Genomic DNA, 144,179 nt, shown 5'->3' with positions numbered 1-144,179 from the left:
GAACTCGTGTCTGGAGGACGTGTGGCAGCCCTGTGTCCGTGTCCTTGGTTCTGGGGCCAGCAGGCACTGCCAGGCAGAGCTCCACACTCCAGTGCAGGATTGGACTGTCCTCTGCACCTATGAGTTCCAAAATTCCCAGGGGAATTCCCAGAGAGGTCCTGCCTTTGAGCTTGGAGCTGTGAGCTCAGAGCACAAGAAACCGAACTGTCTGTAAGGCATTTCTCCCTTCCACAAATCATCCCAGGGCTCTTCCAGCCATTTCCAGCTGCCAGCGCTTCCCACAAGCTGTGTCTCCCTGAACTTCCAAACCACCCTCCAGTGCTGGTTTCAGGACTGAGCCCGGTCCTCCCATCCCTACTTTATGTTCCCATACCATGTTCACATCCATCCTTTGGTCCCCAAGCAGCGGTGGGAGCCCAGATCCAGCTGGTTCCCACCGCACCCCCAAATTCCCAACGCCCTTGCCCATGGATTGCTGCTGTCCTCCCTCATACTTGGCCACATCCAGCTTCATCCTCATCGCGTGTCAGCGAATGAATAAACATTTTTCTGCATTGCATAATTCCTTCCTCGGTCATTTATGACTTCCCTGATCTCTGGGTCACCTGGAAGGCTTTATCAGCAGCCAATGTCTGTTGTCTTCAGGTCATTAATTCAGATGTTAAAGAGCATGGAAATGCCTTCTGCCCTACCCTAGTGGGAACATGATCGCTACTTTAATTACTGCCTTTACAATTACACTTTGAATCCCATTAATTAGCTGCTTTGAGGGTTATTTAGTGTCTTCCGCATGCATTGCTCACCATTGTTACTCAAACTAAACCCAGGACTAACTTAAAGCACCGGTTTCTGTAAATTTTTGACAAGATCTTTAAGATCTGTTACAATTCTGTAAAACTTCGTAATCTTATTTTTATCAGGTCCCAAATTCACTTGACAGCATTACTACTTTGTCTTAGTTTTGTTACCCTCCTTTAATTTCCTTCCTCTATTTATTATTTTCCTTTAATTTATTGCGTCCTGTGTGAGATTCTGGATTTTTTAGCCTGGGATTAATGCCAGGACAAGGGACGTACACTTTCCTAGGATATCCCATTTACCTTTTGGAAAACACAGTTACAACTTTGGCCCGGCTCTCATCATTCAGAACCACCCAAACCAAGTGAAAAAAAACATCATTTCTGTTCCAGAGACCTCCTCAGGCAGCTCTTTGAAAACTCTTGGGTGCAGTTAGACCTGTGTGAGTCAAGAATTAATGGTTGCTGCCCCCACTTCACCATCCAGGCTGGGATTCCATCATCTGGTTGTTCCCAATGACAGGGCACAAATATTTAGGGAATTTTTCTGTCTTCATCATTATCAACATTTACCCCCCCCCCCCCCCCCCCCAGTTTTGGTCTGGCAGTGGCTCAATACCATTGTGAAAAAAATTCTTTTTTTCAGTGTCATTTGGTGCCTCCCCATTGTCTTCAGTCCTCCTGGATGCCAATCTCTCCTCAAATCCTTTCCCTCTGTGGCCACGGGGCTTCCTCAGTTTATCTGGAATTTTTCAACCATGATGGAAGACGTGCAAGTGGCACCAGGTGTCCCCTGGGGCTGTGCTGGGCTCTGTGACAGAGGATGTCACTCAAAAGCTGTGTCTTCTACCTCTGCACCCTGGATTGGCTCTCACTCACACTGGGTTCCACCCTTAGGTGTGCTACAAGTAAACAAAAACACCAGAGGAGGAGTTGATATGTGTTCAAGTAACGTTTGACCAAGCCAGAAATTTACTTCAAAGATACTGAAAGTATTTAAAGTAAAAAAACCTTTTCTATATGTGGTCACTGTCCTTAAAGAATAACCGCTGAGAATAAATAACTGCTTTGTTTTAGTCCATCTCTTTTTATTTTTAATAATGAAATAGTTCAAGTAAAAATGTGAGAAGTCCAATTCTTCATTTGTATCAGAACTCCTTCAAACTCTCACGGTACTGTTGCAAAGCAGAAAAGCACTACAGGCTCTGGTTTCAAATCCTCTTTCATCTTTGTGGGTTTTTCTGAGCACTTTAATGCTCAGGTAGAGCTGCTTCACCTCTTGCTCAACCCTCAGCCTGCTACGCCCCTCCCTGGCTTGAATTTAAGCCTCCTCTTGCATCTTTGCTCACCCAAAGCTTTTGCTGATATAAAGGAAAGAAATGTTGAATAAAAGGAGAAGAAAACAATGGCCAAAGTCGTGGCATCCCACTAAGAGCTCTGGAGAGGTCATCTACCTCTGCCAAAATATTCTCTACATCCCTGGATGTAAAACTTCATCTGGGTGAGAAAACAACCCTACACACTTGGGGGGAAAAAAAAGTGTAGGTGGTTTTTAATTCCTTTAATTCCTTTTCTAATTAACTTGGATGTATATAATTTATTTTAGGTTTTTATAAGATTTTCTATATTTTCTTGCATTGTTGCTCTTGCTATTACTGATATGCAACTCAGGGTTTTCAGCCTCCTTTTTTTTTGCCATACATTCTTACAACAATGACAGCTTCAGGACTAAAGCAGGGGTGAAGTTGTGCTGAAAACAAATGAGAAACAATTACCATTCACAATATTCATAAAACCATGCTTCAGCTAATTCTTCATTTGTTTGAGAGACACTCCTTTAGGAGAAAGAAGAGGTTTTTGGTAGCATCATGTGGTTTTTTCACCTTAGTGACTGGAAAACTTTTAGTTCAAGTGAAAGGCAGATAATGGGATTGGAAATGTACCTGCTCCTGTTCCTAATCCTAAGCAATAGAAAAAGGGCAAAGAGGTGCACGATGCAAAACCAACAGAGAACATCAATCACAGCACCAATACAGCAGAAACACAGAACAATACGAAATGCAAAATGTTGGTCTTTGATAAATAAACAGCAGGGAAAGCATGGAAGGGGAGGGAAGGGCTCAGCTCACCTCTCTCTGGGTCTTTTCAAGCTACTTGTAAGGTATTTGGAGAAGCACAGCCCTGCACACAACAGCAGCCAGAGCAGCTCCTGTCCAAGGTCAGGGAATCATCGGGGACTCACAGAGTGTGTGCCACCAGCACAACTGCTGAGGGCTGTGTGGGAGTCTCCCTCTGCTTTCACTCCCTGGCACAGCGTGAGGATGCCTTGCAGGCTCAGAAGGAGAACGGGAAGGTTCCCCCTGTGCTTATTTTCCCGGCTCTCCTGAAAGGACATGGGTCACAGAATCATTTAGGGTGAAAAAGACCTCTGAGGTCATCGAGTCCAAGCTGCTGCCCAACACCAGAGCACTGCTGTAGTGGGCAAAACTAAGCCAAGTCCAGTGACTGTGAGAAAAAGGAGGTCTCAGGCAGGTGGGTGAAGATGCAGCACTCGAAGGGCACAAGTTCTGTCCACAAAGCTTTTGTCCTGTGAAAATAAATCCCAGGCTGGTGAGAAACCCGGTGTGCAGAGCAAGCTCTTCCTCCTTTTCACCTTCCCACTGGAGATGTTCAAAGAGTGAGGCAAAATGCCAGCCCTGCAGGTGTTTGTTGCTTTTTTTAGCATCCAAAGAGGAAGGAGAATGGTGAGGTTGGAAACACAGAAATGAGGTGGTTGCTTGGAACAATGTGCAAACCCAGAGACCTCACACACATGTGGCTACCAGCCCCAAGAGCTGAAAAAAACCCAGGTAAAATACAGATGCAGATAAAATACAACCTCAGGAAATGGAGAGATGATGTGCTGGGAGGTGTTTTCCATGGATATATCCCTCACCCACTCCCTGCCAAGGGACAGCTGGGCATGAAAGGAGTGGAAAGGAAATAAATGGTCAAAACCTTTGAAGTCTTTCACTGCCACCATCCAAACTTTGTCATGGATTGGACTCTGAGAACCCATCAAGACAAGCAACTCTTAAACTGCGCTAGTTATGTGTCTACAACTCCCTGACAGGAGGCTGCAGCTGGGGGGGAGTCAGGCTCTGCTCCCAGGGAACAGGGACAGGAGGAGAGGAAATGGCCTCGGGTTGTGCCAGGGGATGTTTAGATTGGATATTAGGGGAAATTTCTTCATGGAAAGGGTTGCCCAGCCCTGGAAATGGCTGTCGAGGGAAGTCATTGAGTCACAATCCCTGGAGGGATTTAAAAGATGTGTGGATGTGGCACCTGGGCACATGGGTCAGAGGTGGCCTTGGAAGTGCTGGGGGAATGGATGGACTCCATGATCCTACAGGTCTTTTCTAACCTGAAGGATTCTATGATTCTATGACAAGAAACCCAAAAGACCTCCATTGTCTCACACCGTGAGGATCACTGGCAGGGCTGGAGCTCATTCCACCCCAGTTGAAGGGAGAGGGATGGATGGCAGGGAATTCCTTTGCCTCCACTGAGACTCTGAATCTTGGTTTAACAGCGCCACCCTCTCCGGATTTGAAACCCCCTGCTTTTATGGATGTTCTGGGAAAGTGGCAAAAGACATCTATTCACAATAGGATTGCTGGAGACAGCTGAGGGACTGTTTCCTGGAATGATGGAAAAGGCTTCTTTGTGGATATCTGGTTGGACTGTTTCTACTTGAGTGATGACTTGATTGCTCCTGGGGTTTGCTGAAATCCTGGTTATATATTAAGCCATGCTGACCCTTGGATGAGCATGTTTTTGGTATTATTTGAATAGAAAGAAGCTGGTAAGCATTTGGGCTCAATAAAGGCAGCAGTATGTGGCTGAAGGGAGTATATTGGATTGGGAAAGGGCCTGGGTCAGAGGTATCCAACCATTCCTCTTAACAGCTGAGTTTTGAAGCTACAGCCCAGGCTATTCCTACAGTGCTTTGTGTTAGAGATGGTTTTTCTGGGGTGAGATGGAAAATGCATCCCAGTTTTCCCACAGGACAAACCCCCAGGCAGGTGCTCTGCATGTGTAGGCACTGCTGTTCTTTGGTAATGGGGATTTCTCTCATCCTGCAGAGTTTCCAGCAGGCTGCTCAAAGAGGTAAAGGGAAAGCCTTGCTGTGTCTGAAATTGGGGAATTTTCCTGCTTGCAGGGAAGAGAGGAGGCTCAAGTGCTGGCTTGTAGATTTTCCTGTGCCACCTGCATTCCTTCTGTTATCTTCCCTCCTTCCCTCACCCCAGCTCTTGCCCTTTTCCTCTTCATGCACAAGGGCATCCCATCTTCCCTCCCTGCTGCAGGAGCCTTGTGGAATCACAGAATTATTTAGGGTGGAAAAGCCCACTGAGATCATCCAGTCCAACCATTCCCCCAGCACTGCCCAGGCCACCACTGACCCACATCCCCAAGTGCCACATCCACACGGCTTTTAAATCCCTCCAGGGATGGGGACTCCAACACTGCCCTGGGCAGCTGTGCCAGGGCTGGACAGCCCTTTCCATGAAGAAATTTTTCCAAATATCCAACCTGAGCCTCCCCTGGCCCAGCCTGAGGCCGTTCCCTCTCCTCCTGTCCCTGTTCCCTGGGAGCAGAGCCCGACTCCCCCGGCTGCCCCCTCCTGTCAGGGACTTGTGCAGAGCCACAAGGTCCCCCCTGAGCCTCCTTTGCTCCAGCCTGAGCCCCTTTCCCAGCTCCCTCAGCCTCTCCTGGTGCTCCAGCCCCTTCCTTATCTCCATTCCCTTCTCTGGACACTCTCCAGCCTCTCAATGTCTTGTTGTGAGGCTCCCATGGTTCTTGCACCATCCCATTCTCCACTTCAATTCTCACGGAGCTTTTCACCTCGCAGGCCAGGCCCAGCAAAGCCAAACCCAGCCTCAGTAAGGTCACTCCCCTCTGCCACCTGTGGTCACCACCCCAGCACTGCCCTAGAGCCACTCCAGTTCCCCAAACCCCCAACCCAGGCTCTGTCCAAATCTCATCATTCCACTCTTTGCTACTTAAAAAAATTTAAAATAAAAAACAATCAGACTCCTCATTCTGTTTGCTTGAGGAAGCAAAGGCCTTTTTTTCATCCTACACCTCAGTTGCTGGCAGCTGACGCCTTGAAGGCAACATCCTGCTCCTCTCCTGCTGATGTTTCCAGGAATATCCCTTTTGGCTCAGCCCTACTAATCCTTGTTTAGGGCCTTCCATGGACATCCCAAGCTCACCCTCTTTGCCTGGGATGACAAAACCACTCCTGTCCGTGTCAGCTTGGCCAAGCTTCACACTGCCTATCTATTTTCTGATCTTTTTTGGAAGATTTGGGCACCATCCCCTCACTTGACCATCTCTGTGCTCCCCACATCCCACACCTCCTTTCTTCCCGCCCCTCCAGCCCCAAGCAAACAGACAAACAACCAGTTTATGAAAGGGAAGAGGGAAAGCCAACAGCAGCTGCTTTAAATCTGCTGTAATGCTGCTGGCAATTGCATAAGGCAGAGGTTTTGCTGATGTCCCCACCCCATTCCTGAGAAATATTTGACTTATTTTGGTGTCACTGTGCCCGCTGCCCATGCCCTCAGCACATTGGCAGCGCAGGATCCGAGAGCAGCATCAAAGAGCATCTCTGGATTCGCTTCTGCCCCGATGCAATCCCACAAGAAAAAGGGCAAGATTCAAAACAGCCTCCTGAGCCCGGCCCAGCCGAGTTCCTTGGCATGGCCTGGACGTGCAGAGCTCAGGAAACAGAGGGGTCTCACCGTCCCCAGGGGGTCAGGGGCCCTGGGCCCTGACAGAGCAGCAAGTTTCAAATTAAATGACCCTTGAGTGAGAGGGAACAGCCCCAGCCCTCATCTGCAGGCAGGAGACATTGCTCAGCCCACAGCAGGGCCCTGTCCCACAGCTCTGCTTTGCATTACACAGCTGGAGGCAGAGAATCCTGGAATGGCAGAGTGGCCTGGGGGGGAAGGGACCTGAAAGCCCATCTCATTCCACCCCCTGCCATGGGCAGGGACACCTTCCACCAGCCCAGGTTACTCCAAGCCCCATCCTACCCGGCCTTGGACACTTCCAGGGATCCAGGGGCAGCCACAGCTGCTCTGGGCACCCTGTGCCAGGGCCTCCCCACCCTCACAGCCAGGAATTCCTTCCCAATATCCCATCCATCCCTGCCCTCTGGCATTGGGAAGCCATTCCCTGCGTCCTGTCCCTCCAGGCCTTGGCCCCAGTCCCTCTCCAGCTCTCCTGGAGCCCCTTTAGGCTCTGGAAGGGGCTCTGAGCTCTCCTTGGAGCCTTCTCCTCTCCAGGTGAGCACCCCCAGCTCTCCCAGCCTGGCTCCAGAGCAGAGGGGCTCCAGCCCTTGGAGCATCTCCATGGCCTCCTCTGGATTTGCTCCAGCAGCTCCACGTCCTTCTGATGTTGGGGATCCCAGAGCTGGACACAGCACTCCAGGACACAGCGCTCTTTCGGAAGAAATATTCCCTGATTCCAAAGTTCTGCCTCGACCATCAAGTCAGGTCTCAACCTCCAACCTCCAGCTGAGATCCAGTGCCTGAAAATTGAATGTTGGTTTGCTCTTGGCGGGTGGGATAAGGGTTGAGACGCTCTCCCAGACGTGGCACCTGGTCCTGGCCATGCCAAACCTCCATGGGAGCGGGAAAGAGCCGCGTCACAGTGGGAGAGTAGTTTGATTTTCCTTTGCTGCCCAACTTTATGGGTCATCTTTGTGCCCAAGGATGCTCTTCCAGTATGAAAAATCCATCAGCACAAAACAGTTGTGGCAGTATTTAAAGCCCACCTGCAATTTCTGCAGCATGAGCTGCAGGGCTGATGTTGTGTTCGTCGTGTAACTGAGCACAACCTCCCCTCTGGTCTGCAAAGCATCTGAGGAGAGGTAGGATCCATATTCCTGCTGCCTCAGTGCACAGAAAATCCTGCAGCTGGACAGGAAAGAACGGTTTTTCATGTTTTCGGCTGGAAGTTGTGATTGCCCTGAGAGGAGCTGTGGCTGCCCCTGGATCCCTGGAATTCCTAAGGCCAGGTTGGACGGGGCTTGGAGCCAGCTGGGATAGTGGAAGGGATCCCTGCCCATGGCAGGGGGTGGAACTGGATGATCTTTAAGGTCCCCTCCAAGCCAGACCACAATGATTCCATGATTTTACCTGCAGGAATCACAGACAGAACTCAACAAAGACCCAATAAATAAAAACCACATTAATCTAAAGCAAAGAGACCCCTGAGATTTCTTGTATCACAACCTCTTCCCCCCTAAAAAATCTCTCCCAGCCTCTCAAATCTCTCCCTTTTTTGCTTCCTTGTGTTGTGAGGAGACTGGAAGGATGAGTTTTTTTCAGGAAAGTGTTGAAGAAGGAATGTTGAATGAGAAAATCTGCGAGACTCCAAATCTGCTGTTCCCATATGGATGTTTTCCCTGGCCCACATTCCCTTCTCTCTGGGAATTCAGTCCCGTTGCAGGCAGTAAACACCTCAAAAAAGGGTAATGAAGCGCTCAGGACTGGGATGTTTAAATCCCTGCTAAGATTTATTTCCCAGTGGCTTGTTCAGAGCTACTGAGGGTATTTGTAACCCTGACAGGAAATAAATCCACGTTCCCTGAGCCCCAATAAGTTTTCTCAACCACCACATAATTCATCCTATCTCCTGATAGGAATATTTGGTGCTTTTAGCCTGGGCTTCCTGAGCAACAGGATATTTGTTCCTCCGGATATTTAAAATCTCTATAAAAATAAAATTAATTTTAAGGTGGACGTTTGAAAACTGTCTCCTTTTTTGATCTCATCAACTGTTGGGATTTTTTTTTTAATCATTATTTTATCTTCACAGCATCTTGCTTCATCTTGTTTTGACTCAATTTAGCCCAGAAGTCAAAATAAAATGGGATGATTAAGTCTGAATGCAGTTTCCCTCTCTCTCCTCCTTCTTTCAAAGGAAAAAGCTGGAAGAAAAGGGTTTCTCTTCCTCTGTGGAGAAAGGTGGATTTTTCTTCCCATGTTTTGAAAGGATTTTAGATCAGGACACAGGGAAAGGCTTTTCCCTGCCTTGGGGGTTGCACAGAGCAGAAAGAGAGAAGAGGTGACATGCAGAAGACACAAAATGATGGATGAGCAGGCTGGGAATCCCGTTCTCCACTGTTTTCATCATGTCTAGAAAAAAACCCAAACCCATCCAACTCGGTTCAAAGGCAACCAGAGCACCTCATCAATTTAAACCGTGTGATTACAATGCCTAATTAAGCTGTGGAACTCATCACCAAGAGCAATTATGCAAGCTCAGAGGTTAGAAAGATTGCAAAAAATATTAAAAAAAAAAAAAAAGAGAGAAAGAAAATGGCATTTATCTCTGTTTTGGAGAATCTACAGCTCTGCTAGATTGGTCTGAAAAGGGATATCAATTCTCATGCTGCAGAGCACAAACAAGCTACCAACAGCCCATTAGAATGAAACTTCTCCTGTGGGAAAATTGCATAATTTATCAAGTGGAGCGTTTCTTCCATCTTTCTTTGAAGCAGCTGGGAATGATTAATGTCCAAAGCAGGGTCTGGAGTAAGGCTGGCCACTGGTTCTGGGACACTCTGGCCTTTCCCATGTCACTGACGAATTAAAGCTCGGAGAACTCCAGCAGAGTTAAATCATTCTATAAATTAAGGACTTCCCATCTGAGTGCAGAAATTTGCCTTTTCCAAAGACTCGTGCCTGGAAAAAGTAGATTGGAGGTAGCTTTAGGAAGCGTTTCAGAGCCAGAAGACAAAGCCATGTGTGTCCAGATTCCCAGAGTGAATGCTGAGATTGCCTTGGCAACACAGGGACATGCATGTGGTGATTGCAGCTCCAGAGGGTTTTAACCCACGGGATCAATCTGCCAGCAGGAGAGAGAGGCTGCTCTTGGCTGTAAATATGAGGCACTGCCATGGTCTTTGTGTTTTCCAGCCCTATAAATTGGATGAAAAACCTGTGACACCCACCAGCAAAGGTGTCTGGTTATCAGTGGAAGCAGTCAGGAACCTTCCTGAAAAACCATTTGAGAGTCTCTTGTCTGGCACATCAATTGTAGGGCAATTTGGGACAGGGACTGTCCTTCCATCCCATAAATTAGCACAGGTCTGCCTGAGTCCTCCACTGGTGCTTTTGAGTTTCTACAATAATACAAAGAACACAACCAGACTAAAGATATTGACAAATCTTTTATTTTTTCCCGTTTCCTGGAAAAAGTGTTTTACTTCTCACTGGAAGGTTTTTAGCTGGGCAAAAGATTCCCTGAGGTACCACAGCTGCAGAAAATCATCGTCCACCCTCAGGGGACCTGGCATGGGATGGGAAAAGCCATAAGCCCTTGCTGCTGAACGGTGCAGAAAGCTCAGAAAGGAACAACTTTTAGTGCTATTTGCAAAATTCAATTAATTTTCACCCTGATTGTGTTACAGGACAGCAGTAAACCTCCTTAAATGACAGGTTGTCACCTGAGCCATCCAGCCAAGATGTGAGTCCATGGCAACGTGGGAGGGTGCTGGTTTAATTTAACTCCCAGATACAAAAGGTGCAGCACTGAGCAGACAGACACACGTGAGCACTGTTCTCACATGGAGTGGGATCTGCTGGAACTCAGTGTCTTGCATATCGAGGAGGACATGATTATCATGGAATCCTGGAATGGTTCTGGCTTGGAAGGGACCTTGTTCCATCTTGTTCCAACACCCTGCCAGGCCCAGGCTGCTCCAAGCCCCATCTAACCTGGCCTTGGACTCTTCCAGTGATGGGGTGGCCACAGCTTCTCTGGGCCACCTGTGCCAGGGCCTCACCCCCCTCACAGGGAACCTTTTCCACAGGCTTTTGGGGTGGTGATGAAATTTCTGGAGGATAACTCTTCCACTGGCAATAAATTTCATGTTTGAGCTGTCATGTCTGGGCCTGGAGCTCTAACCTGCTGATTGCTGCAGGGGATGGACCACTGTGCTTATCATCTTTTTTTCCTCTATTTCTCTCATCATCCCCTTCTTTCCTCTTGGGGACAGGGCACTCACTGTACTCAATGGATCACGGGACAACAAAGTTTTGACATCCTTCTATCCCTGGACTCTCTGGTGCTGGCTAAGAATTTCTGAGGTGTAGGAAATGCTTTATTCACACCAGGTCAGGGTCTGTTTGCTTTTTGTCCTTGTTGTCCCTCAGGCCCTGTATGTTTCCTTCCATTTCCTTTGTGAAACTCTGATGGGAATCCAAGTGTCACAAACCTGCTGAAACCCCTGTTCTCTCCTGTTCCCCTTCAGCTTCCCAGAGATGGCAGAGCTCCTTGAGTGAGAAGGTGAAGCCACGTGAAACCCTGTGGTGCCCGCGTGGAATTCTGGATTCCTCAACAAGGAGAGAATCCCTCCGAGGGAGCCAGAGCCCCCGTGCTCAGGAATATCAACTGCAGCTGCCTGCACTAATAACATTAGCATGGGCACTTACTCCAGCTAAATAGGACACTTAATTCCCATTAATGCTGGACTAATTAGAGCACGGTGAACAACAAAAGAGAAAACACCGTCTTTGTGTCTGTGCAAAACTATTCGTGATCTCCCACACAAAATATAGGCCACCCTTCCCTTCCTCGAGCTCTAAGGGGAGTCTCTGTTCCTTGACGAGAACAACCATCAGCAATTCTCAAGATTTCATCTTTCATCTCTCATTCTGGGATACATTTATCTACAAAGAAAAAATCTGTAGATATTCATGAGTGCAGGCAGAGACAACCACATTAGTCAAAAAAAGCCTGCACTGCTAAATGCAGTGTGTGCATTGAGAGTGACCTAAATATGATTAAATTACCCTGCCGAATTTCAAGCAAGAAAAAGCTACCCAGAATTACTTTAATTAGCAGAAAGCGATGCTGTCAGCCACTTTCTGGAAGCAAATTTAATGTTCTGTGTTACTCGTTGTACCCATGGCATCCTGTGGTAGGAAAACAAAATGCTTGTCTCCTCCTCAATGCTAATATCCCCATTATTTATTCCTATCCAGGTCTCCTTAGAAAATGCAGTTTGTGCTCTGTGGTGTTCTCCATCTGTTTGTCCCCCAAGGTGTTTCAAAGCCTCTTGGCAGTTCCAAGAAACTGGAGGAGAGCTGCCACTGACTGAATCCCACGTTCTCTTCCAGAAAAATCTGGATCCTTCCGACTGCCCAGCACCATGGTGGGTTAGACCTCAGCATCCCAAGCTGGAGGGCAGGAATCTTTCCTGGTGACTTGGAAGCATCACTGAGGTAACCGGGGGCAAGGTAGGGGCAGAATTTGGGTCGCCAGATAAGTATCCGTGCCTTGCATGTGTTCCAATAGTGATGGGAGAATTCGGGGAAGAAGAATGCGACTAAGGATATCAAACACATGAACTCTGGTTTGGGAAGATCCTAAACAAATGGTTAGAGGCTGGGAGAGTCTCATAGAAACATGGAATGGTTTGGGTTGAAGGGACCTTAAATATCTCAATCCATCTCAATTCCAGTGGAAGGGACAGCTTCCACTATCCCACATTGCTCCAAGCCCCGTCCAGCCTGGCCTTGGACACTTCCAGGGATCCAGGGGCAGCCACAGCTTCTCTGGGCACGCTGTGCCAGGGCCTCACCTCCCTCACAGGGAAGAAGTCCTTCCCAATATCCCATCTAACCCTGCCCTCATTCAGCTTAAGGCCATTCCCCCTTGTCCTGTCACTCCATCCCTTGTCCAAACTCCCCCTCCAGTCTTCTTGTAAGCCCCCTTTAGGTACTGGAAGGTGCTGGAAGGTCTTCCCGGAGCCTTCTTTTCTCCAGCTGAACAGCCCCAACTCTTTCAGCCTGTATTTAGGAAAGCATCACAACAACATTCCTGTATTTTCCCTATTGTCCCATGGCAGAGAATGGGCAAAGTGACATTTCAGTCCAGGACAAATGACTATTTTAATGTCCTTATTTGCAAACAGCTACTTTTTCAGGTATTAATCACACTGCACTGGGCTAGAGCTGGACCTCAGTGGGATGCCAACCGTTTTAACAAGATGGATTTCTGGGATCAAACCCAGCATCTCTTCCTCAGAGAAATCCCTCAAGGAGCTGGCCGGGGTTTCAGCAGCTCCCAGCCCATGGTCTGCAGCCACAATGGCCATGAAGCTCTTGATGGCTGTGGGCAAACAGGGGAACCTCGATAACCACCCATGTGGTGCCATTCCGAGTCCCAGAGTGCGACAGCTCAGTTAGGAGCATTTTCTTGACTGAGTTTTGAGAGGAGAAGGGATGACATGTTCTGCTCTCCCCTCTGGCTACGGAAAGGATCAGAGAAATTCCTGAAGTGCGTTTGGTAGGGGAGAAGGGATGTCACATAGATCAACAGCAAACTGGAAAAGGCTGGAAAAACAAGGCAGCTTCAAAGGGAAACGGAGCCTTCAGCACTGCCGAGATTCGGAGCATCCTTCCTATCCCGGCTCTGCTTCCTGAAGCACAACACGGTGAGAAAGGCGGGGGAAAGGGACTTGGAGCGTGGGAGGCAGCGGAGAGGCTGAGAAAACAGCTGAAGTGATGGAGCCAGAGCCTCCCTCTGCGTCACGGGAGCTGCGTTCGAGGCGGGAGAACAAGAGAAAACCCCGAGCACAGCCCGGACAGCGCCGCGGGAGCGGCGGGGAAAGGAGGAGAACCGAGCCTCGTTAATCATTCCCGACTGGGAGGGACGGGCTGAGGGCAGGCACCCCGCCAGGACACCGCCGGCTTTCCCAACCTGATCCTCTTGTCCCCGCTCTTTGCTCCCTGGCAGCTCCCTCCTGCCTTGGGATCAGCCACAGCGATGCCCGAATGAATAGCGGCAGCTTTGGATCCTCGGGAAAATCCAAGCCAGAGGCTTTCCAGGTCAGGAATGGAGCTAACATGTCCCACAGGCTTTCTGAAGATGCTCACTGGCAACCCAACCTGTCCCAGAGCTGGCGTTAAGGGTGCATAATCCATGAAGTGCTGGGGCTCCCTGGTCATGGTGAGGAGATGGGAGCGACGCCAGAGGGTCACCAAGTGGATTTGAAGGCTGGAGCACCTCTGCTCTGGAGCCAGGCTGGGAGAGCTGGAGGTGGCCAGCCTGGAGAAGGCTCCAGGGAGATCTTAGAGCCCCTTCCAGTGCCTAAAGGGGATCCAAGAGAGCTGGAGAGGGACTGGGGACAAGGGATGGAGGGACAGGACAATGGGGAGTGGCTTCCCACTGCCAGAGGGCAGGGACAGATGGGATACTGGGAAGGAATTCCTGGCTGTGAGGGTGGGGAGGCCCTGGCACAGGGTGCCCAGAGCAGCTGTGGCTGCCCCTGGATCCCTGGAAGTGTCCAAGGCCAGGCTGGATGGGGCTTGGAGCAACCTGGGGTAGTGGAAGGTGTCCCTGCCTGTGGTAGTGGGATTGGAACAGGATGGTCTTTCAAGTCCCTACCAATCCAAACCATTCTGTGATTCATTCTGTAATAATATGATTCATTAAGCTGCACAGGGAGAGAAGAGAGAGCCCCATGTCTCAGTCCAGCCATAAATAAATGAAATATCAAGTTTCCAAGCCCTGACTGGAAGGGTGAGGGACTCCCATCTTTGTAACACACCAAGCTTCTGCTTTCCTATGATACTTTAAGGACTGGAGTGCAATTAGATAGGAAATAATCAACTTATGTGGCCAAGGGCACTGCTGCAATGCGGGATGACTTCAAACATTTCATGTCCCCATCACCTGTTGAGCTCCAGAGCTGGCTCAGTTCCTCTCCCATTCCCCAAATTTAGCTGTTTAGGAAATGGGAGAGGATCTGTGAAATGCAAGCAGGACCAGAGCCCAACAGAGCCTTCCCAAATCTGATAAGGGCTCCTCACAGCAAAATAAGATTTATAAGTAAAAAAATCCCACTTGCAAATCAAAGCATTTCCCTCACCAAGACCAACAAATGTTTTTCCTCTCACACCTGGACCCTCAAAGACCCCCTTCACAGGAGCATCCAGCAGAGCTGAAGAACCAACAGTGTCTGGAATATTTCACCCTTTTCGAAACCCAGTTTTGTGCCATAACTCAGTGGCACAATGGCTCTCCCGGGAGGGTTTTGGGGAATGACCTAGAACTGCAGAATTTTTAAGCTGGAAAAGAGCTCCAAGATCACCAGGTCCCCCCAAGCAGACCCAGTTTGCCACCAGACCCCTTCACCCTTTGCTTTGTCTGTGATGCCTCCTGCTCGCTCTAGAATTAGGAAACCCTCCAGATGGAAATGTAAGGAACATAAATTGATGTCTCCTCTCCAACATGAATTATCTGACTCCTGCGGCCGTCTCTGCGAGATTACTTGAGCTGAACTTGACTGTTGCAGTAATTAATTTCCAATCAAGCAAATTTGCGTAAATCTTCCCTTTAGAAATCTGCCTTAAATCAAGGGTTTAGGCACCACATTCCAGCTTGGATTCATTAAAAATAGATTGCTATTGAAAGCTGCCAGCACTGTAAATACAGGCACCACGCCACCCTGCAGGACGGCTTGGATACACGCTTTCCACATAATGAAAACCTGCCCTAAAAACCATCCCCACAGCAAATGTCCCTTGGAACTGGGGGTGCTGGGCTCTTATCAGCAGCCCTGACAGCCTTATCTTGTTGACAGATCTGGCCTGGTGGGGATGGTTTTGAAGCAGTCAGGTTAAGGGATACAAAGGCTCCAGGGGAATGAGAGAAGGTCTTGGCAACTTGAGAAATCTTCTTGGGGATGTTTTGAGTGCAGCCCACAAGTCCGAGAGGAGTTTCTGCTTCTCTCAGAGAGGAAGAATCATGGAATGGTTTGGGTTGGAAAGGGATATTGAAAGTCCTGGAATCCAACCCCCCTGCCATGGGCAGGGACACATTCCACTATCCCAGCAGTGCTCCAACCTGGCCTCGGACACTTCCAGGGATGGGACAGCCACAGCTTCTCAGGGCAACAACTCCTTGTCCTGTCACAGCAGGCACTACTGAGAAGTCTGTCCTCATCTTTTTTATAAAACACCTTTAAGGAAGGGAGGAAGGGAAGCCCCTCTCTGCAGGATGTGAACATCCTGAAGGCCAATCAAACACGTTGTCAGTGATGACAGACTGAGAGAGGAGACACAAGGAAGGGTGAAACTACAGCTCTCCATCTCCAAATCTGTGTGAAATCCCTCTCCTCCTCAAATCTGGGATTTGCCAAGGGTATGGAGTCATGGCTGCCCGGTGTTGGGAGGAAGGGGGTGAAAACAGCGCTCCTGGGGCCTGTGCTGAGCTTGCAGCAGCCTCCACCTCAGCAGGATGCAGGTGGGAGATGCCCTTGAGAAGGGATCATAGAATCGTGGAACAGCTTAGGTTGGAAAAGATCTTTAAGGTCATCGAGTGCAATGAATGAGCGGAAACTTTTTCTTTGCCCCCTATTCCTTGCCCTTCCTATCCCAAATGCTCAGCTCTATCTCAATGCCCTGCTTGGAGCATCTCCCTAGAGGGAAGGGTACCACAGCCCAGCTCTGATGGGCACTCACATCACAGAAAACCATCCTAGAACATGGAGAATCCATCCCAGCTGCCTCTGGAGACAGAGGCTTGACTCACTGGAAGACCAACCCCATGATGTGCCAAGCAAGGCCAGTTTTAAGAGTGCTGAATCTTCATAGGACCAGGCTGTGATTGAGAAAAATTCAGCAAAATGCCCTGAAAAATAAAAGTTTGTTCTCTTATTGCTGTCCAAGCCATCACCCAATTTTAGAGACAAGGTCCAAGTGCTCCAGCCACCACCAAGGTTTGTCTTGCCCACCTCTGGTTTGTCTCCAGGCAGCTCTGAAGCCCTGAAGAAAGGCTGATGTCTCCAATTGGCACTGGTGCTCTGTTAAAAGGAGATACTTGTGTGGGAAAAGAGCAGGATGATGTGGAGCTGGGCAGAGGAATATCGAGTAATCCCGATTTCCAGCTTCCTCCGCCGCCAAAACCACAGGGAGGAATGAAAACTTGACAGCACAAGCCTGCCCAGTGGTTGAAGCACACCATGTATTCCGGGCCTGTGAATGAATCAGAAACCTCCTGGAGGAACTGGTGTCTCAACATGCTGTTCTGAGACCTACCACTGGTGTTTTGTCAGGGCAAGGGACCTGTCATCTTTGCTCAGCACCGGGACGCAGGAGAGGATACAGCTTGTTTCTGGAGGAGATATTTTCTTTTTTTTCCTGTTTTCTCTCTCTCTCTCTTCTTTTTTTTTTTTTTTTTTTTTGAGATATTTGTGCACAACTTTTCGTTACTTTTTTAAACACAACATTCAGTTGCTTCTGTTTTGTTGGTTTGGGGTTTTTTTAAAGGAAGGAAAAATGAAATCAAATATACACCCCTTGCTCACCACAGCCTTCCACACTTCTCAGACCCTCAGGAGACAAAAATCCAGCACCTGCTAATCCTTTCTCCTGTTGCGAGCTGCTGATGTCAGCAATAGGGCAAGACACTGAATATATTCCAAATGCACAGGGCTTTGGGGCTGGTACCTCTTCAGTGCCCCAAATTAAAAACTCTGAGGTCTTATTCAGTGTTTGTATTTCTCTTTTCTCAGTGAATATGTAAAACCCACAAACCACCACTTCAGGCAGCCCTTTGGCTGATCAATATCTTGGATAAAGACCAAATACCAAGATCAGTATCTTGGATAAAGGCAAACGACATTCCTTTCAGGGCATTTAGGGTCCCCCACTTACTCCAGGATAGAGCTTAAGGTTCTGACTAATGCTGGAGTCACCCACAGCATAGAGGGTGACAGGATCAGGCTTCAGTCCAGCTGCCCTGTGACTCCATGATAAAAAAACTTGCTGCTCTGAGAAGTTTGGCAGAACCTCTAAGGGGCTGCTGCAAGGTCACCTCAGCCTGTTCCAACTCCATGTATTTGGTGGGAGGCGGCAAACCCAGTGAGGAACAGCATCTCTGGATTTGGGATGAGTTCCTCACCCAAAACAGCCGACACAGAGAGGTATCCCCTGACCAAGGAGAAACAGGAGCAGTGGCAGAGTCCAGCCCTGCTGAGTCTTTGTTCAGCAAAGTCTGCTGAGCTCTTCCTCTTCTCCATTGCAATTTAATCATGGAGCATCTCCCCTGGGAAGAAGCCTGGGCAAGCATGGACTGACGGCTGACCAGGCAAGGATCAAGTTATGGGGGTGTGAAGTTGTGTTCTGCCCTGCCACAGAGAGGATAATTTATGCTCTCCAGTCACCACAGCTGCTGAGAGAGGGCAATGGAGGAGAAATCTGGGAGAAAGCATCAGGGAAGGGAAGAGGGTCCTGGATTGGTTTGTTTTTCCAAAGCTCCCCACCACATTCAGCACTTCCCCTGAAGCTGCACTGCTCCTAAGAGCTATTTAAAACCCTGTGCTGGAGAACTGGGACTTCTCCTCTGCCATGTGCTGCTCTAAAGCCACTGTCACTACTCAATAAATAACAGGGATGTACACTGAAGGCATTCCTGCCATTCAGCACCACCAAACCCACAACCCTACCACGTGCATTGATAGCACATCTACCATCCAATTGCTGTTTCAAGATTCTTTAAAAAACTCAGACTATAAGGTTTCTTATTTTTCTGGCCTCTGCCTGCCTGGCTGTGTTAAGAGACCACTGCAAAATTCCTTTCATCAGCTACCGTTCAGCTGGTCTCAGAATCTATTTTCCAGACTCTAAAGCAAAATTACAGCCATTCAATATTAAACTATTTGCAGAGTGGCATTAAGCAGGGGTGCTGCTCTATTATTTACCATGGCAACTCAGGTTGCTAATTTCTCTTTTTCCTGAATGTGGAAGAGCCAAAACACTCAGAAATGCTCTGTCCCTGATGTGACAAAATGCATTTGTGTTGCACAAAGCATTTCCCTCACCAGAGAAGCCTCCCTGTCACACCAGGACAGGCAGAGCTGGGAGGGGAAAGGTGTTTTTCAGCTGATTGGATGACATGGGATTGCCTGGAGGAATCAGGCCACAGCATCCATTATCCTCCCTCTAGGAGAGGCAGGAGGATCTGGATTATCTTCTGCAGAGCAGCAGCATGGGTCACTTCTCCAGGGAATCTCTCCCTGGCTTTTGCTTCAAAATGGGTCATTTTGAGTATTTCACAGTGGGGGTTTTTATCCTCATGATTTTTCCATGAGTGCTCCTCAGCTCAGGTATGTCCTGAAACAACTCTGATGCCTAAACGTGCTTTCGTTTGATTTAGCTGTGACACCTTCCAGCTGCATCCAGGGATTTGCTGCTTTCCACGGCTGCTGTCACCACTTGTGGTGCACAGCAGGACACACAGAAATGCTGACAGCCTTGCAGAAGAAGCCTGCAACATCCCTGTTCTTCTGAGGTGACATGAGGTGAACCAATTTATTCAGGTTTGGAAGAGCCTCCGAGTCCCAGCCTGGTGGGTAAACTGGTCTTGTCGTGCCTAAATGTAATTTACCAGTGGTTTAGACCCAAAAAACTTCCCATTTCTTCTTCATCCTAAGCAGTCTTGGTATCTCCAGCATCTTCCCATGATGACTTTTTTCCTGCTCATTCTGGCTGTGTCTATGGTACAGACATGTCCCAAGCGTCCTTTGCAGTACACCCTAAGTCCTTCCCCTAATAAACCCGTCTGGAGGCTGAACTGCAGTGCACTGCATCTCATCCCATTCCTGCACACCCAGATCTCCCTTAGGAACTCACCTGGACAAGACCCTGGCTCATGACACAGAGTCAAATCATGGCCAAGGCGGACTGAGGAGCCTGGGGAATTTCATGGATTGCTGCTGCCCCAGAGTCAGTTCAGTTTCTCCTCCCAAGGAAGGAGGCCAGGACGGGCTGTTCTGGGGAAAGAAACACATTTTGCAACAATGGTGTGATAGTGTCTGATTGTTAGCAGAGACCTCGTTCACTCTGAATTTCTGCTGTGGTTTGTGTGGTGTTCCTCTTCCCATGGCCATTGGTGTCTGAGGATTGGGCTGACAGGCTATTCTTAGCCTACTTGAACATTTCCCTTGGATTTCCAAGGCATAGGGAGACGTGTCCACAGCCCAACAGTTCAAATTGTGCATATCCCTGTGCCCATTTCTCATCCCTCCCTTGCTGGTCCAGCCCAGAACCGCGTGGTCCAACCACCACAATCATCTTGCAGCCTCCTGACCAGAAACAAGACAGGCAGGAGTTGTCAAATCACATCAGCTTCATCAAATCCTGGATTTTCCCTTTCGGTCAGGGACAATCACTGATCCCTGACTGAAAGGTGGTCCCACTCCTGCAATCTGTCGCTTTGACACCTCAACAGCCTCTCTCAAACCCTTCTCCTCTCACCCCCTCCAGATCTTGACTCAGCTCCCTCACTCAGTCCTCGTCATTTAATAATTAAACTTCTACTCTGCTTTTCACCAGTCCTCAGGAGTTCCTCCCCTCTCCCTGTCCTGCCATCTCCACCACGTTTGTCCCTCTTGGTCACCCCAGGCACATCAATGACATCTCCCACCACACTCCTGAACCCTTAGCCACTTTGCCAATCTCAGGCACCACAATCATCTGCCCAATAGGCCCTGACTCTCACCCCATATCCAATTCAGGAAGAATTTCTTCATGGAAAGGGTTGTCAGGCATTGGAATGGGAGGTTCCTGTGCTCAGGGAGGTGGTGGAGTCCCATCCCTGGTGGTGTCCTAGGAACACCTGGACATGGCACTCAGTGCTCTGGGATGGGTGGCAAGGTGGGGATTTGGCACAGGCTGGACTCGATGACCTTGGAGGGATTTTCCAACTTTAATGATTCTGGGATTCTGGGATTCTGAGATTCTATGATCTCTCTGCGACTGCCGTCAATCCCCCCATGTGGCCTTAATCCTGCCAATCCAGCCTCCTTCCTCCCACTCTTCCACCTTCCTCAGCAGACCACTGCACTTCCAAAGATCTCTTTATCACAAGTAACACCCCATTCCCACCCTTCTCCACCCACCTTTGCTCCACTCCTCCTCTCCTGCCTTATCCCTACTGTGCACCCACCTCGTCCGTGCCATTCCCAGTCCCAGCTGGAGCCTTCCTGCTGACAAGCCACACAAAGCCCTTTTACATCGCTCCCTGTGGTGGTGGCCAGGAGGGACTTGCTTGGGAGACAGGCAACAAAATCCTTCTTTTTGGGCTCTCCATCGCCGTGGCCCTGAGAGCACGGCCAAGGGAGTGCTGTGAATGGAGCTGCCCTCTCTGGGCTCCAGCAGCACCCCCAGCCCCAGCCCACAATGTGTAATGCAGGATGAATGCCCCGGGCCCTGCAGAATGAAAGGCTCCTTGCCAGCCCGCACACAGCCCGGCCCTGCACAATAAAGACATAATTATGGCTTCAGCGGCTTGGCTTTGCTTTGAGGTCTGCACCAGTGGTGAAATGTTGTTCCATGCTGACCTCGGGGAAGCAGATGATCTCATGAGCTCAGACTGCCCGGGCCACGCTTACCAGGGAGCTGATGGAAATGGGAGAGTTCATAGTTCCAATCCTCTTCCACTGACTGGAGGAAGGCAGCCTCTGATGTGCTGTGAGGATGGGGAGGCCCTGGCACAGGGTGCCCAGAGAAGCTATGGATGCCCCTGGATCCCTGGAAGTGTCCAAGGCCAGGCTGGATGGGGCTTGGAGCAACCTGGGATAGAGGAGTGTGTCCCCTGCCCATGGCAGAGGGTTGGAAGTAGATGGTCTTTAAGTTCCCTTTAAACCCAAACCAGTCCGTGATTCTTTGCCTTGACCTCTGGAGCGTCCCTCTTATTCCTGGGATTATGTGCTAAGGTGCAGACTTCTGCTGTGATTTTAATTTTCCTCTAAGCTGGGAAGTCATGGAAGTCGACTTCCCCTCTGCACAGGGATAAAACCAGGGCATGGCTGCAGTTCCCCAGCAGTGCCATTGCAAGATATCACCTCGACCCCGTGTGCATTCCCATAACATCCCATAAGTCCCCTGAGCACCACAGCACCGTGTTCCATCAGAGGATGTCTCCACTAAGGAACAGGTCCCTACTCAGCACCCAGTTCTTGTCTCCAGCTGCCCACCCACCCCTCAGATCAGCAGCCTCTTCACCACCTCACAGCTATGGTGTTAAACAGCCACCTTCTAAACCTCACCCAGAATTTATTCCTCCCCAGTTCACACCACAAGTGTTGGTGCAGACAGTCTGTTATCTTCCATAACTCTCTTCCTTCCCTGTTATTCACACCAAACACGCCCTCTCAGTTCAACCAGGCTCTATAAAAACAACACATTAGGCAGGGCCAAGTGTTGAGTAGCAAATTAAACAGGGCCAAGGCCTCCCCTCTGGCCCTGGAGACATGTGGAGCAGCATGGCCTGTGACCACAGTCTGCCCCTTACTGCAAAATATAGGACATTTTTTTCCATATTCCCTACAGGTGACAGCCCCTGACTCTTGCTGTCCCCTGCAAGGCTTCCAGACTTTGTTAGGGAGAGCAGAACGTGGCACAGACCAGACCAAAACGTACTGAGGAGATGAAACCTCATCTGAAAGACTTTTAACCCATTTTCCATCCTATTTTTTTATGGCATTATGTCTATTTAGTGGAATCTGAATTTCTGTTGGCCAGCAAAGACTCTTGGTTTTGGGGTTTTTTTTTTGGTGGGGACTGGGGGTTTTTTTGTAGAATAGATGTCCTCTAATATCATCCTATTTCTTCCTCTCTGTCCCTCCTCTTTAGGTTTCAGTTCATCTTCCTCGACCATGGAGAGGAGGAAGAAAACAGAGGAAGCCAAAGATGATGACTCTGGATGAAATTCCTCCAGGGCCAGGTCTTGGCCAGGTCAGCCACCATTATCACTTACTTGATGGTGGTTATTTATGATGAATTCCAACTTCCTGCAGATCATTCAGTGAGTCTTAATCTTTTTTTCCTTGTTGGATCCTGCAGTATTGCATGGAGACCGGGCTTTGAGTTCAGCTTCCTCTCCTGTGGAAGGATCCTGAAAAGCAGGATGGTGAATGTGCTGCATTACAAGAATCAGAGTTTACTAATAAAGACCAGGCAACCCCAGTCTGTTTCTAGGCTCTACATTCATTTACAACTCTGCCCTGAAAGGCATGTTTGTTGTAAAGCTTTTTTTTTTTTTCTTTATATGACATTCAGAGATTTTAAGAGACTACAATTAAACCCAGCTTTTACCAACAACAAACCATTTCCAACAGTGCGTTCAGATACTCCAGCAAACATTCCCCAGCTCCAGTCCTCCTCTCTGGCAGCTTAAATTGACTCTGAAAACAATGCATTTGTCATGGTAGACCATTCACAAGCTCCTCCCTTTCCATGGATTTTGGTACCCAAAGAACCCCCCACAATAACACCATCAAACCCTCAAACACAAAGTGGACTGAACACAAAATTTTAAGCCCATCAGCCCAATGAGCACATTTCCTAACGAGGAAACACTTTTTCTTTTCCACAAGCTTCACATCTGAACTCCCCAGGTTGGTGAGGAGGAAACCATGGTAACTGGACAGTTTAATCGGATGTGTGTTGGCTGAAGAGAACGGGAAAGATTGCAAAATTGGTGCTTGGGAGTCTACATAAACATGGCATGGTTTGGAGAGCCCACGGATTCTGCTGAAGGGGAATGTGATGCAGCACATCTGGCACGAGGGTGTCTCCTTTATGTAACACGGAGCCAGAGGGGGTCAGCAGCTCTGTAGCAAACACAAGTCAGCCACTGCTCACTGCTCCACCAGCGACCTGGACCTGGGACCAGAGTGGGAAACAAAAATTAGTGATTTCTCCCAGGTATTCCGAGCCCTGCTCGCTTCCCAGCAAGGAGGAACAGAGCACTGGGCAGCCCCAGCAGCCCAAACACAGCTCCATGGCATCCCAGTGTGGCCAACAGGCAGCAATCCTTCCGTGATGTGTTTTGTTTGGCTCAAACATGAAAAAATGCAGAATAAATCTGTTTAAAAGTGCTCTCTGCTCTGAAAAAGGGAGATTTTTAACCTTTCCTGTGAAGTAGCACTGGCATTCTTGAAAGCAGCTCCTGACATGGCCTGGAACAGGAGTGGAAATCCCTTTGAGCAAATTTGGTGAATGAGGTTTCCCCTGAGCATTGAGGGGGTTACTGGAAACATGAGGCTGATCTTTCTCTTCTTTAGATTTAAGGGCTTACAGTGGTGCCAGAGTGGCCAGCATGTTCGTTTCACCTGAATTTTTTTTGTCTATTTGACCACCAGACAACCTGGGATAGTGGAAGGTGTCCCTGCCCATGGCAAGAGGTTGGAATGAGATGGTCTTTAAGGACTCTTCCAACCAAAACCATCCTGTGATTCTGTGACCTCAAATTTCCCACCACTACAGGATGAACAGACAAGCTTTGGGCTGACTTACTGCTCTGCCCTTCCTTCTTCTAAATTTCTTCTTTTCCTTCTCTTTCCTTCTGCTCAAAGCACGGTTTCAGCCACTCTTTCTCAAACCTTCTCACTGAATAATATCTTATTGCCCACTTGGCTGAAATTCAGCATTTACCAATCACTCGACTGCTTCTGCTACAATTTTTTGTCTTTTTGGATGCTGTGTCCCTTCTTCCCATGGCTGAAAACAAACCCACAAAGAGGGATGAGAGTGGTTGCACAGGACAAGAGGAGATGGCCTCAAGCTGTGCCAGGGGAGGCTCAGGTTGGATATCAGGAGGAATCTCCTCACGGAAAGGGTGGTCAGGCATTGGAGCTGCCCAGGGAGGTGGTGGAGTCCTCATGACTGGAGGTGTCCAAGGAACAACTGGATGTGGCACTCAGTGCTCTGGGCTGGGCGACAAAGTTGACACGGTCAAGTTGGTCAGTCAAAGGTTGGACTTGATGACCTTGGAGGTCTTTTCCGACCTCAATCATTCAATGATTCTATAGAATCATTTCAGTTGGAAAAGACCTCCAAGCTCATCAAGCCCAGCTGTCAAGCCAGCCCTAAAAAAAGATGGGATGAAAAGGGATCTGGCCACACCAGGAAGATGAACCACAGCACACCCCTGACCTTGATGTGAGAATCAAGGCCACCCTTGTTCCAGGACATCCCAGAGGTGCTCAGCCACTCTTTATCCCTCCCGTGCCTCTCCCACGGCGCCTGGGGAGCCGGTGGGAAGGAGCCGGCGCGCTCAGAGCCAAGCCCTGCGTGTTTGGGCAGTGAGCAAACCCCGCTAAGTGGAATCTGGCTGTGCTGTTTGTGTTGCTAAAGAGCAGCACATGGGGCACGGATCCGCTCGGCTCCGCCGGTGGGTGAGGAAAGGCTGGAACCCAGCTGCATTTCGAAACACGAGACGTAAACAATGATTTGCCAATGAGAGTAAAAGTAAGAGGCTCTCAGCAGAGGCTGTAAACAGCCTTGCACATTGTATCAGGAACCAGAGGGCCATTAGCCCTGTTATTGATACCCCAATAATGAGAACCAGGGGGGAATCACTGCCAAATTGCTCTGCTCCACGGCTGTCCTTGCACATCCTTGTCTGGTAAAGGCTGCTCTTCCCTTCTGTGCCATCGGCAGAAATTGCCATTTTCTGCTCTCTGGTGCCTGGGTTGGCTTCTCCAGAGCAGTTTAAAACTCACTGCAAGATTTTATTAGATACAGAGCGAATCTGAACCAAGTGGAGGCACCTGATATCCGTCAGGGAGGATCTGTCCTGTATTGGAGCAGGATGAGCCCTTCCACAGTGCAGCAGCTTTGGAGACAAACACAGGCCTCACAAGCACTTCCAGGTGCCTCCTGACTGAAATCCCGGCACCGTGGCCTTATTTATCCTTGCCCTTGGCTGTGCAGGAGAGATGGGCTTCCCAAGACTCTGTAGTCTGTCAATGAGGGTGACAAGGAAGATGAGATTCCACAACCAGGATTCACAGCTGAGGATAACCCTGGACTACGGGGAGTTGCTGACCAGCTCTGAATCATTATAACCCCCTTTTGTTGGCTTATTCTCCATGTTTAAACCCCAGATATTTCCACCCAAGTGTGGAAACATCCTCTCTGCCCCTCACCTCTCCCTCCCTGCCAGTCTTTCTGCTTAATTTCCTGATTTCCTCTTGGCCCTGTGCTTTGGGAGGTGCTGACAGCCATGGAAGGGGAGCAAAGAGGCAAAGGCTGGTGACAGGGCGATGTTCAGCTGATGGGAGGCCACCAGCATGGTGCACCTCAAGGGATGCTGCTGTCCTTCTGCAGGTTCTCCATCAGAGCTGGTGCATTTCCAAACCTGGCAGAGAGCACAGGGAAGTGGAGGGATGCAGATGCAGGCAAACGAGCAAAGACCAAATTTTAATTAAAGCCAAAGAGTACAGAAGGGCACAGACCAGGAAATCCCAGAGCTCGGAGCAGTGGGGAAAGCTCGCACAGATTTACTCGAGACCTTTTACAGAATAGTTTGCTTTTAATCCTTTACAGCGAGGCTTCAATTAAAGAAGAAAGAAAAGTAAACAACAAACCATGAATGGCTGAGGATTATTATCTAAGAAGAGGGAGACCTGCACAAATGTTTCTCTTCACCACGAGATGAGATGTTTTCTTTTCTCTGCCTTAGAGGGCAAAAGGGATTAAAGAGAAGCCACCTTTCCCGTGAGAATAAGGCACACACTCACCCTGTGCTGAAATCCCAAGGGTTTGGTTCTCTCAGTCCCCTTGGAGCTCCTTTAAAGTCCTGTTTAGCAACACAACGTGAATGTTGCATCAACAATGAAAGTATAGACCCTGCACTTCCTTGGAATTTGTAACTCCCAGTTAATACAACACAACTCACAGCTCCAGGGAGATCTGGGCTGCATCTGCACAGGGTGAAAAAACGGCCTTGAAGGCCATTTCTGTGACGAATCAGGAGGAACCTTGTTTTAAAAAACGATGCTGTACCCAAAAATGGTATTTTCAGACCTCCACTTCTTGAAGTGAGGTTGAGTTACCTGAAGTCACCAACCTGACCCCCCCCTCCTGACCTGAGCTGCCTCACATTGCACACAGAGAGAGCCCTGACAGCTTTTTTGGTCACAGCATCAAACTGGGAACCAGGACTCAACAGGCCAATCCCCAAATCCTTCCAGTCGCTTCTTCCCAGGCAGCATTCCCCACCATCCAAACATGGCTCACCTGATGATTTTCTGGATTGATGGTGTGGAAATAAACACGTTTAAGCCATGAGTTTGTGTTTCAGGGGCTTTTCTGAGATCCCTGAGGCCAATCTTCTGCACGACATCGTGGGAGGCTCTGTAGAACACCAAAACTGAAGAAATTTCTCCCATTCCCTTTGATAAGTCTTCTCAGGCACCTTCTCATGCTGCCACTGGAAGTTCTCAGGAATAGTTGGACCACTCTACAGATGTCATGGAAGTCACAGAAGCAGGGAATGGTGTGGGTTGGAATGACCTTAAAGCCCACCCAGTTCCATCCCCTGCCATGGGCAGGGACACCTTCCACTAGCCCAGGTTGCTCCAAGCCCCATCCAACCTGGGCTTGGACACTTCCAGGGATGGGGACTTCCCAGCCTCTCTGAATAACTAAATATTTCCAAAGTCCAAAATGTCTCATGATTGTTATTTATTTTTTTCTGCTTCTTTCCTCCTAGACTAGAAGTAAAGGAGGGAGAACAAGACAAAAAGATGTTTGTTGAGTGGAAGGATTTGAAGAATTAGAGTTGGTTAAAAACCCACAAACAGTTACTTGCTTATTTTCATACCTGAGCTCAGATTATTCTCTGTACATCCAGAGAATGTGCTCACACTTCCTTCCCCTGCCATGTGTTTTCTCTTCACTCATCCCTCAGCAGATGCACCCCTGCCCAGAAAAGGGTTTTCAGTCCCCAAAACGTGCAGCAGAAGGGATTTTCCCCAAAGCCACCTCTGCCCTGCATCTCCTGCTGACAGCAGCCTTGCACTGCCAAACCCTGGGAGATGCTGCCCGTTTTCAGTGAAACCCACCCTGACCCCTGGGCTGAGCTGGCTTTGGCACCTCAGAAGGGTGAAAGGATTATGCAAGGGATGGGAGGATTGGGGAAAATCTTTCCATTTATTTCTCCATCCTGAAGGATTCCAGCCCCTGTGGCAGGCGGGGTTGCAGGACCTCACAGGAAAGGGAGAACCTCAAGCTGCACTTGCTGGAATTTTTTATCATTTGTTCACAGAAAAATATTAACAAAAAGTGTGATTTTCTTGCAAGTGTTCAGCCTGAATGGGGGTGTGCACAACATGGAGGCCATGGGAGCACCCTGCCCTGGATTTTCTTATTTTAATTCAGAGGATAATTTAATTTAGGGGATATCAGGGAGTAGCACCAGTGCTCAGCCTTGGAGGGGGTCACAGACCCCAGGGGCCCCTCGTTCTGCATCACAGATGTCACAGAACTCTCTGTCCTCCACCCCCAGTGTTCAGCAGGTGCCCAGGAGGGTGAGAACACCCTGCAGAGAGTGGCACAAATTCATCAGTGGCCTGTTAATGAACTGACAGCCAGCCAAATTCACTCCCTTATCTCACAGCGCACAAATGAGGCTGGTGAGACAATTCTGCCTGGGAGTGGGCTTCATTAATGCCCAGTTCCAGAAGGAAAGTATCCAAGGAAATAGCAAATATAAATTCATGGTCGTGTCTCCATTGTTTCCACCTGGGGTGACAAAATAAACCCCAGCTTGTGCCTGAAAGATTTTATAATAAAAAAAAAAAAAACAGAGATGGTTATTCCGTCCTGGGGACTGTCACAAACAGGTCAGCATGAAGAAAATAGCAATTAAAGAAAATTCAGTGCTCTGAAAAATTCAGCAATTCTTTCCTAACTCTCACCTCACCTCTAACAAGGGCTTTCTGACCCTATGAATGGGTTTGTTCCCCACTGAACATTTTACTTGCATCTGACACACGCACATTTAGTATTTTCTTCTCTTTCTGGGGTGGCTTGTGGGAAAATTTATCTTTTAGAGGGGTCTTAGTGTAAGTCTGGAGTTGGTCTAGAAAGACAAGAGCAACATTTGGCTTTGTAACACCAAGATGCAAATAAAAGAGGAGAGATTTAGATGAGATATTGGGAAGGAATTCCTGGCTGTGAGGGTGGGGAGGCCCTGGCACAGGGTGCCCAGAGAAGCTGTGGCTGCCCCTGGATCCCTGGAAGTGTCCAAGGCCAGCTTGGACAGGGCTTGGAGCAGCCTGGGACAGTGGAAGGTGTCCCTGCATGGGATGGAGTGAGATGATCTTAGGGGTCCCTTCCAACCCAAACCATTCCATGATTCTATCATTCTATTTAGAATTTCTTCCCAATATCCCATCCATCCCTGCCCTCTGGCAGTGGGAAGCCATTCCCTGGGTCCTGTCCCTCCATGCCTTGGCCCCAGTCCCTCTGCAGCTCTCCTGGAGTCCCTTTAGGCCCTGCAAGGGGCTCGGAGCTCTCCCTGGAGCCTTCCCTTCTCCAGGGGAACATTCCCAGCTCTCTCAGCCTGGCTGCAGAGCAGAGGGGCTCCTGTGGGATTCATCCCCACCTCACTCCCTGTGCTGCCCATCTCCCATCTCATCTCCTGCCAACACAGTTTGGGGATTGAGTTTTTTCCCGTTATTAAGCCATGTTTAAAGTGTTCCCATGCCAAGGAGCCGTCCAGAGCTCAGCCTGGAGCAGTTCTTCCAGCAGTAGCAGCTTTTTTGGTTACACTGCAGGGAATAGACAAACCTGTGGCATCACATCCATAAAATCCGCAAGAGGCACAGAGGGGACAGCCCTGCACCTGTTCTTCCTCCTGAGCACGAGGGATTCAAAGTGGATCTTGCGCCTGGGACATCAAAATCCAGGTGGGATGAACCCCAGTTGTCGCGGTAGGAAATCAGCTGCAGCTCAAGACAATCGTTCCTGACAGCAGGAGCTGCCTCAGTGCCTTTTCTCCCGTGCCTCCTTCCCTGATTTATTGCCAAAAGCCAGAGTTTTCCTAGAAAAGTGAATTATGAGAGGTCTCCTGTCTGAGAGCCTCGCTGATCTATTTGCTGGCCTCATGCCTGGCACCTTATTTATCCAGTAATGTCCCAAGAAAAGAGGATTTGTTGGGAATCTGTGAAGACAAGGGGGCCCCAGGGGGTGGACAACACCAGGTTTTGACAGGAGGGGAAGAAATGGATGGGAATTAAGTTCCTGATGGAGTTGAGATGTGAAACTTTGGGCATCTTTCTTTAAAAATATATATTTTCACTAATAGTTGGGACTGAAAGAAGAGCAGGAAGCTGATGATTGCTGTGGGTGGGGAGATAAAGATCCTGCAGAGGAAAGAATTGGAAATTATCATAAAAGACAAAATACCTGAGAGCTAAGAAGGGTGGAATTTGAATTTAATAAGGTATGAGAGCGTGTGCTGAGGGGATCAAACAAAGATTAAAAGGGGGAAATTACAGTTTGGAAATGGTGGAAGAGGAGAAAATACAGAGATGGGGGATATTTATCTTTAAGAAACTGAGGCAAAAAGTGTCATCCTGGGATGTGGGATGCTCCAGGGCTGGTCAGGAATCTTTGATGCCACTGTGAGACCACAACTGCAGCATCCTGAGTAGTTCTGGTAAGATTTATTTTGATAAGAGGCTGAACCCAAACTGTTGTTCTTGGAGGAAAGAGATGCTGGAGTGGTGCCAGGGTGAGCAGGAAAGGAAAAATCGAAGTTTTCAGCCAAACTGGGGGATTTGGGGAGTTGAAACAAGTCCTGCCTCTCTTCCATTGTGCCTGGCATCCAGGTGTGTGGGAAAGGCTGCAAGGCATCCAGGCTCCCAGCATAGATGGCCATGGGTCATCCTAAATATCCAAGACTCAGAAAGGACTTTTTTTTCCCCAAAATCATACAGAGAAGCAGATCTGTGCCAACTGGGGTGAAGGCTTGTTCGTGAGGGAGCAGGAGGGAGCACAAACACAGCAGGGAATCTACTCAAGAGGAGAATATAGGCAGGGATTTAATTGGCAGGGATTTAATTAGGAGCTTTCATTGACAGGAGTGAGGATCCTCAGCTGCCCTCCAAAGCTCAGTGACCATGGCACGACCTGAGGTCCCTTTAGGAACAGAGCTGGGGAAGGAGCTGGGAAAGGGGCTCAGCCTGGAGAAAAGGAGACTCAGGGGGGACCTTGTGGCTCGGAAGGGTCAGCAATTACCAGAGCATCAAGAAGTGGTGGCACTGCACAGGCTGAGCTTTGGCAGGAGAGCAGCTGCCAGAGCATCCCACCTCACAGCTCAGACAGAAACTGGAGATCCCTCCACTTTGCCTCCTGCCAGGAAAGACAGATGTGCAAAAGGGGAACTCTGTGAAAAAAAAACCCTGAGAAGAACTGCTCTAAGCTTGAATAATCCGTTTGGGAAGCAGTTCCCACAGGCAGAACCAGAGCAGAGGAGTCCACAGGAAAGGCCACGAGATAGCTCCCTAGGAGTGGCAGGGAAGAGAGATTACAGATATTTCCTCTGTTTGTTACTCAAACAATATGAGGAGACTTGGTTTCACTCGGAGCAGCAGCACAACTGCCCTCTCTTTATGTGCTGTGTGCTCCCTGCTGTCCCCGTGTCCCTGACAGTCCCATGGGACAGCAGGGAGCCGAGATGAGGATGGAGATGGACTGCAGTGGCTTCAGGATGACTTGTGGCCACTGCTGACCCAGCAGAGGGACACAGAGCCCGCCCAGGGTGACAACGATCCCAGAGCACTGTGGGATGAGCATCCTACAGCAAACTCCAATCCCTGCACTCTGTGAGGGACAGAACCCGAGGGAATGGCTGGAGATGGGTCAGGGGAGGTTTAGGTCGGATATCAGGGAAAGGTTCTTCCCCCAGAGGGTGCTGGGCACTGCCCAGGCTCCCCAGGGAATGGGCACAGCCCTGAGGCTGCTGGAGCTCCAGGAGCATTCGGACACCGCTCCCAGGGATGCCCAGGCTGGGATTGTTGGGGTGTCTGTGCAGGGCCAGGAGCTGGGCTGGATGATCCTGGTGGGTCCAGTCCAGCTCAGGATAATGTGTGTCAGACCTGGGGGAGCTGTAAAAACACCACCTGAGAGAGGGAGGGAGGAAAACTCTTCACCTCCCACAGGGAGAGCTCTCCAAAAGCCTTCCCAGCTTCTCCCACAACTTCCAGCCAAGTCAGACACGTCTGTGAAGCTTCATCCTACCTTTCTTTTCACCCCATCTGTGGTGCCAACCCCTCTCTGACCCTTGCTGCCCACACGCCCTGCACAAGCAGCTACAAACAATCCCAGGCTGGAGTAGAGCAGGAATCCCTCTAAAAATTCTCTGTCAGAAAGCCTCAAGGAAAACAGAAACTAGCAGAAAGGGGGGTCAGGCTGTGGGAGAGCTTCTGACCCCTACCAAAGGTCCACACTCGCTCTCCCAACTCAACCCACGGCCACAGCTGGTGGCTGGAGCCGTCACTGGACAACAAGGGTCAGAAGCAGAGCAGAAGTTCAGGTCCAGCTTAGCAAAAAAAAATCCCTGGAAGGGTTTAAATTCTGTGTGGATGTGGAATTTGGGGACATGGGTCAGCGGTGGCCTTGGCAGTGCTGGAGGATGGTTGGATGGGATGGTCTTAAAGGGTTTTTCCAACCTAAACAAATCTGTAATTCTGTATTTCACAAGTTATATTCCACAAGTTTGACACCCTGGTTCTCACCTCAAGGACTGCATGCAAGGCTTGGAGATCAGTGACGTGCCTAATTCAGGAATATCTTGGAGTCTCCACTCATTTGCTTGTCCACAGACAACATCTATACATTTATACATTTATACATTTATACATTTATACATTTATAGAATCCAAGAATGGTTTGGGTTGGACGGGAACTGAAATCCCATCCAGTTCCACCCTCTGCCATGGGCAGGGACACCTTCCACTATCCCAGCTGGCTCCAAGCCTCGTCCAACCTGGCCTTGGACACTTCCAGGGATCCAGGGGCAGCCACAGCTGCTCTGGGAAAGCTGTACCAGGGCCTCACCACCCTCACAGTCAGGAATTTCTTCCTATTTCTTCCCTTTTCCTACATTTATTGCTCTCGTTTTCATCCCTGACAATGATTTTATGAACTTAAGCTGAGATTTTTTTTCAAGTAGGGGGTGTCCTCTGGATATTTACAAAGCACAGGAGGAGCTGCAGTTCCTACAAGCCAGTGATTAAACATGGATTAATCACAGAATCATGGAATGGTTTGGCTTGGAAGGGACCTTAAAGACCAGCCTGTAGCTCCAACCGCCTGAATAAGGGACTCAGTCACACCTGGGCTGTTTCTTTGGCTGTAAAATGGGAAGAAAATGGATTTTCTGATCTCGGGGGGTGTGCATGAACCTCACAGCAGAGGTTCCAGGGGTGCTGCAGGTTTTATCAGGTCTGCAGCTTCTCAGGAAAGAGAAGTTTTGGCAGGACTGAAAATTTCTCTTGGAAATCAATCAATTTCCCAGGAAAAAAAAAAAAAAGGCAGAATAAAAAGAAGGAAAAAATGCACTTAATGATCTGCCTGGGACAACAGCTGGGTGCCAGCTTCACCTGGGATTTCTCCTGCCTGCCTCCCACTCCAGCTCCTCAATTTTCTGCTCTTCTTTTTGCCTGCTATCAGTTTTCCACAATATTGCAAGCAGCTCCTGCTCTAATGAAACATCTTATCTGCTTGTTTGAGGTGTGTCTCGCTGCTGGGAGTTGTTTGACATTTTGAATTAGATGGTTAAAGAAGCTGTTTCGCTCGATGTTAATTAGAGCAGCAGCTGGTTGTGGTGGGGTTTTTTAATACAACACAGAGAGTAAATTAAAAGAGAAAGAGTCTGGTCTCCCTTAGAGCAGCCCAACGTGCAGCTTTTGAAATAGCTGAGGAAAGGTTTTCTGGTGCTTTATTTCAGTATTGCTGTTTTCTTAAGATTTGGTAGTTCTGAATCGCTGTTTTCCAGAGAATTGAACTTTCCAGCAGAAGGGAATGTCCGAGTTTTGCCTGGTGGTAATTGCGATGCACAGGCACTGCTATTAATTTTCTCATCCTCCAGGGATCCTGCAGATTACAATGGGGTTTAATGGGTCTGTGGAGATCCATGAAGAATAAGAGTTGTGATTACAGAGCTGCTGGTTACACCAGCAAGGATAATCAATCCAATAAAATAGTCCTGGGGTGAGAACATTGGATCCACAGCTGATGCCAGCTGGAATCAGACCTTTGAATTATCCAGTACTCACACAGTCCCTCTAAAGGGGGCAAAACCCTTGAAAAACAGCATCCATGGGTGCCCACAAATCCTGCATGACCCAGCATTAGATGTTAGAAAGAAATTCTTCTTTGGACAAGGGCCTGGAGTGACAGGACAAGGGGGAATGGCTTCCCACTGCCAGAGGGAAGGGCTAGATGGGATATTGGGAGGGAATTCTTCCCTGTGACGCTGGGCAGGCCCTGGCACAGGGTGCCCAGAGCAGCTGTGGCTGCCCCTGGATCCCTGGAAGTGTTCAAGGCCAGGCTGGATGGGGCTTGGAGCACCCTGGGCTGGTGGAAGGTGTCCCTGCCCATGGCAGCTTTAAGGTCCCTTCCAACCCAAACCCAAACCATGATTCTGTGATGATTCCATGCTTACAGTCCAAGCACAGCCAGTGCCTGCTATGCTGATGGCCAAGCTCCTGTGGAAGAGGATCCTTCCTCTCGACCCTTGCAGAAGGCCTGGCTATTCTCTTAGAGCTTTCTCCTGCCTGGCTTTCTCTTTTCCTGGTTGTTCTGCGGACCAAAACTGCCCATTTTCCTTGTAAAGTCACCTCTGAGCCCAATCACGGTTTAAAATCCAGGCTTGCTGTTTTCAAGCCCAATCTTGCCTTGAAATCCTGTTTATTTCTTCCCTCCCTTCCAATCTGCAAGGACAGATCATTTGTTCTCCCCACACACTCCATCCTTGAGAAGCAGGGATGTGTAAAAAGAAACAGCAGCACACTTCTGTGCTGACAGCCTGTCCTGGCAGCTCTGAGCCAGGGAGGATGAAAAGGAGACAGGAACCAGTGTAAAACCAGCAGACAAAACACGGTGACATGGCCAGTGCAAGCTGGGAGGTGCCTTTGTCATCACACTCCTGGTGGCACCATGTGGCCTCTTCTGCTGGTGGTGGTCACAGCCCAGCTCCGTGTCTGGGAAACTGCTGTGGGATCCACACGGATCCCGTGGACTCTTTGCCTTTGGCAAACACACCTCGAGGAATTGAAGGTTTGGCCAACACTTTTTTCCTACCTTCACCCCAAAAATTGCATTTGGAAATTTTCCCAGCACTAAGAGCCTTACTGGATATCCAGCACATCTCATTTCTTTTGGGATACAGCGTATGAAGACGTCAATGGCTTTAAATTAAATTAGATATTAGATGTTTAGATTAGAAATTAGGAAGGAATTCCTCCCTGTGAGGGTGGGGAGGCCCTGGCACAGGGTGCCCAGAGAAGCTGTGGCTGCCCCTGGATCCCTGGAAGTGTCCAAGGCCAGCTTGGACAGGGCTTGGAGCAGCCTAGGTTAGTGGAAGGTGTCCCTGCCCACAAGGTGATCTTTAGAATCCCTTCTAAACTTCATGCCACAGGGCAGAAAATCATGGAAAAGCCCCAGGAATCCCATTTTCTCCAATTCTTGGCTGTTCTTCCCACTACTCCAACATCCTCTAAACAAAAAGGTCACTTCCATTGTTCCTCCACTTTGTTCTGACAGCTCCAGCACGGTGACACTGGGCCAGCTCGGTGATGTCAATTAAATACTTGTCCAGGCTTCAAAGCCTCCAGTGTCACACTGGAGCCAGGAGCAGGGGACAGCTCTTTGCAGCGTCATTAGGAGCTCGTCAAACACATCCTCGTCATTGTGTGGTGCCAACACTGAGTTCAGAAAGCAGAATGTGCCCAGTCTCTGCGGGACATTCTGTGCTTTTGATCAAAATTAAAAAAAAAAAAAAGAAGTTGATTCATTTCTGGTTCAAGAATTCACCTGAAAGAAATGGCAAAACAAAGCAAAGACAAACAAAGGAAACGATGACTGAAGGGAAGTGTCAGAAGCACTGTGTCCCTCCTCGGTTGGCAAAAAATAACTGTTCATTAAGAGAAAGCTCTTCAAAAAGGTCATCAAAGACAGTGATGCATAAGACGGGGCAACCTGGTGACAGAGGTGTCTGATGTGTTATTTCCTCTGTTGTTCTTTAAGTTCTTGGCACCACAGCAGCTCCTGGTGAAGAGAGGTGAGCTGGACCCACCGGAGCCCACGTTTGGTTGAGAGTGGCCAAATCTCTGTGATTTGTCTCTGGGGTGACTTTACTGTGGCCTTCCAGGGCCTAAAAGGGCTCCAGGAGAGCTGGAGGGGGGACTTGGGACAAGGGATGGAAGGACAGGGCAAGGGGGAATGGCTTCTCACTGGAGAAGGAGAGATTTAGATGGGATATTGGGAAGGAATTCTTCCCTGTGAGGCTGGGGAGGCCCTGGCACAGGGTGCCCAGAGAAGCTGTGGCTGCCCCTGGATCCCTGGAAGTGTCCAAGACCAGGTTGGACGAGACTTGGAGCACCCTGGGCTAGGGGAAGGTGTCCCTGCCCATGGCAGGAGGTGGAATTAGAGCTCTTTAAGGTCCCTTCCAACCCAACCCATTCCATGAGTCTGTGATCCAATATGACCTTACAGCCTCAGGTGGGAAAGCAGAAATCCCAGTTTTCAACTTCTTTTTTCTTGTCTGCTACTCTCTTATCTTTATGAACACTATAAAAAAAACCCTTTAAAATACAGTGTTCCCCAGACCTCCAAATTAACACATGGTGAAGCATCACTTACTCGTCCCTATTTTTCTTGCTGTTGTTGGTTTTTTTTACATTTCATGCTTCCAAATACAGCCCCAGGACACAAATCCTTCCCCAGCTGGAATTGCTGGAAACACAGGCATGAGCAGCATCCCTCAGACCCTGACCCCAGCCTGGCATGTGTGGTACAAGCAGCACAACGAGGTGACCCTGACTCATAAAAAGTGCACATTTTCATAGAATCAGTCATTCAAGCACAGCCCAGTGCTGGTTTTCCAGCTCTGGATTTCCCTGCCTGCTCTGGGCTTGGATCTGCCAGGTGAGGAAGGCTGCTGGCTTGAAAAGCCATCCCACACCTACTTTAGGTGAAGGTGTTTATCTGAAGGGTTTAAAAGCACCAGTTTTGATTTATTTCCATGTATTCATGCTCTCTTTCCAAGGAAATACACTGGAAAAGTGGCTTGCTGCCAATATCTGAAGGGTGAGCAATTCTCTCTTGTCTCTTAAATTCTGGATTCCTGCTGAGCTCTTTATATAAAAAAAGACCCAAAAACCAGCTCCCAGCTTTTAAGCCAAGAGATTTCCTGAGTTTGGAAGGTTGCAAAAGTAAAAGAAAATATTACAATGAAAATGACTGTGCGTGTGGAGGCTGCAGGACTACGATCCACAGGAGCCTTGGTTGGGAGCCCACAGCTGGTTCTTCTTGGAGACACCTGAAATCCCAAGGTTTTCATGGCTCTGCAGAGTTTGTCTGTCTGAAATTCCTCCTTGCTCTGCAGGATGAGCAAAGCTGTGGCTCAGGGATGGGGATATCCAAACCAACAGGGCATTTTTATCCTATTCCATGCCCTGGAACCAAGGTGGGCTCAGCACAGCTCTGTTTATCCTGGCCTGATCTTCAAACACCCACCTACAGCTCTACCTGAATGTAGAAATTCCCTTTCCTGTGGGTAACGAGGGTCAAATCCACAGCAGCCTCTGCTGGTGTGGGCAGGTTTTCTTCCATCCCTGGAGCCTTCATCATCACCCTTGGAATTTCAAGGCACTGCCCTCCCTGCACGGGGTCGCTGCCACAGCCTTTCATCTGAGCTCCTCTGATGCAAATTTGCCTTCACTGCACTTCCAAAACACCTCCTCGCAGTGGTCAGGTCAAGGCTTTCTGTATCCTGACCCTCTGCACTGTTCCCACCATGAGAGGAAGGAAGAAGGGACTGGCTTTTGTCATCTAAAGCCTCTGTGCCCCCTCCTGTCTCACCTCTGGTCCCACCTCCATCTCCAAGCTTCTGGTTCATCCTCTACAAGCTGCTGGATCTCCAAGCAAGGAACTCTGTGCTACTTCCCTGTCTGGCTGCATGCTGAGGAAAGCCCCAAAATACAACCACAGCAACAACTTCTCCCTCTGTTTTAAACCCTCCTTGCACATTCCAAACCCCCTTTGCCTCTCTTGGATGGTCAATAGAGCCACCCAGCCTGAGCAGCTCATGTTGGCTCATCACTTTTTTGGTGAATTCCTTGGTCAGTCTCGTGGGTTTTTCCTTCAATTTCAATTGCAAAAGCTTTAATTCACTTTTCAGACACCATGGAATCATGGAATGGGTTGGGTTGGAAGGGCACCTTAAAGATCATCCCATTCCATCGCCTGCCATGGCAGGGACACCTTCCACTACACCAAGTTGTTCCAAGCCCCGTCCAGCCTGGCCTTGGACACTTCCAGGGATCCAGGGGCAGCCACAGCTTCTCTGGGCTCCCTGTGCCAGGGCTTCACCACCCTCACAGGGAAGGATTTCTATCTAATTTCTAGTCTAAATCTCTCCTCTTTTAGTCACCTGGTAAAAGAGCTGCTCAACAAGGACAGAGACAACTTCCCATGTACCAAAATTCATCCTCAGTTGGTTCTTTGGTGAGCATGGATAACCAAATCATGGAATCACAGAGTTGTTTAAGCTGGAAAAACCCTCTAAAATCATCCAGTCCAACCACTCCCCCAGCACTGCCCAGGCCACCACTGACCCACGTCCCCAGGTGCCACATCCACACAGCTTTTAAATCCCTCCAGGCATGGGGACTCCAACACTGCCCTGGGCAGCTGTGCCAGGGCTGGACAGCCCTTTCCATGAAGAAATTTTTCCAAATATCCAACCAAACCCTCTCCTGGTGCAATTTGAAGCTGTTTCCTCTTTTCCTTTCCTCTTGCCCTTGGCTCCAAGACCAACCCCATCAAGCAGGGGGTGATGCCTGACAGAACCTCCTGCAGTGTCTCCATGGATCTCTGGACTGGGCAGAGACCAGCACAGGGTCACCAATTTCAAACCAAACCCATCAGTGGCCACACATAACTGGAAACATCTTGGAGCTGTGGAATCTCATTCCCTCTCCCCGAAGGCCTGAGCTCTCCCTCTGCCAGCCTCCCGCTGCCAAAACCCACTCACTGTGAAAATTTCATTTTGAAACCATTTTCTGCAAATTAGAAAGGTCTCAGTGCAGGGACCTGAATGACACAGTGGCTGCTAAATCCAGAACACAGCCAAACCTGCACTGGGAGGGGTTGAGGAGAACCTGAAGGATCAGGAGCCTGTGAGTTCCAAACCCCAGGCAAAGGCAGCGAGCTTGGAGGGGAGTTTAAATGAAATGTTGCTCTTTTTTCCAAAGCGAATTTTTCTCCTTTTTTCAGCCAGAAACTGGGAAAAAAATTCTTCCAAAAATACATTTCCCTTCAGTTGGCAAACAGTTTTCCTCCCTTATTATTTCCTGTCTGCTTGATAAAGAAAATTCTCAATATTTGGAGACAGAGTTAAGACGAGGGAACAGAAACAAGGGATATGATGCCACTTAGTGGAACATGGATAATAATAAAGAACAATATTCCAACATCCATGGTGCAAATTTTTGGTCACCGCTGTGAGACCATGCTCTTAATCCTGATGTGCAGGGCTTTCAAAGCAGACTGAGCTGTCAAAAACCAGAATAAGGAGTTTCCCTTCCAATCCCGCAGATGCAAGGATTGCAAATTCCCAGATGGCACTGGGAATTCTGTGGAAGACTGGGGAAATCAGGGATGCAATGAGTTCAGGGAGATGATTGCAAAGGTGAGTTGTTCCATGAGCATCTCGCAATACATCAAGATCTTTCCAAGCAGTGCTAAATGAGAGAGAGAAAGGACAATCACACCAGCTTATGGCTTTCCCCAAATCCCTACCAGGGCAAAGCCAGGATGGTGAAACTCAAATCACTGTAGGAACACAGTGAAAGATGCCCAGAAATGAAACCAAGGCAGGAGGAACCCTGCAGAAATACCCAAACTGGCTGCTTAGGCAGCTGCCCTCCCCAGGCAGGGGGCATGGACGTGAGCCAGCCATGCTGCCCTGCCAAAACCTGGCCACTGATAAGGGAAAACCTCTTATCTCCCCCCAGTCTCCCTGCAAATACAACCCTGTGCTCAGCAGAAGTGCCAGGGCTGCGGAGGCTCTGCTTGGCAGCAGCACTGTTGGCACATTTCTCGATGCTTCACAGCATTTTTAGCCCTCCTGACATAAGCAAGGCACAAAGAAAGGAAGACAGTCTTGGTTTGGCCCCTGTATAAAAGGGACAGGGGCTGGCAGGAGTCTCCTGCCTTCTGCTACAGCCAGGGAGCCGTGGCTGTGTGGGGAGCAGGGTGAGTAGGAGCAGGGTGAGTAGGAGTGGGGTGAGTAGGAGCAGGATGAGTAGGAACATCCCCCTTTCCCAAAGGCTCTGCCAGTTCTGCTTTACCCCGTGCCTGCCACCCTGGATCTCCCCTGGGACCCCTGCCACCCCACAGACCCACTGGGGATCATCTCCCAGGCGTTTGTCACCCCTCTGCAGTTATTCCCTTGCCTCCATCCACTTCACTCCCTGTGCCACAGCAGGGAAATCCTCCTCCACATCCCCATGAGGAGTGGGATCCAGCCTGGCTCTACTTTGGTGGCTTCTTTATCACAGAATCACAGCATGGTTTGGGTTGGAAGGGAACTTTAAGATCATCTCCTTCCCATCCCCTGCCATGGGAGTCTTTCCCCTGACTTCTGACCACCTCCAAACCCCTCTGCAGCCCAACAGGGTTTTTTTGCCAGTTCAGCGCTTCCCAAGCCTTCCCTCTTTCCCCTTTCCACCTCCTTGCAGGCTGGTTGCCACGGCAGGGCTGCTACAGGGATGTCAGATGGCCTCTTCCTCTTCATCCTGTGGAGGTTTTCCACTTGATCCATTTTACCTCTGAGCTTCTGCAATTACAGCCCACAAAGGCAAAGCAGCTCCTGCGCTCCCGACACTGCCACTGCACAGAGCTGCCAGAATTAATGCTGCCCTGGGTGCTTTAAAATTGCATTTATCTGCTCTGAGCAGACTGGAATGCCTGTCTGGGAATGTGAGTCAAGAGCCTGCTGATAGCACAAGTGTCCCTGACATGGCACCCGTCCTCTCCAGCCACGGATTAAATTTGTGGGAAAAGTAAGGAAGCAGCAGTTCCCCGTTATCCTCTGCTCTGACTGTTGGCAAGCAGTGATTTAGGGATTTCTCAGTCAGAGGCTGTGTGTGAAGCATCGTGTTTGAGGCATCAGGGGAGAGAGTTTAGGCTGATATCAAAGTGGTGCTTTTGCCTAAATTCCTTTTGGAGCCACAGATGTAGAAGCAATGTGGAAATGAATTAAAATATTAGTTCAAACCCAAGGAAAAGTGCTCAGATTTAAGAATAAAATCGGGCAAAAAAGTGAGGATTTTCACATTTTCACTTCAGCAGACAAAACACACCTTTTCCAGTATTTCTGAGATGGACTAAGTACTGTGGGAGCATCTTCTACCCTGGTCCCAAACTGTTTATCCCAAATGCCATCTGGGAAAGCAGGACAGAATCTTGTGCTCAGAAAGTGCAGCTGTGAAAAAAAATTGGGCTTAAAACCCCCCAATTCCTCAAACATGGAGTAACACCTTGCAGAAGCCAGACCTGCTGAAGCAAGTGGAGAAAAGTTGGGGCTCTGGCATCTGCTGGGATTTGGGTTTTTGGGTTGCCATGGCTGGGTTTATGTCAGGTGATGACCATGAAGGATTCAAAAGTGGCCTCTTGTTATTGATGGAGAAAGTGAGAGGTGAAATTCCTCTCAGGCTGTGACAGAGGGATGGGACAACAGCCCAGGAGCCACCTCAGCTCCCCGGGACAAGGACAACCTGAACGTGTCAACAGCTGGGCACAAACAATCTGACTCTTCCGGCTCAGATGAGGTCTGGGAATAAACAGAGGTTGTGCAAAACCCCCATGGGTTGTGCTTTGGTGTGATTGTCCTGTGAAAAAAAACCATCCCGTGTGCTCAGGACAGATCCAGGGGACATCCTGCCCTTGGGGCACCCTCTGGGTGTAGAAACATGGAATCATAAAGCTTGGAGAAGACCTCCAAGAGCATCAAGTCCAACCTTTGACCAGACACCACCATGTCAGGAAGTGAATCTGAGCATCCAGCATGGATTAACCCTTTGGAGCTGTTGGAACCCTCTCAATGTTCAAATGTTTGTGTGTGCCTTAATAAGAAAAAAAAAAAAATTGGGCAAGCCTGGAGCGGCCACAACCTCTTATCCCTCCTGGGCAAGGCTGTCCTGCCTCTGGAAGCCTCAATCCCGAGCAAGGAGGGGACAGGCAGGGTGGTGGCGAGAGGGATGAGTGGCATCGCGCTTTCCTGGAAGAGCGCGGCTGGCGCCCCAGCGCAGCTGTTGAAAACCCAGCATGGGAGAGGCTGGATGAATGCGTGGAGTGACATTTCTGGGCTCTGCTAAGTGGCTCACAGCAGGCTCTGCTATTTGCATTGCACAAATAGTCATTTTATGATTAAAAACAACAACAGCAAATAGAAGCGAAACCGAGATAAAACTGGCGAGCGCCGTGCAGAGGTTGAGGGGGTGCAAGGGCTGGCTCTACCCACAGTTTAACCCCTAAACCTCACTGATCCTGGATTGAACCTTCCCTTCTACTTTTTCACGTATTTTCTCCTGCTAGCTTCTCACCAAACACACCCACATTTCAAGGGTGAAGAAATAATGCCAAAAATGATGGGGTTTCTCTGCCTGAGTGGCAGAAGTGGATCTGAGCAAAACAAAAACATAGTGGGGGGAGGTGGGCTTCCTCCTGAGGGAAAGATTTCCATAGAATCACAGAATCCCAGAATCACTGAGGTTGGAAAAGGCCTCCAAGATCATCAAGTCCAACCTGTGACCAATCCCCACTTTGTCACCCAGCCCAGAGCACTGACTGCCATGTCAAGTAATTCCTTGGACATCTCCAGGGATGGGGACTCCACCATCTCCCTGGGCAGAAGTTGCCCGTGACTGTGGGAAGTTTCTCTCAAGCCCTCCCTGATGAGGAAGGGCTTGGCATCTTGGAGGAAGAGAAACAGGCTAAAAATTCCCAGAGGAAGACCAGGAGGGATTTCTTCTCTGATCGAAGTTTTTGAGCTGTGTAGACACCCCTATCTTACACATGAGCCTGAAGGGAGGTCCTGGTGTCACTCAGGAGGGACAGAGACGGTGCCATGAGCACGTACAATCACTGAATCATTAAAGTTGGAAAAACCCCCTAAGATCATCCAGTACCAACCATTCCCCAGCACTGCCAAGGCCACCACTGACCCACGTCCCCAAGTGCCACATCCACACGGCTTTTAAATCCCTCCAGGGATGGGGACTCCAACATGTGACCACTGGTTCCATGAAGAAATTTTCCCAATATCCCACCTGGCTCAGCCTGAGGCCGTTCCCTCTCCTCCTGTCCCTGTTCCCTGGGAGCAGAGCCCGACCCCCCCTGGTTGCCCCCTCCTTTCAGGGAGTTGTGCAGAGCCAGAAATTCCCCCCGAGCCTCCTTTTCTCCAGGCTGAGCCCCCCAGTTCAGATGGAGAGCTGGTTTCATCATGGGACAGGAATTTTTCAGGGTCCCAGACAGGATTGCTGTGGGCTGGAGGTATCCTGGAAAACCTTCTAGATAAGGTGCAAGAAAGAGAGGAAATGAAGAGATTCAGAGCACAGGATGCCCCAAGGCACCACGGGCTGTGTTTATCCAGTGTTCTTCCTCCATAAAAACCCCATGGATCCAGCAACAACCATGCAGCCTGGCCGTGTCCACCAACTCCTCCATATTTGTGCAGCCCAAATCCTGCTTTTCCTCGAGGAGGAAGCATTGATCATGTCCTCCTTCCGCGCTCTCTGTCCTTATATGATGCTCCCACTTTCTGGATGCTCTGGAGCCCAGAGGGAGGGAGTCGAATCTTGTAATTCCTCCCCGTTCCCTGACCCAGGCTCTGTCCGTGTCGTCTCTGCCCCAGGGTCAGCACGATCTCCTGAGCAGCCAAAGCTGAACCATTGCAGCGTTCGCAGCTCCGGTGTCAGCTCATTAGCGGCAGCCGAGAGGCACAAGGGATAATTGTGCTCTCCCTTATTGTTGAAACCTGTAATTTGTACCTCGCCTGAGGCCAATCTCCCTCGGGAAGAAGGATGCTTGAGGATTTCAGGGTCTACCTAATCTATTAAAAAGAGAAGAGAGAGGAGGAGGGAGTTGGAAGATAGGAATAAGAAGGTAATAAACAACCAAAAATACCTCCAAGGAAGTGGGGAGTCACGGGAATAAGTTGTTTCCCTGTTTATTCAGAGCTCCAGCTGCACTGAAACCTGATGTACTTCGTCTCTTCCTCTGAGCCAGGAATTACTGGAGCCAAGAGCAGCAGCAGAGGACCACCCACGAGTGGGGTATTGCACCTCTGCTGCATGGCCAGTGGTGCTGTGGGGCATGGGTTTGTCCCCTGTCTCTGCTGCCAGTCCCTAGGGAGAGGGTGCTTGAGGGGGAAGCCCCAGGCAGTGCAGGTGCAAAGCTGAACCTGTTTCTTGGCCATTTAGGAGCTGTTCCCAGACTGTTTACACCCATCCATCCATCCTGGCCATGTGGAAGAGTCTCGGCAGGATCATTTCCTGGGTGGTTGTGGAGGAAACAGCTCCATCCTTCAACTGCAAACGCTGGCTCAGCAGCTACTGCAACACAAAATGCTGTGACCCTTTTCTTCAGGACCTTCAAAGTCCACCTTATAATGGAAGAAGTCCCTGCCCATGGCAAGGCAGTGGACCTGGATGACCTTTAAGGTCCCTTCTATGATTCCATGATAGTCGGGACTGGGATTACTTGGGAACATTGCAACTCTTACCTAGGACCTACTTCTTCCCATCTCTGCCTGAAACAAAGGACAACCCAGACTTGGGATGAATTTGAGATGTTCAGACAGGGAAGCAGGTGGATGGCTGTTTTAAAGCAGATTGGATGGCTGAGTAATATTTCTTTTCCTTGGGAATAAATATTATTATTTGTTTACCTCACAGCTGCAGACTCGTAAGAGCCTTATGACAGAAACACGGATGAGCAGCAGGAGCACCATCATTCAGACACAGGTGCTCTCCTGGCTGCATTACCCTTTAAAAACCCACATCCCAAGGAAAATGTTCAGCCATTACAACACCAACATTTCCCACAAGCGTAAAAGAAAGGAATTTCCATCTGTGTGAAACTATCTTGCAGATGGTTGAGATAGGAAAGTCTTTGAGGAATGAAATAGCAGGGGCAGGACGTTGGAGGAATGAGCTGGACTAAATTTAACCCAGGGAAAGAAAAGCCTGCTGCTAAAAATATTCATGCTATCACAAAGGAGGGAAGAGCCCAGAAATGGGAATGTTTGAATGGGAGGAAGGGGCAGGAAGGCTTTCTTTGGGGTCAGGTGGGGATTTTAAAAGTGAAATTTTAGTAGTAGGGCAAAAAAAACCCCTTTCCACTCAGTTTGGTGCATGGGTTTGAGTGGGGGTTCACAGCCTCAAAAAAGCATCTGAGCCACAAGCCTGGTTCTGTTCTGCATAAATCCAGGAAGATACTAATTGGGGAAGGGCTGGAAATGTGCTGGCACTGCTTGAGTGCTGCAAAGTAGCACCACTGGAGAGATCCATCTCTAGGACAAGGTATTCTGGGCCAGAGGACACGTTGAAGTGACAGAGAGGGCACCAGAGCAATGACACTGCCCATCCCAACCAGCTGATCCAAAGGAATGCGAAATACCACCTTCATTTCCTCCAGCCTGCAACTCCAGCCCTCAGGCTTTTATAAAACATGGGGAAACACCCCATTCTACAACAAGTTGTATTTTTGCATTTTAAATTTGAAGTGTGGGGGGAAAAAATGCAGCTCTGGGGTTTTTGTGGTGTTCGTTGTTTTTCCAGCCAACCCAACACATGGAGTCGTCACCCACCCACCCAGTTCCCTTTGACTCACACATCCTCCCCATTTCAGGTGAAATCTGGGTGTTCCAGGTTGTCCATCCAGGCCATCATCCCACTGATCCCAAATCCCAGAGGGGATGGTGGTGTGGGCAATATGGTTCTAAGGCTGGTCCCATGGTTTTGTAGACACAGAAAAGTCCTTTTTATCACAAGCCACCTCCTGGATACAGGCTCCTCGTGTCTTGCATGGAATCGTTAAGGTTGGAAGAGACTTTTAAGATCAAATCCAAGCAGGGAGAGCAGCACAGACTCCACAGTATTCCTGCTGCAGATGTGAATTGAAATGTCCCACTCCTGAATTCAGGAAAATGCCTGGAGCAGGAATTGATTCCCACTACGGGAAATGACACCAGCACTCAGGTGAGCTCAGACCCCCAGAGCCACCAGTAAAGCCCCCCTGGTTCCCTCAGCTTCCACACACTGGGGGTTGTTTCCTTGATAATGGGAATGCAGCAGGGCTGGCAGCAGTCATCTGGGGACATGGGAATGACAACACAATGCGTGGCTTCGTGTCCTTCACCCTATGACATCCATGTGTGGCAGACAATGCGAGCGTCCTGTGCTCCCCTGAATGGGGCAGTGCCTGTTTACATGGGAACTCAGCAGCCCCAGGGCCTTGGCAGCTCTTTGCTCCTTGAGTTATGATGGATAGAAGAGCTGTCATGGCTTCCAGGGTGGGTAGGCACAGAAATAGGGTTGGGCAAAAGGAATGGGATCGTTTTGGGAATAATGGGCCTTTTTGTTGGCCTGAAATTGCGTGGTGTTTTCCTTTTCTTAGAATATGATGTGGATGGATTCTCGAGTCTCTCTCAGAAGATCCACACACCAGAGCAGGTTCTACAAACATCTGTGTTCTGGTTATGTCCATTTTTGCCAGGAGATGTGTGGGTAAAACTCACCCTGGGCTTTCTTCTCGTGCCCCTTGAAGATCTGAGGAGGAGACACACATCTGGCCTGGGATTTGCCACACTACCACAACCATTTCAGCTGGCAGAGGACAGGTTTGGGGTTAGATATTGGGAAGGAATTGTTCCTTGTGAGGGTGGGGAGGCCCTGGAACAGGTTGCCCAGAGCAGCTGTGGCTGCCCCTGGATCCCTGGCAGTGTCCAAGGCCAGGTTGGACGGGGCTTGGAGACACCTGGGATAGTGGAAGGTGTCCCTGCCCACGGCAGAGGGTGGCACTGGAGGAACTTCAGTGTCCCTTTAAACCCAAACCATTCTGTGATTCCATGGACCCACCATGTCCTTGGGCAAAGCAGCTGCCTCCCCCCCCCTCCTCCTCCTCTTCTTGGATGGAGGAGCACATCTGGCTTTGACAGATTATCAGAACCGGGGATATGAGGGATGAGGGTTGGGAGTCACTGTGGGGACAGAAGGGAGCTGGATAAAAGCTGAACTTGCCCAGCAGCACAAGTGGGGTTGTGGCTCTAAGAAGAAGGAGCTGTACTCACCATGAAGGTTGGGTTGCTCTCCAAGAAAGCAAGAACAGGACAGGGTTTGGTCTGCATTTATCTCCCCTGCTGACTCTGATGGAGCTGCGTGGAGATCCCAGGGTTTGGCTGGAGCCCAGGCTCCCATGGAGGCGAGTGGTGCCAGCAGCAGGAGAGCAGCAACATCTGGAACGTCGCGGAGATGGAAAGACAGCAGTGCCTCCTGGACTCTGGCTGGGGGCAGGAACTGGGGGTGCAGGGAGCAGGTTGGTCATGCCCAGGTGAGACCCCTGCAGGGACAAGGGATGGACAAGGGGCAAGGGGTGGACAAGGGATGGACAAGGGATGGACAAGGGATGGACAAGGCTCATCCTGACTTTGGATATATCCGAGAATGGCCATCCCAACCCTTCCAACACACTCCTAAAAGCCTGGACTCACCTTGAGCCCCTGTTTTCAGGGACACCCCCAAGAACTTCTTGCAGAAGATCCATGGAGTTATTCTGCTCATCCTCAGCTATGGTGGAGACTCAGGGATCTCATGGAAACATGGGCCATCTCCATGGAAACATCGCCATTCCTGGGGCAGGAACTTTCCAGATGATGACCTTCCCTCTGCAGCTTGTTTTTAATCTGTGGTGAGTGTCACTTACAAAGTGACAAATCCTCATTTTCACAGCAGCTTTGCTCTGATGTGGCTCCCTATGTAATTGCCTGGGATTCCTCAGCCCATGCTCAGCAAATAATGACTCTCATGGAAGTTATTTGTAGAACTTAATAATTTCCATTAACTGCATTATGGGATTGCATTTTTAATTTTTTTTCTGTAATAATGCGTAATGAAATAATTGTGGAATTTCTAATAGGCAATTATCTTGCTGAGAACAGTTTAAAACACCCGTAAGTGTGGGTTGGTTTTAGCTGGGCACGGGGAAAAGAGAAGGGGAATGAAACATCACCTAGAGCAAGAGGCAGAGAGAACAGCTTTTCGTGGATCCAACAGTGTCCTCAAAACTTTAGGTCAACAGGACTGCACAGGATGAATCCCAGAATCATTGGGGTTGGAAAAGGCCTCCAAGATCACAGAGTCCAACCCATGAGCGATCCCCAGCTTGCCACCCAGCCCAGAGCCATGTCCAGGCATTCCTTGGACACCTCCAGGGATGGGGACTCCAGCACCTCCCTGGGCAGTTCCAAGGCCTGACTGCCCTTTCCATGAGGAAATTCCTCCTGTGTCCAACCTGAACCTCCCCTGGCCCAGCCTGAGGCCGTTCCCTCTCCTCCTGTCCCTGTTCCCTGGGAGCAGAGCCCGACCCCCCCGGCTGCCCCCTCCTGTCAGGGAGTTGTGCAGAGCCACAAGGTCCCCCCTGAGCCTCCTTTGCTCCAGGCTGACCACGGATCTTCAGGCTGATCCACCTGACAAACACCCAAGCAGGGGTGATGTTTGGAAAGTCAGGGTAGGCACAAATGGGAACCAAGAGGCCTTTTGATTATTAAATCACACATAAGTTCTTGGAAGAGCTTTAAACTGGGATCAGATGGAGTATCGGAGTATGTCCTCGAGTAACAGGCCTGGTCGGGGGAATCACTCCATAAAATTATCTCCTCTGCAGGTCATCCCAACAGGCTGCTGGAGAGAGCTGGGAACTGCAGTCTCTGGGCATGTCTACAAGAAAAACAGAGATGAGTAAGAACAGGAGACAATGAAATGCCAAAAGCGAGCTCAGTCCTCCTTTGCTGACGCTGGTGAAGCTCTGATGGTGTGGAGGAAGTTCCCTTCCCTTTCCGTTCATCCCATCGTGACCACTCGGGATGCTGAGGGTTTTCCTGCTCCTTCCACTGTGTCTTCTCCTCTCACTTTGCAGGAATGATGAGTTTCTCTTCCTTTCTGACCCTGAACACTTCATTGAGACCCCGTGTCCCTGAGGGCCCTCACAGGCAGCTCCTCCAGCCCCTTGTGTCACGGGAAGACTTTGAGCAGAGAGTTTTTAAAACATCAGAGTCCTTCCGACTTCAGCTCTCCCTCCTTTCTCCAAACTCTCCCCTCCTCAAAACAGGAAGATGCAACACGAGGGCCAAATTTTAGTGATGTAAAATCTCATTTGATATAAGCAATAAGTTTGGGTTGAGGAAAACATTTCTCCTTCCAAAAGGGCCCATCTGCCTATTTTTATGCACATGTTTAATATTGACCAGAGTGGAGGCACATATTTAAGCAATTTCTGAAATCAGAGCCATTGTGTGATACTCTGATTAGTAAACTGGGAATTAAGGTTCATAAATTATAGTTAATTGAGCCAAATCACTTAAGCCCTTTTGTGCCTGACTTTTCCCATCTAAATTCGCCAACAGTAGCAAAATAGCTCCGACATACCTGGGACACAATCCTCATTGTGTTCCCAAGCTGGGCTGGGAGACTCCCAGATAAAACGTGGCCTGAAACATTCATGCTCCAGTTTTTTTAAATGCAGTGAGGGGGATGGAGTTGGTTTTCTGTGACTGCAGTTTTATAGTGATTTTTCAGATGGAATTGACACAGTATTTATTTTAACTGGGCATCGTTTGTACATCCATTCCCCTGGATGGTCCTAGGAGTATATGGATTTTTCCTGCAATTTATTTCAGCGAGAGAGCAAAGTGGGAGATAAAGCAATCTCAGGTTGATGGGAGTTATCTGCCTTATAGAAAATAAATGGGCAGCAGACAAAGCACCCTGGAAAGCTTTTGACTGAGGGACGTTATTACTTACCCAGAAATCAAACTGCTCCAGTATTTCCAGGATGCTAAGATGGGCTGTGACAGAGCTTTTGAGCAGAGAGTGGCCTGTGCAAATCAAATTAAATTGGGAATAGCTGAGAAGTCAATGCTGCCTTTTGTGTAAAGCTCTCGTGGTGCTTCTCCACTGCAGAACCTCAGAGCAGCCCGGGGAGGGGACTTTACCTCACCCAAGGTCACTTCTGTGGCAAAAGCCACAGACCTGGAGAAACTCCTTCCAGGTCCAGGTTTCCAAGGAGGATCCCAGGCAAAAAAAAACAGGCAACACAATGTCTGTGATCTCAGAGGGAAAAGAGGAGATCAGGAGTTCAGCCAGTCCCTTCATCCGGGTGCCAAAGTGATAAATTGCAAAACACAGACTCTCATCCACTGTCATTAGTGGTGGCTCGAAAGCCTGAGGGGAAAATAAGTGTTTTGTTATTCTGTCCCCTCCCTCCCGTGGTTTTGATAGTCAAAGGACACTGAGATGGAGCCCAGAGGCAGCTCAGGGCTTTGGGTCCTTGCTGGCTACAAGAGATGCAGAGGAGCAAACCTGCCTGGCACATCCCAGCCTCATCATTCCTTCAAACCCCTTTGGCTGGAGGAGTTCTTGTCCCTCAACTACAAAATTCACCTGGTGACAGGCACAGTTTCCTTCCCCCCCCCAGAACTGAGGTGAAAGGAGATTGTTCCATTAGAACCAGGAGAAGAAAAAAATCCAACTTTTCTGTTTTTCTTTGTGGATTTCTCACTGTGTGGAGGGAAAGAACCATAATTCCTGGACCTAACCTGAGCAGCTTAACCACTGCAAATCCCAGGTCAGCAGAGTGCTGTAAACAAAAGATTGCAAACTCTTGAGTGGGGTCTAGACCAAACCAGTTGTTGATCCAAAAATTATAGTTGTATTGATCTAGGCTGATGGGAGCAAGGTATCACCTCACCGGGTACACTTGAAAAACCTCAGTCCAAAAACACTTGAGGTCTTCAGTGCAAAATGAGCCTATTTTTCCTCTTTGACTTCTGTGGATCAATTCCTGCTCTATTGAATTTGAGCAGCTCCCATTTGCTTCAAGTGCTTCCAAACTATCAGCCAAGATTCCTCCCACAAATCACTCTCTGATGGGATCTGGAGCTGGGACACCTTGCAAAGGGACCTGATTTTCAGGAAATACCTGGCACCCACCCCCTGGACACTCGAACCTTTTAATTTTTAACATGGCCTGGGCCATTAGGGCTGGGAACTGAAGCAATGAAGTCATTCAGTCATGGACTTAAGGCTTTATAAGATATTTATTTTGTATAGAAAGGCTGTCATTGGTGGCATGCTGTCCATACAATAGCTGGGATGGGAAAAGGGAAGAGTTTAAACAAGGCTCTGAGAAATTAGAAACATGCCACTACTTTAATGGTGGTTTTTTCCCCCCCAGACAATTATACATTGACATACATTGACCTCCCACAGCCCTGAGCGTGCTGACATGGGAACACATGCCCAGCTTCACCTGGAAACCAGGAATCTCCAAGGCATGGCTTGAATTAACTCAATAAGCCAAACAAATGTTTGTTTTAAACGTAGCAATTAATTATCTCCTTGGGTCTCCTTCCCCAGTGCTGGCTTCCCTATCACCTCATCTCTGGCTCTGCTGCATACAATGTTCTGTTCCTTTCTTTCTTCCTAAAGATCCTAATAGGATGCAGCCAGCCAGGCCAGCAGCTTCGGAAACAAGCACAGAGCGAATTTAATAACAAGCAAACCTGCACTTAATAAAGTCTGTCATCAGTAATGTCTCCACTGAACACTTGCCAGGAGAGAATTGTTTGCACTTACTGTGTGAGCCAAGTCACAGCTTTAACAGGCAAGGCACAAATAAAACCCAGCCTTTCCCATTCTTTTCGCATCTCTGTTTCAACCTACCAACAAAAACTCCGGGGCAAACAATGAAAAAATCCAGATTCAAACAGGGAAAAAAAAAAAGAGAAGCCAGTGTCCCCCCCATTATTCATTACATTATGAAACACATTTCATAATCTAATAATTAGCAAGGGGACAATTTTGTTCAGCATGAATCTGGAGTCTTTTGTCATTCCGTGTTAGCACCCAGAACAAATGGACATTGTGCAGAGCGCGGGTGCCGAGACCGGCTGAGGGTTCCTGCCGTGCCGGGGCTCCCTCCTTCCCTCTCTCCAACAAAATCGTGGTGAGGATGGGAGGATGCAGAGCAGCCACACGCTGGATGTGAGACAATCCATCCCTGGGCACTCGGGGAGCCTGGGGAACGCAGGACAGGCTTCATTTGCACAGCCCTCGAGGGCGCGGGGTTGAGGCACGCAGCTCATCTGTGTGCCAGTGCCAGGCTCTGCAAAGCCAAAAGGACTCCAAGCCTTGCTCTCTGTGGCCATTTTCCCCATGTTTTCAGCTATACCTGGAGAAAAAAAAAGGTGGAAAATATCCTTAAACAAGGGTTTTCTAGCCTGGCTGCCCTATACCTGTGGCTTCACATGGGATGATGGAGCTCATGAGGTGCTGAGGTCAGACAGCCCCAAATTCTCTAAGGCTTGTAAAACCTTTCCCTGTCCCCGTTGCAAAATCAGCCAGACATCCTTTCTGCCCAGGAGCAGATGGGAATCCCTTGAGAAGGCTCTCTGCACCAAAAACTGCTCCCTTGTACTGCAGAGTGGCTTTGTGAAGAGCAGGACATGCACATGGAGGGTTGGGGTGAAACCAAGGCCACCACGACACTTCCCCTCCACAGAGACCTCCCCAGAGGAGCTTCATTTCTGCTGGGAAGGTGGGTCCAGGTTGATTTTAAAGCCTGGAGGAGCAGGTTGAGCTGCTGTTGGTGACCACTGGGTGGTGTGTGGTGATCCCAAGCAGGAGGTTGACTATGTCCACCCAAGCAGCAAAATCTTTGGGAAAGAGCCCCAGAACTGCTTCACCACCAGCACCTTTCCTTTGGACCTCCTGCTCTCCCCTCCTCCCTGATCAGCACACACTCCGAGCCAGAAGCTTGTGGGTTTCTGTGATTTGGGGAGGCCGAAATTTAGAAAAAATTATTTTAATAATACTACTAATGATAATAACGGGAAAATTAAATTAATTCCTAAAACATGGTAGTGATTTGGGATCTCCTACAAGCAAGGCTGGGATATTTTGATCCACACAATTTCTGTGTTTGTTTGACACCACAGGGGAATGACTCCAGCTCAGGAAGCCATGGGACATCTTTAGCTAAGTTCTGGGTGGCTCGGGGCCCAAAGGGTAATTATTTGTGCCTGTCCCCTTCACCCTAATGATCTACTGATATCATTATTCCTCTTTCAACAAAGGGAGAAAAATGATAAGAGGTGAAGAAGGGTCTTGCTGAGGCCCTTCAGCAGACTGAGGCCAAAAGAGGAGGAGAATCAGGTCTGTCTCCCATGCAGATGATTGGGTTCCTCACTGCAAAAGTGAACGTGTCCCACTGCTGATGAAGGGATGTGAAGGGAGCTTTGTTCACCCTTCTGCAGCCCCTGGGGAGGTGTCAGTGACACTGGGAGGACCCACCCATCAGGGTTCACCTCCAGCTCTCCAAAGTCTGGGGCACCAAGGAGAGGATGTCCAAGAACAAGTGGCCATCGAGGTGACTCCCCCAACCAAAGGCCTGTTTGACCACACTGACTCCCAGGACAACAACTGGCTGTGCTTCTACCAGATCCAATGCCTGGAACCACACAACAGAGAAAAATTACCCAAAAGCCCTTTTAATTTCTGGGGTCTTCACCAAAAGGTGAGAGATTTTGGCATCAAGGAGAGCAGCCCCAAAGAGAAACTTAGCTCCTGACTTTCCAGACATCCTGACCTTTGCTGGCCATTTCCAAACCGGTTAATAAAGATTTAGATGCTGCTCTGCCCTCTCCAGGGTTACTCCCGGCTCTCTGTGTTTGTGAAGGATTTGGGAGGCACCACATCCAGGAACGCAGCCAATTTCCTCATTCGTTGTTTGGGATGTGTCAACCAGACCTGGCTCCTCCCTTGGGGACTGAGCCTGGACTGCGGGAGTGGGATCAGCTCCAGGAGCCATGGCCTTTCCAACCCCAGCTACTCTGCCCCCACCATCACCTTCCACATGTCCCCAGTGTTGAGGTGGCCACCAGCTCAAGCAAGGATAAAGCCATCAGCGCCAGGTTCACCTGGAGAGGCCCATCCTGGTCACCAGCTGAGGAGTAAAGTCAGTGTGAGAGTTGTGCTCCCACATTTGGGCATCTAAAAATTGGGAGAAGCAAGGAAAACAAGGAGTTTGTCCATATCTGTGACTGTTACCTGCTGCTTCTCTGATCCCAGCTGGGATCCCTTCCCCGAGGAATAGAGCCCATGGAGGAGAGGGGGTGTTTCTGGAGCAAAAATGGGAAGGGGAGGTGTTCACCAGGGCTGCAGAGACACAGATCAAACTGGTCAAACTGGCAGCCGGCACTGCTCCTCCCTGGAAGCCATCCTGGAGCTGGAGGTGAGGGATGGCTCACCTGCCTCCCTGGAGTGTTCAGGGCGAGCCTGGATGTGGTGGGAAGGATCAAAAATCCCAGGGAAGGAAGCAAACTCTCTCAAAACTGGAGGATGTTGAGGAGACATGGACAAAACTCCCAGAATTTTGTCGGGGGGAGTCAGGGTGTTACCCACAGAGCTTTTCTTCCCACAGGATATCCAGATACTCACTGGGGCCTCCGATCCCTCTCGGAGATGCTGCCGCCGTTTAAATCAGCACCAACATATGGAAGGCTCCTAATATTGTGCTTCTGTCAGAGGAAACCATTGTTCAGCTTCTCTACAGGAAGGATGTCTCACTGCTTATTACCAGCCTGAATAATTGTTTGGAATGCTTTATTTGACATTTATTCAAGGAACTTGGAAACCCGCGCAGTTTCTTTCTCTCGAGAGGATAACAACAACAAAAAAACGAATTTAAAAAAAAAACCACCCAAGAAAGCCCAAATTGGAGCCAACAGCTTCAGATGGCAGCAAGATTTTTAAAATGTAAATAGATAGTAAAGCAAGTGAGGCCTCCTTGCTTGGGCAGAGGAAAGGGGAAAGAAAGTAAAGAGATGCAATATTTTATCGTCTGTATCTTTAAAATATCTTCCAGGCTTTCATTATCAAGGATGGTGCATAAATACTGAGGATTGATGTAAAAAGGACTGACACAAAGAGAGGGAACAGGCAAGGAAGCAAAATACCTCATCACTGGACAGAAAGCACAGGCAGCCCTGCCCTTAAACTCTGACACAGGCTGGCAAAGCACCACAAATGCCAAATTCCTGAAATACACAGGGTAGGAACCCCATGTTCCTACTTAAGTGGGTTAAAAGATGCACAGAGGAAATACTGCTCCATACCTGCCCTGGATTGATGCTTCAAAGGGGGATTCTCGTTGCAGTAATGAAGAAAAAAACATTGGGTTGTTTTTTTGGATGCTGCACCAAAGGTAGTGGAAGAACATGGTTTGCCTTCTTCAGGTCTGACAATTTAAATTTGAGTTGTAGCAGAAATTCAAGCAGGTTTGAACCTTTTCTGGGCCAGGAAATAATTACTGCAGGTAAAATACCAGGATCCACATTGGACATGAAACCTGCTGGGGCCACGCTGGTGTCTTGGAAGATTCCCCTGAGCAACGAAGTCCAAGGACCACTTTCAAGCAGGGGAAGAGCTTGTACTAGTCAAGATCAGCTGAACTCCTGCCTGTGGTGCTGCAGAACAATTGAAGAAGAAAAGATCCCCAAATCTTTCTCTTCTCAACCATGTTCTCAATATTCCATATCGGGCCATCCACTTGGAGGGAGTAGGGAAAGAGAAGCACAGTGGGAATCCAGCCCCTTGTGTGTCCTTCAGAATCAGACTCACAGAATCATTTAGGTTGGAAAAGACCTTCCCAGATCACTGAGTCCATCCATTCCCTCAGCACTGCCAAGGCCACCACTGACCCCTGTCCCCAGGTGCCACATCCACACGGCTTTTAAATCCCTCCAGGCACGGGGACTCCACCACTGCCCTGGGCAGCTGTGCCAGGGCTGGGAATAAACATAGACAAAAAATCCTCTGCTCCCTGCAAGGCTGAGCAGACAATCCAGAGCCCAGCCCTAAAAATCAGAGGCTGGGAAACTGCTCTTGTGGCTGTTTTCTCCAAACTCCCCCACCAGCTGAGTACCTGGGCATGAGCCTTCGTTTCCAAGGAGCAAGGGAATGCTGCTGCTGCTCCACTGTCCAGAGCTCCTCGGTGCTTCCCAGCTGTTCATTGTCCACAGGCAGCTCTGGAAAGGAAGTTGTACCTGCAGACCCAGCAGCTCCCAAAAACTGTAATTTCTCTTGTGTTTTGTGGAAGAATTTGTCTGGGAGAACAAAAATGACTGGCGCAGGGTGCCCAGAGCAGCTGTGGCTGCCCCTGGATCCCAGGAAGTGTCCAAAGCCAGGCTGAACGGGGCTTGGAGCAGCGTGGGATGGTGGAAGGTGTCCCTGCCCATGGCAGGGGGTGGAACTGGATGGGCTTTGAGGTCTTTTCCAACCCAATTCCATGACTCTCAGTTCCCAATTCCATCTCCCTCTCCATGTCTTTTCCTTCCCAGTCAGTTTTCCTGTTAAATTTTGCCCAGCCCTCTTGAGCCACTCTCTGTATCTGTGTTTACACACACAATTTTAGCTAAAACTGTCCCATCTTTGCCTAAATTTCAGCAGGCAGGCCGTGATCACACGCCTCCAGGGAACAATCCTGCTTCCAGCTCAGAGATTAATTCCTCTTTATCCCTCATGAGGGCCAGATTAGAGTTACCTTGAATTGTGGTCCAAACAACTTATGTCAGAATATAATTACCTGGAGGTGCTGAGAACTTCAACGACACTCCCACGGGGGATTTTTCACTTGAAGGATCTGAAGTCAGTCTACTCATATTTCCTCTCTGCACACTCAGGGAGAGCATGTAACCTATTTTAAATGTCATCCTTATTTAGATTTACGCACCTCAAATCCCCAGAACGCGAGGAGCCTCCGCAATAAACACGAGCACCAAACTCTCCAAAAATAACAGCCCTGGGCTGAGTGTCACTCGTGAAACAACAATGAGAAGAAACCCACACATCTCGGCTCCTCTTGCCCCCTCTGCCCAGCAGGATTAAATCAGAGAGAGAGAGATTACAGCGCATACCTGCAGCTTTAAAACACACCTTGTTCTGAGCAAACTCGGTTCAAAAAGTCAGGAGAAGGCCTCCAGGCAGGCACCGAGCTGTGCACAGCCAAAAGCTGAACAGGCATCACTCACCAGTTACTGCCATGGGTAAAACAGACTCAGCTGGGGGAAATTAATTGAATTTGTTCCAGCAGCTTCCCAAAAGCCAGCCCTGTAGCCCCTGGCTACCAAAACCTGGCCACACAAACCCAATATGAGGAGGTTTCACCCAATTCTGTGGTCCATCTTGGATGGGAGACTCCCCTGTGCTGCTCCCACAGCTTGGGGGTCATGGAATTACAGAATCCTTAAGGCTGGAAAGACCTCCAAGGTCATCAAGGCCAATCATCAAGTGTAGGATACAACAGCAACAATATCTGTGCTGGGGTAGGACCCACAGCTTTGAAAGACCAGACCGAATAAAAGCCTGCCTGTCATCAAAAAAGTTCCAAAATTAGTACAAGAACAGCACAAAAACTTTGGTCAATCAGGTCAGAGAACACGCCAGGAAAAACAGTCCTAACATCCCCCAAAGGACTTCAAAATAGAGAAAGATGAAAAAAATGTTTTAAAAAAATCATCTACTTCAAGTTAAAATTCAAGTAGGCTTCATACTTCCCCTTGTTGGCCTGACAACTGGGATTTCATGCAAAAATGCAAGGAAAAAAACATCTAACAAGAAAAATACATCTAAGAAGTTTATTTCTTCCACTGTGTAAGTAAGAACGATCTTGTTCAGCAAGTTCCCAGGGGATCTGCCTGGGAAGACGAGTGGGAGGGAGGAAGGGTTAAAAATATTTTGCAGAGAAAGCTTGGCTGCAGGATGTGTCTCCAGAGGGCCTGGAGCACAGGAGGGACTGGAGATAAACAGACATCTGGAGGTGCCATCCTCCTCTCCAGGCTGGCGACACAATATTGATAACACGGGGAAAGAGGAATCTGGAAATTCCTGAGGAGGAACACGAGGATACAGCACAAGTCACAGCTCTGGCTGTGGAGGAAAAAGGGAGGAAATGATGAGAAGGCATTTCTGCATGGGACAGGAGAGACTTTCCAGAGCCAAAGGATGGGGGGAAAGCCACAGAGGGCATTTCTAGAAGAGAACCTAGGCATTGTCCTGGGTAGGCTGAACCTGGGCAAAAATACCTCCCAAATCCAACATTATTAAAGATTTAAGCCACAACCCCCTTTTTACAAAGCCATCCGACCATGGACACCTCGTTAGCATTTTCAGCCAGAGGTTCTTTCATCAAGAAACAAGAGCAACAAGAACAAATCTCCACGGGACGTAAGTTGGGCAAGAGCAAAGGGGAGAAGGAACAACTTCTCGTTGTATCAAAGAGTGGAATTCCTCAGGAGGGACTTGCCAAGAGCACTGGAGTGATGAGAACCCCGTGACACCACACTGACACTTTTCTTGCCTCACCAAAGCCCTCCTTGCCCTGGCTGTGCTGTTCCCCATCCGTGGGTACACAGAGTGCTCGGTGCATCCGTATGGAAAGGACTTCTCCTATCAGCCTTTCTGCTCACCACGAATGAAATGTGGTGACCAAGGTTACTGGGGTTCTGCTCCTGTGAGTTTTGTTCCCAGAGAAAGCAAAGTTCCCCCTTCCTCTTTTGGCGCTGCACTGATGAGATGGAACAGGGCTCTGTTGTACCAAACCGTGAGCACAGGAAAACAGGTCCCACCCCCCAAACAGAGCAGTCAAGAAGACAAAGAATCATGGAATGGTTTTGGTTGAGTTGGAAGGGACATTTAGGACCATCTTCCAACTCCCTGCCACAGCCAGGGACACCTTCCACTAGCTCAGGCTGCTCCAAGCCCCATCCAACCTGGCTTTGGAAGCTTCCAGGGATCCAGGGGCAGCCACAGCTTCTCTGGGCACCCTGTGCCAGGGCCTGCCCACCCTCACAGCCTGGAATTCTTTCCCAATATCCCACCTAGCCCTGTCCCCCCTCAGCTAAAGCCATTCCCCTTTGCCCTGTCACTCCATGTCCTTATCCAAAGTCCCTCTCCAGTCTTCCTGTAAGCCCCCTTTAGGTACTGGAAGCTCTCCCCAAATCCTTCTCTTCACAACCAGAGCTTCACCTCTCCTTACCCTTCCAGTTTCCGGCATCCTTCATCCCCACCCTGGCACACACCAAATTTCCCTTTCCGTTTTCCTTGCTGCCTCCTGAAGGAGCATTTCTTCTGCAATTCTTTTGCAACACAGCAAGAATTCCTGTTATGAACTGCAGGTTGCTCCCAAGAGACCCCCAAGGGACCCTGGTAGCTCAGTGCAGCCCTGCTGGGAAATACCGAGGTGCTTGATGCAGGTTTTTTTATCTCAGGGCAGTTCCTGCTGCAAGGAATGGGTAAGACCTGACCCAGCCCTCGCATGCAATGATGGGTTGATGGCATTCCTGATTATCCAGCTGGAGGAGAGGATGTTGTACTCCTGTTTCTGGGAATGGCCATGAGCCAAGTGAGGATCAAGTACCCCTGAGCCTCCTGGGAAGAGGCTGCAGATCTCGAGCAGCAGCAAGGGAACCAGTGATCAACAAACTCCCTCGTTTTACCGTTTCTAGCCTCAGACTCCAAGGATGTGTTTGGTTTCCACTTTCCAAGGGCTGAAAGAGAACCTGAGGAAACATCCAGCTGCTGTACCCAGACATTTTGTTCACCTGTGCTTTATAAACACAACAGAATGGATTTTTTTTTTTTTTTTTTTTTTTTTTTTTTTTTTTTTTTTTTTTTTAGCTCTTTTAGGGGTTTTTGTCTTCAGAAATTCCCCTTTCCTTGGAGAACTTGGTCACCTGTGGTCGAGGTGGCATCACAAGGTGGGACAGCCAGGCTGGGGGTCCATTTCCAGGTCCTGTTATTTATTAATATTTAAATCGAGGTTTTACTTCAGTAACTTTGCTAGAAATGTGCTGAATCCATTCTTTTTTTTTTCCCCTAAGCCTTCCCTTGAGACATTCTGAACTGAACATTTCAGGTATCTCAAAAAGGGAACAAAACATGGCTCAGATCCCAAAATAACCATCGTCAGAGGCAACACAGGAGCAGGGAAACAGCTCTGCTCTTGGTTTTCTTTCTCCCAGCCTCTTTTTATCTTCACTTGGGAGGAGAACAGAGGAACTTCTGCTCCTTGCTCTGCTGATTTGGGGCAAGGGCTCCATGCAGGGGTCTGCAGCCCCACAGGAAATTCAGGCTGGGGTCTTTTAAGCACTTTGACCTGGATTTATCCAGATGAATCAAGGCTGTCTCTTTCCTTACATCCACAGGAGGATTTTGGTGTTCAGAGCCTTCTTTAGCTGAGCTTTTCCTCCCAAGCCTGAGAGGGGATTCACTCTGCATCTTTTTCACATTATTTTGCTTTTTTTCCCACTTTCCTCCTACAAGAGGCAGCTCTACAACAGCACTGAGGCTGAGAGTGGATTTTTAACACAACGGGAAAGTTCAAAGCCCCCTCTGTGGATCAAGTGACACCTCCATGGAAAGAAGGATGAGTCTCCATGGAAGGAGGAATCCAGAGGGTTCATTCCATGCAAATCAGGGGTGATACAGCAGCAAAAAGGCGCTGGTGAAGCAAAGACACAAACAACTCAGCACCAGGGCTGGGCTTTAAACCAGAAACCACCATTTCCCCCAAACCCCTGTGTTGGGGAAGATGAAACAGGAAAGCCTTGGAAATATGATTGCCTGACAAAAGATTTTGGGAATATGAAAACTACAGGCAACATCGAAATGAAAGCCACTTTTGAAATACCAGGTCTTAGTTACTGAACAACTGGAAAACAATGGTATGGCCGACTGAAGTAATCCCCTCTTGATGGAACAATACCCTCTGCTTGCAAGCAGGTCCAAGGGTCAGAGCAGACCCTACTAGCTCAGCAGAAGGGGTCCAAAGAGTAGTTTTTAGAAGTTAAGATGTAACACTCTATGGTAATATAAGAACTCTTATAGGCTGTATGTAAATGCTATAGGATTTGTATCTTGTATTAGATTGGTTAGTGACAATTAGAATATTCAGTGCAGAAGATGATTTATTGTATTGTAACCAGGACTTCAGACACTCTCTCTCTTCTATTCATTCTCATTCTCTCTTCTATTCATTCCTCTCTTCCACTTCTACTCTTGCTCCTACTCTCTCTCTCTCTCTCATCCGTTCACTCTCTTGCTCTCTTGGGCCTGCTCAGAGCTGAGTCTACCAGCTCTGAGCAGTGCCCCAATACCCACGCCCTTTACAATAAACCGGCTGTGTCCCAAGACCTGCCTATAGAGATCTCTCGTCTCCATCCGTCACCGTCTACGTCCGGCCGTCCCGACTGGACCCCAGAACCCCCGTAACCTACACCCCTGCAGCTTTTCTTTCTGGACAGGGTTCACCAGCACCCTTTTCTTCCCCTGGAAATGAAAGGAAATCTGGTTTCATATGATATGTAAATAACTGAAAGTTTCTGACTTAAAGACAAAAGAAAGGGGGAAAAAAAGAAAAAAAAAGGCAATTCAATTAAGTCACAATAATTTATTGGGTGTGATGCCCTGGACTGGTTGAGACAGGTTTTCCCTAAACTTTAGCCTTGTGCAGGTGTCAGTGAACTCATCAAGGGCTGACTGACAGCCTTGAGGATGTTTCCAACCCTTTAAGGGATGAATTCCTCAGGAAAAGCTAAAAGCATCTTTCACCTTTTGCCTTGGAATCACGGAATCCCAGAAGGGGTTGGGCTGGGAGGGACCTTAAGGACCATCTCATTCCACCCCATCCAAGGGACACCTTCTACTATCCCAGGGAGCTCCAAACCCCGTCCACCCTCGCTGTGGACACTTCCAGGGATCCAGGGGCAGCCCCAGCTTCTCTGGGAACCTGTGCCCACACTTTGGGGGGAACAGGGAGGAAAACCTAAGTCGGGGTGAGGTTGCATAGACAACCGCACACCCAGAGCAGAAAAACTGGGATTTAAATTCTCACAAAACCTCTCCAATGTCCAGCTCACAAAGAAAATGCTGATATGCTCCTCGCTGTCCTGTTAGTAGGATGGGAATGTGGATTGCTGGCCTGGACAGCAATGGGAAAACTGCTGGGAGAAGGCCTGAGTCCCAAAGCAGTGTCTTCACGGCTGAGCCTTTGAAGGCTCTCTGCGCCAGTGCACAAACTGTGCTGGAAGTGTCGGATGGGCAGGACTCCCAAAGGCACAAAAGGGATGAGAACACCTCTGTGGAGAGCAAGAGACGCTCGGCCACAGCAGGCTGGCTGCAGACAGTCAGAAACCTTCACTTGCAACAAAAGGTTGACCCAGGACATGGTGGAAAATGCCTCCCTGGCCCACTCCAGCAGCCGTCTTCCCCCGCCACGGGCTGTGCCAGAGGAATCCTCGGGGTTCTTTGTGCACACATTAGGCTTGGATTGAAAATGACTGTTGTTCCTCCCCACTGCTGCTGCCAAGACAGAGCAGATGGGTGAGCTCAGCACTGTCTGGGAGCCAGAGGCAGCAGGAGCTTCCCAGGAACTGAATTCTCCTGCATCCCAGAGGGACCGGCGAGTGCAGGACAGAGTTTAACAGATCCTGGATGATGCTGAGCTGTCCCTGCTCATGTCCCACAGCACCAGGTAGAGGGGCTGGCTTCTAGAACTGGTGTAAGGAAGAAACTCTTTGCTCTAAAGGTGGTGAGGCCCTGGGACAGGTTTCCCAGAGAGGCTGTGGCTGCCCCATCCCTGGAAATATCCAAGGCCAGGTGGGACAGGGCTTGGAGCAACCTGGCCTGACCTGACACTGGGATTTCTTTCTCCCTGTTTCAACCAGGCTCAAACTGCAAGTTTCCTTCCTTAAATTACAATCATGGAATCATGGAATGGTTGGTTTGGAAGGGACCTTGAAGCTCATCCAGTTTCACCTCCCTGCCACGGGCAGGGACACCTTGCACTATCGCACGTTGCTCCAAGCCCCGTCCAACCTGGCCTTGGACACTTCCAAGGATCCAGAGAGATCCATAACCACCCTGCATCCCTTCTCCTCTCACTCCACACTGATTTAATCCCTTTAATGACTTACCTTGGCAGAAGGGGCTGAAAGGACACAGTGTCCATCTCTCCCTGTGAGGTGGATGAGACAGACACACAGGGGAAGGAGCACATCCCAACTCTTTCTGTGCCCACTCCCTCCTCCCACATTCCCCAAAGGATCCCATCCCATGCCCGGTGCTGGTTTGTGCTTTTTCTCTGACCTCTCCAAGAGCCATCACGTTCCCAGGAGAGTTTATTGTTAAAAGTTGCACCCACCTCACCTATGCAAACAAACAGCGGCCAGCGGAAGGGACACCCTTCCCAAACCCAGCCAAGCCCAAAATATTTGTGTTTCATTTGCTCTGCAGCAGTGATTTTAATCTGCAGCACGCACCAAGTGAGCCCAGGCCTTGGCTTTGAGAAGAGACATCTCTTATCAGCCCTGCTCTGTCATGAGCACATCCCACAGGCAGAGAGCAGGCCCTAGGGCAGGGGACAGCAGGGCCTTTTAGAGTTCAGGGGGAAAATGGCATCATTCAAGATTTTTAACCCCATCTTCAGAAGAAAGAAAGTTGCAGGGAATGCAGGGAATCATGGAATGGGTTGGGTTGGAAAGGACATTAAAGATCATCTCATTCCACCCCTGGAGTAGGGACACATTCCACCAGCCCAGGTTGCTCTAAGCCCCATCCAGGCCTTGGACACTTCCAGGGATCCAGGGGCAGCCACCATTCCTTGGGCACCCTGTGCCAGGGCCTCCCCACCCTCCCAGGGAACAATTCTTTCCCAATGTCCCATCCATCCCTGCCCTCTGGCAGTGGGAAGCCATTCCCCCTTGTGCTACGATCCCGATGGTCCATTCAGGATGGAATACAGTGAATGGGCAGGTCAGCTCTGACAGCTCAAGGCATTGAAGAGGCACCACAATTTGCAATTCTGTCTTTGTGCTCTTCTTTGTGCCAGCAAAGGGAGTCTTCTTTGTGTCTGCTGGGACAGGATGAGCTTCAGCACTTACCTCAAGAAGTTCCACAGGGAAATACGACAAAATTCCCTATTGTTGCACAGGAAACACATCTTTCAGCAGTCTTCAGCATCCACCCTGCCTCTGAGACCTTCCCTGAGTGCTGCTGACATCCCTCCTGAACTGGAGCAGAGAACTTCCTCCTCATTTCCCTGGGATGGGCAAGTGCTGCAAAGAATCCCAGAGCATGGGGAGGGCAGCGATCCCAACCCAGCACCAGAGGTAGGAGGGGACGGGAAGCCTCCAGATCCTGGAGAAGGGAAGGCTTTGGGGACACCTTCAAACACCTTCCAGGGCCTAAAGGGGCTCCAGGAGAGCTGCAGAGGGACTTGGGACAAGGGATGGAGGGACAGGACATAGGGAATGGCTTCCCAGTGTCAGAGGGCAGGGATGGATGGGATATTGGGAAGGAATTATTCCCTGGGAGGGTGCTGAGGCCCTGGCACAGAGTGCCCAGAGCAGCTGTGGCTGCCCCTGGATCCCTGGAAATGTCCAAAGCCAGGTTGAAGCACCCTGGGATAGTGGAAGATGTCCCTGCCCAGGGCAGGGGTGGAACTGGAAGGGCTTTAAGGTCCCAACTTCTGGTTTGACACACTCGAGCACTTTGGATATTCCACATCTCTCTCCCGAAAATCCCGTGACCCATCCTTACAGCTCCTCTTTTCCAGCTCCTCTGTTACCCTTTCTCCAGGACTTCCCAAGCAGAGGCCCATGGAAAGGCCATGGCCAGACCCAGCTCTGAGGCTGACAAGATAAAGAGTTAAAGCAGGCCAAGCCAAACCTTTGGAAGAAAAAGGCTGCTGCAATAAATCAGATATTAGAAGGCAGGAAGGTGCTGTATAGAGGAATCAAAGTCCGGAACAGGATGTATATAAAGCAAATATTGAACTAACTTTGATAAGACAGAAAAATGGAAGATTTTTGGTGGGGTTGAGCGAAGGCTCAATTTGAACCATTAGAAGTTTCCTGTTTCGCTCGTGCGGGGCGGCTTTGCAGTGATCTATACAATGCATTGTGTGCCTGCTGATTTCCTAGCTGTGAATGGGTCACCCAACATTTTACTTTCCATGCTTTTTTTTTTTTGTTGTTTTTTTGGTATTTTTGTCTGTCCTGGAGCACTAAAGCTATTGAAATCCTCCAGGCCTTGCCCATTGGGTGTTTTCTTTCCTACCAAGACATCAAACTGCCCTGAAGGTTTATTTTAAGCCAATTCAATAGGAGGGATCACAGGAGCACCTTGTGGAATGTGTACAATGGGAGCCAAACCCAGGGCTATTCAATTAACAAGTGCTCCATTTCCATGCAATTCCTGTCGGGAATTCTTTAATTAGGCTGGTAATTTATGAAGCTAAAGAGGCACCATTTGTCGACACGTAAGCAAAGAAATTCCAGATGAGTTCACATGGAAGGAAGAGGAGCTTGTGAAAAGCCAAGGAGAGCTGGAAACCTCTCCAGATACAACCAGACTCACCAAAATGAGATAATTGAGAGCAAGAAACAGGACTAAAACCCCTGACCTGGGATATGTTCAGGAAAATCTACCTCATCTCTCTTAGGAAATGAAACTCAGATAGTTCCCCATCATCTAAACCCTTTCAAAGCATTTAAAACTTTCCATTTTTTCATGGAAAGGGCTGTCCAGCCCTGGCACAGCTGCCCAGGGCAGTGGTGGAGTCCCCATCCCTGGAGGGATTTAAAAGCCGTGTGGATGTGGCACTTGGGGACGTGGGTCAGTGGTGGCCTGGGCAGTGCTGGGGGAGTGGTTGGACTGGATGATCTTGGAGAGCTTTTGAGCAATGTGTAAGAACCCTTTCCCTGAAAAATTTTCCCTCATATCCACTCTAAACCTCCCCTGGCCCAGCCTGAGGCCGTTCCCTCTCCTCCTGTCCCTGTTCCCTGCCAGCAGAGCCCGACCCCCCCCGGCTGCCCCCTCCTGTCAGGGAGTTGTGCAGAGCCACAAGGTCCCCCCTGAGCCTCCTTTGCTCCAGGCCGAGCCCCTTTCCCAGCTCCCTCAGCTGTCCCTGCGGCTCCAGACCCTTCCCCAGCTCCGTTCCCTTCTCTGGACATGCTCAATGTCTTGTCCTGTACCTGGAGAAGCCAAAACCACCCCCAGGACTGGAGGTGCCCCAGCAGTGCCAGCACCACCCCAGTGCTGACACAGAAATTCCTGATTTACAGGTGGGAGCTGCTTTCCAAACCCAGCTGCACAGCAAGGGAAAATTCCTGGATTTCAGTCCAGAGTCCATGCCCCAGAAGCTGCTGGTTTATGTGCACACCTGGAATAAGCAAAGCAGGCTGGATTTAACAGGCTGGTTTTACATAACCCCTTCATAAAAACCGAATCGAGCACAAAACCTCCCCGCAACGAATGCAAAAGTGATGGAAAACAGAGCCAGAAAATCAGCTGCAGGCTCAGTTGAACCAGCAAGAATCTGATTCACGCTCAGCTCCTCAGGGAAAGAAGGGTAAGGTGGGATTGCCCTCCCCATGGCAGCCGGATTTTAGATCCAAGGATCTTGAAGCTGCATCCTCATTTGTGTGAGCACAAGGAGGAAGGTTTAGCCCCTGTATTTGTAAATCTGCAAATATCAACTTACGCTCACACACAGCTGCTGAAAAACAGAGACAGCAGCACGAGGCAGATGAATCTTCTTCTAGTTTGAATTTTACCCAATTAAAAGCCAGAGCAAGAAGGTCTAAACCTAAAACAGCGGCTAAAAAAACCCACAAAACCTTAAATTTTTGTATTTTAATTTGAATACAAACTACTCATCTTTCTACCAGTTTAAAGATTTTAAATACAAACTACTCAACGTTTAAAAATTCCAGTTTAGGAACCTGTGAGTTCATTAAAGGAGTCAAAGCCAGGCAGTGGATGGATACTGTTTATTGGTTCTTTCCATCACATCTGGAGTTACAGGTGTAAAAGTCACACAAACTGCAGGTATAAACATGTAAAACAATACAAAAATAAATGGAAAGGTAATTTTATATTTACTGAGTCAAGTTGTGTAATAAATACGAGAGGCAAAAAGCTTCAATCACACCATTCAGCTGAACTGAAGTTACAGTAGTGTTTGTAAAGAACACGTTTTTAACTTAAAGTTGCAAATATTAAAGCGTTGAGAACTAGTATAAAAGTGAATTTTGGCACATTGTAAAGTGAGAAGTGTTACGTCAGGATCTGGCTGTTGTGTAAAAATGAAGCGATTTCTCACGAGCTCTCTGAGGTACATTTTTAACAACCTAAGATTAGCTGAACCTTGTGATTCTAACAACTCACAGTTTACAATTCACTATACTAGTCACAATTTTTTTTCCCTTTTCAAGAATACCAAAGTATTCCAGAGCTTAAATCTGTGCAAATTCAGACAAGTTTCAATTAAAAAATAACAATAATTTAAAAAAACCCCAACTTATTAGGGAACCCTTACATGCAACTTAACTCCTCCCTGCAAGCCGGTGTGTTAATTGCAAAGTGTAAAACTGGATTAATCCCAAATTGCACAGCTTAATAGGAAATACTCCCAGATTGCAGAGCAGCTCAAGTTGCAAAGGTTCCCCTGCTAAGTTTGTCACATTTGAACCCCTATAACTTCAGTAACTTCTGATCACACTCATTCTCGGTGAGGAGAAAGAAAAAAAAACACCACCACAAGCTGCTAACAAAGGTCAGCAAAGCGTGGAAACCCCTTGAGGACTCTTCAGCACTTCCCAAGCTCAGGAATGCCTGGACACAAATTTTCCAAGTACAGTAAAAAAGAAAAGGAACAGTGTAATGGCACTTTTGCTGTATCCAAACATCAGTGGGTTAGAAATGGTGCTTTTTTGTTGTTGTTGTTGTTTTTTAATTATACAGTAGCAGTAAAACGTTCAAACCTCGATCCTTCAGAGTAGCTCCGTCCTCACCTTGACTTCCAAGGAGTGAGGACAGCAAATCCCCTGGGATGGGGGTTCCATACAGTACAAACAGCTCTGACCAGAGTACAAAAGTTACACTCTTCTTAAAAAAAAAAAAAAAAAAAAAAAATCAAAAAGCACTGCTGATCGTTAGAATTGACTCCCAAAAAATCAGCAACTGCTCTTCAACAGCAGCAGCATCAGGCATTTACATATTTCAGTCCTCAAAGAGTTTTCTTTTCAACAGTTTAACCATTTGTGCTAATATTTGTCACTAGGTTAAAGTTTTAAGTCCTTTCACCAAAACTGTTTGTTTTTCTTTTTTCCTTTAAAAAAAAGGGGGGTGCAACCCCCGACATCCATTTATTTTGGGGAATAAATGGTGTCATCTGCAAGGCACTACTACATTTCAAGGATACCATTGTCACAGTTTCACTATTTCAGTATTTTTTCTTTTTCTTTTTCTGCTTGAAAGTCACAGTTCAAAAAATAAACAATAAAAATTGAGGTAATCAATTTCTTTCCATACCAAAATACATGAATTGAGCCAGTACCAGTCTGGTGAAAGGTCTTTGTAATACACAGCTAAGACCATAGAGCACATGCAGCACAGGAGAGGAGGGTTCTAGGCCTTTGTTCCGAGCTCTTCTGCTCCAGTTTTTAAGGAACAGCTCAATTTGCACAGTCACACACCAATTATTTCCTTTTTTTTTTTGTTCACAGGGCTTGGGAATTCCAGCTGCATCAGCCCCATCCATATTGATCTGAGAGCTGCACAAATTGGAGTTCTTAAAAAGAGTTCAGCAGAGCAAAAATCAGCTACAGCATCTTCATCTATTTTCAATCAATTGCACTTAAATCTACTCTTTTATCGACTCACAAGTTGAGACAAAGCCTCCACCACGTGCCTGCTGTCCCAACCACTGGAATTTCTTCCCACATCACATCCCACTAACTCTAGAAATATGGCTTTGCAGATGAGACAACTGGGACTGGAAAAGCTGGGTTTACACTGAGTTAATTGGCAAAGCAATTAGAATTGGGATTTCAATTTCCTAATGCCCCTTTTTATTGCAGTGCTACCACCAGAATTTCGGGGACTCCTAAAAATTCTGGGCTGTGAAATAATTTCATGCAACCAACTGGACTTAGTTGTAAACCCCTGCCAGCCCCCCCAAACCCACTGCTAGCTACCTTTGCTCTACAGGCACTACAGGATATTAAGACTAAGATTTAGCCATGCATAGATAAAACTCACGAGCTTTATCAGGATGCTCCACACTTGTGATCCAGGGAATACCCCAGGAAAGCCTAAAAACACAAACTAATTGCTGGCTTTTACTGGCCTCTAACAGGATACAAGTAGGTTTTTTTTATATAAAGTCTCGTGGTGTGCAAAAAAAAAAAAAAAAACAACATAAAATAAGATATTGAAGTCTTCAACTCAGCTTTTGAAATCTAGGAGGAAAGCAAGGTATGAAACCTTACCAATATTTCTATCCCAGCCTGCAGCACCTGGAATTCCACCTCTGCACTGTGGAACACCCACAGCACAAGCACCCAGCAATGAAGACCAAAACCACCTAAAACGTACTTCAGGTCGTTGAAATTTCACTCATTCCAAAGGTAAAAAATACATCTCTTAAGTAAAGCATAAACTCTAATCTAGCCTCAGGTTTGATGGCAGGGGTTAAATCTCATTTTCCTGCCACGGGATGAGGCTGTGCAGACACATTTGAAGTATTTTAAGTGTCCTGCAAGAGATTTTTCATTCCATTTCTTTGCTCTATCACAAACATCTGGTCAGAAAGAAAAGCTGCAGTTGCATTAAAAGACTGAGCTGTCCCTAAGGCAAAGGAATATGAAAACAAAGAATTCCTGCTGGGCTGTTCTCACCTCAATTCTGAACACATGCATGCTACAATAATCTGCTTATTCAAATAAACTCCAAAAATTACCTGTAGGTAGCTGCTAAGGTACTTTATAACCCTTCAGTCAGTGATTTATAAAGTCTCCTCTTAAATTACACTGAATTAAGTCAGGACAGGCTGCCAGCATTCCTGTTCTATCATTCAGGAACTATAAAAATTCTGTTGCAAGTACTTAAAAGCTGATTTCTCATCAGCACAGTGAAATGTTCCGGTGTGCAAACTCTTCTGGAAGCTCCACAAACAAGTTCCTGCCTCTTTCGAGTAACATCATTTGCTGTTTTTTACCTTTGGAAATCACTCATCTTCATGGAAAGGGAATTCTTCAGCTGAAGAATCTCCCCTTTCCCTTGCCTTGCTTAGTTTTTTAGGATTTCAATAGGAATCCTCCAGGGATAATCTAAGCAACAGCAAGGTGCACATTGCAGCCAGTCAGGAAATATTTTCCAGAATCCCAATGACAGCACCGGGAAGAAAATAAGATTTCTCCACTGATTTCACCCTGAAATGTATAAATATCTTTTCTTCTAAAAAAAGTCAGAATTTCAAGTGCAGACTCAAACTGTGCTGAGGTTTTCAGATGGGCTGTGCCCCTGGCAAATGTGGGGGTGGGAGTGTTCCCTCATCCCTCACTTTGGGAACATCCTGACAGCTCTGGGATTAGGGACTCTGAGTTTTTCCCGCTGTTTCCAAAATTTTCACTTTGGGAACGTCCTAGAAACTGTGGGATTAGGGACTCTGAGAAAGCATTCCCCCATTTCTCGCTTCGGGAACACACCCAACAGCTCTGGGATTAGGGACTCAGAATGAGTTCTTCCCATTGTTCCCCCATTTCTCGTTTTGGGAACATCCTGACAGCTGTGGGATTAGGGACTCGTCTGAATTTTTCCCACTGTTTCCACATTTTTCACTTTGGGAATGCCCTAGCAGCTGTGGGATTAGGTGCTCATCCGAGTTTCTCTCATTGTTCCCCCATTTCTCGCTTTGGGAACATCCCAACAGCTCTGGGATGAGGTGCCCATCTGACCTTTTCCTACTGTTATCCCATTTCTTGCTTTGAGAACATCCTGACAGCTCTGGGATTAGGGACTCTGAGAAAGTGTTCCCCCATTTCTCGCTTTGGGAACACGCCAACAGCTCTGGGATTATGGATTCTTCAGAGTTTTCCCCACTGTTCCCCCATTTCTCACTTTGGGAACATCCTAACAGCTGTAGACTCAGGGATTCTAAGTTTGTGACTCACTCCCCCATGTCTTGCTTTGGGAACACCCCAACAGCTCTGGGATGAGGTACTCAGTTCTGAACTCTTCCCATTGTTCCCCCATTTCTCGCTTTGGGAACACCCCAAGAGCTGTGGGATTAGGTGCTCATCTGATCTTTTCCCACTGTTCCCCCATTTCTCGCTTTGGGAACACCCTACCAGCTGTAGATTCAGGGATTCTAAGTTTTTTAGTAATTTCCCCATTTCTTGCTCTGGGAACACCACGACATATGAGAGATATGGGACTTTTCAGAGTTTTTCCCATTGTTCCCCCATTTCTCACTTGGGGACCACTCCAAGAGCTGTGGGATTAGGTGCTCATCTGAGCTTTTCCCATTGTTCCCCCATTTCTCGCTTTGGGAACACCATGACAGCTCTGGGATTAAGGTCTCTGAGGAAGTGTTCCCCCTTTTCTCACTTTGAGGACAACCTAAAATCTGTGGGATTAGGGACTCTTTCGGATTTTCCCCATTGTTCCCCCATTTCTCGCTTTGGGAACACCCCAACCAACAGCTGTGGGATTAGGGATTCTTCTACATTTTTTCATTATTCCCTTATTTCTTGCTTCAGGAACATCCCAACAGCTCTGGGATTAGGGACTCTTCAGAGTTTTTCCCGCTGTTCCCCCATTTCTCGCTTTGGGAACACACCAGCAGCTGTGGGATTAGGGACTCTTCTAGTTTTTTAATTATCCCCCCCCATTTCTCACTTTGGGAATATGCTGACAGCTGTGGCACTGGGGACTCTTCCAAGGTAACGTTCCCCAGTTTCTCACTTTGGGAACACCCAAACAGCTGTGGGACTGGGGACTCTTCCAAGTCAAATGTTCCCCCATTTCTCGCTTTGGGAACACCCCCAATCCCACATCCTGAAATCCCCCACTGTTCAGCAACCATTTCCAAGGGACGCCCAGGGATTGTTTGATATCTGCACCACGGCCCAATTCCACAATTACATTCCAACCTTTTAGGAAATAAATCCAGTTTTGCTTCTTCTTCTCCTTCTTCTTCTTCTTCTTCCCACGTTTCCACCACAAGCCAGAGATTCCAGGTGATGCTTTGTACAGTCTGGAATTAAGGTGAAGTGGAAGCAAACCTGACAGTACAAACAGCTAAGCAGTTACCGTGTTAAATGCCAACCTTAGGGGAATGATCCCTTCGTTTGGGAAGGAGTGCTGAAAACAGACATTTCACTCAATTTCTCGTGACCCAGAAGGACAAAACAACATTTTTGGTTCCTGACACAAGGACAGAACCACCCAGGACCCACGTGCTTAAGTCTTCTGCTCAAAGAGATCGTGGTACTCCTGCTCCTCCAGCTCTCTGTTGTACTTCTCGATTTCCCTGTTGGCTTCTTCCAAGTAATCGTTCATGAACTGGTCCATTACTGGTTGGGAAAGGTGAAGGAAGAATATTTGTACAAATGGAATTTAGGAGAAAAGAACACCCAGGTTTGAAGGAAGTGCCAGTCCTGGGACGCCCAGTGAAAGCAGAAATTCAGTGTATCACCCTCTGGGAGCCTGCAGGCAGAGCTACCACAGCTCAGTGTTCCCAAGGAATAAAGGAGCTGCACAAGGGATATTTCCCAGCCAGGAGGATGGATGTAAGAACAGCAGAATCATAGCAGGGTTGGATCAGATCTTAGGAAGAAATTCTTCCCTTTGAGGGTGGTGATTGCCCAAAGAAGTTTTTGGACTCCCCATCCCTGGAAGGTGTTGGAACAAGATCAGCTTTAAGGTCCCTTCCAGCCCAACCTATTCTGTGGCTCTGTGAACACATTTACAGTGGTTCTGCTGAAGCAGAAGTCTAAAACTCCACCCAAAATTCAAATCCCCCAGAAAGGGTTAAGCAGGGCCTGCAGCTTTCACTGTAAACCACCAAGGGAGAGGTGGAGTGAAGAATCCTGGAATGGCTTGGGTTAGAAGGACCTTAAAATCTATCTCATTCCACCCCCTGCCATGGAGCAGGGACACCTCCCACTATTCCAAGTTGCTCCAAGCCCCATCCAACCTGGCCTTGGACACTTCCAGGGATCCAGGGGCATCAATAACTTCTCCAGTGAATATTGAAGTCCAAGTTTGCTGCTGGGTTTCGTACCCTGCAGAGAGGAATTTTCTGGTTTAAAATTTTAAAGCTATGCCACAGGGCATAGAAAATAACTGTCCTTATTCCAAAGCAGCATCACAGAACCCACCTGGATTTTTGTCAAGTTTGGTTATGGTGAAAAATAAACCGGGAATATAAAACCAATTTGGAAGTTGGTGACCAAACCAAGAAAACAAGCAACAGAAAGTTATGAAAGTAAGAGAATCACCAAATGATTAAGGCTGGAAAAGCCCTGTGAGATCACATAGTCCAGCTGTTAATCCAGCACTGCCACAACCACCACTAACCTGTGTCCCCAGGTGGTGAGCAAGGACAACAGGAATACGCTGGAACCTTGGCAAGAAGTGCCAGGGCAATACTAAGAACAAAAATATGATTGTTTCCACTTGAGTGTGTGCACACATAAAATTACATTCATTTGGAAGTTTTATCAGTCGTGCCCAGGCATTCAGTGCTATTACAGCACTATTTGGTTTGAAAAATATTTCTTTGACAAGCTGTGGTCCGAAAATTATTCCCTGTGTGAGCTCATGGGCAGTTTGGGGTTTGTTTTGTTGGTTCCATTCTGCTGCTGAGATCTTATCTCTCAGAAAGGGTTTTAACACTAAGCTTTAGCTGGCAAGGAACTGGTTCTTTATCATATCTCCTTTGGCACTTTACATTTCAGAGCTGCAATTTGTTCCCTACTTAAAACCTCCCCCCAAACCCCCAATTTTAAAGGATACATGGATGATAATCCATTTTGTCACCAAAAAAATTCACAAATTGAGTCCCATTGTAGAAATAACCAGCTGGAAGTGGATCCAAGTGGCGTTTCACCTGCAGTAAGAAAGAATTTAAATTAAACATCTGTAGGGACAATCCTTACAAACTTAAACAGATAAAAGAAAATGGAAGGGCCATTACAGCAACCAAAGATGTCCAATTTTACACCTCCTGCTTTCCAGAGCAAACCTGGAGCTCTGAGATCAGATTTATATCTCAAATCCCTCCTGGACAGCTTCAGTTGTGCTCCAAGTACCTCTAAAGACAGTAAGTGCTGCAATAATTTAGTGCTCAGCACACTTGTTGTGGCAGGTGTGGCAGGTGCTCTGTCATCCAGATGGATATTTTAAGGGAAATCAGCCAAAAGAAAGGGGTTTAAGTTATTGCTTTTACTCACGTGAATGTTTTTTATTTCCTGAAGGGTTAACATTCCTCTGGTTTTCAGGGCTTTCCTCTGAGGTTTCTGTACGAAGAATGAGACTCCAGTTATGTGACCACAGAGTGACAATGTGATACCATACCTTAGTTAGTTTAAAAATAAATTCAAATTAAAAAAGAAACAAACAACCCAAACCACCAAATAGAAACATGTATTTCAAAAATTATTTTCTGAAGTTATTCAATTCTGTGAAGGCATTCACAACTATGTTCTGAAAACAAAAGTAAAAATTCACTGATCTTACAGAAAACACTTAGAAATTAAAAATTCCTTAAGTATTTTAAACAAGACAATTTAAATACAGCTTTCCTGTAAGAAAACTGGCACAGGAACAGAAAAACAACTTAATTTTGAGTCTGAGAAATTCTGTAATCCCTTTCTTTCCTGCAGCATGTGGTAACTCTCAGAGCCATCTGAAACCCTCAATTAGCCATGACTGTACAAAAAGTGTTTATAGTCTTGAATTGCTCAAAGAGGAAACACTTCACACTTGAGATAAGCATTTGAAGTTCCAAGTTTTCATAAAATTTAAGTAGTGTTCCATAGAGAGCTTTTTTACATGGAAAAGCATTTGTCTCCATATATTACCCCCGTGGTAAGTACAGAGCATGAGATAATCAGCACAGAAAATGGATTAATTCCCTGAATTAATACAGGGGAACAGGAGATGAGAAGCTGAGCATCTCAGAAACTCAAAAACCTCAGAAACTTTAGAACCTTAGCAACTTCTCCAGCCACTGCTCCAGCCACAGTCTGCAGGAAACACTTTTCCCTTCCTACACAAATTCTTGGAGATACTGTACAAATCCTAAACTATAAAGAAGTAATCTGGAGCATTTTCAACTAACAGATGTTCCAAAAAGTTCCACTGGCACAGGTTTCCCAGAGAAGCTGTGGCTGCCCCTGGATCCCTGGAAGTGCCCAAGGCCAGGTTGGACAGGGCTTGGAGCAGCCTGGGATAGTGGAAGGTGTCCCTGCCCATGGCAGAGGGTGGGACTGGATGGGATTTAAGGTCCCTTCTAACCCAAACCATTCCAGGATTCTATGATCTATGATTCTATCCATCAGCTGTGGCAGTCCCTGTGTGCAAACTGTGCCTTCTGAGCTTCCTACAACAGCCACATTCCGTGTTCCCTACTCCAGCTCCTACTGCATGGACACACCAGCCATGCAGAAGTACACTTGATTAATTAAGGATGACAAAATGAACAGGACTCTACCCTCCATTTCAGTGGATTACTTCCAAGGTGGTTTAATTCAGTGAATCAAAACAGATTTTCAGCTTTGCCAGTGTTCAGGTACTTCAAGATTCATTTCATAGCACACTTCAGCCCTTGGCAATCAAAGCTCAGCTAAATCACCCTGTGTTTATCCTGGACATAATCCATTTGCTCAAGCATTCAAGAGCAGATCAATCCATGAATAAACTGTAGCAAGCACTAAAACAATACAGAGATTACAACACACATCTGTAAACTCTTGGTCCCCTTTCTGAAATACATTTGCACCCTTGAATGTCAATACCTTGGTAAGAAGAAAAAAGAGATGAAGAAACCCAAATGCTTCATGGAGACACCTGGATTTTTCCTTTGGTTGTTAAGAAATGCCAAGCACTGAACAAAAGGAAACCTGCCCACAAACCTGTTTTGCAGTTTCTCTGAGCCAATCTTTGATATCCTCTTCCTTCAGGGAGCAGCCAATGAACACAAGGAAGTATTCCTGTTGACTGCTGCAGTCTCTGGGATCACTTCTGGAATCAGGAGGAGTTGGCCCCTCCGGAACAGGCACCAGGCTTAGGGAATTTGCTGATGTGTTGTGACAGACTTCAATGACTTTATCAGCATCTACCAACGAGAAGACAGAAAGAAGGGCCTGATAATTGCTAATCTAATCTAACATCAACACTGGTGCAGACAGAATCCAGCACAGAAATACATTTTTGAATACCCATAACATGCAGTGTGATCACAACACCTCAGGAGTAATTTGCCCTTACCTGAAAACTTCACTTTGCCCATGATGTGATAGATGTTTCCAGAAAAAGGACTTGGCTTGAGCAATGACTTAATTGCTGTTTGAAACAGAAGACAAACAGATTATCTCAACTTATTTTTCTCCTCCTTGCTGCAGCATCTGGTAAAACCTGTGCAACTGATCTCTAATCCACATCCCAGTGCTTCCAAGCGAAAAGCTGCCATGTCCCTTGGAGTCCCACTATGTAACACTTCTTTATTTTCTCATTCTTTGCTCTGGGGTTTGGGAAATAACATGTGTTTGGCATAAGGAACTCCTACAGTGTGTGTGGAAAGGAAAATCCTCCTCTCTGACACTGCTTGGCTAAGGAAAAGAGGAGAGGCTTGATAATGTATCTACTCTAGAGCTGAGCCTGTTTTCTAGTAGCTACAAAGAATTATTTGGCATAAAAAGCAGAAGCTGATGGTCACTTATAAAACTGTATTTCAACACTATCAAATACAATTAAACATAGAATAAAAAGCAAACATAGGAAGTTGTCTCAGTCCTAGAAACCAAAAATTCAGTTAGATTTTCATCTGAACAAAAAGCACGGGACAATTCTCCAGAGCAGACACTAAGGAACAGAATTTACTGTACTTTTAGGAAGGAAAGCTGAGTTTTCAATTAAAAGTTCACTTCAGCAGTGATTAAATAATTGTGTTACGTCAGTGCCTTCCTTCCCCTCTATCCCTCAGCATCCCAAACTTGGATTTCCATCAAGTCAGGCAAAGTTCATTGGTACCTTTACACTTGGTGACGAATTGTGTTTTCTCCAGAGGGCGACTGAACCACACACAGATCTGAACCATGGGAGGGAACACAGGCCCAGCCCCGTATGTGCCCTCGTACCTGGAGACAAAAACAAACACCTTCAGTGGACAGAAATCACAGGAGCTTGTGCTTCTCATCCAACAAACAACATCTGTTCTTTCATCACAGCTGAGCCTTGCTCTTAAGATGGAAAATATTGAGCTTTCTTCTCCATGAAAATGCTACCAACAGCATTAGGTTGGTCAAAGCACTCAGGATTCCTTTTTATAGAACCATGGAATGGTCTGGGTTTGAAATGACCTTAAAGATCATCCAGTCCCACCCTCTGCCATGGGCAGGGACACCTTCCACCAGCCCACATTGCTCCAAGCCCCATCCAACCTGGCCTCAGACACTTCCAGGGATCCAGGGGCAGCCACAGCTTCCCTAGGCACCTGTGCCAGGGCCTCCCCACCCTCACAGGGAATTTTCCCTAATATCTAATCTAAATCTCTCTTCTTTTAGCTTAAAACCCTTCTCCCTTGTCCTGTCACCATCTACCCATGTACAAACTCACTCTACTCCTTTTTTATGAGCCCTCTGTAGGTACTGGAAGGCTGCAATAAGATCTCCGTGGGTGCTTTTGATGGTCTTCCTGCTGCTCTTTTTCTTCCACACTACCCAGATACAATTCTTGCATACCATCACCAAATAAATTAACAGCTGTCCAAAAGTTTGAAATATTTTCTTTTCGTGCTCTCTCTCTTTGGCTCCATGCAATCCACAAGCAGCTCTGACATCCCAAGCCTTGTGCTGGTTTACTCCAGCAGCTTTACTTGGCTACTTGCATCCAATTTAGAAGCAGATTTATGAATAAAGAGATGTATACCCATAGAGGACTGCAAGGTATGATAAATAAATGATGTTTCCAGCACAGAGACCGGTCAGCCAGGAGTTATGATGGCTGACAGCTTCAGATTTCTGCCAAAAAGGTGCAGCACAGATAACTGCAACAAGATGTGTGAAGAGCCCTGAGCCAGGAGAAACGTCTCGGTGTTCAGTGGAAAGTGTGGTGCCACGTGGGTTTGTGCCTCAGCCTGTGCCAAGGCTGTCAGTGAGGTTCCTGGGTTTTATGAATAATTGTTCTGCTAATGGCCAGACTGACAGAGCAAGTTCATTCCAGTAATGCTGAATAGCTGTCAGGATGAAATTACTCCAGTCATTATTGACCTCACCCATCCCAATCCTTCCCAGTTTATTCCCAGAGGGTTCTTGCCTATTCTTCTGGAAAGCAACAGTAATCTTGCCATTGATTTAAGTGGTGGCCAGAAAGGAGCCTTTTCCCCCATAAAAGGGCAGCAATCGTGTATCCACTAAGAATAATCATCAGCTCTCTTAAAAATGATTTACAAAGCTGCTGCCTGTTCCAAATGAGTAGTCTTGGAAAAAAAAATATAAACGAAGTCAGTGAAACATTTTAGTCTTCAAGTTAATTAGAAAAATAGTTTTAATACTTCTCAGTCTAGATACTTGCCAGCCAGGGTACATTAAATATCGAGCTCTCATCATGTGAGGATTTGAAAAACTGCTTTCTGCGAGAATCAATTCAATATCCTCGTTCCTGTAAAGAGATAAAAATGAAGATTTTTAATTTTCTAAGTTAAATAAAATGGCCACTATCTACTGACATAAAACATAATGTGCTAGTGACAGTAAAATTAAGAGCACTTTTCCTTTAGTATGGCAGTAACAGTAACATAAATCACACTCTGCAAACAAAACACATTTCCTAATCCCCATATTTATATGCCCATAAATGTAAAGGGAAAATCCCTTTTGCACAAGAAGCAATTAAGAAAAATCTGCATTTCCTTCCTATAAATCACCAGAGTAAAAGCAAGAGAACAGAAGTTTCTGAGTGCTCGTGGCCCACGTGCCAAAAGCGATAAATCCTGATTAACGTTACCTCGTTACAATTCCATTTTCTGCCAGGATGAAGGAAACTCCAGGATTTGCTGCTCGGATCAGGCTCTGCAGCTGCACGAGGAGTGGGTGCCTCTGCTCTGTGGCATGACTTGTGAAAACCACGTTACTCACCAGTCCTGTAGAAGGAAATCAGGGGATAATTTACACAGCTCAGGCTGTAAACAGTGACTAATAAACCATCCAGTGATATTCCAACCATTTTTCTCTTATTTTCCTTCCCTCTCACTACATTCTTTCATTAAAGACAAAAAAAAAAAATACACTACAACAAAAAAAACCAAGCAGGGAATCTTTCATCTAACAGAAGCCATTTAGACTCAACCCAAAGAATCAATTAATTAAAATAATAAATCCATACAAGAATCAATTTGAGCAGGACTAGCTTCAAAAAAAAAAAGAACACTAAACTGTAAAGTCTCTTGGCAAATTCAACATGCAATAAGAGACAGCTAAAAATCACTATTTTGGACACTCAGTTGCCACTTCCAAAAATAGGAGAAGGGTCTAGAGTTATTTTTTGTCTTTAAAAGACTTCAAAAGGGTATTCAGACAGCAAAACTGAACCCATGAGGCATCAAAAAGATAACAGAAAATCATCCAATTAATTTCAGTTATAGGATCCCTGCTTTCCAATTTTACACGATTTGAGTTTCAGCCCAGTTCCTCAAAGAAATTGCAGTGCCAGCACTGAGTGACTCCCTAGGATGGCTGTATTGTCCTGAATGTGTGAGGGATGGAGAGCAAATGGAAAGGAAACGGCCTCAAGTTGTGCCAAGGAAGGTTTAGATGCGATATTAGGAAACATTGCTTCATGGAAAGGGTTGTAAAGTCCTGGCACAGCCACCCAGGGCAGTGGTGGAGTCCCCATCCCTGGAAGTATTCAAAAAACACGTGGATGTGGCTCTTGACACGGTGTCATGGGGAACTGGGCAGTGGTGCTGGGTTCCTGACTGGACTTGATGATCTTAGAGGTCTTTTCCAACCTAAAGAATTCTCTAATTTTACAATAAATGTTATTTCTTTGCTCAAGGTGTGCAGCCCTGTTCTGACACTCTCCTGTGACTGTAAGCAGAGTGGAAGGAAGAACAGAAAAACTCCAATATCCATGAACAACTGAGCCAGGATGCATTTCCTCTGCCTCCAACTATTTAAAGCAAAGATGTAACAACTGATCACACCTGATCTGCTGCCTGAAGTAATTCCTGGTCTTTACACAAGTCTTAAATCACATAAATCCATGCAGAGGCTACTCTACACACAAATTCCTGCACCAAATATTTCTGGGGCACTTCCATCATACCACACACTCCCAGTCACTGCTCTTTGCACTGACCCTTCCAAGCCAGAACTTTATTAACAGCACAAATCTCCATAATTGTATTTCTCTTCTTTTTTAACCTTGCACAGAAGTTTCCACTCCAATTTCAGCAACATCCTTGTCTTCTCCAAAACACAGCTGCTCTTGGAGAAGAGGGAAAAGGGAAGGAGAACACCAAGCACCCTTTGAAATTTAAGCCACGTGCAGGCTTGAAATGATATCAAATTGGGGGATATTAATCATGAAATTAAAAGCATGAAAAAGATAATCATGCCATGAATAAGCTAATAATTCCATCCCTGGAAATGTTCCAGGCCAGGTTGGACAGAGCTTGCAGCAGCCTGGGATAGTGGAAGGTGTCCCTGCCCATGGCAGGAGGGTGGAATGAGACAAGCTTTGAGGTCCCTTCCAACCCAAACCATTCTGGGATTCCTGAATCACCCACACCACCACCCTGTGGTTGTGCTACAGAGATGCCACCAAGTCCATGTGACAACTGCCAGCAGCATCATGCCTGGGAAAGTATCCGTAATTGTCAAAGATTAAGCTGGAAAAGCTTAAGTTAAAAAAAGATTCAGGAAAAAGCGTACCTATCAAGTCCCACACCTCTGCATCTCATCTCCTCCTCACCACCCCTGCTCCTTCTCCATCAATCTCCCCTCCCTTTGTGCCTGGCCCAGGGCACTACCTGTCATTCCTGACTGGAAACTCCCACACAACCTTGGAAGCAGGAGAAGCCTGCTCAGAGCCCAGGAACCTGCGAGCTCTGGCTCTGCTCACACCCAGGTATAAATCCTGGAGGTGTTGGTACCACACACACATTGCCCTGTGCGAGCAAGCACCAGTTCATGACCTTGAGCTGAGGGACAGGGAGTATAATCCAACAGAAAAGGAACTTCCTGAGAACTGAAAGGTGCCTACACAGCTTTAGGAATGAACCAATTTGACCTCTTCCATTTGAACCATCACTGCCATCTCTGTTTCTAAGAGGTGCATTTTGAAGACCACCCAGTTTTGTTCAATTCTTTATTTAGACACTCCTCTAAAGAAAAGAGCCCTTGCAGCCTGGGGAATAGCGTGTTCAATGGAAGCAGGAAAGGAACAGGAGGGATGGATTAAAAATACACACGCTTGATGAAAATAATGGCTCCTCTTTGCTCCTAAACTTACAATGGGCATATTTTTAACAATGGTGATGTCCTAATTTGCATTCTGTATGAAATTGTTTCACAAGGGATGCCAGGGTGCCCCTAGACTAGGAAGGTATCATCTTACAGCTTCTGTGCAAGAACAAAAGAAAGGAAAAAGAGACCAAAAAGAAAAGAGAGACAAAAGGAAATTACAGCACAGAGATGGTGGCAGGATTTTTTGGAGAAGTTTAAGCAAGTATGCACGGGATACTCGTGTTGGTCACTCTGCTCAAGGCTTTGTCAGCTCTCCCCAGTCCCCAGCTGTCTCTGTGAGTCTTGGGGCTCTCCCAACAGAAATGTTAGAAAATGTCACGTTGATAACATGCCCAGGGACCCCTTTGCTAGAGAGAAAGGCAGTGACAGAAGAGCCCTGGAAAGCAGCAGCAAAAGGCAAACCCAAGTTGCTCCCCATATCTGGAAGACAGTTGTGGGGAGAAGGTCCAGATCCAAAGTCTAATTAATTCCTACTTGCCTATGGCTGCACTTGGCTTTTTTTATATCCACAAGGTTCTGTTTTCAGATCTATACAATGCCCAGTACAACACAGTCTTGGCCCACTGGTGACACAGCAACACAAACAACAATGTTGGGGTGCACAGCATTCCAAAAACGTGAACCAGTATCTTTTAAAGTGAATGTCTCATTAAATCTTGCTGTTGTTGCACCAAAAACGAATTCTCAGGTGTGTGAAACCATCATGAATTCCCTCTCAATTGCCCAGAGAATCTGTAGCTGTCCCATCCCTGGAAGCATCCCAGGCCAGGTTGGACAGGGCTCGGAGCACCCTGGGACAGTGGAAGATGTCCCTGCCTGTGGAGAGGGTGGCACTGAAAGGTCTTTAAGGTCCCTTCCAACCCAAACCAGTCTGTGATTCTACGAATTAGGCAGATGTAAATTTTCTATTACACACATGACACAATTCTGCATTTGTCTGGAAAGTTTAAGTGTGCCACATCTCACTTCAAAGCAGACTTCTCCTCCTGAACCTTTGAAACAAAAATTGCCCCTATTTATGTGAAACAATTTCTTTACACGAAGGGACCTCTCGGCCATCTGATTTCACATTCTGTATCAGAAAACTGGACAACACTTTGCAATGTGCAGAAATGATTCCCTGCCAGAAGAACATTCCTCTAATCTCCAGTATTTGTAATTCTTGCAGTATTTTGACTGTAAGAAAATTAGCTACTCTTGTCCCGGGCATTTAGCAGTTTCTCCTTCAACAACGACCAATTCTCACCCAATAAGGTCTGTACAAATTCACTTTAAGAAAACCAAAGCTTTGAGTATTTATTTATTCTTTCATAAAACAAAGAGGCATTTTTGCATTTCTAACTTCTCTGTAGTTATTGATAACTCTTTATATTCTTAACATTCTCCTGCTCTCTTCAAATTAACCCGTGGCTGTACACATGGTAAGTTTCCCAATTTAGAGCACCAACATTTTTCTCCAGATAAAATACTGATCTATATAACAGCACCTACTTTCTGTCCAGCTTGCTCACAACTTCATTCTTTTGGGCTCCCTTCACACATGAAAAAGAGGTGGCACAACTCTGGCAGCCAAGCAGAGCACTCAGAGTTTAAGCAGCCACAAGAAGAGCACAACATCCTACTCTGATTTTCCTCTGAACACAAAATACATCCAACCTGGCCTTGGACACTTGCAAAGATGGGGCAGGGATTTGAGGGCAGGTGAGGAAGGATCATATCTCACTTAAGCCAACACCTGCTCTAATTTCCAAGCCTGACAAGGAGGACAATGCAGCCAATGACCCTCCAGGCCACACTATGAGGAGGACTTGGGGAACAAGGTCACCCCCTCATTTTTCCCTTTCTAATACACCAGAAATGAAAAGAATTCCATTTCCTCACACCTCACCAAAGGAGGGCAGAACTCAAATCCAATCCATTTCACTCCCAGTTACAACAGTTCAAGGCGAGCAGTTAAACTCAAGGTCTTAGGAAACCAATCCTGCAGATGAGGACTTCAAAATGGATCATGCTCCAGAATTTTCCATCCTCTGCCTGTGATGTTTGATAGTGTAGGCAGAGATTGTTCTTACCTCCAAGAGTTTATCATGACCCTTCGGCTACGTGTATTAAGAGCACAAAATAATAAACACAGGTATTTATTTGGCCACATGGCTCAGTTATTGTTCTGTAGAGCTCAGAGTCAAGAAAAGTGACACATACCTTGTGAACACTGGTCCAAGAACTTGGGAAAAAGAAGCCTAAAAAACCAAAAAGTTCACATATCAAGAATGGATATTATTATTTAAGTAAAACATTTACATTCACTTGGATGCTGAGAGAGTCTCACGAACCAAACCATTTTCATGCTTCTTTTCCTCAATCCACATAACTGCAACATCCTCACAAGTTATGTCCTTCAGCACTTTTCCCTCAAAAATCAGTTTTGCAGATGGTTTTAATTCTCCAACAGATTTAAGAGCTAATTCCCACCATGCAATTTATTCTGTGTTCTAAGGAGTCAGAAATGCTTCAATGTCATTTTAATTCTTATATAAACAATAGGAATTTAAAGTTTGCCTTAAAGAATTGTGCCTTTCACAGAGTGGGAACTTTCCACAGAAAGACTGGATGTACAGCATGTCTATTTCTGCTGCTGTGTCAGACAAGTGACCATTATTTCCACGAGCTTTATCATGGACACAAAAGCTCTAGAGAGTATTTTACCTGTTCCCTTCAACTCCCTCTCCCCTACCCAAACTCAGAATGGGGAAAAGCTTCATCCCATGCTCATGGAAGAGCTAGATCTCTACAGTGATGGACTCTGAGGCAGGAAAGGGGTTTGATTTTCTTGAGTGCAAGTTTCAAGCCAGACATTAAATCCACTCTTCTCCATTCTCACAGTGAAATCACCAAAGCTTCCCAACTGCAAGGTTTGCCACTGGCACTATGTGGCTACTTGGTAAATTCTTATCAGAACAAACTCCAAAGCAAAACATAAATAATCTACAGCACAGGCTGAGCCTCTTCCTTCAATTGCTTCTGCACTTCAGGAGACAAACAGTATTAAAGGACTGCAGGCTGCTGCTGCTGCTAGAAACACTACTCAGTACCATCACTAGTAACACGTTAGTAAGTTAAAAATAAAACAGAAATGGAACTTGTCTTTCCTATAATTATGGAAAGAACAAGTTTGAACAGCACTCCAGCACCAATTCACCAATATTTTATGTCGTTTTTATTATGTATTTGGAATCTTTGTCACGGAGATAAGAAGAAGCAGCAAGGTAAGGTCTATGTATTGACTACTGCAAAGCACAAGCAGCACACTGGTTAGTGTTTAAGAACAGCCAGGAAATTTCAGGAATGCACTTTTAGAAACTGCTTGGGCAGTTCACCTCTAAGCTGTGATGCACGGTTTGATCACAAACAGAAGCAGTGCTACCAACTCCAAAAACTCTAACTGCTGGAACTTACTTTGATCAAATCAGCTGCAAGGCATAATTAAAAAATTGGAGGGTTACAATTTTACAGATAGGTCTAAGAAGTTATTTCCATGTTTGTTGAAGTCTGGAGCACACACATTTACTATGAAACAGCAACCAAACCACACTATTTCGAAAGGTCAGTGACTTGGCTCTGCGACCATTTCCTCCCCACCCTGACTCTGCAGTAACCCAGGATATCAGATTTTAACACTTGCAACGCTTTGGCTTCCGTTCTTTGTCATTCTCTTCCCCATTTAAGGGATTGTTTCCCTTAAATTTCATATTTTAAACCTGCGAAGTCTTTTTTAACATCTAAAAGTAGTGGCAGAATCAATAACCCAAACTGAGATGCACGTCTCAATTTTTAATCTGGCTTACAAAAAGATTGTAAGAAAGAGAATTATTCAGAGGACAACTGACTGTACAATTGTTACAAACTCCTTAGCAGGAGGATTTGTATTTAAGCAATCTTTGTTTAATCTTCTAGGAGCTGAACTTTAATTGATATTCTATACAATTATATATCCAGTGGAAACCAAGTGCCACGCTGATAAACCTAACAGCACTTCCAAGTTCCTCCAAGATGGATTATTAAGCAGTTTTATGGGACTTAAGTCAGTTCAGCAGCCTTTAACCATTATATATCACTAACTATTATAAAAGTGAATCAAAAATCTGTATTTTCAAACTTGAAGAAATACTCCAAAGCACACCTGTGTTCCATGTAGCAGCTCAGCGGCTCCACACAGGTATTGACTGCTCCAATGATGAAAGAAGACTTCACATCTGGGTCAGGGTGAGTCTGCAGAGCTTGCACAACATCAATGACATCAGTGTATCTGCAGGAAACCGAAATGAAAAATGGGTTCAGAGAACCAGAACGACACAGTTCCCCATCCAGGAGGAAATCGATCGCTTGGAGGAAGGTTGGATTTCTTAAAGAGCTACCAAAACAGATGGAGAGCAGCTCAGAACTTGGCAAATCCAGACAAATTAAGCAAACCCAGATAAATCAAGCTGATTGGAAGCTGAATTAAAAATAAATTATTAACAACTCAGAGAAAAACCGTGCAAACTTTGCACTGAACAACTGACAAGTCCTGCTTGCAGGAAGCACAAAAAGCACAATATAACGAAAACATTTTATGCCTAATGCCAAGCATATTAAGCACAATTTGAGTTTAAAAAAAAAGGAATAAAATAACAGCATCTCTCACTTCTCAGCATCCCAATTTAATCATGTTTCTATCATTAATGTACCCATTTTTTATCTGGACCTCAACCACTGTTTTATTTTATCTCTGTATGACATCAAGGCTTAGGTGAACCTGAGTTTTAATTTCAGGGGTTTATTTCTCAGCCAGTTACAAACTTTTCTCTACTGCCAGTTATCAGCTGGATGGGATATTTAGAGAACTCCAGCTACTCTAAAGCTGTCTATACCAATATCCAACTATCCAGAAAGAATGGAAAACCTCCAATTATCTGTTCCTGAACCCAGTGCTGCTACCAGAGTATCAGTTATTTTGCCCATCGTTGGACTTTACACCATTCCTACTAATTACACAGGAAATAAATCAATCTGGCTCTAACATGGAAAAAATGATGGTTTTTAGCACTATTAGAATGGACCATAATGAAGAAAATGCTGAGCTCCGTGTGTATGCCCTCAGCGAAAGGATGAACTGGAAATCATGGCAGCCAGGTCAGGGTGGTGCCTCCCTCACATCGGTTTGTGTCACCTTCTAATGACTCAGAACCAGAGGGGGGAAACATCCTGCAGATGATTCTGGTTCTCAGTTGCTACACTGGAGATGGAAATGTCAAATGGAGGTGGCTCAGAGCCTTCACCTTTATTCCACAAGGAAACTGGCATTGATCAGAAACATGTTACTACGCCTTACTCTGGTACCACCTGCTCTATCAGGCAATAGGAGATCTTCGACAGCCTGATTTCTGCCCACAGTTCTGGAGTCAGAATCACAGAATAGTTGGAGTTAGAAGGCACCTTTAAAGGTCATCTTAGTCCCTTGCAACGAGGAGGGACACCTTCCACTATCCCAGGTTGCTCCAAGCCCCGTCCAGCCTGGCCTTGGACACTTCCAGGGATCCAGGGGCAGCCACAGCTTCTCTGGGCGCCCTGTGCCAGGGCCTCACCACCCTCACAGGTAAAAAACTTCTCCCTTACATCTAGTCTAAATCAAGCCTCTTGCAGTTTAAAACCATCACGCCCAGACTTGTCCCTCCATCCCTTGTCCCAAGCCACTCTCCAGCTCTCCTGGAGCCCCTTTAGGCCCTGCAAGGGGCTCTGAGCTCTCCCTGGATCCTTCTCTTCTCCAGGTGAACATTCCCAGCTCTCCCAGCCTGGCTCCAGAGCAGAAGGGCTCCAGCCCTCAGAGCATCTCCATGGCCTCCTCCGGACTCACTCCAGCGGCTCCACATGCTTCTGATGTTGGGATCCAAGAGCTGGAGGAGGCAGCTCTGCAGGTGGGGTCTCACCAGAATCAGAATCCCCCCTCCCCTGCTGCCCACACTGGGGGATCAGCCCAGCACAGGAGGGTTCTGGGCTGTGAGGCCACACTGCTTCCACAACATGCAAGGAAGGCTACGGACACCTTTTTTTGCAAAGGAGCAACAAAATCAACAGGTACAGAAAAGCTGAGTTTGGTCCATATGTAAACCAGAATTCCCTTATTCTACACAACAGTTCTCAGAGTTTCAAGCCTTTACCCTTGCAGGACCACCAGAAGCCTCTTGCTCTTCCCAGCATACGCAGCCTGACGGACCCCGAGGTTCTGCTGGGCCTCCAGGAGCCCGGCCAGGTAACGCTGGAAGTGGGAGGCACTGAAACACTCGGGGCTGTCCATGGTCTGCCGATAAACCATCCACCTAAACCACAGACAACGAGGAAAGGAGTTCATGTGCTGTGACAGAACACTTCTGTCTTCTTCCTATTTTGAACCAACAGACCAAAATGAAGTTTGACAGCCCAAAGATTTCACATCTCTCATCATGATCTCGTTGCACTTGACCACGTGGGAAAGGGGAATTTACTTGGCTTTCTATCATTTCCAGTGTAAGCACATTCTTTACACGACTGCCAAAGGGGTTTGTGAATGTTTTTTGTTGTTCTTCAGTAAAACAATGTCCAGCAGCTTTTTCAGAGCTGTACATTGTATGAGTAATTCTGATCACTGGCAGTGATGCAGTAAACAGAAATTAGACAAATCCAATTCAAGACTCTGGGCATGAAAATATTTCACTGCAAAAATGGAAAGTAACAATGACATTTGCAGGAAAACAAGAGGAGATGTGTTATTACACAACCTTCAAAAGTCACCTTACGTGTTTGCCCTATAACAGAACCACAAAACTGTTCTGAATCAACTTGATAAAACCAAGACATTGAGTTAAAAGTAAAAAAAACAGTGCAGAACATGGCTAAGATTAAATGCTAAGGTGTTTGGCTTTAAGAACTAAAAGGCTAAGTTTATTTTATTATTTTTCAGAAGCTCTATCACCACACAGAGTGGCAAATTCCTCCAACAGATTTATCTTTTTGCCACACAACAGATGTCCTGAATGTACCTCCTGCTCCTGCTGAATAGAAATCGGGCTAAATCAAGAACAATGCTGTGGCAAGGACTGTTAGTACAGTGTTTTCTCATAAGAAAAATGCATTTTAGAATCACTACAAGTCAATAAATGGAAGCTCTTCGCCACATGGAATGACAACAAAGAAATCTCCTGGTGCTGTTTTTCTGTCTAAATGTATAAATTCAAGGGCAAATCTACCTGGCAGTCTGAAATTAGGTTTAAAAAAACACCAAATGAAACAGTGATAATTTTTTTTTCCCTCATGCCAAGCTGTTTTTTGGTGATCAGTGTAAGCAGAGCTGCACCAACCTCCCGTGCTCCTTGGTGAAAGCGACAAGGAAAGCACACAGGTCGCTGGAACGGCATCCTGGAAGCCCAGTGATGATGGTGATGATCACCTGCAACACAAGGAACAGGGGAAAAGGGAAGTCTAAACACAAAATAACCACAGAAACACTGGTGCAGACATCAAAAAGGCTGTTTTCTATGATTCATATAGATTTTCCTTTCCTTTAAACCAACCTTAAAATCAGATTTAAAAACGTTCGTAAGAGCTTATTAATTGTCAGTATGGTCTCTGAACCAGACCCCAGCAATATTCCAAGAGAAAGATTATATTCCTGCTGCTTTGGCTTTGTTTTCAGCAGATTTCAAATGCTGGGAAGCTCCAAGGAAATATTTTCTCTGAAAATGCTATTTAAAGCACGCCTTAAGTTGGACAATTGTTATTGCCCCTATAGAGAAAGGAGTGTTGTACAGATAATATCAGCAAATGTTAAATATCATGTGCTACCTCTATGCTATTTAAAGGACTTTTATGTTCCAGAGAACAATTCAGTTAAATTATTCAGCAATTCAGAAAAACAAGCTGCTGCTTTAGGGCTAAGTCTCTCTGGACATAAGAGAAAACAGTTCACTTAAAGATCTACACCTCATTTTCTGCCTCTATTCCATCAGGCTGAAAGGCCATTTGCACTTCCAAAATATTGTTTAAATGGAAAAGAATTAAGTATATAACCAGGAAAACAAGGCAAGAAACTGGTGGTAGTGGAGGAGGAGGCAGAGCACGGCTGAACATGATCCGTTTTATTTAGTGTAATTTCATTACACTACAACAGAACTACTGACAGAGTCTTCTAAATATTATATATGAGGGCTAGGAATTATTGTGGAGTTGTTTCCTTACCTTATCACCTTCTGCTTTGCTATCAGGAATGGTTTCTGACTGTTGCAGAAGGACAGGAAGATGTGCTCTCATCACTGGCTTGGTACTGACGCTGCTGACCGTGAAGTGCTGCACAAACCTTCCAAAAATAAAAAGTTTATTTCCTTACAATTGACAGCAAAAGATTTCATTCATATAAATAGCTGGGAAATTACTAAAACGAGTATTAAAAGTCAAGCTAGAGAGGAAATAATTCATCTCAGAATAAAAACATCCTAGTGTAAAGACAGAACAATTTAATAAACAATTTTTAGATGGGTATCACATCTACCAAAATACTTTTCTATCATTTTTACAGAATGGATCCCTTGAGCACAAAAGTAATTCCTCACCCCTCCAATTCTGGAATGGCAGCAGACAGTTTCAGCTCCCTGCATCTTTCCCCAGAAGAAAAAGACAAGGCATTGAAGAGCTTCTGAACACTGGAATGCCTAAAAGAAGGAAAATCATTAATTAGTTAAAGGAGAAACCTAAAAATTTATCTTCTTTAAACCACATGGCTACATAATAAATGGTACCAAAAAAAATAGAAATAAAGTGACTGTCGCACTAAGAATGCAACAATTCCTTATTAATTATTATCAAAAACAATAAATAACAGCATTTTTGTGATTACAGCACCGCACTGGCAGGAACTTACAGCCTCTTCTGTTCCTCAGACAGGAATTCCTCCTGGACAACCCTTAAAGATAATCCTGAGTTTGTCTGGTTTTGCCATGAAGAGAAAACCTGGAATAAACCAGATCTGTGCATAAGTGTCATTGTTTTCCCAAATTTGCTTCGGATTTGTTTAGGAATTGGTTTTGCTCACCTAAAAAATAGACACATTTTCACAAGCCATTAAATATTGCACAATACTGGGTTTGCTGCAAGAGAAGCTGTGGCTGCCCTATCCCTGGGAAGTGTCCAGCCGCTGGATGGGGCTTGGAGCAACCTGGGGTAGTGGAAGGTTCCCTGCCCATGGCAGGGGGGTGGAATGAGATGTGCCTTTAGGTCTCTTCCAACCCAAACTATTTAAGAATTCAATCCACAGATCAGATTTTGTAACCTTTTCTTTGGCTAGACTGGAACTGCTTTAGGAATTTACTGAAATGGCCTCGTTTTCCCTGATAAAAATGTAGGTGTTTATAGCCCAAGTGCCCTACAGCAGGAACTGAATTAATCCAAGTCTCTTTGAAGCACTACTGTAATTTTCATGAGGTGAGATTGCAGCAATCATTACTCAAAATTTAAGAAAAACTCTACTCCTTCCCAAAAGAAAAGGAAACCCTTCGTTTCTCTAGGGAATGTTTTGGCTCACATCCTATTGCTCCAGCCAAGACACATTAATCTGAATGGCACTGTGAACCTAGAAATCAGATTCAGATGAATCACAAAGTCCTGTCAGTGTTTGGTATTTCCCTTCTTTTCAGAAGTAAAGGCAACAGCCATTGTTGTTTCTCACAATAACTGTCTGCAAGACAAAACAACTGGGGGGGACACGACTGCTTTCCATTAAAAACTCAGCATCCAAAACACAAGGGTAGGAGATAAAAACCATCAAAATAAAATATATTTTTGATATTAACAAAGGCAATATTGCTCATGCAGAAGGATCCACACAACTGAAGAAATAACCACTTCAAAACACACAGAAAGGACTCAAAGAAATGCCTGGAAGGGATGGAAAAAAGGAATGGTCAAGGGGAAATTGTGTTCTGTAGGAGTCAAAGGGTTGGGAATAAAGTGAAAACATAGGTCAGGCTAAGAAGTGGAAACACATCCTTTTTGTACAACTTAATGAAAGTTTGAAAAAGAGCTGCTATGGCATTGAAGAAAAAACAAAAAAAGAGACAAATCAACACATCCCAAAGTCTAAACAAATCCTCCTCCTGTACCCATTAGAGTGAAGATGTGGAAGGCATCACCCCATCCTCACAGGGTCTGCACACCAGATTTCAGCTCTGTGGGATCAACATCTCAGTTTTTACTAAACCCAGATCTGGGTAAGAGGGTAGCTGGCATTCCCTATTTCCAAGAGGCTTGGAATAATCAAAGCATAGGTGCAGTGAGCGAGGTATCAAGTCAGATAATTTAGAAGAGTAGAAGTAGCACCTAAATTTTAGTGAATCTTTGTAACCTGTGAGGCACACAGACTTTTAGAAAGAACTCTGGAGGGAATCAATAAATACCTGAAGGTAAACACTGACAAAACACAGTAATATATTTCCATGGCTTACACAACCACATACACTCAATTTGCTGAAGAGTTTTGTTCATGAGAGAACATCCTGAAGTCAAAAGATTTGTTTTATCTCCTTGAGCAAAGCAACTGGTGCGGTGCCAGATGAGAAACTTAAACTGCCCTAACTGAACCTCAGTGTGGAACTGTTCAGCAAAAAAAAAATTAAATCAAAGGAGGACAGGAATAAATAGCCCTGAGAAAAAGCAGCAGAGGAAACAAATACCCTCATCTCAGATACTTGGATATCTACAGCCAAAAACCAGATCAAAAGAAAAGCATTGCAACTATCAGAAGAAAAAAGAACTTTTTATAGGCATAGATGAAAAAGGATCTGGTTTTCTTTTATTAGGCCAAATAAAGCAGAAAGAACAGGTCTGACATTTGTGAGTATCTCAAGGATGTGTTCTGGTAGAGAAAAGAAAAATAAAACAGATATAAAAGTAGAATTAATAAAATAGGCTGAAAATTCAAATACAAACAAACAACAGATTCCCAACCATTCACAGAGTGGAACAGTGGGAGGAATTTAAACACTTAAGATAAAAGGAGGAGGCATTTTATGGTACCATTAATACAGCCATTGGGGACTACTCACTGAGCTAGGTGGTCTTTTCCAACCCAGTGTGATGAGCACATCCTAAAACCCTTGTGAAGTCCTAAAATCTCCAGGCTCATTTCCTCAAAAGCACTATTGTTATAAAGTTTGCTTTATTAAAAGCCTCTGGAGCACAATGCACGAAGCCAATCTACTTAGGGAATAATACAATGCCATATGGGATACTTAAAAACTTTAACTCCACTTCCCTAAGGATCACGATCCAAATGTGTCTGACCACAAAAACACACAATGGAACCTCTGCCACTCTGTACAATCCCTGTAGCCAATTACACACCAGGGCTACAATGAAATGCAGCTCAGAAAAGGAGCTTTTAGAGCCCTCGCTGCCTTCAGAAGGCAAAGTGAAAGCACATGGGGAGCATTAAACTCAACAAGCACCACCATCACTGGAAATTCATACAGAAATTCAAGTTTCTCACACATCTTTCAACACACAGAGCAACTATGTGGTTTTTCCCGACCAAACTTTTTTTTTTGACTTTACCTGTGAATAAAAAGCTTTATAAATCTTTCTTTTGGGGAAAAGTGCAATCATCAGGAAATTGTTCTGGGTATGGAATTCAACAGGTAGATGAGGAAGCAGGGAACTTTTGAAGTCTATGAAGAGTGCGGCAACAACACTGTTGGAATCCTGGAAAAGGAAGAAACAGGACAAGTTCTAATTAACATTTTCTACTTTGCAAGGCACAGGGGTGGAGCAGGAGGAGTGGAGCACCCCTCAGTTTCTACTCTGCAGCTACTGGAGATACCACAAGCTTAAAATAAAGGATTTGAGATTGATCTAAGCACCTACGTTTTGTCCTGAAAACAAAAGCTTGCATTTTAATATCTTCCCTTGTTCCCACCAAAATCTAGACCCTTCCTCTGCTACTGCTTCAAACAACAAACTCTTCATCTACACCCACATCTCCAACACAGACACAACATGAAAAATGAATTAAATGCCAGCTAAAAAGCTGACAAGGATGGCAAGGTGCTCTTGCAAAACTCTTTGTACCATGCTCTGGGGTTTCTGACCTGAAAGGAACTGTTCTGCAGCAAGACACGAGTCTAAGGCCTGTAATTTAAAGTGCAGGTCCCATGCATGTTGAAAGTGTCCCGTTTCTCTCAGATTCTTTCCTGAGCACAAATTCTAACAAATTTCTTTCTTTTTCACCTGAACTGTCTTTACCAACAGGAGGCTGAAGCCCTCAGGTTGTGTTTCCCTCAGGAGCACTGAACTCAGGCTGTCCAATTTTCATTCTAAGCAAACACAGATTTGTTTTCATTGGGTTGTTTTTTAATTTGTTTTGGGTTTTTTCCCAGAATGGTGGGAAATGCCCCATCCTTGGAAGGGTCCAAGGCCAGGCTGGATGGGGCTTGGTGCAACCTGGGAGAGTGAAAGTTGCCCCTGCACACAGCTGGGGGTGGAACAAGATGAGTTTTAAGGTCCTTTCCAACCCAAACCATTCCATGATTCTGGATTATCAGGCGTTTATGTGCATCTCTGAAGGACTCTGAAGTGCTTTATGTTCCAGCTTTGACTTGTAACTCTTTTCATACCCAAGTTTGACAAAATCAGAACAATTCAGAAGCATGAAACATTTCTGGGAAATCAGAATTCAATTATTTAGGGCTCAAATCAGAATTTTAGTGGCATCCACTTCACTTTCAATAGAAATGGGCAAAGAACTCACTGTACTCATTCTTGAGAAGAAAAAGCTCAAGTTGGGGAACTGTTACATAAGAATTGGGATCAACTCTGAGACATTTGCAAACAGAATCCCTCTGCTTTTCTGACTGAGGGATTAATTATAAAAATAATCCTCTCAAAGTCACTGAGGTTACTGAAGAACATACAAAATATCCTCCGAACACAGAACAATTTCTTTTAAGAGAAAATGGCTTTTGGAACAGAACCCACAGATCCTGGATTCTGCAGGATGGCTCAGAGATTTCCTGAGAAGTGACTCCAAGGCCAACTCATCCATGCTGCAGTCAGCATGAGAAGCATCCAACAAATCTGCTCCTGGAAAACATTTTGGGCTCCACAAATTTAAAAAAGCTGAAAAGCAGCAGCAATAATCCCCACAGACACGAAGTTGAAAGGAGCCAGCTCCCAAGTTTTACAAGATGTTAACGTCATTGTGAAATCTAAATATTGCTTGGTAGTATTTGTTCACTTGATGAATGGCCAGAATCTCCCCTGCCCTCCACGTCCATGAGCCCCAGGGACTTCAGGAGCTCAGGAGCAGCTCAGTTCCTCACAGCACAGGAGTCTGCACCACGTGCTAGAGCAAAAGTGTAAATATTTTCAAGTGAAAAAGAAGAATACTTCACAGGCATCGTGAAAAAGCTGCTGAACACTGCACATCACTTCGAGGCTTGGTATCTTTTATTTTAATCTGAGCATTAAATTACCCTTTTTCTTTTCCATCCATATTGCTGCAATAACTTTTGCAAAGAGCAACCAACAATTACCCTGCTTCTCCTGTCACTTCTTAACAGTTCAAACCCTCCACCCTTGTATTCTGCCAAGTCAGTAGAACAATAATACACTCCCTGTCAAGGCTTAGCTTCACACAAAAATCTGGCATCACTTCAAGAATGATGGCCAGGTCCCAAAAATAGCAACTTCTATGAAAGTGAGTGTCTTGACTCAAACAATAAAAGGAAGGTCAGTGTTAAAATAGCTTCTTAAACTACCAAGGGGCAATCAATATGATGTCCAAGAAAAGGCAGCTAAGGTAAGAGTCTCTGAGCTGCTGTGTTTTCATCTCAATTGAATCACACATTTTTATTGTATTTTCCTGGTTTCCTGTATTGTGTGATGAAATCACCCAGCACAATGTTGCAGGAGGCCACTGAACAAATGGGGAATACTGTACCTGAACAAAAGGGAAACTAAAGGAAACTGATTTTTTTTTTTTTCCGGTGTTTAGGAAACAGTAACCAACACAAATAATCTCTTTTCCACCCTGAAGAAGTGATGGTTAACTCAGTGTCTCTGCCTTGAGGAGGAGAGAGCTGAGCTGCCATCATTAACCTTTCAATTCCCACTGAGCCTGAACACTGCTCCGGTGGCAAAGTCATAGATTCCAATATATTTTTAATAAAAGGCAGCATTTTCACCCTCCAAACACCCTAGGACTTCACCATACCTTGACTGTTCTCTATCCATCACTTCACACTGTGAGATGTTTGAGGAATGTTTTTAATAAAAAGCAGTTTTCACACTATTAACACCACATTGCTAACTTCCAATACAAAATTCTCTCCTCCTTACTCACTAATTTTAGTTAATCAACACCAAAAGTGCCGAGATTTGCATCAGTTATTACAGTTGTACAGACACTTAAAACTGAAGCTGAAATCTAAATTTTGTACCAGAACTCAACAGAATTATTGTTAAAAATTGATAAAAACTTATGACAGTAGGAACAGAAAAAATACTCACCCCATCATAGAGAGAAATGGAACTCATGTGGTTCTTGGAAATGGAAATGCTGCCGTGGTGGGGATCAAAGAAGAGAATGCCATCGGAAAAGAAATACAATTTGCCTAGAATTTGAAGGAAAAAGGATTCTATGAGGTATAAATCAACATTTCAGCTTCTCATGATGACTGTCTCTTCTTCCTGAGGAAGAAATCTATGTTCTTGCAGGGTTTTGTTGTATTTAACAAGGAGTAAATTTGATTTGGGACAGTATTTAGTGAGCACAACCAAGGGCAGGAAGCATGACTACGACTGCATTTGACTTCCTCTGACCCCACAAAACCACTTACCATAAATATTCTGAGGCACTTTTTTAAATTTAAAAGCAAAAAAATTCCATCCTGTCAAATTTCAAACTTCCAGAAATGCAAAATTGACAATACAAGACCTTGAGTAAAGATTGCATCCAAAATACTTGAAAATGTAAACATTGTAACAAACTGAACAGTATAAAAATGTTTGAGTGGAAAATTGAAGCATTGTCTAAATTTAGTTTAAATTTTTAAAAATTAACATAAAATTTACCTTTTAAATTAATATTTAACTTAACACTTAAATTTCAAATGTAACAGTGTTTAACTGATCCATTTAACCATTACAACAATGTTTAACTTGTCCACTTAAACATTATAACATTTACATTTTGGTTCTTAACAAACCTGCATGAAAGAAAGCAGCTGAAAAAAAGAGAAGCAGCAAGGCTGGGTGATATCATGGAAAAAGAAAATTCCACTGAAGTGGAACAGAAACTGGTATCAGCAAAGAGCTGATTTCTGACAGGCACAAGAAAGAAAATGCCCAGAGAGCTGGACCTCTGCTACCAGTGCTGGACCAGGCACTAAAAGCAAGATCACATTCCATACTGGGAAGTTTATGAGTCAAGGGAAAGGTTCAATATTTTCTGTAAGAAAAAAAAAAAAACAAAGGAATGAAAATATCCAGCTAAAACTGCCTGCACAGGTAGCACAAACAGTGCTGGGAGGAAATAATACAGAAACAAAGATGCTTTACTCTTGAAATGGCAACTTGGAATAAAATCTTCAAAAATTATTCAGTATTAAGGCTTTGTTTTAATAAAAATGGCTTTAAGCTGAAGGAGAGCAGGGTTAGATGAGATACTGGGAAGGATTTTCTGGCTGGGAGAGTGCTGAGGCCCTGGCAGAGACTGCCCAGAGAAGCTGTGGCTGCCCCTGGATCCCTGGAATTGTCCAAGGCCAGGCTGGATGGGGCTTGGAGCAACCTGGCATCATCCCATGGCAGGGAGTGGGATGGGATGGGATGATCCTTAAACTATTCCATGATTCCATTCACCTTTTGCACCTCACAATGCCTGACTACAAGGCTGCAGCCTCAGCAGAGCCCAGATTTGAGCACAACAAACTGGGGAACAAGATCAACTTTACAGACACCTGACATGTAAGAAAATCTCACCCTCCTTGCAGTGTTTCATAATGGCCCTTCCACCAGCTACTTGTAACTCTCCAGCCCAAGAGTTAGCAAAACACTGAATTCCACAAACCTCCCAAAAAAAGGAAAAAAAAAGGAAAAAGTAAATTGCTCTTTTGAGGCACACAGAGCCAGTTTTAACAAAGCCCAAAAAAAAATCCAGCATTCTCCAGTTATTTACTGAGTGAACAAGTGCCCACAGCACTGCATTGCAAAAGAGCTGAATATCACAGTCTGCATTAACCTCTTCCCTTTGAAATCTGATCAGTTAGAGCAAAAGCAGCTTCCCTTATGTGAGGGTTGCTGTTTAATTGCCTTGCACATCATTATTTATCCTCGACACCACAGGGCAAAGACAATAAAGCCGAAGATTCTCCTCTAAACTCTGTCAGCACCAAGCACTTAATGTCAGATAATTCATTACCTTCTGCTGCACATCAGCACTGTGACAGCAACACCTTCTCTGTACATCAGAATATAAAAGTATTGTGCCTTAAAAAGTATCTATTGATTCAAGGCCCGAGGGAGAGAGGGAAATCCAACAGTGCCATTAAATTGCCTTCAGTCTTATTCCTGGGATATTCATGTTATTTAAGTTCTTGAAGCAAAAGGCACCAAAAGAAGAGGAATAATCCAAGACTGCTGCCAGTGATCTTGTGCCAAAAAGCTGTAACTGGGTTGGATCTGAGAAGGACCAAGACCAGGCATTTTTCTGTAACACAGTGAGCACCTGTGCTGACAAGCTCTGAATTCCAGAGAGAAAATGACAATGGAAGAAAACTGGAATGCATCAGCTCCAGGAGCAGGCTTTGATAGGAATATTTGCCTTCTCCCCCTGAGCTGGGAGCCCATGGCACTTCTGCAACGCCCAATCTTTCCAACCCCACGTTCGTATAGATACAGAAAAGGCAGAAAACATCTGGCACCTCATCTTCATCTGTCAAGGACAGGAAGAGCCAGTCTGTGCATGTTCTGAAGGTGAGCTATGGAGAAAAGCCACCTCCCAGGTCTGCAAAGCCTCAGTGACCATCATGGAAGAAAGAGTGCCATGTACCTCCAAAGCCTGCAGCTCAGCAGGAATCCTCCTTCCAGGACCAGGAGTTTCAGGCAGAGGTTGGGGACAAAACAACCAGACATGGAATTTAACACAAGAGACTTGTAAAGGCAAATTGAAACCTTAAGATGATGGCATAGTTTGGCTCACCAGAGTGTGAATCCCAAATCCTGTCTCTCTCTCTCTGTTTAAAAACTAAAACAGAAAAGACCAAACAAAAAAAAACAAGCAAAAAAAACCAAACCAACTACATCTCACCTTCTGCAGGCACGGCCTGTGGATTGCTGGAACAGACATACACTCCATCACCCCCAGTGAGTAAAGTGCCCAGGAAAGATTTGTCTTCCTAAACAGGAAAAAAACAACAGCAACATCACAGACTGGATCAAGGACTAATCCAGGCAGGAACATTTTCTCCTGCTTTTGCTCCAAGAGAAAATACTTTATTTTCAAACAGCATCTGTCAGAACTTTGAAAGAGTTTTATCCCGCATGGATAGAGAAGGACCAGGGAAAGAGAGCAAGGCAAGAGGAGAATTTTTAAAAGCCTTCCCCCCATTTTGGTTTTGCCAGCAGCTATGAAGTTACAAGTTATTGTCACAACCACAAGGCTGAGCTTTTTGTTTTTAGTTTGTCAATCCACTGAGCTAAAAGTATATTACATGAAAATAAATCTACTTATAATGAACATTCCTGGGAACCACAAATTACACCACAAATGTGAAACTCATGTGATCTAATGTGTTCCCAAATTCCAAACTCTTTTTTTTCCCTAGTGCTTAAAGTGTTTTCCTTTAGACATTAGCATGCTAATTAAGTTAAAAGAAAGTTGCATCGAGTTTTGGGGGCTTTTGGAAACATACGAGCTCCATGAGTAATGTTTAGTGAGACTTCCATGAAATCATGGTTTTATTAGAACTCTTTTTGCTCTTGGGTTTTGTGATTCTTTGAAATAAAGGAACCCTCAAACTTTTACACACAATATATTATTTTGTATGTCAAAGTTTGAAAAAGGCAGGGCAGAACAGGCAAGTCTTGTAGAAGAGAAGTAACACACAAAAATAAAGGAGGGTTTGGTAGGAGCTCAAGTTTTTCAAATACTGCTTCATCAAAGTGTAACTTCTTAAGTTTAAAAAAATATTTCATTTTACCTTCAATACTTCTTGTGCCTTTTCAGACAGTTTCACATCACTGTCTTCAACCTGCAGCCAGAAACAGCTTCCATTTGAATGGTGATTTATATAAATAAAGGAAGGCTAACGTTAAATAAAAAGCACTAAAGGAGTTTTGAGGCAAACAAGAACCTCAGGTACCACAGACAGAAAAAGCCCTGAGCCCAGAGTGCTTTAAAGACAGTTTTGTGCTCTTAACACTCTGTTACCATGGGACCAGAATAATTTCTTGCACTACATCCTCCTCATTAAATTGTTTTATAGACTTAAATAATATTATATAGACAGAAAGTGTATCCCATCCAGTCCTATCTTTTATTACTGTTCCAGCATGCACTGCCAAAGAGCAATGGCCAGCTTTGTTACAAGCTTTGGAATTCTCCCTCTAAACTGTGTAGTGTGTTAGAGCCCTGCAATCAGACCTTGCTTGCTTTTGGGGTGATCTAAAGTGCCCCACAATAAACAGAATTTTCAAAGGTCAAACTGTGCACTTCAAAAACACCCAGACTTTCAAACAGCTAAAAACCTGACATGGTGAAAATGAAATAATTTAAAACTTGTGCTATGGATGGAACCAGCTTGTTTCCACTTAGTTTTTCACTTATTCCCCCTATTTAAAAAATCAGAATATGTGAAAATTACAGCATTCTGTTCCAATGCCCAAGGTCCATATTTTCCCCCAGACATCCCCACTCCCACAGCAAGTTTTGCTTTATGGATGTGTGCGTGGATGAGCTGAGCTGAGGCTGTGTGCCCTCACTCACCAGCCAGGAAGCAAATCTCGGGATAGCTGCGGTCAGGATAACGTGCCTGGAGTCTGGACTGATGCTGCCATCTGCAGGGAAGCCACGGGAAGCAAAGCAGTGGAATCAGGGAATTATTAAGGTTGGAAAAGACCTCCAAGGTCACTAAATCCAACCTTTCACCTCATATCACCATGGCCACTAAACTAATAGCACCCATATAGTTCAGAATGTCCAGTGAGTTACTTTTAAGACTTGAAGTTTCTTTAGTAAATCTGAAAATCTTGTTATTTTAAGGATTTCTGAGCGTTTAAATGAAGCTTTCACAGCAGATTAACTCCCAGTCCTCTTGTGCTCTGACACACCCAGAGCTGGCTACAAAGTTCCAAAGAAATCCTGATTTATTCTGGTCTTTCTATGGCTTCTTCCTTTGCTCTTCTCCCCACTAAAAGGGTTCCAAACCCAGCCAGGTAACAGCAAAAACATCCATTGGAATTCCTCTGGCTTTCCCATCACAGCAAAGCCAGCAGAAGGACAAGAGTGGTGGCAGAATTTAAAACACTCACCTTTTTCTTTGACCTGTATCTGTGATGTCAGAAAGGACTCCGAAAACACAACGGATCCCAAGCATCCTCTTCCCGTGAGCAGGTCTGGAATGTCAAACACCATCATAGATGCCTGCAGCAATCCAGCAGTTGGAGGGAAAGGGAAGACAAAGCAGAATTTGAAAGATTTCAATTGAAACAGTAAAATCTGTATTTTTCAAACATCCTAAACCACCATTCCTATATCGTGGTGAAAACCCAAGAGCATCAATCTGTGGTAATGTTTTATTCTGAATTCTGACTTCTCGTTAAATTTGTTCCAGCATCTGAAATCTCTCTCATCTCTCCTCTTACACTTATATTCCCATAAAAATCTCAGCATGCCCCACAAAAACAGGCACTTGAGCTCTATTTTCTAATTAAATAAATACTATTATAACTTACCGTTTTGATCAAACTCAGACTATCCTCGTTATCTAACGGAGTAATTCTAGAACAACAACGACAATTAAATATTTAAATGTTAGATCATTCTTCTGTGACTCCCCAGCAGCCAAAAGTACTGTTTCATTTTAAAATACACTCTTATTTGTGCAGGTCATTTCAGTCAATTAGTGTGGGGATTAAATAAGCACAAATTTGTGATATCTACTAAGTTAAAAGCATTTTTAAAATGAAACTCTTAACGAGCTCACGCTGCTTCTACTCATTAACAGTTAATAAAATTAGTCTGCCCAACTGCTTTTTATTCCTTTTAATGTTTTTAAGATTCCACAGAATTACAGATATGAAATCACTGAACTATCTCATACTCAAAAGCATTTAGCACATCTCGTATGAAATAATCAAACACGAGGTTTCCAAGAAGAGAAAAATTAATTTATTACTGTATGAGAAGCACTAATTAATAACAAGAAGTTGTAAGACAGTGATACAAACCTGCCATGGTTGTTCACAGCCTGAATTTGAAAAGCGATTTTGGAGCTGTAGAACAGAAATTGTAAAGGTGAGGTGTGTGGTTTGTACTTTTAAATGTAAAAAATAAGCAGGAATAGACTTAAAGGAAAATAAGTGATTAAGAAAGCAGGAAAATGGAATAATTATAATGATTTTTAAAGTCTGAATGCATTATGAAGTCTTGGAATTTGGCAGCCAGGCAAGTTCAGTTTAAAATTAGTATTTCTCAGTTTATAATGAATATTTTTTCCCCCAAAGAAGCCAATCCAGTGGGACAATGAGCAATCAGTAACTATGGAAATACACACCGTAAAGCAGATTTCAGCTGTGCTAAGCCAACGGTGTCTAACACAGACAGGAGCACCTGCTCTGCCACCTCCTTTGCCTGAAAAAAGGAAATAAAGAATAAAATACCTTTTTCCCATCCTTCCAAATCCCAGCAGCTCCAGGAGCACCCATGACATCAACAAGAGACACTAAACAGTAACACACTGATGCACCAGGCTAAAATTTGTTCTTTCACAGATCTCATTTTCCTTACTATGAGGTCAGGAAAATTCACGAGAAGCTGGAAAAACCAACTGGAGATGGGTAAAATTAAGGCACACTCTGAAATCTCTCTTTTTTCTTAAACAGAATTCAGAGACTGGTTGGAGGCCACGGTACGAACTCAACTCATGTCATAACATTGGAATTATTTTGGTTTTCATTTTGGTTTGCACGTAAATCTCATACTGCAAGCAATCCAAATCAACAATTACAGAGAGAGAACAATTACAGGGGGCTTCATTTACCTTGGATTCAGTGGAAGTTTTAGCATAGCACTCAATGCCAGCAAGCACAGCCTCTACAACAGCAGAATATATTTGCGACAACAGCGTACTGAAGAGAAATACAAACACAACATTTACTGGACAGGTAGAGTTTTCTTCCTCCTCTCTTTAAAGGAGCAGTTTTTTCCTCTCATTGCACAACTCCCTTAATAACAAGGAAGGGGTCCTTGGTGAAATAAGTGGAGAAGTAGCTTTACAGTTAAGCTTCTTGTGTAAGAAAATTCAATTAGAGCAAGGAAATTGCTCAAATTACAGGATATTTTGGGAAAATACCTCTTGACACAAATGTATCCGGTGCTTTTGTTAGTCAAGAATAAAAAATATGTTTTACTGTTGACTTTTGCTGCAGTTGGGTTTAGAACCACATCCTAAATCCAGGGCCTGGAGTGCCAGGACATGGGGAATGGCTGCACATTGACAGAGAGCAGGGATAGATGGGATATTGGGAAGGAATTGTTCCCTGTGAAGGTTGTGAAGCCCTGGAATGGATTTCCCAGAGAAGCTGTGGCTGCCCCTGGATCCCTGGAGGTGTCCAAGGCCAGGCTGGACGGGGCTTGGAGCAGCCTGGGATAGTGGAAGGTGTCCCTGCCCATGGATGAGGGTGGAATGAGATGATCTTTAAAGATCTCTTCCAACCCAAACCATTCCACAATTCCATGAAATCTCAAACTCAGCTTAGTCCAATTCCCTTCTTAAAAGGGGACTGAAAAAATTGTACAGAAGCAAACCAAAGTCAGGCGAAGCCAGGAATTACTTTCAGTTATTTTATAGCTCCAGAACCACTGGGAAAAACCCACATTTGCCCAACCAAGCAACATCAGCCTCTGTTTTCTTGCTAAATTATAACAAAAAGATGAGCAGATCAACAAAATTACTGCTTCCCTAAATTTTAAGTCCTCTCATTTACTCCTCTGCCACTGCCAATATTGAGGGAGGGAAGAGGGGGCAGGAAAGAGAAGGATACAGCATTTAAGCCATATGCAAAGCATTCCTGAAGGACGGAAAAAAAGCGTCTGAAGATCCCAGATGTGGAGGAACCTCAAAATGCACCAAAGCTTGTCTTTGATCATCCCCAACAGCAGCAAGAGATTTTAAAATTCAGCCTTCTCCCTGCTTTTTCAGGTTTCTTGATTGCAATTTCCTGTGCTTTCATATGCACTTAGCATGTTTTCACTGCACCCAGTAAAGGAATGTAATTCCTTTATATTCTAATTCTTCCAGACTTTGTAACCATTCCTATTTTCCCTCAAATTCACCTATATATTTGTAGGAAAACACCTCAGTGAGGTGTCCTTTACCTTACTCTTCTTCCCACTTTAACATTTTAAAGCTAGGAGTGCAAAATGTAAAACAACATAGTTGCTTTTGAAGCATTTTCTTAAAAAAAACAGAATCACAAAATTCACCCCAGTTTATCCTTCAATTTACAGAGTTGGTTTATGCACTCCAGCCAATCAATACAGCCAAACTTGGACTGAATGGTGTTCATGAAATACTTTTATTTCACTTTTTATAAAATATTGACAACTGTAAGAACCAGTTACAGGACTCAATGCAAACTAAGCCAAAAATCATGAGTTCAGGTTTGTCAGAAAAGCCAATTATGCTGCTGTTGTTGAAATTAGATTATTTGAACCAATACAGGGATGCTTCCAAGAAAATTATATTCTTTTAAAATTACTGCCTTTATCAACCCCTGCTTTGTTCAGAGCTTCTCTACTCACCTTGATTAAAAATGTACTTAGTACAAATGATTTTTGAAGAAGGACAAGAAGTGTTTGAGGAGAACATACAGGCAAGAAAAAATACCTGCTGGAGTTCAGTTGTCTATGAAAAAAGGGGAAATCTGCTGCTCAGTGCAGTTACTCTGTTTTTGTGTCTCACAATTACCAAGAGCCAACAGTATTTAGTGTGAGAGTACTGACACATCTTTAATATCTTGCTACCAGGTCACACAGCTTTGCAGAAGCAAAGACAGGCTCCTAAAATGATCCCAACTGACAAGGAGGACAAAATCTCTAAGGAAAGGTCTGGTTTATCAAGAGAGAGAGCAGGACCAAAGCAGATTATCTACTCTGTTCTCAGCTGGACAGGGATCTACAACAAGCAGAGGAAGTGGAAATCAACATGGATAAACAAAGTCTGATTTTGAGAAGGTTAAAATGAGCAGAAGCTTTGCAGCTTCCCAACTAAAAAAACCTAACTTTGATCTAACTTTAACACAGTGAATTTCTTCACAAGTTTTGAGTGTTCCCTGTTGGCATTCCCACTAAGCATCATAAATCTTACACATTGTTCATGAAACTGGTCTAAAAATTACTTTTCCTTCTATCTGTGCAAGATGCTACAGTGCGAGATACTTTTCCCCTTGGTATATATGAAGTATCTTGTAAAATATTTAAGTAACTGTTAAGATTATTACTTTTTTTACTACAATTTGAGCAAAATTTACTATTATTTCCTTTCCTACTCTGCTGCTGCCACACTAACAACTCCTAACTGCACCCACTGAAACTCTCCACGAGCATTTTGCCTTTGAAACCCTGTCCCAGGCACATTATTCTGAATAAAAATGTGTCTGCAAATGCCAACAGCCACTAAAAGCAGGTTTCACCTACTGCCACGAGGTAGAAAGAGAGAAGAGTAAGGAATAACATAAAAAGTTGGCAGCTTACACTTGGTCAGTTTGCTTGTGCATCTCATTGTCATTTCCTGTATTAATAAAAAAAAGGTTTGGTTTAACCACTTTAAGAACATTTCTGCTGCACATCTTACATGAAATTTATCCAGTATTTTATGTTACTAGGACAAACACAGGCTGTAATTCCAATCCTCCAACTGTCTTCCCTTCAGCTTTTCTGAGCTCAGTATGATTTCAAGATAACCCTAAGGACTGACTTTATCTATGGACTCTTCCAGCCATTTGAAATACCTAAGAAAATGGTTTTTAAAAATTTTACATGGCTTGTTTTTATTTGGGAATACAGCTATTGTAACTCATTATACTGGGCCCAAACCAGAGGATAAGAGTGAAAGAATTTTCTCTATCTTTTTAAAAGTCCTCAGTTACTCGACAACTACCCATTTGAATTACTGTGGTTTTGGAGACTGTTTTTTATAAACCCATATGGAACATGGACTTAAATATTTGCTTAGTACTTAAAAAAGGGTCTGCACTCTCAGATCTGACCGATTTTACCCACAAAATCTGCTATGATTTCATGCACTGGCTACAGAATCTACCACTCTGTGGCCTGATGCTCATAAAGGAAGCAAAGCTTTAATTGCTACAAATTTTCATGGAATCAGAGGTAATAACTTCCTTGGTATGTTTAATGTACTTACCCAGGAAAGGAATGTGAGTGGCTCCAAAAAAATAGGTCCTTGAACAAGCCAGAGGTCCCTTTGGAGATACACACTGCACTACCTAGCAGTCAGTATTAATGAGATACAAAAAGCCATCAGTAAAACAAATTGGTGCAATAATTAACAATTAACTACATTCCCCTTAAGTCTTCTAAGCACTGACAGACTACAGAAGTTTACGACACAGACGGAACTGGATTGTGAAAAAGCAACTTACGTTTTCAAAGGTCTATTTCACTTTTGACTTGACCTGAATGGTTGAAAGACTTTGGAAAGGAGATGAGCTCTGACTTGTGTTTTCAATTTCCTATGTCAACTGCTCTTTTCATGAAGAGGAAAGTGTGTCAGGTTCCCATAACTATGCTGGCACTTGGTCTTATTTACTATTTTCATGACACCCTATTAAAACAGTATCACCTGTACCTGTAAATAAACCACCTTTTTAAAAACAGCATCAGAATCTGAGGACAACAGATGGAGCAAGTACATCAGAGTAACACTGTACTTGCACTTTCAAAGGTATCAAATGGTATCTTATTGTTAACAAGGGAAGAAAAGACAGAACTGAAAGTGTTTTTACAGAAATAGGGTTTGAGCAGCAAATGGAGGATGAGATTTCACCAGGATGCAAAAACATTCCTTTCTCAGGCTCTGGACACATGATTTGTGCCCAGAACTCCCACATCCATCCATCCCTGAGGCAGCTCCACATGAAATGTTGACAAGCTCATGAACTCATGGCCTCACTCATGCGCTCACTCCACCAAGACCTGCGCTCAGCCACATCCACCTGCTCAGGGCTCACACCACTGCCACTCCCAGAGCCCCTGGAGGCAGCAGGGAGCTCTCTCCACACTCTACCTCTCTCCTCCTTCGCTGCCAGTTGCCTTCTGGAGCCACCCAGGCCCTCCAGCCAGAGGATCCCAACTCCCTGGGGTCGCTTGCCCAGGCACGGCCCCTGCGCCGCAGTGCAACGAGCCACGGACCTCAGCAAATGTTTAACAACCAAGCTTTCACTTGGAAATGGAAACAAGTTAATCTTTACAACTTCATCAGAACAGTCCTGGAGCTATGAAAGACTTTTCAGAGTTTCATCAACAGTTGCTGAGCACACACTGGAATTTGGATATACGTCAGGATCCCAGGTTTATTCATAAAGGTATTATCAAAAAAAAGTGTCTTTTCGTTTTCTTTTTTAAGAAATGGCTAAACAAATGTGATTAAAATAAAACCTGTGTGTCACAGTAAGTGTATCATAGAAGATTTTCACTTTGTGGCCAGGACACAGATCCTCACAAACAGCATTTCTCTCTCCCCCACCCACTTACAGCACCAGTTGTCTTTTTACAGAGAATAAATTATTTTAACTCATTCAGCAGTCCCCTGATTAAGAATCCAGTATGGTTTAACATGGAAAGAGAAAGAAAAAGCAAATTTGTTCCTTAAACTGATGGATTGCTAAGCTGCTTTATGTTAAGAAGAATGAAGTATTTAACTTATGGAAGATAACCACAAAAAATATACGAAGAAAAAGAGCATCTACAATGCTTTAAAATCTCAGATAACTACTCCAGAGGCTTACCATATGCTTGGCAGTGCTTCCACCAAGGCCAGTGTTTCGAACCAGATGTCCTTCAGATGGAAAATTAAAGTTCCCAGAGTTCAAGTTTTCCTTCGTGGAGTGGCTGCCAAACAGGACAAAGGGCTGCCGGCTCGGGCTTAGGAGGAGAGAGGGAATCACCACCAAAACATCACAGGAAGTTTACAAACAACAAGTGAAATCAAAGCTTTCAAGTGTAATGGACTAACTGCTGAATTTCTCACTACAGGAGTGGGATCAAAAAAAATTAGTAAAGCTGCACGAAACTTCCCACTGAAAGGACCAAACTCCAAAGAAAAAACCCACTTGCATTAAAAAGATGATCAATTCTTTAAAATACAATAACATATCTCAAGGCTGTTCCCCAATGCTCTTGGAAGATTCTTTCATCTTAAACTGCCTTGAAAAGCTGCTTAGTTTAAAATTCACCATCTTGAAAAACCCTGAAAAGACCGTGTTGGAAACAAACAAAACTATTTTGGGTTCAGTTCTGGCTTTGGGCCCAAGACTCAGCTGGAGAGGTCAAGGATTTTCTTTTCATTATTGCAATGCAAACAACAGAGGATGCTGCCAGCAACGAAGGGCATTGAATTCCACTGGTTTGTCCCACATACTGAAGAATGTGCAGAGAGATTCAAGAAGATAAACAAACCTCAATTTAGCTCAAAACAGCACAACGTGGATTTTGCAACACAACCTTCAGCTAAACAACAGCTTTCAGTTAAAACTCTGCCATAGAGGATGGTTTGGGTTGGAAGGGACCTTAAAGATCATCTCAGTCCACCCCCTGCCATGGGCAGGGACACCTTCCGCTATCCCAGCTTGCTCCAAGCCCTGTCCAACCCAGCTGGGGTTTCCAGGGATGGAACAGGAAAGGAACTGATCATAATGCACAAAATTTCATGATATATGTAAGAACTACAGCATTAAATCCTGTGAAAATTCAGCTTATCCTCCCAGGAACTGCCTTTGCATGGGGCTTTTTTCCAGTATGAAATGGGATATATTGAGATGATCCCACAAGGAATTTTAAGCATTATGGCATCAGGGATATGGAAATAAAATATTGAGGAACTATTGACACCCCAGGGAATAATGGGTAATAATTACCTGTTATCTGTTATATGGCTTGAGATCATGCCATGGCTGAAATAACTTCTGAAGGGCTGTGAAGAATTGAAAAAAAAAAATTTATTAAGAAGCATATGAAGGAAAGTGTGAAATATCCTATCATTAAGAAAAAACCTGAATTGTCCTTCTCAAAGAAAACTCCTGAACCCTCAAAAATACTTCCAACCTCCACAAACAAACATAAACACCACTAAGTCTCTCATATTTTAAATCATTGAATGGTTTAGGTTGGGAGGGACCTTAAGCCCATTTAGTTCCAACCCCCTTCCATGGGCAGGGACACCTTCCACGATCCCAGAGGAAGTAAAAAAATGCTTTAAAAAAGCATTAAAATGCTTCAAAATGCATCCAAAAGCAACAAAATGCTTCAAAATGCATCCAGAAAAGCATCAAAATGCTTCAAAATGCATCCAGAAAAGCATCAAAATGCTTCAAAATGCATCAAAAAAGCAACAAAATGCTTCAAAAGCAACAGCCACCCCCAGAAATCCTGTGCTATTTTCTCCCATGCTCTGTGCTCCCCTCAGTTATGTTCGAGGCTTGATATGTCCAAATTCAACTGGTTAAGCCCTGCACATACCAGATTCCATCCAAATGAAAGTTAATCTACCTACAAATATCTCTTGTGCATATATAAATCACCTAAATTGAATTATCAGCAAGCAAACACTTGCCTGAATTACCCCAGCAGTCCTAAGCCATCATACCATGGATTTTTAAGGTGGGTGGTGACTTAAAAAAAACCCCAAACCATGCATTTTTACTCCTCAAACATGAAAGGTGAGATGGGATAGGGAAAAAAAAAAAAACAAAATAATGCTGAATAATTATTCCTTCTGCATGGATAACAGCAGGATTTTCGAGGATTGCTGAAGCAGGCCTACCTCCCCCGCCTGAGATTCTGAAAGTTCCAGAATGAAGGGAATTTCAGTGTCAAAATTAGCAAAAAAGTTGGTCCACTGGTGTTCAAAAATCATTAAATCCTAGAAGGAAAACATTTGACATTACTTCCCAAGGCAAGTGTTAAGAGAAGAGAAAGGAAGGCAAAGGTGACATTTCATTGGAATACAGACTGCCCAATGAAACAATAAACTCAAGAAAATAAATATGTTTTAAAAGATAAGGACATTCTGCTGGCTTTCAGGGTGTCTTTTTTGTGGGTGTGTGGTTTATGTTTATTTTTTTCAGAAAATTTAAATCAATTTAACAACAACTTTCAGGATGAAAACTTCGAATTATGATAAATAGGTCTGCTCAGAGTAGACTTAACAGGTGTAGGGTAAATCCCAAACATTAATCTCACTTCCACACAGAGAGGGAGAGGTGAAATATCAGAGAGCGATTACTTAGACTGAGAGCCTCATAAAAACTTTATGATATTTTAATTTTCATTACAGCAGTTGATTAAACAACCAAATTGGTGTGAACTACTAATATTTTATTAATAAAGAATAATTCCTGCTGAATTTGCTACATATTAAATTGCTGTCAAGCTAAAATATTAATATATACCACTAATTATAACATATATATATACTATTAAATTATAAATACTATTATTTATACAATGCTTTCTCCTCTAGCACTGAGACCAGAGCATGGCATTAATGTGAGAATCCCTTCCCACTGTTTGTATTTCCCAAAGCATCAGGGCAGCCACTGAGTGTCACTGTTCCCCACTTAAAGGGGTTACAAAGCATCCCAAAAAGTGCTTTTTTTCTCCTGGAAGAATTGCTGTGTGTTAAAGGGGATTTTTTTAACCCTCCTAGCTGCAAAAGGAGGATTAACACACAAAAACACAGCAACTTCGTGTACTTTGTACATGGTTTAATGACACAAAGAAAAACTTCCAGGAGAATTTCACACAAACTAAGAAATTCAAGGAAACCAAGACAAGTTATTTTGGTGTTTTGCTGAGTTTTTGGTAGATTTAAGGAATGGAAGGAGACCCTGCAAGCAACAGCAGGCAGAGCCTGTAGATTGAGTCCATAAACTTAATTAAACCAAACAAAATCACAACACTTTTACTCTGTGGTTACACCAAGCAGGAGCTGATGCAGAACATTTCACCTGCATTACCTCAAAGAGCAAATCCTCCAAGGACACAGGATCCATTTTGCTGTAGGTCTTCCACAAGTCAACACTGACATCCATTAACTGAAAGAGATTTTAAACATTTCTGTGAAAAACACCACGAAGAAGGCCACAGATTCAGGTTTAAGCTGCACTGAGGCAGCCTTTAACACACTGCCCTGTCTAACAGTGCTTCTTAACTCTGATTCCACAAATATTTTTACCCTGTTACAAAAGAACTGACCAGATCCAAGTGCAGAGACTCATCTCCTCCAGTGAGGGTTTGAACTCTGTGCAAATCTTTCTTTGCATCCTCCAAACAAATCATTTCACAAAGTTTTTCAGTTTAATAGCAAAGAGCAGCATGAGCTGGTGCAGGCAGAAGGGCAAGATGAGTTTTCTGAGCTAAGACAGCCAAGAAGCAGATTCCAGGGTTACTCATCCTGAGCACCAGCCAGTTCTTGCTCCAAGCTGATGTCAATTTAGGCTAAGACAGTTTAACTTTGCAGTACTTTCTTCCAAGTAGTAGGATGATGCATATGAGAGTGATATTTAAAAATATATTCTTAAGGGATGCTTGCATCTGAATGATTTCTGCATTTACAGGGTTCTCCACCACTCACTCAGTTAAAAATGCAACACTGGCTGGAATTTTCTTAACCCACTGCTTTAGAGTTATTCCAGGTACTCGTGTAATCAGGTAGGTTAATAATGATTTCCAGAGCTCACTTCCATCCAGCTATCAGTAAATTCTCTGTATTACAGCATCTTGAGCAACTCTGACTTCTGCAGTAAGAGAGCAACTGCCTTTAAAAAACTGGGAAAAATCCTAAATTATCATCCTTCAATTATATTCAAATCTTAGAGAACACACACCAGAGGAAAAATCTCAGAGGGAAAGTCTGAGCTAAAAATGCAGCTAAAAACTCCCCTTTTAATAATGGCAGAAGTATTAATTCATAGATTATTCACAGTGATCCCAAATGCACTTCCCTCCCAGACTGGCTTCCTCCCCCATGAGTGACACAGAGCAGCTGCCTGACAGAGAACCACACAAACACTCACGTAAGAAGTTAAGAATGTCACTTCCCACTTGAAATCCCCTCATGATTTTCAAGGAGGAAGCAAGCAAGAACTCCAGGTGGAGCTGGCTGGACTGCCAGAGCCAACGTGATTGCTCTTAAAAAAGGAGTCCAAGAATTTTCCCTGCTCCTTTTTAAGTATTCAGGAGTGCCTGGAGACAGGATCAACTCCCTGGATCACACAGGAGAGGTTCTGTCTGTGCCACAGTGCCTCAACATTTTTTCAGAGCCTCCACAGATTTATGAAATGAACTGGGGTAATTAAAGGGCAATTAAAGACCCAAACAGCTCCTGAATTGCCGGTCAAATTTTCATTGACTCATTTCAGACATCAAGAAGGACTATTGATTGTTCTCCCCAAAGGTGCTCATCTGTTTGCACTCTGTATTTAATGATTTGGCCAGGTTCACACCACAAGGTGTTACAGGACCAGTGATGGAATGAAAAAAAAGCCTGAAGAAAGGAACCAGTGGAAAGAGAACAGTGCTCAGAAACTGAACATGAACTACTCACAGAACAGATTTCTGAGCAAGCATGTACAATTCTAGATATGATGAGACTTTAACAATGGCACTATTAGTTCTCTGGGGGTTTTCCAGCTATCAGGAGTCAGACAAAAGCCCACTGTGGCTGTAAAAATGGGTGAAGAAGAGTGATAAGAAAAATGGGACATCTGCATTGCTGTGGCAGAGGTTCAAAAAATGAAATCAAAGAAGCTTTAAACAAGTACAGAAATGCAAAACTGTCATCTGAAAATGCTGTTCAGAGCATAATTAATAAATGGGCAAATCAATGACAGAAGCTGCTCAGAGTGGAACAGCAAGTCATTATCAAATATAGGAGCAAATAAATCCTGACTGATGCCGTATTCAGCAGGGTATGATGACCCATGAATATAAAATGTCAGTGAGAGAAGGAGATGCATCTCTTCAGTCAAAACCAGTGACCCAAGAAATACAGTCACTTCTTATTTCCTGAGCTCATCTCAGGGTGTTTGTGACTAACCAGCTCCTCCTGCTCTGCTCTTGAAGATCTATAACCCCTCTAAAAAATTAGGGGTAAAAAAAAAAAATCCATGTAGGGGTAAAAAAATTGGTTATTGGTAGAGGAAGCTCTAGAAGGAAAGGAAAGAAGTTCTAAATCACAGCAGAGGCCTGGGGAGAATGTCCAAATAATGGTTTATCCAGGACAAAGTGCTGTGTAGCTCAAAACAGAATCTCAGCAACACCATGGGGTCTCCATCCTGGCACAGTTAAAACTCAGTTTTACAAGATCCCCAAAAACTTTATCCAATTTAGCAGCTCACTCGAGCAATGAGTCACGACTAGATCATCTCAAAAAGTACTTTCCAAACAAAATAATTTCATGAGTAACTTCTGCTTCGGAAAGCAAACAAGAAAGGAAAACACTCACTTCATATTTCATGGTGAAGAAGCCGTCGCCGCCGATGCCCTCCAGCGCGAAGGCCTGGACGATCGGCCACTTCTCCACGATGAACATGTCAAATATCTGCAGGTGGCCTGCAAAGCAAGCACAGCAACATTCCCTCACAAATCCTGGCACTTCAGTCAAATATCTGCAGGTGGCCTGCAAAGCGAGCACAGCAACATTCCCTCCCAAATCCTGGCACTTCAGCTCTCTCTGAGGCCTTGAGATTCACAGAGGGTCTCATTTATCCCATCTTTGTACAACTGAAAATCTTTAAGTGAAAAATATTTTTTGTGTAGATGGCAGCTTTTAGAAGCTCCTCTACACCCCAAATTTCGTCCCTTTTTCTCAGGATATTCCACATCTCCTTGCAAGCTTCATTACAAGCTGATTAACAAAGCTGCCTATTAAAATTCAAGATAATAAACAGGGAGCTTTGCTTACTCCAGTTCCTCAAATACTTGGCCTTAAGTAAATACTGTCAACATCCCAGAATCCCAGACCGGTTTGGGTGGGAAGGGACCTTAAAGCCCATCCCATTCCACCCCCCTGCCACAGGCAGGGACACCTTGCACTTTTCCAGGTTGCTCCAAGCCCTGTCCAACCTGGCCTGGGACACTTCCAGGGATCCACAGCTTCTCTGGGCACCCTGTGCCATGGCCTCACCATCCTCACAGGGAGGAATTTCTTCCATCATCCCCATTTAATCAGAATTTTAAGTTGGGGGAGAGGAAAACTCTTCCTCTTGGCACTCCCTGGTGTAGCTGCAAACCATCTGAAGTGTTGTTATCAGCCTCAAGCTACACAACTTCTTCTCATCCTTCCTAACACAGAACCCGTGTCCTTCCCCCATGAGCCATTAATGACTTTCCAGGCAGTCAGAGCGTATCACCCTTCCCTAAGGGAAGCAATAAAGAAATAGAAATAAAAAAAAGAATGCAAGATTACATTGCTGGCTCCAGATCCCAACAGGAAGCCGTGCAGGGCAGTTTTTTTCAGTACTAAAAAAAGGAAACTTGCATAAAGAAATGTTTATTCTTCCCTTGCATAAAGAAGGATTTATCTGGAGCTCCCATGGGAACAGAGAACTTCTGTAGCAGCTCAAGACACGTCTCTGAATGCAAATCATTTCTCTGCCTCATGCTGGGGGCATTCATTCCCCAGATGAACTCTGAGGGCTTCCAGTGCTCAGAAAGAAATTCAACTCTTAAGGAAAAAGAGGCTAAAAGGAAACTAATGACTTACTAATCCTTATTTCTCTCCTAAGGCAAGGAAATCTTCATTCCCTGAAGTTGCAGGGTGCAAAACACTTTCACCCTGAGCATAAACCACCCTACCTTGGCAGCTGTAGGGGATTCCGATGCGGCTGCAATCCCGGACCATGTCCACAAAGCTGGAAATCTTGAATTCCTCTGCAGCTTCTTCATCTTCATACTGAAAGAAGTCATTTCAAATCAAATTGGATTAGGCATGCCCTAATTTGATTGGTAATAAAGAGAAGATGCAGCATGTACACCACTAAAATATCGCCTACAGCCTCCAGAAGCCCAAGAGCCTCTTTATTCTCTGTATTTTGGAAATCCCATCATGGCAAGGATGCACTCAAGCCAATGGAAATTGGAAAAAAAATCCAACTTCAGAGCAAGGCTTTTAATCATGACAGATGAAGGCATAATTATAAACTTTATTTTCAGCTTTCAGTGAAGTCTTTTAACATCTAGATTTGAAAGATAAAAGTTACTTTGAGGAGACCAACTGATGTGCCATGAAAAACATGCCATTGAGGGAAGAAAAACTGAAATAAGATACTGTTTTACCAGCTAAACAACACTAAGCAAGGAAAATCAATGACAGAACAAGCCTCAGGTCACAGATTAGGCAATGAGAACCAGTTTTGGTCTGAGGGAGAGGTGAACTGCAGGAAAAGGAGGAGGCAAGAAGAAGAGAAACCCTCATGTAACACTGTCTGAACTGGGGACTTCAGCAGACTGAAGAGCAAATATCCTAACTCAGAAAAGCATCAAAACCAGACTGAAGAGACAAACCACACTCAAATCATTTTTATAACAGCACACAAACCTGAAAACACACTGACTTTGACACGAAAAGGCGCAGTTTAGCAGCAAGTTTGGAACCAACAGGTTGAGCCCTGCTGGCTTCTTCAAGAGCCACTTGTTTTCTGGAGCAAGATCAGAAGGCAGAGGTGTTTTGCCTATTTTATTTTTATGTGCAGTGGTCTGAGCTTCTCATCAAGGCAAATTATATGATTATGAACTTTTTGTGAGCTTCAGGGTACACCCAACACATTTATTTTGAGAACAAGTTCTTTTAAGCCAAGCCTGAATTTAAGATGCAGCCCCAGCTCCTCTGTGGCGTGTTCCTTCTTCAATCCCAGGAAGCCAGATCAAAGTTGCAGTTCAAAGCCAAGCCCCAAACAACTGCCAGTTTCTCAGGACTTAAAAATGTCATTGGAGTAAGAAACTTGGGTTTTGGCAGGGTGCTAAAGGCTTGCTCACAATCTGCTGTTGCAGGAATAAATACAGTCACTTCAACTTTACTACATCAAATTTCAGTATTTTATCCTATTTGGCCACTGAAAACAAGGGCATTTCCTAAAAAAAAATTGGGTTTTTTTTTCCAGTAACTAGGATATTCACTTAAATTCCTGTGGTCTAGTTAAAGCAAGTAGGAAGGGAAAAAAGGAAGGAGGAGCTCTAGGTTTTGCCAGAGCCAGGTACAGCACTGTTTTATTTATTTCTAAAATTCTTGCACTTTTTTGGTTTCATTTTTAGGAAGTTATTTCTATCACTAAAAAAAGTACTTAAAAGCCACTGCAGGCAATTCTCCTGTAAACAGGATACACTTAAAGCCTGACACAGCAACGTTTTGTTTGTCTTTCAGCAGTAATCTAGGAAACGGGCAATTCTTATACATTGAGAATGGGACTGGAAGTGCTCAGCTCATTCACATCAAGCAGCAATTAAGTAAAACTGTATCTTCACCTTAAAAAAATCAAACCTTTCCCCTCGTTTTCATAAAGAACAAGGCACATGGCTTACCTTGCCAGTTACATCATTATTTCAAGCCAACACTGTGTGATTAAGGTTCCTACTTACCACGATAAATCATATCAAAGCCCCTAAGCAGATGAAGCTTAAAATACAAGAGCTGAGACTGCAGTTGCACTGGCAACTGTGTGGTAAGAACTACTCTGTTCCTGATTCCAAAGTGCATGTGTTTTCCCAGCATCAGATTTGCCCTTTCAGCAGGGATTTTGGCAACAGAAAAGCCTTGTGAAACCAGGCTTTAGGTTTTGATAGGGCATGTTGTAACCTGGAGCTCAGCTGTTTTATCCTAACAAAAATTATCCCTCTCTGCTGCACTCCTGGAACTGTATCCACAACAAGTTTTGGGACCCATGGACAAGGTATTTATAAAGTGGAGCAAGTTCAGTGGAGAGCCACCACAATCAGAAGGATGGATCACTTGCCCCAGAAGGAGAGATCCAGGCTTGCTCAATATGTGCACCTCAAACCCACCAAAATATTACTGAGACGGTGACGCCAGGTTCTCCACAATGGTCATGACAAAAGGCATGATTTAAAACAAGAAAAGCTTGGGTTTGACAAAAGGAAATACTTTTTCAAGAGGAGGACAGTGGGGAAATGGAGTAGACACCAACAGAGGTTCTGCAGTCATCATCTTTGGATGCTTTCTGCATCCAGATGCAAAAAGACCTTGAGCAACCTGATCTGATCTCACCACTGAAGCAGGAGGTTGGACAAGACGATCTCCAGAAGTCCCTTGTAACCTGAATTATTTCCTAATTCTGTGATCTAAGCTATTAACCAGCCACATAAAATTTTACACAATCAGTCTATTATAAACCCCATCACTTTCAGGCTGGAAACTCAACAGAACAAAAGGTTTCTCTCCCTGACTTTCCCATTCATTTCTCCACTGGCTTCACCCACCAACATCACAGGCTTAAACCCACTCCCTGCAGAATTCTGTATAATTCTAACTTAGAAAAGGAACTACACAGAACTCAATATAGGAAGAAGCATTTCCAGTCTCAACTGGAATGAAAAGGTCCTTATTCTATACCCAAAGGGTATTTTCAATTTTTACTCCTCTAAAAATACTTCACAACAATAAATTGAGTTTTTCTAGAATACTTTGACCTTTAAATTCAAGATGAAACTCACATCAGTCACGGGATGTAGTGGAAGTGAGGTTAATAGTTCTTGAAAGAAAGATTTCGTAGTTAACATGAAAATACATAATGAAGATTCTTGATTTTAAATTACTTACTAAGCCCATCTTTTCTAATATTCTAAAACTACTGGCAACCAATGCAAACACTGCTTTGGCAGCAAACAAGGCTGTTGTTGGAAATCTCACTGTTGACTGGGATATTTGATTCAGATTTTGCATTTCTCACAACCCACGTTTTTTCCCTCATTAGAAGATCACTGACTCATTTCAAAACAAAAGCAATTACTGGGAGAGAGGAGCAATTTGTCTTCACGCTCCAACAAATAGAAGTATTGACAATATATTCTTCTTGCACACTTTAGCAAATGATTAATACCCACATATACACACAGATCACTCCCCTGCTGAGGATGAAAGGGAAAAAAGGCTTCTGGAAGTTTCATTTCAAGGATCAGTTCATTAACAAGTTCATTAACAAATCTTGTCTGCATTCATTTTTCACTTACCTCATTTTCAGTCAGACAGTGGAAATGCAAGTTCCTCCAGTGTGCCACATAGGGCAAAAGATGATTGTAATTCACAGGGTTGCAGTACAGATGAACACTGTCAGGTTTTATTAATATGATTATATCTGCAACAAGCAGAACAAATATTCCAGCATCAGGACTCCACACACAAAAGAAACTGAACAGAAAACATTTTTTCTATCATGTACCTCATTAAAAAGGAAAATTGTTCAACTATCTGAATGCAGTGGAATTCCTTATTTCTTTTAAACAAGAAGAAGAAACAGTTGGCAGCCACATGCAGCTCCAAGTACAAGAGCACTTGTTACTGTTCCAGACAACTGTGGGGTCATTCCCAAGTCTTGCACAGAACTTGCATCAGCCTGTCCTTTGTGCAGCCAAGAGGGTCAGGATGAGTCCTCCCAGAGCACGTCCAGAAGTCTAAACTCCAGCTGCTCTTGCCTGACATTACATCAGAGCTGCTCCAACTAAAAACTAACACCACCACAGCCTGCGGGGGAGATATCCAAAAGTTTCATGCAAATAAGGGAATAATAAGCTGTGATCACAGTGACTGGCCACCTCCCAAATATGACAAAGGTGAGTGAATGTGCTGAAGTGAAAAAGAGCTCAAGTACTTTAGAACCACAGAGGTGTGATCACACAATGATTAATAACATGTACATACACACATCGACTGAACTAATGGGCTGGAATTGTGTAAGTTTACAACATTTGAGGTTAACTTGTGAAGCATAAAACATATGAAATATATTCTTTAATCATTTAAAGAATGAGTTCTTCAGCAGTGTTTCTAAGAAGATATTTTCAGGCACAGATAGACAACTTGAGATTTAATGACCTTTTTTGTGTGTGTGTGTCCCTTTTTCTGCTCATCTTCCATCCAGAACAGGTAAAACATGCTGAGAACATTACTCACCATCCAGAACTTCCTCAGGAAAGCCTGTCCTTTCGAAGTCATTGTTGTTCTGGTTGTACAAACCAAAGAGCAGATAATTTGCCAGCTCCCTGCACCCTTCATTGTATCGACTGTCTATCCCTGCAAAAGCAAAACCACAGGGGAATTGTTGTGTGTCCTAACACTGTACACCTGAAAAGTTTGTTTTCTTCCCCAATTTATTAAACTTTAAAGCAGGAGTATGAACTCAACTCCCCAGTTGAACACACTGGGAGAACAGGATAGGGAAAAAGGAGTTTTTGCAAGATCGCTGCCACATGCTGACAACCCAATTTCAACCTAAATCCACAAGTATTCCTTTAAAAATTTAAATGTCTTGGTTTCTGCAGTGCTCTGCATCAAAAATTCCATTTTGTCTAGTAATTCACACATCTGTCTGGATGCAGGATGCATTCTAATTAATATGTTCTTGATTGAAGCTTCCTAACAAACTAATCCCGTGACCCAAATCTCCTGCTTTAGAATACATGATTAAACATTATCTTATCAGTGTTACAGTGCAATCCCTGAGTCACCAGAGAGCCAGTGCAGACTTCTGACAAACTGTGAAAAGATGTTCTGACAAAACATATGGGGCACAAAGAGTTTCCAAGGAAACCTTTCTTGGTCCTTGGGAAAATTAAATGAAAACAACTGAAGATCTGGAGCATATCTGGAGACAGAAGATAAATACAAGAAGAAAGGAATGAGGTCACAGATTTAGAAAGTATTTTCATCTCTCTGGATGACAGTCACAGTCATAATTCATAATTCTACTGTAATAAATCCAGTTTTCTCAAACAAGTAAAACTGCACATTAAGCAGCATCCTTGCCATCCACATTTCACAGAGGTCACCAGTCTTGACTGCCAAAAAATTCCTCTAATGGCAAGTTTTCCTACCAAGTTTTATTAGGATTCAGTGGAATGGCTGCCAACAAATTAAAATTTGTTACATTAGGATACAGTGGAATGGCTGCCAAGAAATTAGGATTTGTTACCACTGCTAAAGGAGAGATCAGGACTTTGATAATGTAATAACATGGCCTGGACATCTGAGTCTCAGGACTTAAATTGGAAACCAAACCAGTCAAGAGTCACCTGAACTTGGCAAAAATTGGAACAAACCTCAGGTTCTTCTACTTACGCTCCTTCTTCATGTTATGTTTCAGCTTTAAAGAGCTAACCAGATGCTGTGTCTGCATCCAGCTACTGAATCCCACATCTTAATAAACTCCTTGTTCATTCAGTAGCTTTGGGTAGCTCACAGGTATTCCAGAGTATCTGATATTTGGTGTAAAACCATGGAACAGACAAATTCAATTCCTTCAAATCCACACATTGCACCACTGCACTCCTTGGACATACCCTGAGAGGTTTGGGACTCACCATCCCTGGAAGTGCCCAAGGCCAGGTTGGATGGGGCTTGGAGCAACTTGGGATAGTGGAAGGTGTCCCTGCCCATAGCAGGGGGTGGACTGAGATGATCTTTAACGTCCCTTCCAACCCAAAACATTCTGTGATTCCTTGACTGTGTTGGGAAATGGAGAAGCTGCCTCACATCTGTCCCAGCTTTCTCAGCCCTCAAAAAGTCTTTCCTTCCATAATCTTTGAATCCTCATTCTCCTGCTGTTTCTGACCTCTCATTCACATGTGTCCCTCTATTTTATTTACATTTTCAGCCCCATGAAAGCAGGCACACCAATCCGGAATTTAATGGGACTCAACATCCAATTATTGCTGCCAAAGCCCTTGTGTCTAGGTGGGATTTTAGTTACAAACAAGTGGAGACTCCCTTCTTTCAGGAAGAAATTGTCCCATTGTTTTAGGGAACTCTATTTAAATGTAATCCGTCTCCTTGGAATGAGCTGCAACCTTGGAAAGTGAGCACACACAATGTCCTGAAGATAATCTGTTTTACTGATTACTTCCCCAACTGAGGCACCTTCTGACGGCTGTCAGAGGAGCAATAATCTGGCACACACAGGCTGGGAGAGCTGGGGGTGTTCAGCCTGGGGAAGAGGCTCCAGAAAGATCTCAGAGACCCTCCCAGTGGCTAAAGGGGCTCCAGCAGAGCTGGAGGGGGATTTGGGACAAGAGCATGAAGTGACAGGACAAGGGGGAATGACTTCCCAGTACCAGAGGGCAGGGTTAGATGGAATACTGGGAAGGAATTGCTCCCTGTGAGGGTGGGGAGGCCCACAGAAGCTGTGGCTGCCCCATCCCTGGAAGTGTCTAAGGCCAGGCTGGACAGACCTTAGAGCAAACTGGGATAGTGCAAGGTATCCCTGCCCATGGGACAGAGTTGGAACTACATAATCTTTAAGGTCCCTTCCAATCTAAACCATTCTATGATCCTGTGATTGTAATTTCTGGAAGATCAGAAGAAAAATGAGAACCTGCCCTCATTAAAAAAAAAAAAAACAAAAAAAAAACAGTTATGATGTCACCCTCACTTGAAGAGTTTGAGATTTTATCTGGGTGCACCAGCTTCAAGCAGGGAAGATCTTCCAAGCCAAACACGAAACCCCTGCTTTTTCAGTAATGACAGAAGGAGGGGAAGAGAAAACAAAAAGATGTTAAGGGGGGACAGCTGACAAATTTAACTCTTGTAACAGAGGATGTGGGTGAATTTACTGCTTTCAGAGCACTGACAGGCATGCAGGGAAGGCATTAGTTTAACAGAAAACCATGAACTCTGCAGCATATTTGGGATTTGTGGTCTGCTTGGGTCTTTCAAGTATCTCATCCAGACAGAAGCTTTCACACAGAGGCTTTAGTGCTATTCTAAAGAAACTTATGGAGTTAAAGGAACAGATATAGTTAGCAGAAAACAAACAGGAAATGAAACAATGACCAAGATAAGATACCCCCGAGAGCATATCAGGAGTCCTCCCCAGAACAATGGGCAAGGCCATTAATTAGGAAACCCCGACGCCTGTCTCCAGCTGAGCTTGGAGTTTGGTAACTCCCCCGCCTGTTCCCAACTCATCGCCAGGGTGTGGGCAGACAATGACTCAGTCTGAGCCCCGAGGAGCCGTTCCTGCTCCTGCTCCTGCAGCCAGGGCTCAGCTGCCCCTCAGCGAGCCCATTCAGTTTGCTAAATTGGCAGAAAACATCCTGGCCAAATCCAGGGGGAAAAATCTGTCTGCTCGGTAAGATGAAGTGGGTGCAAGATACCGAACACCACCAGCACCGATGCAAAATGCACGTGGGGACATCACGGAGGGAGCAGGGAGGTGAGGCTGGAGGCAGTGGACACATCACCTTTAGACATTGGCCCAAAACCAACACACAATTGTGGAACTGCTGGCAGAATAATCCTTAAGATAGTCTCTGTTTGGAAAGGGAATGTGATGCACTGTCAGTGCAATGTACTAAATGTTCTTAGAATGTGGGAGAAACCCCAGCAGGAAGAGCTCTGTGTAGGATGGATATAATAGAGAAAAAATAATCTACAGAAGTAGCAACGTGTGAACTAAACCAAGGTAAAATAAAGATTTACTGGAACAGCCTTGAAAGTATCCCCACACTCTTCGAGGAGAATAAAAAATAAGTATCAATGTTTGCAAAAATTCAGCTCAAGCTGTGCTGAATAGTGAAACAGTTTGATCCACAATCAGAGCAGCTACAACTACAGTCAGGTACAGACACACCCTGCTAACAGTAAATGCACATCTCTAGAAATCAGAGCAACTGAACCACGAGCTGAAAATCTCTGCTGAAAGCTGCAAGAAACACCACTATCATAAACAACAGTTTACAGTATAATTTAAGTAGACCAGCCTTAACAGCAACACACTCCAGCTGAGACATCACAGCTTTTTAAAGACATCTGACAGGCCAACCTCCAAATTCCTTTTTCCTGTCAGTTGTGAGGCTTTTTCTCCCCAGCAGAAAATGCAGGAATGTTACCATGCAACCACTTCAAACTCAGATCAGGGGACTCTTTTTTAAAAATCAGCTGGAACTACATTTAAATACTTGTATCAACAGTGGGTCAGTTCTCATCTCTCTTTGGGATATCACAATGCTGGGTTTAATTTCAGTACAAATTATTAATGAACTTGAAGCAAAGCTCTGGAAGTTTATGTTGTTTTTATCTCACAGGCCAGTATGAAACTGAAGTTGAGGTGAGGCAACTGCATTTACTCCAGGCCATTAAAAGCAGCCAAGTGAAACAGAACATGCACTGACTGTAAAAAAGCAGAGTTATGAGTATCCACTTTCCACACAAGTCAACAGGACTCAGGATGTAAAACTACATGTTTTTTGTCATCTGAAGCTTGTATTTGATGACAGATTTAATGCATTTATAACAGTGACATGCCTGTTTAATGGAAGTTATGCCAGAAATTCTGCAGGCTACAGGAGCCAGGTCAGAGCAGACAAGAGCCCCATTGTGGGTGCTGAGAGATCAGTGCAAAGCACAAGACTCCCAACAAAACGCACCTCCTATATTTCCATACCACAAGTGCTTATTTACTAAGAGGTATGGTCTCATGAACAGAATTAAATCCTCCACATGACACTGAGAATTACACAAAGCAATTCCTTTGCTTTCCTTAAAGCTGGGGCCATGCTCTCAGTGACTGTTCTTTACCTGGGACTTTCTGCAGTCTCAGAGTTAACAATAATTAAATACTGCAGTGTCATCGGTGAGATGGCACAACTTGTAATGTTTTATGAAATTAAATTAGCAGCAAAGACAAAACCCAAGGAGTTTATCCTGTATGATTAAGTTTCACTGGAAGGCTGACACAGTGACCTCACAGACCTTTTGGCTGTACAGTTACTACTTAGCCAGAGATTTAACCTCTTACCCCAGAGAATGTAGTGTATCAAGGGTCATGTTGTACAGCTTGCATTGACTCCAAGAGAATGAGGTTATATATATATTTATAAATTTTACTTTGTGGGCCAGTAAATGAATTTTAAGTTCTTTTGCTACATCATTAAAAAATGGAATTTAAAAATCCTAAAAAATCAGACTGTTGTATCACTCCCTACACAGAGCTTCTTTAGGGCTACATCAGACTTCTTCTCTTTAACTGTAATATATTATTTAAACAATCACTCCTCAGTCCTTTTCTCTAAGGACTCAAGTTTTCAATCATAATGTCTGATTTTTCCTTTAATATCTTGACACCGATTATATAATATGAAACAAGAGTCAATGAAATGGTAGTAAAGCAGTACAAAACCCCTGTTGTTTTTCTAGAGCACACTTGCACATGCACCTTTATTTCCTCCTGCCCTTTTCTCCCAATCCCAGAAGAAATAAAACACTGAAACCACATGCTGTTTATGTGCCAACATTTAACTCTTACCTGCCTCCCAGGTTTCTCATGCCACTCTTTAAACTTTTTTGCCCAAAATCAGTAAATAGGCTGAGGAATTGTTTAGGGACAAGAAAGTGTAGCAATCAACTGTTCATTCCCTGAGAAATGAGGCTGGGGCTTGAAGCAGGAAGGAGATGACTGACTTCTTTCTGAAACTCGTGGTATCTTTATCAGGATAATGAGAACAAAAAAATGTAACACTAACCTAAAATGCAGAGGATTCCATCAGGTTGAGATTTGCTGCTCTGTGTCAGGATGCTCTGAATATTTCGGAGGCGGCTGCAGCTGCAAAAGAAAGAGAATTTGTTCTCAAGGTCGCTGTTGTGAAATGTCAGCTTGGGAGACTGAAGAGCTGACCCAGCTTTGTTTTCTTTATTATATAAACTAAATGGACACACTTCAATTTGGGTATTTTTTCTTGAGACATGGACCTTAAACCATTCCCGATTATTTTTGCCCACTAAAAGATGAAGTCCACAGCATTGTGAGAAGACTGGAACCTGTAATTATCCCTTCTATCCACCTGCTTTGTTAATCTCCAACCTGGCAAAAATTGCTGCTCAGGTTTGCCCTCACCAGGCCAGCAGCAATTCCCTTCTCTATCAAAGAACCAAAAAGCAAAGCAACATCAGAAGGGACCACAGGAGCACCTATATCCCAACAGGAGTTTGGGAAAGAGGAGTTTCAGCACCTCCAGCATCATCAGGAGAATCATTAAGGTTGGAAAAGACCTCCAAGATCATCAATTCAAACATTAAAGAGAAATGAAACAATGCCAAGTCTTGCTGAGATTTTTTACACACAAAATGAATGGTTTATTATATAAGTTTTAATTCAGCTGTCCAATATTTGTCTTTAAACGAGGCAAAAATTCCATCTGCAACAACCAGATTTTTTATAATCAAAGTGAATAGTTTATTATATAAATTTTAATTTAGTTGCCCAATATGCATCTTTCAGCTACAACAGCCATACAGAGAGCAACATAATTTATGCTTCCAGGCAACGTTCTGTGAGTTTGTTTAAATACAGATTAAAGACAAGAAATTTCACTGTTGATATTACTGAATGGGATTTCTTGTTTATAGACTTGTTTATAGAACTATGAGCTGTTCACCTCCAGGAAACAAATGTCTCTCACAGAAACACTCAAACAGAGCTAAATTTATGATCAGTTCAAACAAACAATAAAGTAAGGTCAAATATTTCTATTTTCAGCACTACTTTAACCAAGTAAAAAAGCAAATAGGTCTTTTCAGCAATACTACAATTATTGTGCTCTAACTTTCTCTGAAAGAATGAACATGAAAGGTTTCCATTATGGCTAATCTAAGTGAAATTCAAACATCAGTGATAAAGGACAGAAAACACTTCATTTAGAGATGTTTTCATGGGAAGCACAAAGTCAGTGCAAACCACTCCAGAATTAATTTTTCCCATTTTTAAGTCACATGTTTCAGTTCTGAATCCCTCAATTATTCTTTTCACCTGACACTTTCCAATTTATATGATATACTCTGCTGGATCATGGATGGATGGATGGATGGATGGATATTTTGATCCAGTCTTAGATATGGAAACGGAAATTAAAGCCACTGGTGACAGCAAAGACACTTCATCAGGTACTATCAGATGTTTGCCTACATGGGTGATGCCAGGAAATTCATGAAAACCACATTGACCTTTATGCTGCACACTTTAGCAACTACTAATTATTCATTCCTTCAAACCTCACCTAAAACTGAATCTCAGAGCTAGACAAAATTAAGATTTTGTATCTTATTCTGGAAGATTTTCATCCCATCATTAAACAGGAGCCCAGATCAGCCGGGTGAGAGATGATTCATTACAAGCTATGCAGTGCTCATCTTTTCATACTTCCCATATCACGAGATAGAGAGCAGGAAAAAAATCCCCAGACTTTTCACTGTGGGCACAAACAAATTGGACTTGTTTCATTTGTTGGTATGGAAACAGCAGCACAAGTTGCACAAGCCCACAGTTATTTGAGGAGCAGCTGCAGGATCGCTGGAGCCTCTGTGAAAAAAACAAGAACGTGGAAGCAACTTTTTGTACAAAGCTGCCCATAAATGAAATCCTCCTCAAAATGCTCTTGACCTGCCTGCAAAGGAATCGCTTCCATGATTCCTGAGAGGATCTGAAGGACAAAATGGAGAAAAAGCATGTCCAAGGACTTCAGCAAGCAGCTCCCAGAGTGACTTTTTAATCAAACATTTTCCTTATCAGAGGATGCATCTTCCTGTTTCTGCTCAGAGTGAGGAAAGAAACAGTCAACAGAAAAAATGCTGAGGGCACAAGAGAGAGATTTCCCTTCAGCTCCTCAGAAACAAGATGCAATAATCCCTCTGTTACTCATGGTCAACTCTGAAGGCAAATTTAAGTAATTCTCCAGCCAAAACCAGGTTTTTCAGGACTGTGTAACATTTTTAAAACTTCTTGTCCATTATAAACACAGCAGGAATACATAGCTTGATTTTGCTATCATTTTCCCCCTATACTGATCACTTATAGAAGAATGGAATAGTTAGAACTCAATTTGACAAAGAACAAGTATGGAAACTCAAGGGGAAAGATTTTTCCATTTATTAAAAAACATTACCATATGAAACAAGGTAAGCTGTTCCTAAGATCGTTAAATTTTAATTTCAAAGGCTTCCCACACGAGTGACCCACTAACACACATTTATCATTTAAAAGAAGTAGTGTTATGAGTCTGTGCAAGAAGACCAGAGCAGAGAAAAGCAAAATAAATGGGATTTAAGCTTCTTAAGTTCTGGGAAAGTACTTTCTCATCAGTTCAAGTGGTGGGTAGAAAAGAGGAAGAAGAATTGGGGGAGAAGAGTTCTTGCAGGTTGGGTATTTTTTTCCTTCCTTAAGTTTTCAGGTTAGGAGTTTTACTCTCCTAGAATTACTTCCATTATTTTTCAAATAAATTATAACTTTGGTACAGCCCTTAAAAATATTTAAAGTTCTCAGATGAAGCTGCTAAGACACTGCTGGCAAGTAAATCTGCATGTCAGTGCTATGTGTCCTGACATAAAACATGAAAGCACAGAGCAAATTATATGTTCATTATTTCACAGCAACATGCATGACCAATAAAGATATTTATTTCATTCTTAATATTAAACAGACCGTTAGCAGAATATTTTCCTTGCCTCATTTAAGAAGTGGTTTCTAAGAGAGAATTCTTTGAAAAAGCTCCTTCACAGAAAAATTTTCAATGTCATTTCAAGTGTGGATAAATCATTACATTCAAAGGCTGACACTAAACACAGAAGACTTGTGTGCCTGAAGAAAGATGCCATTCAGAAACAGGGAAGAGAATAATTAGAATTCTTACAACATGGTTCTAAACAATACAGGCTAAACTGTGTATAAAGTCAGAGGGGGGGAAATAAAGGCATTTTCTTGGATTTCACATTAAACAGTCATCTGACAAAAACAAAGAGACTGTCCTGGGAACAAAAATCCATGACTTTTCCCGTCTCCAAAACAAGCACTGACTTTTTTACTCCTTTTCATTTTACCCCAGCAGCACAAATTCAAACGGAAACAACAACCTCCACTGAAACCTGTGGGCCTTGGGATGCTTCCCTGGAAGATCTGGATCCACCATCTACATAACCACAGCTAAACCTACAGTAACCTGCTGCTGAAAAATCACCATTAGGTATATTTGGAAACACAGTCCCAAGGAAGCTCCAAAATGCTGGATTTCCATGAGATTTGGGCAAGACAAGAGCTGGAAGCTACTTATCCACCCATATCCCATGAGACAACCTTCTGAAGTGGGTAAGAAGTTGAAACAGGTCAAGAGGGAATTTTTGCACCACCTTTGAGCAGAAGATGGGGTTTCTGTGTCAGTTTAAGCCAGGATAAAATCTCCCGGTGCTGCAAGGGACAGTCTTGCCCTCCTCGCTGCCTTTGTGTCTGCACTAACGATCTTGAAGCCATGTGTCAGGTCGGATCAGCTTATGGATCCAAACAACCTCCAGCCCAGGAATTAAAAAGAAAACAACGCTTTCAAACCACAGCAAGCTGACCTGACTGCTGATGAAGGCAGGTCAAAAGGCAAAGCCACGTTTTGGGGTGACATCTGGCAATAAAGTCTACTTGGGCCAATTAAGGAACTGTACCTTGAGGTACTTGATATTCCGATAATCTTGGACTAGATCCAGAAAAAAAGGGGAAGATAATTGACAATCATTAACTTCTAAGAATTAGTGCTCATCTGTTCACGTCTTCACACTAATTATGCAAAGTACCTCGCTTTACAACAGCCAGCCTGTCACAGCTTGGTAACAGACACGGCGCTGCAAGGCACGTCTGTTGGCAAATAAAGAGAATATTAACAACTGTGCTTTTCTCAATCACAAAGAACAAATACATTTCCTCAAGAAAGCCACGCGGTGCTTGAATTTCCATTTGATTGCGTTTGTTTTCCCACAATGCGGTGCTTTTTCTCCCGCATCCCTGGTTGCTGGCTGGATTTAGCCTGCGTGCAAACTGCCTTTTCTTGACGTGGTAATCTAGCGGCACCGAGGCAGCGCCAATATCAGCATTGATCCCTGCCCGATTCCCGGTGGATTCCCACAGCCGGGCTCACCATACGCCTAGCAGGGCTGCAGCTGTGCTTAACACCCAATTCAGCTGACAAAGGCTGGGATTTCGCTGTGTTCAGTGTGTTTCGCCTTATATTGGCAGATGTTTCGCTCCTCCCCCACAAAGGCTTGGCAGCTCTAAAAAACCGCACGTGGCCGAGGTTTGATGGATGGCAGGGAACGAGGGGGAAAATCGGAGATATCCCTGGCAAGCTGGGGCGAATCCTCACATGAGCAGGGAATAACTTGAATGGATTCGCGCTGTCTACCTAAGACAATGGCTTCAACATTAACTGCCCGATTTACCATAAATAAATAAACAAAATAGAATGATAAATCACGGGGGTTTTTCCCCCAAATCTCACGTCTTATTAACTTGCTGTTATTACCATCTGTTTCCACTTTACTCCCCGAAAAATCGAGTTTAGTTTTCTGGGGTCTTTTGTTGACCTCACGATTTCTATCGGAAACATTGTCAGCTTGTATTTAGAGTCGAGGATTTCCCTGGATTTCCCACAGTCTGACATTATCCCCACCTCACTGTAGCTGTGAAAACAGACACCAGAAGTCAGGCCAAGCTAAAGACTCTCAGAATTTCATGGATTTCAAAATAACTCTTTCACTGCTTGGCACTCGCAAAAGAAAACATTCACCCACCTTAACATATATGACAATTTTCCAGCTGTTTTCCAAATTAATCTGCAATAAGGACAGGGATCTATAAATAGGAGATAGAGTCATTTTTTAGGAACAGTGAGAAGTAAATATTAAAACTGGACATAGATAAATACACTAAGACTCTGGGTGCATTTTCAGGACCAAACTCCTTACTTCTTGACCTTAAGTGGACAGGAATATTCAATTCTGTAATCCAGAGACCTCAAAGCACACAGGAACAAGCCTGAATCTCTCCTTACTAGACATCTGGAACTGCCTGATGCCATTTGCACATCACAAACTTGTTGAAAATCTTTATCAAATGATGGGTTGCCCATCACTTACACACCAGTCAGACCCTCAGCCTTGATGTTCTCTCTCCTTACCAGGCTGATCTACAAAAACCATGAGTGTTATTTACACTTTCTTAAGCTGCAGCAGGTTATGAAGGGCACCAACTATTCCCCCTCGGAAAACATTATCAGCTGAGAAAATGACAATAATTGAAGAAACAGCAAAGACCAGCAGCTTGAGGGTGATTATTCTGCTCGAGGGTGATTATTCTGCCATGGCTCGCTCTGATTAAAAGGACAGGGCACTGCCTGGCACCGGAGCAGAAATCAGAAGTTAAGCTACAGTGCCTCAAGACTAAATTCACCTTCAGGGCCCATTCCTGGGCCACAACCTCTGCAGCCACGTGGCCACAAAGCTCCAAATCAGATGCTCTGCCCTCAGTTCAAGCTGGATGATCACAAAGGGAGAACTCCACCTGAAGGTCCACGAGCAGCTGAGTCAATGCCATAGCTCTGCTCCTTACCTTGGCAAATTTCCGTTTTACCTCTCCACCAATCATATGGTTCTACATCCCTCAATTTTCACTGTAGCGGACCCTAAGCATTCTTATTTCCCTAACGTGGCAGAAAACCATCCATATTCAAGGAATGGGGGTTATTACTCTTTTTTTCCTCCTGTACTTCAGCAAGTTAAATCAGCTCTCTCTTTGCATTGCTAAAATACAATGCATTCCTTAAAAAAAAAAAAAAAAAAAAAAGTCCAGTGAAACTGTGCTCTTACCAAATGCTGAACCTCGGCATAATTACATAAGGAACACATGGGCACAGACAATCTTTCATCACAGACAAGTCCCCTACAAAAACTGGTTGGGAAACCACAACAACTCTTTGGTCCCGTGCTCCCAAATACCCCATCCATGGAAAAAAAGCCACATATTTAACCACGATGTGATTAACAACAGAACAGTTTAGAGCAGGAGAATGTTAAGCACAGAGGAAGAGACAACAGAAAAATTAACCCAAGGACTCATTTTGCATTTCCCCACACGGACACATGGTGAGAACTCATCTGTATTATGTTACCAACACGGATAATGAATCATGAGGATTTGCTTACTCTGTTTTACATAAAGGTAATTCAGATTGGGCGGGTGCAGAGCGCTCTGAAATAGAACAAATCTGCACTGATCTTCTGATGGAGATATTTAAAACAAGCACTTAACAGAAATTTTGTTCAGAAGTGCCTGTATTCACAAGGAAAACACTCATTCACCACTAAACACAGGCACATGAAAGATGACATCACCTCCCAAAAAGACGTCCCCTTTTTTGGGCAGCACTCCTCTCTTTCTTAAGGGATTTTTTTCTTTCTGTTTCCAAACCTATTCTTTACTTGTTACAATGTCGAGGGTCGCCAGCCTCAAGGTGCCACATGGCAGACAAAAACTCTGAAGTATGTGGAAGAACTCCAAGAATTATCTCTGGCCCTTTCTCTAGTCTTTATATAGTCTGAAGAATTTTTCCATTCCTGTTTGGGAACTTGGGGGCGGGGGGGGAGGGTAACGGATTGTTTTGTTTTAAGTTATTTTTATTAACTGCCTGCTATCTGCTGACTGCCTGGGAAATTTATGGCAAACACTGGCCTCCATCTGGCCTGACAATAAAAAATAAAAAAGAACTGCACAAGACTGAATGTTGAGGAGGAAAAAAAAATTAACAGATGACATGGCTCCTACAAATGCACCAAATTACAGTTGCTGGCTGCATCTCCCAGTGGAGCTCAAAAGCTTGCAGATGTTCAGAGACTCTTAATGTTCTCATGACAACTCTAAAATAGGGTCTCAGATTACAAAAATCACTCAGGAAGAGGAAGGCTGGAGTGGAAACCATTTTCTCTTTCAGAATTTTTTTTTTTTACCATCTTCACATTTCATTACCCATCATGAATTTCTAGATACTTTACAGCTCTAAAGAAGTAACAAGCTCTTTCTAACCAATTAAGATAAATTTATTCAGTGAAAAAATTATTTGAAAAGGTCACTTTTCATTCTGTCTTATTATCAATTCGATTTCTAACTGCAGGCAGAGAGGGAACACAACCAGCACAGAATAGCCATATTCACGTGTTTCAGGCAAGCAGAACAACCTCCATTTCTCTCTTTCTCACTGCAGAATTCCTCATTTCACTGACAAATTATCCAAAAAGTGAAAATGCCTTTGTTCTCTCCTTGTACTAAACATAAAAAGCTATTTGGTTTTGGTGTTTGTTTGTGTTTTATTTGAAAACCTAAAGCAAACACAGACCCAGGTAGCTTGGCCAAGTGTTTGTCTGCAATTCACGTGCAACATTCCCATTCCCTTATTATCTGGCTTCCCACTAGTGAATACTTCCATGTATTGTGCTGTAACTATTGAAAGCATCAAGCACTTCAGTTCCTGGGTTGTCCTTTGTGGTACCATAAAACAGAATCATGGAATCATTTCAGTTGGAAAAGCTCTCTAAGACCATCGAGTCGAACCATTACCCCAGCACTGCCAATGCCACCACTAAACCTCTCATCCCTAAGCACCACAAAAATGTCTTTTAAATGCCTTTTAAATACCTGGCGACCCCACCCTGCCCTGGGCAGCCTGTTCCAGTGCTGGGCAATCCTTCCTGCAGAGAAACGTTACCTAATATTCAACCTAAACCTCTCCTGGCACAACTTGAGGCTGTTTCCTCTATTCAAACCCTTCAGATAATGGGCTGCAGCCTCATACATATGGGTGCACCGTAACTCTCCAAAAGGAAACAGCTCTGACAACCTACGGCTACCTGAGCTGACACCTGAGCCAATGCCACCATCTCAGATGTCCCCATGACCCAGCTCCTGTCAAGTCCTATCCCACATACTTCTGAAGCTCAGGACATGTCGTTACCTTTGTATCCACATGCCCCCCAGCAGGTGCCCACATAAATACAACGTCTTCTTTCTCTTCATAATCCCTCAGCCCCTCCCAAACCTCGGCCATCCCTACCCTAATTCACCTTTCCTACCTTTCACAAGTCTTTTTATTCCCTATTGCCAAGGCAGCCTGTGCCTATCCCCTCCCAAATCAGTCCCAGGCTTATCCGCACAGAAACACGACCCCAAGCCCATTCTCTGCACACCAGCCCTGCTCCAAGCCCCCCTTGATGTCCTCCTGCTCCTCATCCATCGCAGCCTCCCACACATCCTCCTTCGGCAGGATTCCGGCTTTGCCAATCCCTACATCCACAAGGTCACATCAGGCCCCTGTCTGCCGTCCTCTCAGGGCAACCAACACCTCCCTCCTGGCAGCCACCTGCCAAATCTACCTGTCCCCATCAATCCTTTCCCTTCCGTTCCCAGCCCCCCACATGCCGCTCCCGCTGCTCCAGCCCCCCAAAACCCCCTTAATGACCCCAAATCCGACCGCAACACCCCCCACAACTCTGTGCCCCGGCACGCCAGAAATCCTCTCCATAATGCCCCATCGTTTCTGTCCCACCCCCAAAGCCGTGCACCCCCATCCTTCCCACCCCAACGCCTTCAATTAGGTGTTAATCCCTATTTTATCCCCAATCAGCACCGTCAGCTCCGTGAACACCCCACTTTCTCCCCCACCAAACGCCTTAACACCGCATCCTACCGCTTACAACTCCTCCCCAACCCCTCTATCCCAGCGCACCTCAGCGCCTCCAAAGCCCTGCGTCCCCATCCCTTCCACCCCAACGCCCCCAAACAGGCGTTTAACCCTATTTCCTTCATAATCAGCGCCACAGCTGTGAAAACCTCAGCTTCTCGGACACAAACCCCTCCTCACTTCATCGAAACCCTCCATATCCCTCCCCCCTTCAGCGCGCCCCCCAATATACCCCCACGCCCCATACCCCCTCTCCACCCCACAGCTCCCCTCAGCGCAGCCCTGCCGCTCGCTGTCACCCCCCTCCTCGCCTTTCCCGCTGTCCCCTCCGGTACCTGACGAAGGGCCCCGGGGCTCGGGGCCGGGGCCGGTGCCGCGGGGGCGGCGGGAGGAGCGCGGAGCGGCCGCACAGCGCCATGGCGACCGCGATGCGCCGGAGGAACGGGGCGGCTCCGCCACTGCGGCCCTGCGCCCCGCCCCGCCCCGCCCCGCGCCGCGCGCGCCACTCGGCCCGGGGGGGGGCGACGTGGCACACCCGCACCGCTCCCCCCGCTCCCTGCCTTTCTGCCCACGCAGGATTCATCCCGAATTTTTCTGTCGTCTCGCAGGAAGTGCGGCCGGGAATTCTTGGACAGCTGCCGGTAGCTGGGAGTAAACATAAAGGGGATGCGGATGGTCACCCCTCCGGCAGGAATGGGCTCGTCCAACTCCTGCCCCCTGCTCACACACCCCTCACGCCCCCCCGCTCACTCATGGGCGCGTCCAGCCTCTACCGTTGCTGTCGTTCCCCCCCCCCCCACGACGGGGCGTGGGCTCGTCCGATCCCACGGAGCCCCCGGGGAGGGGGAACAAGGAACCCTGGGGGACCCCCGGGCAGGGGTGACACGGAGTCCCCTGGAACCCCCTGAAACCCTCGGGCAGGGGTGACACGGAGTCCCCTGGAACCCCCTGAAACCCTCGGGCAGGGGTGACACGGAGTCCCCGGGAACCCCCTGAAGCCCCCGGGCAGGGGTGACACGAAGTCCCCTGGAACCCCCTGAAACCCCCGGGCAGGGGTGACACGGAGTCCCCTGGAACCCCCTGAAACCCTCGGGCAGGGGTGACACGGATTCCCCCGAGAAGGGGTGACACAGAGCCCTCGGGGGAAGGGTGACACAGAGCCGCGAGGAGCGGGGGGACACGGAGACCCCCGACATCCCTCAGGGCGCTGAGGGACGGTGTGTCCGGGATCCCTCCCAGAACGCCAAGGGATGATGTGTCCTGGAGCTCCGCGGAGTGATGTACCCTGGCCTGCCCAAAGTATTGTCCCCCCAAACACCGTACAGCACACGGACGTGCCCTGGCTTCCCATGTGCCCCCAGCACTGCACCCCCACATGACCCCTACCCGGTTGTCATTCCCTACCCCAAAACCACCACAGCCCCATCTGGGCACCCTCTGGGGTGTCACCAGCACCCCACATGGTCCTTTTCTTGTTATCCCCCAAAAATAACTCTCCAGCCAGCACCCTTCTGTGCTGGCTGTGTCCTGGTACCAGCACAACCATCCTTACGGACACCTGTTATTCTCTTTACACCAGAAATTCAGGGTGTTTTGCCTGCTCCATCCTGCCCTATCCTGCCCAGCGCGGAGATTCCAGGCTTGCCACGGGGCTTGGCCTCTGACACCCCTTCCCCAGTCTTCCCCGTCTTTTCCCATTTCACTGATGTTGCACCATTGCCAAAAAACTGAGCCAGCACCCCCAGCTTCCAAGGAAGCAGGAGCAGAGATTTTGGGTCCTGCACAGAAAACCTCCAAGGATCTATAATTAAAGGACTGAGGTCATCACAACGCAGGGCAGGATCTGGAGCCAGGATTTAATGAACTGTGAGTGGCACATGGCTGGAAACCCGTTAATCACATATCCCTCAGCTGAGGGGAATGCATCCTGCTCCTCCTGCGTCCTCCTGCCTCACCACCAAACCCCGGGCGGAGGAAAAGCTGCCCCATGCCATGACAAGAGGTTGAGTAAGCAGTAAGGAAAACTGAATTTGCTGTGGAGGCTCTCATTCCCCCCCAGAATGTTAATCCCCCTGCCCAGTGCTAATCTGTGACGAGCTCCCTGCATTGTGTCCATCCCCGTTAATCACCCCGGCTCCTCATCCCTGGTGGAGAGTGGGATAAGACCCCTTGTCTGCATCTTATTTTAATTACACCAGTATTTGCCAAGAGCAGCGTAAAGCTGTAAATCTGCAGCTTTTGAGTGTGATGGAGACACGGGGCTGCTTGCAGCAAACTCCTTTTCCCTTCCCACAGGACCCCAATGCACACAAGAGCACTCAGGGGCTCTCACTCCCACCTCGCTTTTAACCCGGTGCAGGTGAGACTACATTCCAAAGTGTTCTTTCCTTTTTTTTCGAAAAACCACATTGGACTTTGCTCACTGCCACAGAGAAAAGACAAGATAAATAAACATGCTGGGCTGTAACCCAGCTACCCTGCAGCCACTGGGAAGCATTTTAGCTGGCCTTGATAAAGTTCTGATGGTTCCATGTACAGACACATCCTCGCAGCATGGGTTGTACTGACAAGGAGTTGGCACCATCCCAGTTCCAAGCTCTCCCTATTTTTTGAGCCCCTGGACACACTTTGAGCTTGCCAACGCAGCATCAGCAATGGGAGCTGAAGGTCTAGAAGGAAAAGTAGACACCATTGCTAAAAACCCTTATGGCTTCCCTCTAGAAGGCTCCTAAAATGCATCCCTCCGGCTTCTCTTGTCATTTGCTCAGTGGGACACGTTCCTGCAGAGCTCCTGCTGGTTGTCCCCATCCCAGTCCATGGACCACCAGCTTCCAAAAGGCTTTCCCAAGGGCCCTCTGCATCCGACACTCATGTAAGAAAGGAGACAGCGCATCCTTTCCCTGCAACAAGAACCATCCTTAACATCTGGGTGCTGTGTTGGCTCCTTCCATCTCCTCTCTTCCATCTCCTCTTCATCTCCGTGTGCCTGCTCAGGGACTCCAAAGCCCCAGGAACACAGCAAGGATATGGTGAGAGAGGGGAGGGAAAAGGGATCTTCCCAGGATGGGATTTAGGGACATTTTGCCCCCAAGACTCTTTCGGCCAACAAGAGGAGACATTTCACACTAGTGCATCGCACCGGGCTGTGACCTGCAGCATTTTATTTCCCTTGGGATGCAAAAGCAGGTCAACAACCTGGAAAACACCCAACAGAGAGGTCAGGCTTCCTGGAGAAGGAGTGATGTGGAAGGGGAAAGAACACGACGTCAACTATTGTTCCTGCTCTCCAATATCCTGAGCTTCACCTTCCCACTATTGTTGCACGTTTTGAGGGCTGCAAAAGCTGAATGAAATCCACAACAATTCCCAAAGAGAGGAAGAGGAGAGCAGAGTGGTTTGGAAAGAGGGGGAAAGCTGCTGATGTTGCTCCTTGTTGGGTCCTCCTGACCTAGATCTTGTCCAAAAGCAAACACCAGATCTGGGTTAAGTCTGCTCGTGTGACCTGTTCCTCGTTGTGTTTTCAGCTTGGATACCTCCACGTTGGCATCTGCCCATGGAAACAGCTGCCTTTGCACCCTCTTGCCTGGATACCTGATTATTTTTAGCAAATCCCTGCTGGAGAAAACAATGTTGTACCCAGAGGGGCCAAAATTAGCTGTTCACCCTGAGATGTGCACTTGGTGAGGTCCTTCATTCCCCTATCCATGAGGAATGCCTAAACTTCTCCACCCTGGGCTGATGGTTGCTCAATGAGGCTGGAGGCTGGATTTGATTTAAAATTTGATAGATACATGCCACGCTAGTGGCACCTGCACCACTCTTCCCCATGGAAAACATTGGCTGCTGGGCCTCTTGGCTGTGGGATGGCTTTGATGTCCTGGTGCACACCAAGGAACCATCCATGAGCCATCCTGCAGGTCTTTCCAGGATGGTGGAACCCCAGGAAGACCTGTCTCCATCCCTGGCATTCGACTGGACAGAGGCAACCCCAGAAATAAACCTGGAGGTGGCAGCTCCAGCCCTGGCTCCAGTGGGAACTGGAACCAATGACAGCGCAAGGACTCCAAATAAAACCAAACAGAAAAGCTTTATGGCTCACAAATCCCACTTTCAGCATCCTAAGAGCCAAGGATCCATCCTCTAGAGGTTTCAATTTGCTCTTTCCTTATCCCTCTGTAGCATCAAGGAGCTATTTTCCTACTGGAACAGCACTTTTAAGGAAACAATTCCAATTTCTTGGAGAGGAAACATGAAGTGTGCTGTGCTTGCGTGTAAACAAACAAGGTAGTCCCTTGCTGTGCTTCATAAGAATTGTTTTTCCTCCTTTTTGTTCAGATTTATGGGATCCTGTTGTGTTTATGGGATCCCATAAATGTTTCAGAGGACTCCACCCTCCAGGCAATGGATGTTCATTCAGAGAACAAACTTGCTGCCTTACAGAGCTCTTACTGAAAAATTTATGAACAGCATAAGAAAGGGATAAAACGAAACTGGTAGAAAAGTTTCCAACTTTTACCTGGGGAGGGAAAATTAAGTAATAAATTATGATGGCGATAAAAAGCCTCCTATTCCATTTATCCCAGTTCTTCAGGCTAAAAGATCTTCATTCTTCTCTATTGCTATTTTGGGAGGAGAGATATTAAAATTTCCTCTGCCCTGAAATTATTGTTTTATTCTTACTGCAAAAAAGCAGCCCCAGGTCAAAGAAAATAAAAGGGTGAGTTACTTCAACAAGCTGAGATCTGCTTGTTTATACCACCCTGAATCTAGCACTGCACACCCATCAAACACAGGGTGGAGATGCAGGAGGTGATGGAGACACAACACACCAAGATCCTGAAAGCACAGGAAGCGTGTCAAAAAATAGCAGTGCTGACCCCAAGTCACCCAGACTTGTTTTGTTATAGCCACTGCTCTTCGTAAATGAAGAGTTTGGCTAAGGGAGAGACAGGGCTGAGGGTGACCAGGAGCTGGAAAGGGTTTTTTAGATGTTCTGTTAGCAAACTGGCTCCATGCAAGGAGGGAATTTGGTGCTGGTAGTCATTGCTGAAAGTTGGCTTTGGCTTTTCCAACGGTAGATGGAGCAAAGAGATGTTTGCTGCCAGATGGGGAAACTAGCCACTGTCCCCGAGAATAATTTATTGCCATGGCTTCTTCATCCCAACGTGTTCTGGGACATCTCCAGGTGCTATAGGATCATGAAATAGCCTGGGTTGGAAGGGACTTGAAGACGGTCTTGTTTGGCCATATCAGATTTACCAGCGTGGGATTTGGTCTGCAAAACATCAGGAAATTGCTGTCTGGAGTGGTGTGCTGACTTCTCTTCCCTAACACTCTGGATGCTCTGGAAAGGTTCTGCAAAAGAGGGGACAGTCTGGCTATGTCTTAGGATCATTGGGAAATTAAGGTTGGAAGGGACCTCAGGATGTCTCTACTCCAACCTCCTGCTCAAAGCAGGGTCACCCATGAGGTCAGACCAGCTTGCTCTGGGCTGTCTTCAGTTGGCTCCTGAAAACCTCCCAGGATGGAGACACTGCAACCTCCCCTGGGAACCTTCCTGGTACCCCAAACATCAAAGATATCCCTGGGATCTGCTCCTCTCCCACTGCTTGCCCACAGCCACCACCTATCCACCCTCAGCACTCCAGGTGAGTGGCCACCGCCTCTTGGAGGCAACCAGCCCTACACTCATCTTTTTTCCCAGTTTTTGAGCCTCAGATGAGCAGAGGAAGCCAGGCCTCCCAGCGTTTGCTGTGTGGCCTCCCCTGCATCTCGTTATCTCCAGGAACAACTTCCCACCTCTCCCATCCCGCTTCCTCCGGAGCTCAAATCCCTCCCTTCATTGTGCTTCGCCCTTCCAGGAGCCTCCTCTCAACACTGCCTGAGGATACACTGCTTAAAACCTAATTTAAGCCAGCACCATCTGATTTTGCAGCTCCCCAGCTCGCTCTCAAGTCTCTGCCTGTTGGCCTTGAGCATCGGGCTGGGGAGAGGCTGTGACTTCAGGCAGTGCAGTGTCTTCAAAGGCTGGATGTGCGAGAGAAGAGCATCTCCAAGCCTCTCCATCTTGGCAGAGCTCCTCAGCTGGTGGTCCTGGAGAGCTCTGGGTTCCTCCTACGGCATCCACAGGAGATGATTAAGAAAGTAAATTGGCCAGGGTGCTTCTATTCACTGTAAATTCACTGCATCATCAAGATATGGATCATAAAATTCCAGAATGGTTTGGGTCGGAAGAAACATTAAAGATGATCTCGTTCCACCTCCCTGCTATGAGCAGAGCTACAGCTTCTCTGGGCAACCTGAGCCAGGGCCTCACCACCCTCACAGCAAGGAATTTCTTCCCAGTATCCCATCTAACTGTCCCCTCTGTCAGTGTAAAGCCATTCCTGCTGCTCCAGGCCCTTGTAATGAACGAGCCTTGAAAACCTCTCCTGGTTTTTCTCTTCCAAACAGACCCCCAGAAGCTCTCTCTCTAAGACCACTTCCCTTCATCCTTCACCCACCACTTTTCCCAGAAATCAGACAGAATTTCTCCTTAGCAGGAATTTTGCATTCCTGGACTCCCCGTTTTCAGCTTGCAATGGTTTCTGTCTCAGAAATGTGAGCTGAGGAGGATGGGGATGTCAGGAAGGGAAAATCCATCTAAACTTTTCATCTCCTTTTGCCAACGTTTCATTTAAGTAGGATTTTCACGTTGCTGATTCATCTCCAACAGCTTCCCACCCACCTCCATGTTCATTCCAGTGCTGCCCACGTCCTTTGCTAGAGAAGGAAACCGCCAGCGGTGCAGTGAGAACAGGGACCTAAATCCTCTGAATCCCTCCTTTTTCTGCAAAGAACATTTATGTCCTCAGGCTCCATCACTAATTTCTACCCTGCAGAGTCACCACTGCCTCTCAATCTCTTTTTGAGCCTCGTTCATGGCAAAGTGCAGCTCCTGAGCAGGTTCCCTGCAGCGTTTCCCGGATATCCGATGGAGCGGTACCTTGCTGACCACTTCACTGTGCACTCTGTTTGTTGGCTCCAGGGGAAGGAAACAACAATGAGATCACTTGGAAAGATGTTTTTTTCCTTCAGATTTGGCTTGCCCAGTGGAAATCCAGGAGTGTGGACAACAAGCATCGAGCAGAGATTCCCTTCACCATCTGCGGAAACTGAAATTAAACTCATTTTCACTCATCCATGAAAACAAAGGTGATGATAATTGCAACCAGCAGCACTCCATCCTCCTCTTCCATCCTGCCTCGCTCCGGAGGGAGGAAGGCTGAGCTCACAGTTTCGTGGAAGGGCTGTGGGAACCAGCAGGGACAAAACTGGGACAAAGCCAGCAGCCGGAGCACCATGCCAGGCTGAGCTCCCAGGTTTTGTTCAGTGATGGATGGGGATGAACGCATTGCATCCCCTGGAGCTATTTAATCACGGATTTGATGCTCGGCATGGATCCTGGAGCTCTACCCGAGGCAGACTGCGATGTACTCAGCACGGCCTCTCTGTGCAGCAGCATTCCGGGCTCGCGAGCCGCCGCATCCCTCTGCTACCAAGACAAATTAGAGGAACACGGCTCATTTTATGGCTTCCTCCGGGCAGGTCAGCCTGGAGGCCCCCACAAAAGGATCCTCTGCAAATCAAATATGCAGCTACAGAGATCTGGAAAGGAATGCCCATGGAAAAACGTTGCATTTGGTCGATTCGCCGCCTCTTGGCGCGCGGCGTTTTCGCAGCTGCAGGCAAGAAAAACAGAGCCGCTCATTTAATGAAGCCTTGGGAAGGAAAGCTGCGGAGAGCTTCCCCCTCCCCAATTATTCTTGTGAAATACACAGCTTGGAAAAGCACGCAGGCACAACCAGCCGTAAATTTGGGGTTAGTAATAAAATCTTCTCTCCCTGTCTAGGACAGCTGGAAAGGGAAATGCTCCAACTTGTTGCTTAACATGCTGGGGAAATCGCCACTAAAAAGGAGAGCTGGCAACAGGATCCAAGAGAACTCCATTCCAGCATTGGCCAGCAGCCTTTGCTGTGTTTCATGAGCTAAAAAATCTTCTGAGAACTTAAAGGAAGCATTTAGAAGTAAGACCCCACTGTGAGGAGCTTCCTGCGAAGCCATAGCAGGGGCACAGACAACTGCAGAGGCTCCTGTGAGCTCTGTTTTGGCCCCACATCTTAGGAAATGAGAGCCCAAGATCTGCTTTTTGGCTGCTCTCTGCTGTGGAACTGAGTGCTGAATGTTGGAGGGGTCAGGCTTTGCTGGAGCTACTTCTCTATGACTCAAGAAACTTCAGATCTTGCATCACCCCAGCCCCTTTCAGTGACTCCCAACTGTTTTTTCCCCAAATTACTGCAGGGAGAGCCACTGATGTGTGCTGTGGGACAAGCAGGAAGCTCTTGGGCAGGGGATGATTTCATAGAACTACAGAATCACTGAGATTGGAAAAGACCTCTAAAATCACCAAGTCCAACCATTAACCCACCACTGTGTTCACCACTAAATCATGTCCTCAAATGCCCCATCCATATGGCTTTTAAATCCCTCCAGGAATGATGATTCCACCACTGCCCTGGGCAGCTGTGCCAGGGCTGGGCAACCCTTTCCATGAAGAAATTTTCCCTAATATCCAATCTAACCCACCCTGGAGCAACCTGAGGCTATTTCCTCTTGTCCTGTCACTTGTTACCTGGAACATTTCAGATTATTTCCCCTTTGCCAACCTCACTGTGTTGTCGCACACACTATGGGCCAAATTCAAAGATCTTGGGCTCTTCATAAGAAAAAATCCTGATTTGATAAGGACAGGATCGCTGACTTCTCATCCCTTGGGCATGGGCAGGAATTGTGTCACTCCAACCCACAGCACAAAAGCCTTTGTGGGCTCTTTATCCTTCGCACTAAACCAGCACCAGCCTCTACAAGACCGTGATTTACAACTCCCTATCTCCCCCAAGGCTATCCCAGCCAGCTCCACAGCGATTCCAGCAGGAATGGCTTTCCCAGCGGGTGTTTGCAAAGTGCTAGACTCAGCAGAGCCGTATCTCAGTGGGTAATCCCATAGCCCTTAATTTATCGATTACCATGAGCAGTGATAATACTAATAACAGCAGCAGAGATTAAAATATTCTCTGCACAGGCACAGAGAGCTTCCCAGAGCTCTGCCAGCTGGGAAAAGGCTGCCACGGTGATGGTCTTTTTGGATTTCACCCCAAATCCACCTCATCACACACAGTCCCAGAGGGGCAGCAAAATCCCACAGAGCCACAGGCTTGTGGCTGTCACCTGAGGTCACTTGCTGTGACTGTGACAGGCAGCGTGGGATGGAGGTGGCCAGTTTTCCTGTTCCCTGAGAAACTCAGCCCTGAGCCAGCTGGGCAGCCTCTTCCCAAGGGGTTTTCCCACCGCTGAGGTCCACACTTGCCAGCTTTCCTCGGGGAGAGAGCATTGTCAGCCCTTTCCTGGAAGTCCTGTGTGACACCCGGTGGCAGCAGCTGGGTTATTTATGCGGCTCCGCTCGCCGCCGGCGAGTACAATGCACAAAGTGGTGCCTGGTAGCTGCTCACAGAGGGATGCAGGGCACACAAGCCAAACTGCAATCACGGCTTTCATTGAAGTAAAAGCTCTGCGTGCCTCTGAGTGCCAGGAGAGGAGGGGGAAAAAAGCCCTCTTTAAATAAATCACAGGCTTTTCTTCCCAGCGTCTTATGAACTTCCCTCCATGGGAGAGCGCAATGTGTCAACTGAGGCTGTTAAAATTTTTCTCATGTAAAAAAAAATGTCCTTCCTGCAGATATTTTAAATGAAAACACAAAATTAATGTGCCAGTCTCTCTTTGCCCATCATCCAGTGCAGCTGTATCTGATGTGCAACTTGCCGGTGTGTCTGTACCAGCTGAAGTCCCCCAAAACAGGGAATGTGGCTTTTATTACCTATTTTAGGCTTGGAGCTGCCTATGCACATACTGAACTTGGCAGGGAGATTTGTGGGGTCAGATGGTCAAGTTGTACAGAGAGGTTGTGGATTCCCCAACCCTGGAAGTGTCCAAGGCCGGGTTGGATGTGGCTTGGAGCACCCTGGGATAGTGGAAGGTGT

The 144,179-nt window shown here is 45.7% G+C and overlaps 1 protein-coding gene and 1 long non-coding RNA gene across 4 annotated transcripts; both read right to left on the bottom strand.

The window, feature by feature from the left end:
* Positions 1 to 10,039: 10,039 nt before the first annotated feature.
* On the bottom strand, positions 10,040 to 40,787 carry LOC125326296. 2 transcript variants are annotated; one of them, XR_007203749.1, is made up of 4 exons: positions 40,620 to 40,787; positions 22,623 to 22,760; positions 19,496 to 19,635; positions 10,040 to 10,142 (listed from the first exon to the last, which is right to left on the bottom strand). It is a non-coding gene; the product is annotated as an uncharacterized LOC125326296 (long non-coding RNA). The 2 variants fall into 2 exon arrangements; XR_007203750.1 differs by lacking the exon at positions 10,040 to 10,142 and adding an exon at positions 16,414 to 16,665.
* Positions 40,788 to 67,043: 26,256 nt separating this feature from the next.
* DNAAF9 (dynein axonemal assembly factor 9) lies at positions 67,044 to 134,547 on the bottom strand. 2 transcript variants are annotated; one of them, XM_048302861.1, is made up of 37 exons: positions 134,439 to 134,547; positions 125,089 to 125,168; positions 119,525 to 119,644; positions 118,585 to 118,709; positions 115,198 to 115,294; positions 113,846 to 113,952; positions 111,357 to 111,434; positions 110,162 to 110,260; positions 109,257 to 109,312; positions 108,129 to 108,264; positions 106,526 to 106,607; positions 105,856 to 105,892; positions 103,142 to 103,229; positions 102,656 to 102,732; positions 102,330 to 102,374; positions 101,835 to 101,880; positions 101,412 to 101,523; positions 100,867 to 100,937; positions 100,082 to 100,132; positions 99,190 to 99,277; positions 96,393 to 96,496; positions 93,441 to 93,587; positions 90,754 to 90,842; positions 90,446 to 90,544; positions 90,075 to 90,192; positions 89,198 to 89,286; positions 88,022 to 88,180; positions 86,005 to 86,130; positions 84,027 to 84,064; positions 79,303 to 79,438; positions 78,871 to 78,957; positions 77,329 to 77,435; positions 76,567 to 76,641; positions 76,212 to 76,414; positions 74,529 to 74,594; positions 74,092 to 74,185; positions 67,044 to 72,647 (listed from the first exon to the last, which is right to left on the bottom strand). In XM_048302861.1, the coding sequence occupies exons 1-37, from the start codon at positions 134,519 to 134,521 to the stop codon at positions 72,535 to 72,537; spliced, it is 3,528 nt and encodes a 1,175-aa protein (XP_048158818.1). In that variant the 5' UTR covers positions 134,522 to 134,547; the 3' UTR covers positions 67,044 to 72,534. The 2 variants fall into 2 exon arrangements, with proteins under 2 accessions (XP_048158818.1, XP_048158819.1); XM_048302862.1 differs by lacking the exons at positions 119,525 to 119,644; positions 125,089 to 125,168; positions 134,439 to 134,547 and having other exon boundaries at positions 113,846 to 114,019; positions 118,585 to 118,674.
* Between the last annotated feature and the right edge of the window lie 9,632 nt (positions 134,548 to 144,179).

This window comes from Corvus hawaiiensis, chromosome 5, assembly GCF_020740725.1.
Source record: "Corvus hawaiiensis isolate bCorHaw1 chromosome 5, bCorHaw1.pri.cur, whole genome shotgun sequence".
NCBI lineage: Eukaryota > Metazoa > Chordata > Aves > Passeriformes > Corvidae > Corvus > Corvus hawaiiensis.
This window is presented reverse-complemented; position numbering and strand designations above follow the sequence as displayed.

Coding starts and splice junctions, on each gene's coding strand:
- DNAAF9 (XM_048302861.1), bottom strand. CDS start 134,521: ATGGCGCTGTGCGGCCGCTCCGCGCTCCTCCCGCCGCCCCCGCGGCAC. Junction 74,595..76,211: donor TCAGAGAAACTGCAAAACAG/GTTTGTGGGCAG, acceptor TTCTTCGTACAG/AAACCTCAGAGGAAAGCCCT. Junction 72,648..74,091: donor CAAAATGGATTATCATCCAT/GTATCCTTTAAA, acceptor TTTCCCAACCAG/TAATGGACCAGTTCATGAAC.